The 112,795-nt window shown below is 49.9% G+C and overlaps 35 protein-coding genes across 35 annotated transcripts; 16 read left to right on the top strand and 19 right to left on the bottom strand.

Moving 5' to 3' along the window:
• Positions 1–691: 691 nt before the first annotated feature.
• On the top strand, positions 692–2,387 carry CLUP02_04004 (uncharacterized protein; the record flags this gene model as incomplete). Its single annotated transcript, XM_049283021.1, has 3 exons — positions 692–901; positions 1,019–1,225; positions 1,275–2,387. The coding sequence occupies 3 exons, from the start codon at positions 692–694 to the stop codon at positions 2,385–2,387; spliced, it is 1,530 nt and encodes a 509-aa protein (XP_049140164.1).
• A 3,133-nt stretch (positions 2,388–5,520) lies between these two features.
• On the top strand, positions 5,521–5,853 carry CLUP02_04003 (uncharacterized protein; the record flags this gene model as incomplete). The annotated part of the gene is made up of 1 exon (XM_049283020.1): positions 5,521–5,853. The coding sequence occupies one exon, from the start codon at positions 5,521–5,523 to the stop codon at positions 5,851–5,853; it is 333 nt and encodes a 110-aa protein (XP_049140163.1).
• Positions 5,854–6,423: 570 nt separating this feature from the next.
• On the bottom strand, positions 6,424–8,823 carry CLUP02_04002 (YL1 nuclear protein; the record flags this gene model as incomplete). The annotated part of the gene is made up of 1 exon (XM_049283019.1): positions 6,424–8,823. One exon carries the CDS (start codon positions 8,821–8,823, stop codon positions 6,424–6,426), a length of 2,400 nt encoding a protein of 799 aa, XP_049140162.1.
• Positions 8,824–9,466: 643 nt separating this feature from the next.
• On the bottom strand, positions 9,467–11,338 carry CLUP02_04001 (uncharacterized protein; the record flags this gene model as incomplete). The annotated part of the gene is made up of 1 exon (XM_049283018.1): positions 9,467–11,338. One exon carries the CDS (start codon positions 11,336–11,338, stop codon positions 9,467–9,469), a length of 1,872 nt encoding a protein of 623 aa, XP_049140161.1.
• A 1,367-nt stretch (positions 11,339–12,705) lies between these two features.
• CLUP02_04000 (uncharacterized protein) lies at positions 12,706–15,094 on the top strand (the record flags this gene model as incomplete). The annotated part of the gene is made up of 3 exons (XM_049283017.1): positions 12,706–13,053; positions 13,196–14,857; positions 14,906–15,094. The coding sequence occupies 3 exons, from the start codon at positions 12,706–12,708 to the stop codon at positions 15,092–15,094; spliced, it is 2,199 nt and encodes a 732-aa protein (XP_049140160.1).
• A 1,507-nt stretch (positions 15,095–16,601) lies between these two features.
• CLUP02_03999 (uncharacterized protein) lies at positions 16,602–19,351 on the bottom strand (the record flags this gene model as incomplete). Its single annotated transcript, XM_049283016.1, has 4 exons — positions 16,602–17,484; positions 17,538–18,517; positions 18,591–18,657; positions 18,801–19,351. The coding sequence occupies 4 exons, from the start codon at positions 19,349–19,351 to the stop codon at positions 16,602–16,604; spliced, it is 2,481 nt and encodes an 826-aa protein (XP_049140159.1).
• Positions 19,352–22,099: 2,748 nt separating this feature from the next.
• On the top strand, positions 22,100–24,120 carry CLUP02_03998 (FAD linked oxidase domain-containing protein; the record flags this gene model as incomplete). The annotated part of the gene is made up of 2 exons (XM_049283015.1): positions 22,100–23,731; positions 24,088–24,120. The coding sequence occupies 2 exons, from the start codon at positions 22,100–22,102 to the stop codon at positions 24,118–24,120; spliced, it is 1,665 nt and encodes a 554-aa protein (XP_049140158.1).
• A 799-nt stretch (positions 24,121–24,919) lies between these two features.
• On the bottom strand, positions 24,920–26,964 carry CLUP02_03997 (uncharacterized protein; the record flags this gene model as incomplete). The annotated part of the gene is made up of 10 exons (XM_049283014.1): positions 24,920–24,997; positions 25,032–25,163; positions 25,229–25,381; positions 25,437–25,574; positions 25,676–25,847; positions 25,895–26,070; positions 26,192–26,348; positions 26,410–26,466; positions 26,536–26,711; positions 26,776–26,964. The coding sequence occupies 10 exons, from the start codon at positions 26,962–26,964 to the stop codon at positions 24,920–24,922; spliced, it is 1,428 nt and encodes a 475-aa protein (XP_049140157.1).
• A 49-nt stretch (positions 26,965–27,013) lies between these two features.
• On the top strand, positions 27,014–30,403 carry CLUP02_03996 (uncharacterized protein; the record flags this gene model as incomplete). Its single annotated transcript, XM_049283013.1, has 12 exons — positions 27,014–27,073; positions 27,141–27,635; positions 27,688–27,834; positions 27,891–28,622; positions 28,658–28,739; positions 28,822–28,871; positions 29,007–29,061; positions 29,133–29,387; positions 29,453–29,459; positions 29,519–29,571; positions 29,627–30,014; positions 30,070–30,403. The coding sequence occupies 12 exons, from the start codon at positions 27,014–27,016 to the stop codon at positions 30,401–30,403; spliced, it is 2,658 nt and encodes an 885-aa protein (XP_049140156.1).
• Positions 30,404–30,572: 169 nt separating this feature from the next.
• On the bottom strand, positions 30,573–31,059 carry CLUP02_03995 (CHY zinc finger; the record flags this gene model as incomplete). The annotated part of the gene is made up of 3 exons (XM_049283012.1): positions 30,573–30,892; positions 30,956–30,999; positions 31,055–31,059. The coding sequence occupies 3 exons, from the start codon at positions 31,057–31,059 to the stop codon at positions 30,573–30,575; spliced, it is 369 nt and encodes a 122-aa protein (XP_049140155.1).
• A 474-nt stretch (positions 31,060–31,533) lies between these two features.
• On the top strand, positions 31,534–34,002 carry CLUP02_03994 (DNA repair helicase rad25; the record flags this gene model as incomplete). Its single annotated transcript, XM_049283011.1, has 1 exon — positions 31,534–34,002. The coding sequence occupies one exon, from the start codon at positions 31,534–31,536 to the stop codon at positions 34,000–34,002; it is 2,469 nt and encodes an 822-aa protein (XP_049140154.1).
• Positions 34,003–34,186: 184 nt separating this feature from the next.
• Positions 34,187–34,516, bottom strand: CLUP02_03993 (uncharacterized protein; the record flags this gene model as incomplete). The annotated part of the gene is made up of 2 exons (XM_049283010.1): positions 34,187–34,291; positions 34,361–34,516. The coding sequence occupies 2 exons, from the start codon at positions 34,514–34,516 to the stop codon at positions 34,187–34,189; spliced, it is 261 nt and encodes an 86-aa protein (XP_049140153.1).
• Positions 34,517–35,022: 506 nt separating this feature from the next.
• Positions 35,023–38,048, bottom strand: CLUP02_03992 (uncharacterized protein; the record flags this gene model as incomplete). The annotated part of the gene is made up of 11 exons (XM_049283009.1): positions 35,023–35,163; positions 35,216–35,397; positions 35,455–35,628; positions 35,710–35,770; positions 35,881–35,955; positions 35,997–36,212; positions 36,250–36,443; positions 36,500–36,635; positions 36,666–37,205; positions 37,317–37,551; positions 37,708–38,048. The coding sequence occupies 11 exons, from the start codon at positions 38,046–38,048 to the stop codon at positions 35,023–35,025; spliced, it is 2,295 nt and encodes a 764-aa protein (XP_049140152.1).
• Positions 38,049–38,264: 216 nt separating this feature from the next.
• On the top strand, positions 38,265–41,427 carry CLUP02_03991 (trk family potassium uptake protein; the record flags this gene model as incomplete). The annotated part of the gene is made up of 4 exons (XM_049283008.1): positions 38,265–38,282; positions 38,349–38,649; positions 38,708–40,419; positions 40,474–41,427. 4 exons carry the CDS (start codon positions 38,265–38,267, stop codon positions 41,425–41,427), a joined length of 2,985 nt encoding a protein of 994 aa, XP_049140151.1.
• Positions 41,428–41,707: 280 nt separating this feature from the next.
• On the bottom strand, positions 41,708–42,785 carry CLUP02_03990 (ribosomal protein L19; the record flags this gene model as incomplete). Its single annotated transcript, XM_049283007.1, has 3 exons — positions 41,708–41,781; positions 42,078–42,560; positions 42,623–42,785. The coding sequence occupies 3 exons, from the start codon at positions 42,783–42,785 to the stop codon at positions 41,708–41,710; spliced, it is 720 nt and encodes a 239-aa protein (XP_049140150.1).
• Positions 42,786–43,075: 290 nt separating this feature from the next.
• CLUP02_03989 (uncharacterized protein) lies at positions 43,076–44,334 on the top strand (the record flags this gene model as incomplete). Its single annotated transcript, XM_049283006.1, has 2 exons — positions 43,076–43,196; positions 43,274–44,334. The coding sequence occupies 2 exons, from the start codon at positions 43,076–43,078 to the stop codon at positions 44,332–44,334; spliced, it is 1,182 nt and encodes a 393-aa protein (XP_049140149.1).
• A 250-nt stretch (positions 44,335–44,584) lies between these two features.
• CLUP02_03988 (cysteine synthase) lies at positions 44,585–45,802 on the bottom strand (the record flags this gene model as incomplete). The annotated part of the gene is made up of 2 exons (XM_049283005.1): positions 44,585–45,582; positions 45,685–45,802. The coding sequence occupies 2 exons, from the start codon at positions 45,800–45,802 to the stop codon at positions 44,585–44,587; spliced, it is 1,116 nt and encodes a 371-aa protein (XP_049140148.1).
• Positions 45,803–45,850: 48 nt separating this feature from the next.
• On the bottom strand, positions 45,851–51,835 carry CLUP02_03987 (uncharacterized protein; the record flags this gene model as incomplete). The annotated part of the gene is made up of 11 exons (XM_049283004.1): positions 45,851–45,907; positions 46,019–46,129; positions 46,378–49,146; positions 49,279–49,433; positions 49,845–49,994; positions 50,029–50,063; positions 50,121–50,246; positions 50,285–50,999; positions 51,068–51,232; positions 51,307–51,702; positions 51,739–51,835. The coding sequence occupies 11 exons, from the start codon at positions 51,833–51,835 to the stop codon at positions 45,851–45,853; spliced, it is 4,776 nt and encodes a 1,591-aa protein (XP_049140147.1).
• A 109-nt stretch (positions 51,836–51,944) lies between these two features.
• Positions 51,945–52,654, top strand: CLUP02_03986 (Rer1 family protein; the record flags this gene model as incomplete). The annotated part of the gene is made up of 3 exons (XM_049283003.1): positions 51,945–52,013; positions 52,076–52,493; positions 52,569–52,654. The coding sequence occupies 3 exons, from the start codon at positions 51,945–51,947 to the stop codon at positions 52,652–52,654; spliced, it is 573 nt and encodes a 190-aa protein (XP_049140146.1).
• Positions 52,655–53,407: 753 nt separating this feature from the next.
• CLUP02_03985 (uncharacterized protein) lies at positions 53,408–54,855 on the top strand (the record flags this gene model as incomplete). Its single annotated transcript, XM_049283002.1, has 2 exons — positions 53,408–53,678; positions 53,732–54,855. 2 exons carry the CDS (start codon positions 53,408–53,410, stop codon positions 54,853–54,855), a joined length of 1,395 nt encoding a protein of 464 aa, XP_049140145.1.
• Positions 54,856–55,593: 738 nt separating this feature from the next.
• CLUP02_03984 (uncharacterized protein) lies at positions 55,594–57,504 on the bottom strand (the record flags this gene model as incomplete). Its single annotated transcript, XM_049283001.1, has 2 exons — positions 55,594–55,669; positions 55,724–57,504. The coding sequence occupies 2 exons, from the start codon at positions 57,502–57,504 to the stop codon at positions 55,594–55,596; spliced, it is 1,857 nt and encodes a 618-aa protein (XP_049140144.1).
• A 2,878-nt stretch (positions 57,505–60,382) lies between these two features.
• On the bottom strand, positions 60,383–63,930 carry CLUP02_03983 (uncharacterized protein; the record flags this gene model as incomplete). The annotated part of the gene is made up of 9 exons (XM_049283000.1): positions 60,383–61,256; positions 61,283–62,593; positions 62,639–62,765; positions 62,825–62,875; positions 62,956–63,073; positions 63,165–63,264; positions 63,428–63,649; positions 63,712–63,836; positions 63,892–63,930. The coding sequence occupies 9 exons, from the start codon at positions 63,928–63,930 to the stop codon at positions 60,383–60,385; spliced, it is 2,967 nt and encodes a 988-aa protein (XP_049140143.1).
• A 48-nt stretch (positions 63,931–63,978) lies between these two features.
• CLUP02_03982 (nucleoside transporter) lies at positions 63,979–65,459 on the top strand (the record flags this gene model as incomplete). Its single annotated transcript, XM_049282999.1, has 2 exons — positions 63,979–64,163; positions 64,250–65,459. 2 exons carry the CDS (start codon positions 63,979–63,981, stop codon positions 65,457–65,459), a joined length of 1,395 nt encoding a protein of 464 aa, XP_049140142.1.
• Positions 65,460–65,799: 340 nt separating this feature from the next.
• Positions 65,800–67,392, bottom strand: CLUP02_03981 (inositol-pentakisphosphate 2-kinase; the record flags this gene model as incomplete). The annotated part of the gene is made up of 3 exons (XM_049282998.1): positions 65,800–66,707; positions 66,767–67,263; positions 67,385–67,392. Coding segments are annotated over 3 exons (1,413 nt in total), but the record flags the coding sequence as incomplete, so codon positions are not given.
• Positions 67,393–69,319: 1,927 nt separating this feature from the next.
• Positions 69,320–69,664, bottom strand: CLUP02_03980 (uncharacterized protein; the record flags this gene model as incomplete). Its single annotated transcript, XM_049282997.1, has 1 exon — positions 69,320–69,664. One exon carries the CDS (start codon positions 69,662–69,664, stop codon positions 69,320–69,322), a length of 345 nt encoding a protein of 114 aa, XP_049140140.1.
• Positions 69,665–70,966: 1,302 nt separating this feature from the next.
• Positions 70,967–73,125, top strand: CLUP02_03979 (mitochondrial distribution and morphology protein 34; the record flags this gene model as incomplete). The annotated part of the gene is made up of 2 exons (XM_049282996.1): positions 70,967–71,233; positions 71,749–73,125. 2 exons carry the CDS (start codon positions 70,967–70,969, stop codon positions 73,123–73,125), a joined length of 1,644 nt encoding a protein of 547 aa, XP_049140139.1.
• A 1,036-nt stretch (positions 73,126–74,161) lies between these two features.
• Positions 74,162–74,860, bottom strand: CLUP02_03978 (uncharacterized protein; the record flags this gene model as incomplete). Its single annotated transcript, XM_049282995.1, has 1 exon — positions 74,162–74,860. One exon carries the CDS (start codon positions 74,858–74,860, stop codon positions 74,162–74,164), a length of 699 nt encoding a protein of 232 aa, XP_049140138.1.
• A 117-nt stretch (positions 74,861–74,977) lies between these two features.
• CLUP02_03977 (YEATS family protein) lies at positions 74,978–75,984 on the bottom strand (the record flags this gene model as incomplete). Its single annotated transcript, XM_049282994.1, has 3 exons — positions 74,978–75,093; positions 75,118–75,684; positions 75,744–75,984. The coding sequence occupies 3 exons, from the start codon at positions 75,982–75,984 to the stop codon at positions 74,978–74,980; spliced, it is 924 nt and encodes a 307-aa protein (XP_049140137.1).
• A 1,093-nt stretch (positions 75,985–77,077) lies between these two features.
• On the top strand, positions 77,078–78,043 carry CLUP02_03976 (NAD dependent epimerase/dehydratase; the record flags this gene model as incomplete). Its single annotated transcript, XM_049282993.1, has 2 exons — positions 77,078–77,190; positions 77,260–78,043. The coding sequence occupies 2 exons, from the start codon at positions 77,078–77,080 to the stop codon at positions 78,041–78,043; spliced, it is 897 nt and encodes a 298-aa protein (XP_049140136.1).
• A 566-nt stretch (positions 78,044–78,609) lies between these two features.
• On the bottom strand, positions 78,610–79,542 carry CLUP02_03975 (SYF2 splicing factor; the record flags this gene model as incomplete). Its single annotated transcript, XM_049282992.1, has 1 exon — positions 78,610–79,542. One exon carries the CDS (start codon positions 79,540–79,542, stop codon positions 78,610–78,612), a length of 933 nt encoding a protein of 310 aa, XP_049140135.1.
• Positions 79,543–80,082: 540 nt separating this feature from the next.
• Positions 80,083–85,229, top strand: CLUP02_03974 (cell wall anchored protein; the record flags this gene model as incomplete). Its single annotated transcript, XM_049282991.1, has 7 exons — positions 80,083–81,319; positions 81,621–81,822; positions 82,168–82,259; positions 82,868–83,140; positions 83,227–83,659; positions 83,714–83,974; positions 84,035–85,229. The coding sequence occupies 7 exons, from the start codon at positions 80,083–80,085 to the stop codon at positions 85,227–85,229; spliced, it is 3,693 nt and encodes a 1,230-aa protein (XP_049140134.1).
• A 3,392-nt stretch (positions 85,230–88,621) lies between these two features.
• On the bottom strand, positions 88,622–89,005 carry CLUP02_03973 (uncharacterized protein; the record flags this gene model as incomplete). Its single annotated transcript, XM_049282990.1, has 1 exon — positions 88,622–89,005. A coding segment is annotated over one exon (384 nt), but the record flags the coding sequence as incomplete, so codon positions are not given.
• A 153-nt stretch (positions 89,006–89,158) lies between these two features.
• Positions 89,159–90,182, top strand: CLUP02_03972 (uncharacterized protein; the record flags this gene model as incomplete). The annotated part of the gene is made up of 3 exons (XM_049282989.1): positions 89,159–89,564; positions 89,638–90,007; positions 90,065–90,182. The coding sequence occupies 3 exons, from the start codon at positions 89,159–89,161 to the stop codon at positions 90,180–90,182; spliced, it is 894 nt and encodes a 297-aa protein (XP_049140132.1).
• Positions 90,183–90,348: 166 nt separating this feature from the next.
• Positions 90,349–90,714, top strand: CLUP02_03971 (uncharacterized protein; the record flags this gene model as incomplete). The annotated part of the gene is made up of 2 exons (XM_049282988.1): positions 90,349–90,623; positions 90,666–90,714. The coding sequence occupies 2 exons, from the start codon at positions 90,349–90,351 to the stop codon at positions 90,712–90,714; spliced, it is 324 nt and encodes a 107-aa protein (XP_049140131.1).
• A 113-nt stretch (positions 90,715–90,827) lies between these two features.
• Positions 90,828–92,377, bottom strand: CLUP02_03970 (uncharacterized protein; the record flags this gene model as incomplete). Its single annotated transcript, XM_049282987.1, has 7 exons — positions 90,828–91,016; positions 91,068–91,327; positions 91,470–91,512; positions 91,594–91,754; positions 91,853–92,012; positions 92,041–92,292; positions 92,339–92,377. The coding sequence occupies 7 exons, from the start codon at positions 92,375–92,377 to the stop codon at positions 90,828–90,830; spliced, it is 1,104 nt and encodes a 367-aa protein (XP_049140130.1).
• Positions 92,378–112,795: the final 20,418 nt, after the last annotated feature.

The following is a 112,795-nucleotide window of genomic DNA, read 5'->3' as shown; positions in this document are numbered from 1 at the left end:
CTCTGCGTCTATCCAGACAGAATGGGACTGCTCCTGGCGTTTCATTGATATCGAATTAGACTGTGGTATCCCAACCAACGCCGGCCAAGTCGACTTACACCACGCCGGCCGGGCCAACGTGCAGATCCAAGCCTCCTTCCCCAGCTTTACCCGTACCAACAGACGCGGCACAGCGGGACAAACATTCCATTAATTGAGACTTACACCCCGCGACCCTATTTGATTCAGGCTTCCGCCTCTTTTCTAGCTTCCCATCATGGACCCTACAACGACGCTCTTTACGTTCATGCTGTGAGTCGCTTTTATTTAATTCTTTGCAATCTCGCTTTCGTTTTCTTCTCCCGTTCGCTGGTCGAAACTTTGGCTTCGCTTTCGCTCCAAATCCAACAAGATCGATCGCCCTCTCGTTCGAACTCGCATAATTGTATGTCTGGCCAATAGCCTCGATCCCCTCGTCCCATCACGCCTCCTACATGACTCCTGCACAAATCCCAGTACGGCCGAATGAAGCACAAGGTCTGCGAGAGTTCGCTGCCTCTCCTCATTTAGCATTCACACACATCTCTTCGGTTTCCCCAAAGGGTCGGGCAAAGCATTCGGGGACCGGCGCCGAAGGTTGTTTGCTTCTGCTTAACCGTCTGCTTGGGCTCATGTTTCGAACATTGTCGGATGGAAAAGTTTATATCGGGTTATGCTATGCCCTACCTCCCCGGCCCTGGCCTGCGCCCGTTCCTCCCCTCACACCTTCTCACCTGCCATTACCAGCTTCTCAGCGGCAACCTTCCGAGAACTCCGTCAAACACCTTGCAAAGCCAAAAAAATCGTCGCCGACGGTGATCGGCACCTCGTCCGCTCCTGGGTGGGGGACAGGGGACCAGGTCTGATGCTCGGCGCAAGCCCAGTGGCTGGTGTCTTGGCTTTCGCATCATGCTTCATACCTTCTCACTTGCTCTTCATATATATTACCAGAAGCAACCCCTCTACTTACCTTCGCTGACCATCACGACTATGTAGTCAGACTCATCCGACTGTAAGATCAGTACACTTGGTCGGCTCCTGGGACAACTTCACCAAACCATACACCATGGAACGAGATATTCGACGAGATCGCGGCCAATGGCGCGGATGCCACACTTTCAAGGACATTGTTCTGGACGACGACTTGGGTGCGAGGGATACCAAGCGCAACGGCGGCCTGAAGATGGGAAACACCTACTACTACTATGTAGGTTATCTGGCGAGGCTAGGTTGATCCGCGCACTAACACGTCTTAGTACGAGATTGATGGAACCCAAGAGTCGCACAACCCGGCACTGCCTACCACCACCAACTGCCCTTACCTTCCTGGACAGACTGTCAACACTCTGGATGTCCCTTACGAAGTGGCCGAGAGGAAGAGGAGCGCATCGTTGGGCTCGCTCCGTCCTGGTGAACAGAAGACCATGAACCCTGAAGACAAGCTCATTACGCCCAGGCCGCCACCACCAGTGCCTGGCGGTTCAATTCGAAGACTGGGCTCCGCACCGGCTGCACAATCTGGCAGATCCATTTCCCGTGCCGGCTCTACCTCCCCGCCGCCGTCTTGGCGTCGTATGTTCAATAGGAAGCCGTCCACCAGCCGGCTTGCTGAGCGCGGCCGCCAATCCGAGGATGAGGACCGACCTCTTTCACCGTACTCTGGATCTTGTTCGGATGACAACAGAAGCGGTTCATCTGAGGGAAGCCGAACCCGCGATCTTTCCCCAGAGTCCCTGAGACGGTTCCTCTCCGATGAGAACCCCTTCTCCAGCGCTTCCTCTAGCGCATATGGGCGTCCGCCTGTTGTTATCCCCGACGACATTGCCGAGGAGGGAGACGATGATGAGAACTTTGCCAACTCGGCCTACGAGGTCAACCCCTACACGACCAGCCTGTCACCACCGCCCTTCAAACGCTCTCACTCTGACAGCACCTTGCCGGTAGTGCATGCCCCGCGAGTTCTCACACGCGAGAAGAAGTACTCGCCTCTCCCTCCTCTTCCCGTCAACAAGACGCTGAGAGACCTGGCGACGGCACCATCCGCCTCGCGCTTCTCCTTTTCGTCTGACTCCAGCGTCGCCTCCTCCATCGGCCCCATCTCTCCTGAGGATGATACACCATCCTTCTATGACTCTACCGAAGAGGATCGCTACTCCAACGAGAGCGATGCCAACTTCGTTCAGCCCTTGTCTCTTCCGAGCACCAGGAAGCCGTTTCTGGAGCAGAACTACAGCTTGCCCCGGGCTCCCGGCATCAAGGTTCACCCCGGTGTTCACACCATGGTTGCCGCCCCCGCTGATAACGGCCTTGACGACTTGGTCAATGAGATGGGCTGGATGGTTGATGTCATCCGCGGCAAGGGTATCTAAACAGAAATTTACTACGCAGGTCACACTACACGGTGACTCTGCACTACCGTCGTATATATCGATGGCTAAGCACACAACCAAAGCCACCTAGACGGATTACATATCAGGTTATACAAAAAGGCGGCATCGCATCAGCCTTCCCCATTGGGGCACAGGGCTGACTAGCTCATATTCGCAAAAAGGAATCGGATTTTGGACGGAGTACTGGACGAGATATACCCTTTCCTTGCCCTTCTACAGCTACTACCACTCACGGCTTTCATGCCAACGGCGCTTTATGTGGTGGACATCTTGAGGAACTCTGGGGACAATGGAATGGACATCCCACAAAGGAAAAGATGGACAACGGGCAACGGCGCAAATGTGGTACACATTACCAAGGTGTTTGGAGTATTTGGATCGGATTTGCTGTGGCTGCATTGAGCAAGCTTCATTGATGGGAAACGGTTACTCATTGCAAACTAGCGTTGCCATTTTAGGCGGAACGAAGAGATCGTGATAGATGAACCTGAATGAAACATCTGCAATGACTCAAGAAGCTTGAAACTGTCTCCTCCCCCATATGCCAAGTGACAGAAGCCGTCTGTTAGCTTGCAACGTCCCGGGTTACCGCCGGCTGTTAAATTGCAGCATGGGTCACTGACTGATTTAGCCTCCCGCGAAAAGCAAGCAACCTTGGCTCTTTTCGAGGCTCTGGCTCAATAAGCTTCTTTTTTGCTGCTTACGCGCCTACGAATACCATCTGTGCACTCACGGTTGCGGTTTCAAAGGATTCGGAGTGGTGGGCAGTGGACGATTGGAGAGCTGCCGTGAGGCTCGGCCGAGGGCCTCGTACGAGCTGGAAGGGGCACCACAGCGATTGGTCCAATGGTGAGTATTGTTTGTATGTTTGTGTGTGCCCTGGATGTGAGAATATGGTTGGGTGGGCGGGTGAAGGTTATTGTGTCGGCAAGCTCGAGAGTTGAGCAAGAGTAAGCGAGGGAGAAGAGGATGCTTAGCATGAGCGGTTAAGCCAGCGGGAGAGAAAATCCCAGTTCCTGCTAAGAGCCATCCGAGAGGGGAAATGTGTTCATCAAACCATGAAAGAAGCTTAGCCATGCATGTCATTTGGGTGTTTTGGTCTCCTCTTGGGATAAGGTACGGTATGGGAGGGGAGGGGATGACGACGATGTGTAGGTGTAGTTGGTTGGACCAGATTCTCGACGGGCGTCCCCCCCCCCCCCCCCCCCCCTTTCTCCCTTCATTCTCTTCAAGACCTACATTATCTCCAGTATTGTTCACGATGTTTACTTTGGGACAGAGGCAGTGATTTGGGGCTTGAGATACGAAAGCCTTCTTCATGACTTTTACTGGCTAGTTGAAGGTTGTGAGATAGTATTGGCGGTTGATGTTTCATTCCTGATTGGATCTCACAATTTAAATCATCAGTCTTGGTTTGGAGTTCTTGATGTCTCCCGTTTTCGTCTTGGTTACTTTTTGACTACGGCATGCACTATTCGTGTCCGGCGAGCGTCGCCATGGTCCATCGTCATGGTCATGATCCGTCTTCCCAAGGCAAAGTGATTATCACCATGCCCTACATGCCGTGATTTCCCCGATCACGTTGGGGAAGAATGACGACATGTACTCAGATACGATGATCCGTCCCCTCTCGTGTGTCTCTTGATAATGGTGTCTCAACACGTGTGTGTCCAAGGGGACTCACTCCTCGGAGAAACGGGAGGGGTATGCGAGAAGGGGGTCCGAAGATAAAGGAAGAAGCGGTTGAATTGCGATCCTGTTCAACTTACGAGACCCCCCAGATGGACTCTCTCTGCGGTATAGCGTACTTCTCCCTACACCCGCGAATTCTTCGCCAAGTGATGTCAACGTCGGAACAGAAAAAGAGAGTTGACATGGGAGATTGGGGGAGATGCGAGTATTTCAGCGAGGTATAGTGAGGGTGTTCCTATACTTGCGATCACAACCCTCGTCCAGCCTAGGAAGTATCCGGGTATGCTCCCACGCCAGCCAGGCACCTACCCAGGCACCAGAAACGAGGTAATCAAAATTCTGAACGGTGCATGGAAGGGGTTGTATGGCCCGGTTGCTTATTATTCATACCCAATCGGCACCCAGTGGGATTGTGTAAGAAAGTAGGGGTGGGAGGGAGAGAAAAGGCTCAGAAGAGCGGAGGGTCTTACTGAGACCGCAGCACCTTGAACATGGGACGACGATGTATTAGTGAGCGTAAATGTTGATGGTGTGTGTATACGTACGTACGCCCAAGAGAATTATAGAGAGGGGAGGGGGAGAGAGGTACGTAAGGCCAGGTACGGCTACGAGGAACGAATGAAAGCTTCGGATGGTAAGAAGGGAGAGACGGGAATCCGATATCGAACCCGAAAGGTTGGGAAGGTTGGTTGTGTACGTGGTGGTGTGGTATGGTATGTATGGCAGGCTTATCCAACGTGAAGGTGAAGGGGCCGAATGGTCATGGTCAGGGGAAGAAAGGCGAAGCATGCTCTGGTGAGGCTCAACGTCGGATTTGCGACTCCGTGTCAACAGCCTTACTTCCTGCAATGCTACTACTACTGCTACTCTGCTCGCGCGCGTAAACGGATGTATTGGTGAGGCATGCCTGCGAGTGGGAGTTCCGTAGATGGATTGTATGAGATGGCGCGGTGTACAGAATGCAACCACGTAACCTCGTCCCCTCCATCCACCTATATCCCGCGCATCGTTGATAGTGTTTTCGATCAAAGATTGAATTCCGAGTCTGGCCATGTCCAACGGCGTTACATTCCCTCGAACCTCCACCTTCTACCACTTCCCTACCCTGGACCTGACATCTTCCTCCTGATCATGCGTTCCCACATGTCCGCATCTATCACGACTCATGCCCGGAACAAGAAAGTCGAGACCACACCTCAAATTAAGCTTTTCGCTCACTCAAAGTAGCACCCAGGGCCGTGGGTTGTAAGTGGTCTGTCTACAGTCGTACGTAAACCCGCCCTGGTCTGATCACCAAAAAAAAAAAAACCATCCCAACATTCTTCGGCGCGCGCGCGAGAGAGAGAGAAAGAGATCTGGCACGAGAAAAGTCAACCACTACACCCCCAACGTCCAAACAAATTCTTAAATAGCGTTTTTCATGCCCTCCAGCCCGACCGTACCACCTAGCCAGCCATACCGGCCTCCAGCAGCTCAGTCTGCTTTCGGTCTGCCATCCCCCCCTTTCGTGCTTCATCATCCAGCTTCCGAGGGCCCATTGATACCATTGAATTGTGTCACTACGTACGAGGTGGGAGAAGGGAAATCTCAAAAAGAGACTTTTGACGACACGGGGGGGAAGAAAGGGGGGTTACGTGTGTCTCGTCGGTCTTTTCTCTCCCGGCCGAGAAGAATCACCCGGAATGCTGTGGAGTTCCGGAATTCTATTTCGCTGGACAACTCACGAGATACTGAACTGGACCCTTTGTTCTGATGTAGTGATCACATGTCTCATTGGTAGTACTTATGAACAATACCATACTGTGATGACCAGTGATGCAAAGGAAACGAACAACACACACAAGGACAGAGTGAAGCATTTGTTCAAGTTTCTCAGAGCACTTCCGAGAACGGCAGAGCATATCTTTCCCACCTTTCAACGAGGGGAAACTTGCCCTACGGGTATTATCACAATAGAAATACAGTATCCCCGTCCCATCCCACACCAAAAAGGCCATATATAACGCCGTACCCAATACAGCAAGCGGCCTGATAAACGCCCGTGAACATTGTGGGCCTCGAAAGTCGAGCCCTGGCCCCATGTTTTGACTTTCCTCCTACCCTCCCTCTGAACTCCCCGTGTGTAGGTATGTGTGTATGTTGGTGTGTGCCTTGTTTCGGCCCACTCTCTCCGATCTGATCGGTCGGAGCCTATATTTGTTCAGGGCGCAGGAACAAACCGTCCGATGAAAATCCTCAAATAGCCGTGGCTTTTTCGTTCCCGTAAAGTTTTTTCTGTTCTGCTCAACTACTCAGGCGGGCCTCTCATAGAGTTTGTCCTTACTCAGACAACGGTCGCAACCGAAGCGGCAGCGGGTTGTGTTGCAGACTCGGTGACGGCCAAGTTCACTTCCTTGTCCTGGGTGGGTTGAACTTGGCCTGCTGGTTGCGGCGCTTGCGGCTGGGCTGGCGGCGGCGGCGGCTGCTGGGTCTGCGGCTGCGTCTGTGCCTGCCCCGCCGACGGTAACGGTGAGGGCACCGTCGCGGCATCCGTCTTGGCTGTCGGCTGATCCACCACCCCCTCCTGAGCAGGTAGTGTCGTCTTGGCATCATTGGGTTCCTGCTTCTCGGTGCCTTCCCCGACGGCGCCGTTGCCTTTCTCTGCTTCTGTCTCTGGAACCTTAGCCTCCTCCTTTTCCACCTCCTTCTTCTTTGGCTGTCTTGGCGGACCTCCCTTGAGGAATCGCTCCGGCACCCCGCGAGCGGCATATGTGCAGCTGCCGACCCATGCGCCGAGCAGGCTGCTCCACTTGTACTCGCCGCGGCGGAGTCGTTGAATTTCGCGGTACGCGTAGGCGTTGAAATAAGGTAAACCCGTCTCGGGGTCGCGGTAGCGAGCGGGGTGGGCGGTAATGACACATACTGGCCGGGGCGCTGGCTTTGCAAGGCGGTCCATTCGCCGTCCAAAGAGAATCTGGGTCTGTACAGTCTTGTCACGCACACGCTCTTCGTCAAAGTTGCGAAGAATAAAGGCGTTGCGAGCAACCTCGCTCGGGGGAGGCTCCTCAGGCGCCGGTGCTTCTGCCGGCGCAGGCGTAGTCGCAGGCCGTGCGGGACGAGAGGGATCGACCGTCGGTTGTGATGGAGGCTTCGGCGGAGCGATTGGTTGTGACGGCTGGAGTGGTGCTAGTGAAGGTGGCGGCGGCGGCGGTCTTGCTGATGGTGGAGGGGGAGGAGCCGGCATGGATAGAGGAGACTTGTGCTGGCATACATTCGGAGGCGCCAGAACATTGGACTTTGGCTGCGTCGTGTGTTGAGCAAGGTGGATGCCACCCAAGGGAGGGGCAAGAACAGGCGGCGCGAGCACTGGAGCTGCCAATACCGATGTCTTTGGAGGTGGCGGAATAGGGGGAGGAGCCATGGACATGGAGCCAAAGGTCGGCGGTGGTGGTATTGATGGTGGTGCCATGATCCTGGATTTGTCTTCAGGCTTGGGCATGGCGAGTGACGACGATGGCGGTGGAGGAATGGGTGGGGGAGCCATCACACGGGGGCGCTCTTCCGTCTTCACTATCGGTGCAGGGTCTGTTGGGACGGGCGGAACGGGTGTCGATGGCGACGATGCCTTTGAAGCATCGTTCTGCTGAGGTTGGTCGACATCCATTGACGTCGGGGGAGCTGGCGGAGCGTCAGGCTTTGCGTTCGACTGTGCCTCTGCTGTCGTCTCTGTCGTCGGTGCAGGCAGCGTCGGCTCAGAAGCATTCGACGCTGAGCCCTCCTCCTTGCCATCTTTCTGGTCCTTCTCCTTGCCCTTCGTCTTATCCACCTTTTCCTTCTTCTCCCTCTTCTTCCGAACGGGCTTCTCTTCCTCGGCGACCCTGCCAACGTGCTTCAGATGATGCTCCCACTCACCAATGCCGCTCCAGTACGTCACCACAGGGCCCTTGAGTGTTCGGTTGTTGAGAGCGGCGAGCTTCGCAAGCCGTTCTTCTTCTCGCGCTTTTTCGGCCACCTCCCATCTGTTTAACGACTTTGCGTTGCGCTTCTCCACGAGGGCCGCCTCAGCCAACCGTTCCGCCTGTGTCATGGGCGGTTTCTTGGACGCCTCGAGCTTCTTTGCCTTCTTTTCCATGATGGCCACCTGTTTCAACCGCTTCGCCTCGCGTTCCTTCATCTGTTGGTGCAGCTGCTCCTTGCTGAGCATCGTCGTCTGGCGGAGCGAGGCGCGGATAGGCATGTCAGCCGCCGAGGGCAGCCAGCTCGTCCGTTCCGACTTCTTTTTCGGCCGCGGCGCGGGTGCGGCCGTCTGTTCGATGCGGACCTTTTTTCTGAACTTGGCCGGGATAGCTTCCTGGGCCTTGCGTTTCCGCGACGCTAGCTTCTTCTCCCTGGCCTGCTTCTCGAGCTCCTTTTCGCCCTCAAGGTCGTCTCCCTGCTGCTGGTCATCCTCGTCGTCGGATGACGAGTCCATCTGCACGTCGGAACCAGCATCGTCGACATCGCTGAAGCCTTCGTCGTTGTCGTCTTCGGCAAAAAGCAGTTCGAGGTCTGAATCGGGTTCTTCGTTGGCGAGCATCGACTTCATGCGGTTACCGGCGGTAGACCGCTTTTCTCGACCGGTCGCCAACCATTCTACTGTGGTCGGAGTGTCGACTGTCGGGGTCTCTTTTTCGCTGTCGCTGCCGCTCGAGTCCGAAGACTCATCGCGCGATGAAGGTTTGGTGTCGTTTGCCGTTGTAGCCATCGCGTCGGTCGAATTGAAAGGTGTGGATTTGGGCCCTTAGCCCATGTCTGCCGCGCTGTGAGAGGTGCGGCGTGTACAGCCGGCGGCCTGTTCGAGTGAAATGGGTTGCGTGGGGAGAGTTTTGACGTTGAGGGTGGTAAAGTAGTGTCTGCGTGAGACGCGTCCAGAAGGGTAAAAAAAAAAAAATTGTAGATGTAGCGGACGTCGCGGCACTTGTGACGTCTGACAATTCGACTTTCCTAGAACCACCTTCCGGCAAGGTACCAATTACAAGCGAATCGGGAGTTAGCGGGCAGCGGGCAGCAACCAACGGCCCCAAGTCCCTCAGTGGGGCTTAGGGGGTGTTACCTCCGTGCGCCGTCACCCGATTTCTTGAGGCGACCGGCCACGGCTGCCTAAGGTAAGGTAAACCTGCCAACACCATATATGTCAACTTATCATTGCAGATGAGACCCTGATATGATGTTCTATATTCCAAGCTTGTTTGCATAGTTTCCTATGACGTGTAATTGCTAATCTGTGGCTGGCATTGCCAGCTCCTATGTGTACTCCGTTCCCATGACCAAACGCCGCCTGTTAATTCATGTAATGCTCCCGCATCCCTTTCAACCCAAAAGTACAGGTAAATCCGGACCTATGCAAATCACATCTCCTCACTCCAGCTCTCGCCCGCCTGGGTCCATTCTTTACACCATCCGAACCAGTACCTCTTATTGCAGCAAGGATCTGAAGGGGGTGCTTTGGTGGGCGCTGATGTCGGGGTGGCCGTGGGCGCGGCAGTGATGGTGTGAGACGGGGTTGCGCCGGGGAACAAAGTCGTGCTCGTGGTCGATGTAGTCTTGTCCTTGCAGCCAAACCATCCAGGTGTCTTGCAAGTAGTCGTCGTTGTTGTAGTCGTAGTTGAAGACGAAGTGGTCGTAGTCGTGGTCGTCTCGTCCTTACATCCAAACCAGCCATGGGTCTTACAAGTGGACGTGGTCGACGTGGAAGTAGTAGTGGTAACCGGCGTCGTCGTGGTCTCATCCAAGCAACCCCACCAGCCCGGCGTCTGGCAGGTGGCTGTCCGAGTACGCGTCTTCGATGTTGTCGAGGACTTGGACGTCGTGGTCGATTCGGTCCCGTTGCTCTCATACATTTTCCAGTTGGCACAGTCGCGGCATTCGGGCGTAGCCTTGCACTCTGGGACCGTGTCATACTTCATGATGACATCGTGGATCACAGATCGGATCTTGTGGGTTCCGATGCCGACTCTCCATCCCTTGTCGGCCACAACGTCATAAACGCACTCAAGTCCAGAATGGCAGGCCGATTCCATGGCATACCCAGCAAAGGAGCACGTCGCAGTAGCACCATTACAGGTCCCAATGTAGATGGGGTCTGCCGTATGACCAAAATGGAAGGCGCCGGTATCTGTGCGAGCCTGGTGAAGCATCTGATCGTATCCTGGAGGAACAGGCAGTCCCAGTCTGCTGGCGGCGAGCGCCTCTGGCACGGCCTCAAAGGTCACGACGGGAATACCGTAGGTCAGGCCCAGGAGGGAGCTGACTGCGCCCCCGAGAGAATGGCCCGACAGCCAGATGTTGGAGTCGGGGAACAGCTCGGTAACGTTCGAGTACAGTTCCTTGGCCGCCGTGTAGTATCGGTGCTCGTCTTTGAGCGCTTGCACGACGCAGGTGTTGTTGCATGAGTAGGTGGATGTGGCGCAGTCGCACACTTGATGCCAGGTCCACTGCCCCTGCTGAGCACAACAGCAGCTGAAGAAGAGGTTGTCATTGACCTTGTCGTTGGTGGTGGTTCCCTCTCCGTCAAAGATGGCCGTAGAAGTTCCCTTGAGGCCAATAACAATAGTCGAGTTCGTCTCGTCCGCCCAGATGTGCCCCCGGAGTCCGTCACCCTCCCATCCGAAATCAGCGCTCCTATTGTAGCCGCTGCCGACCTCTTCCCAGTCCGCCTTGCCCTCCTCTTCAATGTAAGCGTTTGCAGCCATGATGGCAAGGCTGATAACCGTGGCCTTGTCCGTGACGTTGGGTCCGGGGACCTCGTCGGTAGTCCAATCGGATGGCGACATGATGTTGACATAGCCGCGCTGACGAGCTTCGGTGACCATGGGATCAACGACAGACGGCCGACGATCAACCATGCGCTCGATCTTGAGAGGCGTGCTCTGGGCCTTCAGAGGCATCACCCTTTCCCTCTTGTATCCGTCCTCCTCCGCCAGCCAGACCTGGTTATCGGCGCCGTCGGAGTGGCGGACATCCTTGCGTCGGTGCAGCTGAGGATGCCGATATGTTCCATGGTGGAAAATGTGTCGTAATGTAAATATGTGTTCGCCCGTGTTGGGTTGTGCGGTGCTGGGTGGAAGTAAAGGTCCTGGTTGAAGGACGGCCTCGTCGTTGTTTGGCACTTCCCCAACGGAAGCTAGAGTCGGCGATACCGCGAGGAACGATAAGAGCAGCTGTGCCGTAACCCTGCCAGCAGAGCTACACTGGCCCCCTCGCCCTAATTTGAGTCTCATGGTTGTCTCAAGACACAAGAAAAAGAAGTCGCATCCAGGAATAATGGTTGACGAAGAGTAGGGAGCGAAAGCAACGAGAGGTTGGGTCTCGCGGAAGGCGACGCGTGGAGGTAGATGAGTACAGGAGGATCAATGATGCCGACGTTGAGATGCGCAGACAACGTGCCCCAAGTTATGACAGCATCAGGTGGACGACGCTGGCGCTGTTTACGTTGCCTCCGACTCGCGGAGAGTGCACAGATCAGGCCCGATAACCCAGTCCCTGCGCCAAAAGGTCTCCGCCTCCGGATCTGCGTTAAGACTTTATGTCGTCAAGACTGCAGCCGGCTTAACAGCTACCCTGGGCGGGTACCTATAGTCTCATGTCCCCCGATAAGGCGCAACCAGGGATACCCGCACCAGCATGTGACCAATGTCCCCTCAGATAGCGCGCATGCCTTCTGTATCCGAAGCTGCCTGGTGCCTGGCATCCACCGTTCCACGCCACTTTGGGGGACCATCGAGGGGCATCTTCAGCGGACCTTCGGCTACTCAACGATCCCGTCGCAACCCGTCCGGGTTGCTGCCATGGATAATACGCCCAACATTGATGACATTCCGAGGCACCATTTATGCTTCGGAACAAGGTACGTTGTGCAAGGTACTAGAATGGGCCCATCACTGATTGGAATCCAGGAATCAAGACCAAGCCCCAAAGTACAGAGTACAGAGCATTCGTACCTACCTACATTAAGGTAGCTACAGTTGCTATCAGGCCCTGAGGCTAAGACATCCGCTGTCAGTCCTCCTCGTGCCCCCCAGCACATGCATGCACTGAAGGTCGGATCCGTCTGCAGATGACACCTGTGGGCTTCCAATAAAACTTGAGCGGGGGCATGGCGGGAGCTACCTTGTCAACTTGTCTTCCTTACCGACCATAGCTGGCATGCTCGGTTGGTTACCTGCGTTACCTTCCTTTCACGGGAACGGCCTATTCTCAAGCTGCTCAAAGACCAACAATCCTCAAAACCTCATTGCTCTCTCGCCCCGTCCTCGCCCTCTTCTTTGCTTTGCGCTGGCACAAGGCACCCCGTGCACCCATCTACGGCACTGACATCATTTTGTTAGAGATGCGAATAGAAACATAGCTGCCATCTTGGGCCATCTTACGAGCCATCATCCCTGTTCTCCTACTCCATTTATGGCATAAATCTGTCCCGCGTGCTACAACCAGGGATCTCTTTCCTCTGATATCGGGTTTCAAGATCGCTTCCACTACTTAATGCCGCCTTGACAACATCAGACCAGGTACGTTTGCTTGTCAGCCCCAAGTCGGCGCCTGAAAATCCCTTCTTTTTCATCTCCACGAAGTCAAACTGACCAAGGAAATGGCTTCCAGCATCGTCGAAACTATGGCGTCAACCGGCCCCTCCAAATCCCCAGCAGCTCGTCCAAATACGATACGGGCGCCTTCCTTCACTCGCCAGAGCGAAGACAGCGATCCTCTCCGAGTCCCGAAACGAGCTCAAACATTCCAGAATGGGACTGCGGCCGACCCGTTGACGACGACGACAACAACGACGACGACGACCGTAGCCAGCAAGGTCCAGCAGAAGCCAGCAGACGAGCCCGAGGGCCCTGATGCTTTCGAGACTGCTGGAAGGCCGTCAACAGATAACGACGATGGGTTCGACGGCAGAGGCTCTGTGGACCTGGGTGAGCTTCCAATTGAACTAGTTAGTCTGACTGACAGGTATGGCGCACCATCCTCTTTCGGCTTCACGTCATTTACTGACCGCGGATAGCTTCGTCGAGACTCTCAGCTCGAAAAGTCATCCCGCGCCTTTGACCATTGACAATGTTTCTGCATTATTCCAGAGTTTCTACGAAACCGCATCCACACACGTCAACACACATATCTCTAGTCTGATCACACGGCATAATCGGGATGCATCGCCTGCGCCGTCCGCGTCATCCAAGGTCTCCACAGCTAGCAGGCTTCGAGCCAAGGCGGCTTCCCTCGGAAGCAAGGATAAACCCAAAAATCTCCCCAAACCAGAGCCGGAGCAGCAGATGATTACTGCCGAAGAACTCGCCAACAAGAAGAAGGCGCGGAAAGCAATCGAAGCCAAGCGTGGCATCATCGAGGAGGCAGTGGAGCGCAGGCTGTGCGAAGGTATCTACGACAAGATCTACCGCCACAAGAGCACCCAGGACGAAGCGCAGGATTCAAAGCTGCGATCAAAGACCGCAGCACTCGCGCTGGTCGGCATTGGACCGGCCGACCTGGGAATCGATCTTGGCGACGATGCATCTCAGACACCCGAAGCCGCTGCGGAAAAGGTTGAAGAGATCAAGAAATCGCTTGAGCAGGCTAGAAGAGACTTGATTCTCATGAATGAGAAGCGATACCCGCTCGGTAAGGTACACCACTTGAAAGCGGCACACAAGGATATTGTCGAGACTCTGGCGCAATTCCACCCGTCTGCATCCGCAGATGAGATTATGCCTATGCTCATCTTCACCCTCATCACGCTTCCTCCTGAACATCTCAACGTTATTAGCGACCTGCACTTTATTCAGCACTTTAGATGGGAGCCGAAATTGACGGGCGAGGCCGCATACTGCTTGACGAATTTAGAAGCAGCCATCAGCTTTTTGGAGACGGTCGATCTGTCTACACTGAGGGCCGATGAGTTGCCCCAAGGTCCTGCCAGAGGTATCAGCCAGCCGGGCACTCCGCGGGCTGAGACATTCCCTCCGGCGTTCCCGCCTGGACTGACGGTAACGGCGGATCCTTCGGTGGAGACCGACTCTGGCAATGCCACGCCAACGAGACCGCCTGCGTCGCCTTCCGCATCGGCCGGGCTGCGTGCTGCGGTTCAAGCTCGGAATAGAAGACTGAGCGAGCTCGTCAACACGCCTGCTCAGGCCATTGGTGCCGCAAGTGACGCCGTGCTCAACACAGCCGATCAGCATATAAAGACGATCTCGACTAGTTTGGGTGATAGCTACAAGTTCTTGGTCGGCAAGTTGCGCGAGACACAGGGCACTCCCACCGAATCAGGCCAGGGGCTCGTCGTGCCCAAGACGCTCGATGATGCTCGAAAGCTGATGAGCACCCCGCCTCCTGAGGAGGAAGGGTCCGTCAGCGGTGCCAGCTCGGTTCATGGCACAGAAGAGGCCGAATCTACTCGCCGGCCCCCGGTCCGCGAGGATAAGGTGCTCAACCTCATCGGTGGACGCAAAGTCAGTCGAGACCATAGCGCAGATAGCTCGCGAAGCGTCAACAGCTCGAGGAAGGTGCTCTTTGCCAAAGAAGGGGAGAAAGATCTGCCGACGCCATCTCCTGGAAACGCAACCAACCCTCTGGACTCAGTGAGGAACTTTGGCAATTCGTTCTCCAGGTTCTCCGGTATGAGCATGATCAGAGGTCTGAGCCGGACCGCATCCACGCCCATTGCGGCGAAGGAAGTACCTAAAGATATGACCAAGGATGGCCCGGCTACCAAGGTAGCTGACGGCGGCGACCTTGCAAGCGTACGTACTTTGATCTCCAACATTAACACCATGTACTGACTTTCGCAGGCTTTCCCTGATATTGCAGCTGCATTGCCGCCCAAGCAGATACCAAAGATCAGCCCGCCGAACAAGCGCTTCATGGAGATGCAGAACCCCGGCGACCTGAAGATTGGCGAGGTTCTCGAATTGCTGCGCGACTACCGACGGCTGGCTACTACACTCAAGGACATGGGGGCCTTTGAGGGGTCCAAGTGACGAAACGAGAGAGGTGGTTAGAAGAAACGTGAAGAGATAAGATACGGCCTAGACAAAGCTTGCTGCACTCATTTGTAGGATTCCTGTGGGATATGGATAAGCATACTGGACAATGGCGTTTTGATTTTTTATATTACTGTCTTCTGCAAACAAAAGTCTGGCAAGCCATGTGAGTACGGTTGTGCCAGAGCTCGACGTCCTATCAAGCAGGGGGAGAGGAGGCAACTGGGACTTGGAGGGTCGTGTTCGAGAGCAGGCCGAATACACGCACAAAGAGGTACAAATATACACACACACTACACAATGGAAAAGAGATATTCCACGTGGGACCGTCTGCGGGAAGTTTCTGCAAGGCACCGGTTATTTTGACTACTAATGCCGTCGGACTAAATTGACTGTGTGTTTCTGCTAGCCACGACTTTTGTGATCCCAACTCAGTCTAGCTGACTCCTTCCTCCGCCGCGATACCAGCGAAATGAGCGATTCATACAGTCGCATTTGACGGTACCCTCTCGAAGTAAACTGGATAGGCATAATTAACCGTTGCGATTGAAGTAGGCTGGAAGTATAAGAGCACTGGCTGGCGCTGGCAGACCGTCGAAACAGCCAGACGACAGAGTGAACATGGACCAGTGCCTCTGTCAAAGTGAAGATGGCGAGAGAATGAGGCGAGCGTATCCCATCACAATGCTAGATTGCGTCAAAAACAACGTGTAACATGCTTTTCTAAGCGGCAGCAACAAACCCACATGTCTATCCGACCTTATTTCTCTCCTATCCGCCCATGAATAGTTTCAAAGTAGAGCGGAAAGGTAAACCGGAATGTCAACTTACGAAGGCATCCAACAAAGTACAACGAAACGCATGGTGCTGCTCGGATCAGAGTCCCGAATCAAGCAACCTGCCCCGCCAAGCGCAACGACGCTTCTCGACCCCGACCCCGCGAAAGGAAATCAAGCGCGAAAGTCACGGCCGGCTCTTGACAAAACGGAGATCGTCGGCGAACACGCGCGATATATACCAAGTCGGCATGCCAAGATGAGATGGACTTCACAGTGGTCGCGGTGTATCACATAATCATACATGGACGGATATGGGACGGAAACGTCCATGATGTATTTTATCGTCTTTGAAGATTTGGTTTTATTTTTCTCTGCTTTGCCTTGCTTTGCCTGCCTGCCTGCCTGCTCGCTTGATGGGGTGCCGTTATAGTTAAAAGTGGAATAAAAGGAAATTTGCCTGGTGTGGGTTGTGTTTTTGCGAGAGAGAGAAGAGAAGAAGCCTGCCCACCCCCGTTCTGCCGTTGAACCCTTCAACCCGTCCCCTATCGAACCCGACCATGGCCTGCGGCTGCGGAGGTGGTTTCTCGTGTGTTGGTGTTGGTTTTTTCATGTTTTACTATTTTGCGTTCCTGCAAAATTTGTCCTTTTCCCACCTTTTTGTTCTTGTTTTTTTAGTTTTATTTGAATTTTACTTCTTTTTCATATGTACTGCCTTCTCGTATCCCTCAATGGTTCCCGTTCATCTTGGACTCCTTGGGCGGCAACATACTAGTACGGTTCGTGCGCTCCTGCAAGACGCCGCTGGGCACGCCCGCCCCGGCGCCCCCCTTCTCGTCGCTGATGAGCTTGTCCATGAACGCAATGTAATCGTACTGCGGCATGCCCCTATCCTCAGAGGTATCGGGCCCGTTGTGCGGCGGGATGATCTCAATGAGCTTGTCAATGACCTCGTCGGGCACGAGGGAGTGGCGGAGGTCCATCTCGGTGACGTAGGGCTTCCCGTCGGCGACCTCGCGGAAGGACTGGAAGACCTGCTCGGCGGTATTCTGGTCCTCGGTGACGTCGACCATGAAGCGGATAAACTGCTCAAACGTGACGTGGTCGCGGCCGTGTGACGTGTCCATGAAGTAGTCGTGCATCTCGTCCTCGGAGAAGACGAGGCCCAAGGAGGCGAGGGCGGCGCTGAACTCGAGCTCCTGGAGCGAGTTGGTGTCGTCGCGGTCAAAGTGGCGGAAGACGGACTCGAACTCCTCGAGCTGGATGGGCGTGAGGTTGGTCATGTTGCGGGCGACCATTTGGTTGTCGAGGAAGGCGAGCTTCTTCTGCACCGACGACTTGACGAGGCTGTGCTCGTAGACGAGCTCGTCGTAGGTGTAGATTGTGAAGTCGTTCTCCTCAATGTTGGCCTCTTGGCACTTGGCGTCCACGGCGGCGATGGTATCGAGGTACTTGTCCAGTGGCGGCAGGTTGTCGCTGAGCTTGCGGACGTGGTGGAGCTGGTCCTCGACGTCGCCGTCCAGGCCTGAGATTGCCAGTTGCATGGTGTTCAACGCCATGGCGAAGTCGTTGGCCTTGTCGGCGAACGACTTGCGTAATGCGTTTTTGATGCTGCCAAAGGGTTAGTACTAGAATACGCAAGATCGCATACAGGGGACACTCACTCTCTGATGGTCTCGTTGATCAACTGCGCCCTCTTCATCTCCGTTTGTGACAAGCCGGCCCAGTCCTTCTCCATCGTCTCGAGGGACAACTCTGGTGGAGGGTCATACGGCCGCAGTCTGTATGTGCCCAGCTTCGTCTTGATGTTGCCTAGCAGAGTGGCAAGCTCGCTCTTTTCAGCAACCCAGTCTCTCTTCTTCCCTCGCTTGTACGCCGCAAACTCGTTCGCCTGGGCCTTTGCGTCGGCGTATGTGCCCTCAAACTTGGCCTGCTGCCACTTTTCAATCTGCTCCTTGATCTGCCTCAGAAGCTCCCTCATCCGCCTTTCGTACGCGCTTTGCATATCCCAGGCGCCGGCCATGTTGTTCACAAACTTTTCTACACGGCGGCCTGCGTTTTCCACCTTTTCCATTTGAGAAAAGGCGTGGAACCAGTAGGCGATGTACGTCATCAGCGACCTCTCATCAGGCTTTGCAACGTCGCACACATCCTCAACATCCAACAACTTGGGAATGCCAATCTCCTTGTGCGCAATGTCGAAGGCCATCTGCATGTTGCCGCGGCGGTCCGACTTGTCTAGCGCGTCGTAGTCGATCAGATCTGGTCTGTGAATATCCAACAGGGCGCAAAAGGCGAGTCCGTCGTTCCAGCTGCCGCTGAAGTCGCGGACGTCCACTTCGTCGTAGCAGGCCGTCTTTCTTTGACACCACAGCAGCAGTCCCTCCTTGGCCGTCATGCCCTCTTCGTTGATGTCGCTAATGGTGAAGCGCAGAATGAGCGTCCATATCAGGCCGAGAATGATCTTTCTGTTTCCGTCGACGACATCCTCGGCACCAATGTTGGTCATTTGGATGCCGCGGCCCTTGATGAAGTCGAGGGCCGTGTTTGCATTTTCGAATCGTTGTACGCGAAGTTTCGGCTTGGACGCATAGCGTCCGAGGGTATCGTTGGATAGACATTCTAGCAAGTGGATGAGGAGGACCTGTTGTTGGGCGAAGAATTCTGTAAGCCAAGCGAACCCCGCAGACCAGTGGAAAAATAGGGGTCCAACTTACACCGTCACTCAAATCAGTCACGAGATCTTTTACTTCGAGCGATCGAGCCTCCAATTTGGTGTTCATCCTAAAGTAAAAAGAAACGCAAAAGTCAGTTCATGATCGTTGTAGCACCCAGCAGATAAACTGCCAGGTTGGGGGTGGGGGAGGGTGAGTGGTTGTCGATGTTCCGCTGTCCCTCCCGCAAAGACTTGATGGGGTCCGTCGTACCATTTTGTAAAGGTCTTTTGCTGGACCGTGATCCATTTCTGCTGTTCCGCAAAAGCCATCCTCGTCAGGCCTTGATCATGCGGCGGCTCGACGGCGGCGAGGGCGGATGCGGGCGAGGAGCCTGTGGCGGAACGGAATCGGTTCTTCTTGGCTACGCTGCTCTTGCGTGCGAGTGCGAGGTTGCTGCTCCCCGATCTCTGGAGGCGGGCGGCCTGTAGCTCGGTCTTGTCTCGTCTGCTTCTCGGGCTGGGGGAGCAATTTGTGTTGGTGCTGGCTCCGCTGTCTGTACGGACGCGTGAGGCGGTAGAGGAGGCGGGGGAGGATGTGTTTTCGGACGTTGTCGAGAAGGCAGACGACAACGGGCGCTCGGCGGTGGTCGGGGTGGTAGGGGTCGTGGATGCGGGTGAAGATGTGGACGCCTGGCTGCCGGCCGAGTGGTGGTCGTGGTGTAAACAAAAGTCGGGGAATTCCTCGTTGCACCCTACGTTGCCGGGCAGATTGGCGCCCGACAGTGGGCGCGCCCCCTGAGGACGGTCGACGGTGGACGTCATTTCGGACAATTCTAGTGGCTCGCTAAGTCGATTGGCAGCGCTCGTCCGCTGCAGGCGCCGGGATTCGATAGCGACTTTGGCTTATCGATAACCACTGAACTGCCGAGAATGGCATTCGAGATCGTCGTTAATTTAAATCGAGTTGCTCTTTTGGGTTTGCGAGTCCAAGTCAGGTACAACAGATCTGGTCATGGACTCATGGACTCATGTAATCGAAGAAACAAAACAACTGACGATGCTTCAAACTGGACAGTTCAAAAAGAGACGGGACAATCAATGCATACCTACTTTGGCCGAATAGGGGGAGCCCTTCGTTGTTTAATACCATCCCGTCCACCCACACACGCGCGCACACACACACATATTATATATATACGCCATCAGACAAAGACCACCTCTTTCTTAACCCTCGCCTCAACTCAAGCAAGGTACCTTGGTTGAACAAAAAAGGGCCCAAGACAAGTACAGACGAAAGACGTCGCGCGGCCACTCACACTCACACACCCCCAGGGCATTCAGGAGAGATGCGAGGTCTCCCCCAGGCGCGCCATCGCCTCTGAAACAAGAGCCTGTCTCCCGCCGTCCCCTCTCCACTTCCCACGATCAGGATCGCTCCCCTTTCGTTGATCCCGCCGCTAAATAAATGAACCCTTCGACGAGTCGCCGGTCGAGTCTCGTCCTGTCCTCCTGGGCTCGCAAGCACCCCAAGCACTACCGTGGGGACCATTTGGCCTCGAAAGTCATCGCCCCCGGCCGCAGAGGGGTCCCCGCACACCCAACCCTCGTCCCACTCACTGTCGAAGCCACTCATGCATGCAATCATGCTTGGAGCTGATCGGCAGGGATCCCCAAGGATGCCATTGTGGCCGTGAATACCCAAATAGGGCATGCGAGCAATGTCCTATTCCCTCCATCGTCGCGGATAAGTCAGTTTGCAAGAGAAAAGGGGAGGCTCTGTGGTCATATCTTATGCTATTCGCCTGGATCCTCAACTAACCATCCCCGAGGCCCCATGGCCCTGTTCTGGTCGTCCGTCTGTCTGCCCTTCTTTGGGTTCTTTGGAACGTTCTTGCCCCTCAGCCACTCCCGAATGGGAGGGACGGAAGACCGTTGCAAACTGAATTCCTCTGACAAGTTTGCCCAACCCCGCCGCGCGTGTCACTCGCTATAGTGTACATCACCCGTCAAACCATACCTACCCCGAGCCAAGGCCGTCACAGGCTCACGGCCGCTCGTGAGTGGATGGGCGTTGAGAGGAGTGCATGAATGAGAGCCCGGTAACTCTTACGAGGATCGCGTCAAGAACATTGGACGGAGATGAGCCAGGACGGTGCAAGCCCAGATCTCTTGAAGTCTCTCAGTTTCACCACCACGCTACCTGGTACCAAAAGGGACTGAATTTCGACTGAAGTTTAGCCGCCCTGCCTGCCTGCCCAATGTCTCGTGGACTTGAGCCCCTCGCAGACCAGATGCAAGACAGGAAGGTTACTAAATGTGATCAAGTGGTCCCTTTTGGCGTGTGTGCGTCCCGGCCATGGCTCATATTGCGACACCTTCCCGGCCCTAGCCGAGACAACAGCTCGAGATGAAGAATGATGAGGCCAGGTTTTGTCCCAAGCTTGGGAGGAATTTGTAAATTGCTGGGAGCTAAGACCAGAGGGCATGTGCCATAGGACATGTAGCGCAAAGCAATTCGTTGCGCGGGTTTCCAAGGAACTACGATGTGTTCTCTGTGATACTTGGCCTTCAGATTGTCTAGTATTCCAGACAAAGGCTGAGGAGAAGAAAGATGGCTTCGCAATACGCCGTCATTCTGTGAGGATGAGACATACAGTCCGTACTCTCGGAACTCGACGTGCAAGAGCAAATGCTGGCGAGCGTCATCTTGCGAGGATTGTCCTTGTTCCTTGGTGCTACTGTGTCTCGACAGTTGCTATGGAGACGTTGCCAGATGGCAGCTCAGTTTCTGTATTGCAACAACACGATCTTGATCAATTGACTAGGTTTTGTGGTATATGAGCAGTAGTGTCGATCAGCCGTCGGAATCAATGTCAATCTGTTTACAGACATCTTCAATGATGTCGGCGTCATGGAGATGACATGGAGTAAGTATCCAAGGAATGGGTCAGTTGCGTTGATGACTAAGCACATGCCGTCAGTGAGATGAGATGAGATAACATTTGATCTTAAAAGTTTGTCGTCAAAAAGGCGTAATTCTCATGCAAATCTTCAGATATATTCAGTTCCTACTCGTCTGGTGCCGACGTTCTCATAAAGAATCGATTGCAGGCAACGTGAGCGAGGAAAACAAGGTAAGCAAGTTGCGAGGATAAAGTGGTGAGCAGCACTCTCGGTCAAACCTGCAAACTTTGCCGACGGTGAAAATTTCAATTTGGCCGAATGACATTATCGGGCCTGCTTCCCCGTAGAGAGACGGGAAGGTGCTGCAGCTACAGGCGGCTCAGCAGCACTTGTCACGCGATTGGGTTGCTAATTCCGCCAAAGCCACTGCCTGGTAGAGGAATTCCACAGGGGTTTAAGTTGATTTTAAAGCCGAAATCGGGGTTTTATCATCCAATTGTCACTGCTCGCATTTTTTCTAACCTGGAAATCATCAGGTCGCCGGAATTTCTGACGAAAAAAAAAGAACAAGAAAGACCAAAAGTCTCACGTCCCATCCCGGCTGGTCTCTTGTCCTCCTCTCCTTTCCTTGCGTCCAAATTTCCCTTCCCCTCACACAGCCACACAATGGCCTCCAGATCAAGAATCCAGCCGCTGCTCCGGACAGCGGCACGGAGGCAATCCCTCCTGCCCGCCGGTGGGCGGCGCGTTTTGCGGCAATCCACGGCTCCGGCCGGCGCCGCCGTCGCCACCACCCGTTGCATCACGACGACGGCCGCGAGACTGGCGGACGGGGGCGGTCTGAAGGAAATCAAGCTCACATCAGCCGCCTACCCGGACATCAAGCGGGACATCCGCTTCGCCGCGGTGACGGACGCCCACGTCGCCTACTTCAAGGACCTCCTCGGCCCCTCTGGCGTCGTCGACGGCGTGTCCACCGAGGCCGCCGACGACCTGGCCGCCTTCAACGAGGACTGGCTGCGCAAGTACCGCGGCGAGTCGCGCCTCGTCGTCAAGCCCGCCTCCACGGAGGAGGTGAGCAAGATCCTGGCCTACTGCAACGAGCAGAAGCTGGCCGTCGTGCCCCAGGGCGGCAACACGGGTCTCGTCGGCGGTTCGGTCCCCGTCTTTGACGAGATCGTCATCAACATGAGCCGCATGAACAAGATCCGCTCCTTTGACGACGTCAGCGGCACCCTCGTCGTCGACGCCGGCGTCATCCTCGAGACCGCGGACAGCTACCTCGCCGACAAGGGCTACATCTTCCCCCTCGACTTGGGAGCCAAGGGCTCCTGCCACGTCGGCGGCAACGTCGCCACCAACGCCGGCGGGCTACGCCTGCTCCGCTACGGCAGCCTGCACGGCAACGTCCTCGGCCTCGAGGCCGTGCTGCCCGACGGCACCGTCGTCGACGACCTGTGCACCCTGCGCAAGAACAACACGGGCTACGACCTCAAGCAGCTCTTCATCGGCGGCGAGGGCACCATCGGCATCATCACCAAGGCCTCCGTCATCTGCCCGCAGCGCTCGAAAGCCGTCAACGTCGCCTTCTTCGGCCTCGAGTCGTACGAAAAGGCCCAGCAGGCCTTCAAGGCCGCAAAGGGACAGCTCGGCGAGATCCTCTCCGCCTTTGAGCTCATGGACGGCCGCAGCCAGGACCTCGTCCATGCCGTGCGCGGGAACAAGCGGCCCCTCGAGGGCGACACCCACCCGTTCTACTGCCTCGTCGAGACGTCCGGCTCCAACGGCGACCACGACTACGAGAAGCTCGAGGGCTTCCTCGAGCACGTGATGTCCAACGACATCGTCTCGGACGGCGTGCTCGCGCAGGACGAGACGCAGCTCAAGGCGCTCTGGGGCTGGCGCGAGGGGATCCCAGAGTGCCTGGGCCACTGGGGCGGCACCTACAAGTACGACGTGTCGATCCCCCTGAAGGACCTCTACCTGCTCGTCGAGGACACAAAGGCCAAGATGGAGGAGGCCGGGCTCGTGGGCGACACGGACGAGTTCCCGGCCATCGGGGTCGTCGGGTACGGCCACATGGGCGACTCGAACCTGCACCTCAACGTCGCCGTGAGGCGGTACGACAAGCGCATCGAAAAGGTCCTCGAGCCGTTCGTGTACGAGTGGATCCAGGCGCGCAACGGCAGCATCAGCGCCGAGCACGGCCTGGGCGTGGCCAAGAAGAACTTCATCGGTTACAGCCGTAACGAGACCATGGTCGGCCTCATGAAGCAGATTAAGAACCTCTATGACCCGGTAAGTTTTTACCTTTGCCTTCTGTCCTGCCTGTCGCCTTACGGCTGCCTTCCTCGTCGTATTCTTCTTCTCTCTCTTCCCCCGCTTGCTTTCCCCTTCCCATCTGGTCATCAAAAATCTCACTCTTACTTCCACCCCTGTCTGGTTTCTCTCTCTCTTCTCACACCGACAACAACGTTGCGTCACGTTTCTCTCTTACGTCCCCCATGCAACCTCCCCCCACCCCACACCGTGACCGGCACCCCGGGGAACGGGTTCCTCCATCACACACTATACACTCAACATAATCCCCCATATCACGGGGTTTCTCCCGTCTGCCTGGCGCCTGGAAGGAATGCTGACGTTGAACCAATTAGAACGGCATCATGAACCCATACAAGTACATCTAAAGGAAGCGCCAAGATTTACGATTCCCCCCCCCATCCACATCCATCTCTGGACGGAGTCATAGGGAAAGAGACAGCGAGGGGGGCAACAGCGGCAGTGAAATCTTGAACATAGCCTAGGATAGCCGGACCTAAGTCCGCCGTTCCCCCGCGTAAGATCGGGTTTGTTGCGTGCGGGTGGGTTGGAAAAGGCACACTTAGGCTATGGTCACCTTTTTTCGGTGTGTGAGAGTGTGTGTGTGACTGACCTAGGCAATCACACTGCCCACATCATCCCACTCATCTACACCCACCACACCTCGTTTTCCCCTCGTCTTTGCTCTTCCACCCTCCGTCTCATCCATACGAGCAACCGAGTTTTTCTTGCTTTGTAATAACGAAAGCAAAAAACTTTTTTCTGTCTTGTCGTAAAAAAAAAAAAAAAAAAGTGACGACAAGTTGTAAAACGCCCCCTAGCCAGATTTCGTTGTGTAGTAGGGAAAGACATGCTTCCTAATCCGGACATATCTTGAGATCTGTCCTGGTATGTCTCACCTGGCGGGCGGTGCGGAGAAGACAAGAGACAGGATCATTCTTTTTAGGGTTGTTCAAACTAGTTAGGATATCATCACATCAATGTACTTCATAATACCAAAAAAAAAAACCGGGAGTTCACACCAACGGTAACCGATGTGAGCCAATGCCAATTCTCTCGGAGAGGGGGAGGAAGGGGTCGGTGTGTACAGTGTCTCGTGGTAGGCCTCCCTCTACTCCGATCCCTCTCAATATCTCGCCAAGAGGATCTAATACCTCACTTCCCATCTCAGATCGGATGTTTTTGAGCGACGAGGAGCCAGCAGCAGCAGCAGGAAGCAGACGTGGTGTAAGGATAGATCAGAACCTGTCAGTTGTAAGAACAGCCCAACCTCACAGACCCTAGGCCTTTCAGCCGCAAGGCCCCCGCCAGCAGTTTTCGTCGCTTTATAGGTTGGGATTCTTGCAGGTTCCGAGCTCCGGTCCGGTTTTTCCAAGTCAGCCCCCGCAGCCTTGGATACCGGTGACTCGATCTCACAGCTCCAAGTCATCCATCATGGGGTGGGTTCCAGGTTCTTAGACTGCTAGACTGCCAGACGTGCAGCGCCCAGTAATAACCATTAGGCTGGGAAAATCCACCAAGAAAAGGTAGAAAAGAAAACGAAACGAATGGGGTGATATGCGGTACCAGGTTCGTGAAATCACCAAGAAAACGAATCGATTGGCTGAGGTACGTCCCAGCCCACCGATCCTGGAGAGGTAGGTGTTGAACTGCAACCCTCCAATGGTATGGCGTCGTCACCGACTCCCGGTCCGGTGGTCGCGGTGGTGATCATCAGAGGGTTCCGTCTCTGGGTCTCTGGGGTCTCTGGGGTCTCTGGGGTCTCTGGGGTCTCTGGGGGTGGTGGTTCGCGTGAGTCCTCAATTGCTTGGTAAACTCCCAACTGTATATCCGTAATGTAATCCGCAGACAGTAGTGTAATATGTACCCCTGTCGACTACCTTTTAACCTGGTGTATGTATGTCTCTCGGCGGCCCCCTGGACCGACCGGGCTTTCCGTGCGCCGTTTGGCTGACGGTGAGTGGTGACAGGTGCTGGCGGCCCCTGGGCACCGACAATCTCACCCCCTACCGAAGGCTGCTGTTCGCTTTGCTGCGCTCTCATTTGCTGCTTTACTTTGACGCGGCACTTGGGGAACGGCCGCACCGACGTCAGCCTCGGTGTCAGCCAATCACACCGTCCAGAGCATCCCGTCCTGCAGACTGCTCCGCCAGCCGAGGGTGGGGCTCTCTTTCGAGCAAGTCGCACCTCCGAGCCGAACCCCTGTCTGTTCGGTCTGCTACGGCATGCAGCCCTACGGGGCCTTGCCTGGAACGTGCACTCATCCGCGCGCGGGGGACAATGTTCTCATCTACCCATAGGTAGGTAGTCTCATCGGACTGGACTGAGACGGAGGGATCAGAGACGGTTGACATCAATCTTGTTTACACTTTTTATTAGCATCGATCGATAGTCTCTCTCTCTCCGTCATTCTGCCTGTCTCTGCGTGTATGTACTTACTTCCCTGCTGCGGGTGGCATTGACAGGGTGCAACGATCCCTTCTGAATGGCCGAGGCATCTCGGAGCATCTCACACATACGAATGCACACAATCGGTGCTAAATCACGCTCACTTTCCTCTTCCAGCCTGTCTCGCCCACTGATTTGCGTTCGTGGCCTTGTCTTCCAAGGTTTGGGTTTTGTAAAAAGGAATGTCCTAGATATCGGTTAGATTCCACTCCTCGTGTAAGGGGAAACGAGCAAAGATGGCCTCATCACCTTTGCTTCCACCCAACCTACTCATTCACCAGATGTTACTGGTATCGCATCTCGGCTGCAACTCACCCGGCGCAATCTACCCGCACCATGCCTGAGACCACGACAAGAACGGACATCGCATTCGTTGATCGTCTCGGGGCCGCCTGACTGCATACCGCAGCCGCAGTCGTCTTATTCGTCCCGGGGCGAACCAGACCATGTGTGATTCCCGCGCCCTTGGTCCCGTCTCATACGTTGTCGCGGTCCACCTTCGGTAGTAAGGCTGCATCACACCATCAACTGGCTCCCGCGAGGGGGGCTTGTTTGAAGCCAAGTGTATGGCCTACCTTGGGTCCCACAGCCTCTCCGGTAATGGCCAACGTAAGAAGCTCACTGATCCGCGCCCTCCTCTCAGTCTTGGGGGCCGTTTGATGCCTGCTTCCCCCTTGCGGCTCCCCATTGTGATATATATCGACCGTCCAGTACGTCTTCTTCCCTGTTCGTCTTGACGAGAGAGTATTATCGGTTATGGTCATTCTGTCTTTGCAACAACCTGTCTCTCACCAAAACGTCCGAGTTGTCAACATGGTTGGAGTCCGCGGCAAGTACAAGGGATGCGAGACATGCAGGGCTCGAAGAGTCAAGGTAAGCACTCTAAAGGCGTTTCGACAGCAAAAAAACGCCCCCCGCGGGCTGACATGTCAACGGTTAGTGCGATAACGAACGGCCACACTGCCGCAAGTGTATCGATAGCGGCCGCGAATGTGCTGGCTACGAACGAGAAATGGTCTTCATCACCGCAACCATAGACGACGCAGGCCGCTGCTCATCACACCCGCCCCGCCAAGTCCAGTCGTCTTCTTCCAGGAGTTCTAGGAGAAGCCAAACCGTGGACGAGGTTCCTCGCTTGGTACCGACAGAACCGTTGATGCCGGCATGGGATGATTTGGTTTCCGTATCCGACAACGGTGTCGTATACTCGATACAGATCGCGGCATTGCACACCAGGTTCCAGAACATCCTGAGGGGACCCGAAGGGCAAAGCCAAGTAAAGTTCCGGATGGCCCTACCGCCATACTCACCAGTTGATATGGAGACATGGGATAACGGCTGCAACATGGACCTAAATGCGCAGAACATGGTCAGTCTGCTGCCATCGGGGAATGACAACGGAGCCCCCGAAGGTCTTTGCGTATTTTTATTCGAGGTGAGATGCCAGTTGGTCGTCGCGGAAGAGCGTGTGCTGACTATCCTTGTAGCAAAATCCATCCTTTTTGGTGACCAACGGCATGACACCCTGGAGTGTCCCCCAAGAGCATATGGACGTCGTCAAGAAGCTTGGACCGGAACAATTTCGTCAATTCCCAGCCCATCACTATTTTGTCAGGGTATATAGGTGTAATGCTGTAAGATACGCGTTGTTGGCCCTGCGGATGAACTAAAAAGCTGACTTGGTGTCAAGATCATACTCGCTCTCTTACACCGAAAGACGACGTTTCTTTCTTCATTCGAATGGTGCACTACACCGTGGGAACAGCACCCCAAGACGTTTCTCGACAGGCTCTTTGACATCATCGCCGGGTTGCCTGGCATCTTCTCTCGCGTCGACCGAACGGTACCCTTTGCTGCAACCTTGCAGCGTCGATTAAAGGCACAGGAACTGTTGGAGAGCTGCTTGGAAATCGAACGGAGGCTGGAGGAGTGGGAGTCGTACGCCCGCGCGCCTACTGCCGAGCACCCGTATGCGTACTGGATAGAAGAGCCGGATGATCCAGATGCGCAGCAGCTACCCTTTGCAGACAACTTTGCCTTCAAGGACGGTGCGTCGTCCGTCATGTTCCTGTACCACTGGATGACACTGCTGCTCCTCCACCGCTGCATCGAGTGCCTGCACCACACCATTTTCCAGCCTATCATCGAGGACTTTCCCAACATGTACCCGGATCTGCCTCCGAATCTGCAGATCAATCTGGGGAGGTACCAACAGAGGCGGGAGTTTGCGTCAAGAATCTGCAGGGCACTCGACTTTGCGCTGTCAACAACAGTTCAGCCGGACATGTTGGTTGCACCACTAGCCGTGGCCATGGAGTTCTATCGCGAGATCAATGCGTCGTCAAGGGACGGCGAGCTCGAGATTATGTGGTGCGAGAGCTTCAGGCTGCGTTTGACCTCCAAAGGTCACGATATTGCCAACGTTCTGCAGAGCAGATCATGGGCCGACATTGCCAGGTTCTGAGCCAGCTGGCTACTCGCTCCGTCTGCCTGACGATTGAAAAGGGGAGTAACGGGTCCGATCAAAACATGGTGGAAGGTATGAATTGGCGCAGGCGCATTGCATTTCTGAGAGTATCAAAATCGAGAGCGCTGGACATTTGACGTTCGACCTGATGTAGAGGATATCGGTGGACTGCCACCCCATATCCTGCCATGTATTGTTAATATTGTGATGGAAAACTAAAAGGTGTGTTGTAGAAGCCGATCTTCAACGAAATCTAGAGATGTCAAAAGAACATTGCAACCCATCTAGTTTGTAGTTCATGAATGAGTAAAATGGTACGCACGGGAACTTGTAATTCAGAAGGTGCTCATTTACACACAACCTGGACGTTGCTGCTTGCCTGAGCTTCTGGCGGGTGTGATACGGATAGGCGCACAGACCTCTAAGCTCGAGTGACCATTACCCGGACTTTCCCCGGCCCTGCAGGAGCTCCTGGAGCTTTTCAGCCTTTCCCACGCCAGCAGGCGCCAAAGCTTCGTCAGACCTGCAGCCTGCCTCTCTTGACCTTACCTTACCTCACTACTCCATCCACCCTCGACCGACCGCACCTCTTCAACCACGGCGATTGTCCCACAACATCCAAGCAAATCGTCAATCCACTTACCACCACACATATCTCCGATAATCCGTCCCTCAATCAGTCAGTCACCATGGCTTCAGGATACGACAGAGCGTTGTCCGGTAAGGGCCCCCTCCTTGTTACCCCCCAGCTCCACTGTACCAAGCTAACATGCACCTGCAAACAGTCTTCAGGTTCGTCACGGTTGCCCCTGCCCCGGAAACAATTCATGATCCCCAACTGACACCGTCAGTCCTGATGGACACGTTTTCCAGGTCGAGTACGCTGGCGAAGCTGTCAAGAGAGGTAATGCCGCTTGCCCGCCGCAATCAAGGGCGGAACCAGCTAATCGTCGGCATAGGAACGTGTGCGGTCGGCGTCAAGGGTACAGATGTCGTCGTCCTCGGATGCGAAAAGCGATCAGCCATGAAGCTGCAAGATACCCGAATTACCCCCTCCAAGATTCAGCTCCTCGACACCCACGTCTGCCTGGCATTCGCCGGATTGAACGCCGATGCTCGTATCCTCGTCGACAAGGCGCGGTTAGAGGCACAGTCCCACAGACTGACCGTTGAAGACCCCGCCTCCATCGAGTACATGACCAAGTACGTTGCTGGTGTCCAGCAACGGTACACACAGAGTGGTGGTGTCCGTCCCTTTGGTATCAGCACCTTGATTGTCGGGTTCGACAGCGGCAGCAAGGTCCCCCGCCTTTACCAGACCGAGCCCTCTGGCATCTTCTCCGCATGGTACGAGCGACTACTTCATACTATGCGATGCGGTGCATCTGCTAACACCTTGCAGGAAAGCCAACGCCATCGGCCGTTCCAGCAAGACCGTTCGCGAGTTCCTCGAGCGCAACTACAAGGAGGATATGGACAGAGAGGCTACCATCCGACTCGCCATCAAGTCTCTTCTCGAGGTTGTCCAGACCGGAGCCAAGAACATTGAAATCGCGTTGATGGCACCGGGCAAGACGATTGAGATGCTGCCCGTGGAGGAGATTGAGAACCACGTCAAGAGCATCGAGCAAGAGAAGCAAGAGGAGGCGGCCAAGAAGAAGACTGGACGCACACCCGGCACCGGAAGCGCGGCGATCCTCACGAGAGGCTCGGGCTCGGGTGACGGTGATGAGTAAGGAAATGACTAGGCGTTGCGGTTCGCGGATAGACGACACTCATGAGGGTATCTGACCAAATACCAATGTATTACCACCTTTAGACCGTGGAAAATCTACAAAAACGGTGTCCATAAAATCGCTTGCTGCCACACTGATGCTCGTAAACCAGCTAAAATCCCCCCACAGTTTAGCCCAGCTTGTCCGCATCGTCTGTTGGGTCGAATATTGAGCGTCCGGCGATTTGGCGGACACGCTCGTCCTTGATCATGCGGCTGTCCTTGCGCGCGTCTTCGCCCTCAACGGAGATGGCTGCCTTGGGTGTCTTTGCCTCAATGACGAAGTGGTTGTCGCAGTGCGGGCAGTATTCGTCGGCATCTTCGAATTCCTGGGCGTCTTTGCGGAAGCACTTTTTGCACTTCTTGCAAGCAAAGACCATTTCAAGGCTCTGGAGCAGGGGGTGCTTTTCCTGCTCATGGTGACACTCGGCGCAGTCGAACCATTTTTTGCCTAGGAAGGCAATCAAATTAGTCGGGTGTAGCTTAAGTTAGGGGCAGAGGGGGTTCGACGCACAGCAGGGTGACCTGATTGCGACTTGCGCGTTGAGAATGTGTTTGCTGTGGTGATATGTTAGCTTGTCGGTCAGGGGTTGTGGGTTCTCGTTTGGCTCACCACATAGCGGGCTGTCTTCGCGGTATAAAGCACTAGATCGCGTTGTGGTTACAGGTGCGTCGCGGTCGACTGGTCAAATCGAATGTGTCGCGGTTATGAGTTGGCAAGTCGAGGCAATGGGGAGAATCTTCTATCAAAGATTTGGCGGTGCTGATAAATTTGGCGGGGTCTGGATTTATCGCCCAAGTCTTCCCTCCCGGCACCTACTTACCTACACCTTGCACCCCGCGAAGTCGCTCTGTAGTGGTCTCCACTTAAGGTGCCGGCCAGTGACAAAGGGTGCCACCCCTGTAGGCCGTACCCTTTGCCTGCGAAACCTTAGGTACCACTTTAACGCCGACGGTTACGGAGTAGAGTTGCTTACCTTTCGCCGATGCGTGCCTGCAGGCTACATCATCCATCCACCCATTTCCTAGGTTTTTTGATTTCACCACCATCCATCTCCTATCTCCCCCCCAACAACCCGCAATCCTGTCACGATGCCACCGAAGAGGAAGGCTCAAGGGGCCGCCACCGGCAGCTTCAAGGCAGGTAAGGGCTCTGTAGCTTCAACACCTGGGGGCGCCACCCCCAGGAGTATCGCCAGCGATAATGAATCGGTAGCGGATCCCGTGAGCGAGTCGGAAGACGAGAATCTCGAGAAGAACGTCGACAAGTTCTCCGTCGAGGCGTACCTGGACAGGCCCAAGACGAACGGCCATGAATCCATGACTGGACTATTCAAGAAGAAGCGCGACTTCTCCTTCCTCCAGCTGAAACCCGATTATCAGAATCGCCCGCTCTGGATCGACCCTGCCAAAGGCCGTATTTTCCTCGAAAGCTTCAACCCGCTGGCCGAGCAAGCACAGGACTTCCTCATCACCATTGCCGAACCAATTTCCCGGCCGTCCTTCGTTCACGAATATGCGCTCACGACACACAGCTTGTACGCTGCGGTCTCTGTGGGCTTGTCACCCCAGGATATCATCAACACTCTCGATCGGTTTCTGAAGATGCCTTTGCCCGACAGCATTCGCAAGTTCATCGAGGGCTGCACGCAAAGTTTCGGCAAAGTCAAGCTGGTGCTTAAAAATACGAAATACTTTGTCGAGAGTACGGATCCGGTCATCCTGCAGAAGCTGCTGAAAGACTCCGTCATCGGACCGCTGCGAGTACACGGTACGGAGGAGATTACCACAATAGCGGCTCCGAAACAGGGCCCTCTGGTCATTCCAGGCACTGCCAATGCTGCTGGTGTGCGACAGGCAGAAGAACAAAAGGCCAAGGGACGCGAGGGTGAGGTGAAGGAGGGCGAGGTCTACGCGGCACTGAACGATGACGACGATGACGATCAGGAGATCACGCATGCCTTTGAGATCGGGGACGAGGCAGTCGAGACCGTTCAGAAGAGGTGTCTTGAACTGGAGTATCCGGTGTTGGAGGAGTACGATTTCCGACGAGATGAGGCCAACCCGAACCTGGAGATCGACTTGCGCCCGGGCACCTTGATTCGACCCTACCAAGAAAAGAGTTTGAGCAAGATGTTTGGTAATGGACGAGCCAAGAGCGGTCTGATCGTCCTTCCTTGCGGTGCTGGAAAAACGCTTGTCGGTATCACCGCGGCTTGCACCGTCAAGAAGGGCGTCATCGTCCTCTGCACCAGTTCCATGTCTGTCGTGCAATGGCGAAACGAATTCCTCAAGTGGTCCAACATTAAGCCAGAGGATATCGAAGCATTCACGTCAGACAACAAGGGCAGAATCTTCCCGGGTAACACCGGTATCATTGTGACCACATACTCCATGGTGACGCAAACCAGGGAGCGTTCTCACGAGGCCAAGAAGATGATGGACTTTTTGCAGACGCGAGAATGGGGTCTGATGCTTCTGGACGAGGTCCACGTTGTCCCCGCCAATATCTTCAGAAAGGTCACCTCGTCCATCAAGACGCATTCGAAGCTTGGCTTGACCGCCACACTGCTTCGTGAAGATGACAAGATCTCAGATCTGAACTTTTTGATTGGCCCCAAGTTATACGAGGCGAACTGGATGGAACTCAGCGAACAAGGCCACATTGCCAAGGTTCAATGCGCTGAGGTCTGGTGCCCCATGACTACGGAATTCTACGATGAGTACTTGAAGGCGTCGGCCAGAAAACGCGCGCTGCTGTACATCATGAACCCGAGAAAGTTCCAAGCCGCTCAGTACCTCATCAACTACCACGAGTCTCGAGGCGACAAGATCATTGTCTTTTCGGACAACGTCTACGCTTTGAAGACTTATGCTGAGAAGCTGGAGAAGGCTTACATTTTCGGCGGCACTGGGCAGGCAGAGCGCATGAACATTCTGCAAAACTTCCAGCATAACCCTCAAGTCAACACATTATTCTTGTCAAAGATTGGTGACACATCCCTCGATCTTCCCGAGGCTACCTGTCTCATTCAGATCTCGTCACATTACGGTTCTCGTCGTCAAGAGGCGCAGCGACTCGGCCGTATCTTGCGAGCCAAGAGGAGAAACGACGAGGGTTTCAATGCCTTCTTCTATTCCCTGGTGTCGAAGGATACCCAGGAGATGTACTACTCCTCCAAGAGACAGGCGTTCCTGGTCGACCAGGGCTACGCCTTCAAGGTCATCACGCAGCTCGCCAACATCGAGAAGACACCTGGCCTAGCCTACGCCGCGGCGAGCGAGAGACGAGAGCTCTTGCAAAAGGTCCTCATCGAGAACGAGGCCGGCGGCGAAGACGAGGTCATTGACGACCTGTTCCACAGCGGCACGATGGGCCGCGCGCCGGCCAGGGGCAGGAAGAAGGCCGCCGCGAGGAGGACGGCTGGTCTGCTGGGCGACCTGTCGGGTGGACAGGACATGGCCTACATGGAGCAAAACAAGAGGGTCAAGCTCAAGAAGGCAAAGGGAGAGAGCAGTGCCTTCTTCAAGAAGATCCAGAGAGAGAAGGCCAAGCGATAGATTGCAATCACGAACGGGTTTACGGCGTCTGTGGGTGGGGAATTTAGGGAAAGGCAAACGGTGAATTTGAAGCCGCTTCACTGTATTATAGATCATACACAAACGCGCCGTGGAGGCGTAAGACTGGGTGCGGTGGGAAAGATCAGATAAATCTGCACATGATACGATATTATTCGATGACAAGTCAAAGGCCCAAGCTGTTGTGCCAAGCCCATGCAAATATGGTCAGTATTATCTCTAGGAATACGCAGACAATATCCAACGAGGGATAATCGTCCATGCCATTAGGCTATAATCTACTTTCAACTCGTCCGGACTCCCCAACAAGAAAGGGATTTTTTTCCCCCGGGGGCTTCACTTCTCCCTTTTCCCCTGTTCCAGTTTCACGAAGGAGTTGATTCTGGCAAAGGCAAACAAGAACCAAGAAGAAGAAAAAGAGAACAAACGCGGCAAAATCGTGGTTGCGGCTGTCGAAAAACGGCTCGTAAAACAAGATTGGATTTTTGGATTCCATGGGTGCATAGCTATTTTTGGTGAGCGTCATTCCCGGGGTATCTTAACGATATCAATCGATCAAAGTCGTATCTAGTTACGGCTGTAATGAGACTTCAAGAAAAGGTCAAAAAGTGAGTACGGGTAGAGCGAATACTCGAGCCGCTAGTATGCCACCCCCTTTCTCCCGTTTGTAGTCGAAGACCGGGGGTAGGACGCGCAACAACATCAACACATCGTTTGGCTTTTCTTCTAGGCCCATCTATGCGGCCGGATAGGATCTTTCGGTCAGAACCTACCAAGCCCTTCACGTGGGCCGCATGGGCGAATGAATCAGAAGCAAATGTGTGTGGTCTTGGCAGACAGCGGGTTAAGTCGGATTGCTGCATTTACCATCATCTTGCGTTGCCTATCTGGCAGATCTGGGCATTGTTCCGCGCGGCTGGGGTATTCGTACTGGAGGCCCGGAGGGATACTTGGCGTCCAGGTTAAGAGATGAGCGTCCCATGTACCCGTACCGTTGCCATCTCATAAATCGCATGCAGGACTCGCTACGCCGGAAGAGGTGTACAGCAGTAATGGCGGCATGGCGGTGAACAAGTAGAGGAAGGCGGTGGTGGAATATGCTGGCAACGACGTCGTGTTGAGGTGGTGAGAGTGAGAGATGACCTGTGTCACGGAGAGTGCTTGGCAAATGGCAGTGGTTATCGGCTCTCTACACGGCGGATGGTGTGCTAGGTCTGGATTGGTCGATGCGACGGACGGAAGAAGCGACCGGCAGTCCGCGGGCTAGGGTTGTGATCGACAGTGAGAATGTCAGAAATGCCGTATTGGAGGCGCATTGCCTTTCCGCGAGTTCCTTATCGGCAAAGGATAAGCCAGTGTGGTTGAGCTGGTGATCAACTGTTCTTCTCAGGCGACTTTGCCTCTACTGTGGTAAAGCCAACAAACGGGACGTACGGGTTCCCCAGACAGGCATCCATAGATCATCGGTTGGGCAGTGCTGACGACTGAAAGGCCCCCGTTGTAAGAGATATGTTGCGCCTAAAAAAGAGTCAATGGGCATCGGGATGAGGGATATGCTCCTGGGGACGCCGACGAGTTTCACAGGCTGCCGTGGCTTGAAAATGGCACCTGCTTAATAACATTACCATAGCCACGGGCAGCGAATGAGTGTCTCTGGTAGCTCTGGTAGGGGATTGGATGTTCCCTGACAGGACAAGGTACCACTAGCCGGGAGCTTGGTCGGACTGATGGTCTTCTCGGCCGGGATGTCCTGTTGGAGGCGAAGTGCCACGCCGTTTCAATGTATAGGGGTAGAGAGGCATTATTCGTCGGTGGTATTGTGACCACGGGAAATTGATGGTGCGCGCGTTAGTTTCCAACCGATTGTGAGGCGGTCGCAAACATGCCAAACGCTTGCTCGTCAGGTACCGGTGGTACAACCCCGGACTCGCGGTGCTAATGGGAGTAACGGACGAATTTGACTTTGGTATACGTACATGTGTAGGTACTCCGTACGCCTGCACCGAGTATTCGTAGACAGACCAGTTGAGGGGCACTAATTGTGTGGGATACCTAGACTGCATCTTAGGTCGATGGTAGTACTGCCATTGCTGTACATATATATCAAACGTAGTGGGATGTCTTGGCTGGCCCATTAGGTAGTGCTGGGTAAGTATGCATGTGTTCACATGCTGGAGTTGCGCTAACTGCAGCTGAGAAGATGGTCACTCAGGAATATCAGGAATGGACAGCGTCGAAGAAGGCCATGAGATGCAGCGAAGGAGGGTAAGAGATGAGATGTGCTGGCACAAAATGACGTACTAGAGCCATGTAGTGTACACCGGAGGCTGGCGTGGGAGGGAGGGTAGGACGTGGTGCCCCTGTCACGATGCAGTTGCTCTTGTTGCTCCTTTGGGCGTGAACAGCACGCTTGCGAGTGTCTGCTTGGACAGACGGGCGACATGTTGCTGACCCACCTAAAATTAAAGTTACTTGGCACTCCTCCGCCAGCTTGGTTGGGGGATTCTAGGGATTTTAGGGGATTTTGTTTCTGGCGTGTCTTGGAATGGTACGCCACGAAACAGATCTCGCGAGTCGCAACCAATCTTACCTTGCGTAACCATTAAAATGGCAGGCTAAGTGTTTGGTGCCACGTTAAGACAGACCGGTGGACGAGATCGGAGCAGACCGAAGCGTGCTGGGGGTGCAGGCGTGTTGCAAGCTGTCCCAACTCCCAAGTAGGTACCTTGTGTAGTAACGCATGGGGGTTTAAAGGACCAAGACTCGAGCGGGCGGACGCCGATGCTGGATGTCGCATAAAGATAGTAGCACATGAATGATGTGCGCATATGATTGGCGATCATTCCGACAAGTTTTCGACATGATGCTGCATCCATCTGCTGTAGCAGGGGATATTTGGTGCGATCAACCATCCAATGGTCTAGAAAAAGGTATGCAAGAGGTAAGGTGGTGCAGGCCAGTGTGAGGTGATCAGCCCTGATATGACTGACGTGAGGTGACTGCAGCCGGATCCGCGGTGCTCCCGAGATGTTCTGATCCTCCGTACACATTCGGTAAGCACGCAAGGTGGTAAGGTGAGGTGCGGTGAGGTGAGGTGCTGCCCGTTGTAATCTCGATTCTCGAGGCTCCCTCCTTCCACGGCCCACTCCATCGTTCTCGTCAGAGGTGCACCGGCGACGAAGTACCTAGGGTACATCAGAGATGTATCTCTTCTGTTCCATCCGCGGTGGAGCCGCAGGTACTTCCCAGTGCCAGGAAAAGCTTAGCTCGGTACGGAGTACCTATCGCCCAGGCACCGCAAGGAAAGGGTCTGCGTCGGTCGAACTCGAAACACTTTTCCACCGAGTTTCCATGCCAGGTTCCAATGGTGCCAGTCCAAAGTCGAAAGTGCTGACGGGACGGTTACCTCTGGCGTCTCCAGTTCCACGGCAAGGATAAGAGTGGACATTGCAGACTGTGGATGCTGCTGGATGCACCGCGGTTGGATGGCTGACCACAAGGACCTCTTTGCGGTCAACTGTCAACTCCACACTTCAGACTCCAGTCTCCAGAGTTCCAGGGCAAGCGTCCAGAGCTTAAGGTACTTACGCCCCCCGACACGCCCGCAAGTCGATTGCTTCCCTCCCTTTCTCTGATTAAGGAAAAATAAAATAAAAATAATAACAGCGAGGGAAAAATTGGATTGACGCCTTCGTTTCGTCTTGGGCCGTGGGGGGTGGGTAGGAGAGCACAAATATCTGCCTACCTGGTACATTAATCCAGTCTGGCACTTCTTTCCCATCTTTCTGCTCTCGTTGACCTTTGTCATTCGAACAGTCGCGCCTGCAGCTCAGGTTGCTTCTTCCTTGTGAAGAGCCAAGTGTTGAGCCACTTCCCACTTCGAGCCGTAGTGGTGCAGCGTGCTTGCTCCCTGGCTCATCTGGCGTCGGCATCTGCAATCCAATCTGCTTGGCTGCACCTGCGACACTTGCAGCACCAAGTTTGATCTTGATCTCATTTCTTTGACCCGTCCGATCAAGGCCATCCATACCTCAGCACGCATTACCACACAATAACCTGTACTCCGTACTGCGTTCAGGATACTTCGACTCTTCTTTCTCCATCCTGTTTTTTCCCTCTTCCATTGCGCCCTCCGACTAAACCTACCTGCCCTGCAACAATAACAGACGATCAAAACTGATGTCACACTTGCTACGACTGGCTACTGCTACCCCATCCACCTTTCGCCATACCAATTGATCGTCATGAATTCCAGCTTAGCCGTCATCCAATCCTCGACCTCTACACCAGGACGGTTAGACTAGAAAGCTTTACAGCCACAGCCACAGTGCCAAGGCCTGGACCATTTCGCCCATTCTCACTGCACCACCTCTCTTATACCTATTCCCCCCGAAGGCCGATGTCTTGTCTGCTCTGGTTCTAAACCGGAGGGGAATTTCCTCCATTACATCAACAACACCAACAAAGCCCATTTTCGCGATCCGAGAGAAATGCTCGAAACCGCGCGCGGCTGGCTGCTCGACCAGCTCCGGGCAGCCAAGCCTTCTTTTATATCCAAGAAGCCTCATTTCAACTTCATATCGGCTCACTGTAAGTTCACCACCATCCCAACTACCATCTATCCCCAGCGTCCACAAGGCCTTGCGCTGCGCACAGCACTAATCTGCGCACCGCGCTCCCCCTTCAGACTTTTGGATTGTCAGTCTCACCATACTGGGCTCCATCCTCATCTTTGCCTCGGCCGGCGGTCAGTTGGCTTACATTGATGCACTCTACTTTGCAAGTGGCGCCAACACCCAAGCCGGTCTCAACACAGTCGACGTCAACCTACTCAACACCTTTCAGCAAGCATGCCTCTACTTCTTTACCATGACCTCGAACCCCATCACCATTCACTCTTCTGTTGTGTTTCTCCGACTGTACTGGTTCGAGAAGCGATTTCAAGGAGTTGTCCGCGAGGCTCGCCAACAACGCAGAAACACCATTTCAAAGTCAAAGTCCCGCGCGAGAGATGATTTGAACCAGGCTGAAAGGGGCCGTCTGAGCGTGCGCAATATTAAGGTTATGCACACCAATGGCCACCGCTCGAGAATGACCAATGATGGAATTCTACTCGATATGAAGGAGGATGAGGATGGCCGCATCTCGCCGGGGAGCAATGGCTTTGTGCCCGTCCCCAACACCCCAGCACATAACTCGGGAGAACACTCGCCCGCCAGAGCACCCGAAACCCAGGAAGAAACCGGCACAGACATCACCCAAGGTCGAATCACGTTTGCCCAGCATGTCTTCCGAAGCGACGGCACGGAACCGGAAGTCAAGCTTCCATCACCGCACTCGCCCGCCCATTTTGCCATTCTTGAGCGCCAACGAGCCGGGCCTGATGAGACCCTGCGAATCCCGAACCCCAGAGACGCAGAGAAGGGCATGAAACCAAAGCGAGTCGAAGACGATGCAGCACCTGAACCCGAAGACGAGAGAGACGGCAGTATTCCGCATATCCACGTTAACGGCGGAGCGAACAACTTGGCGGATGGCATCGGCAACAATGTCCATCGCCCACAGACGATCAAAATCGAGGAGCCTGAGCGACCCAGGGATACCGAGAGGACGGTCAAGAACGAGATCGCGGATGAAGCCGAGGTGATTGGTAGAACAATCTTTCCATTCTCGCTCCGCAAGCCCAAGAAGTTCTTCAAGGGTACCAGCAGTGACAACGGCGAAGGCAGCAGTTCTGACAACCCTCTTGCGAGAGTCAGGAGCAAGACATTCGACACCATCAGGACTGCATTGACCCGCGAAAAGGTCGAGGACATGCCGTATCTGAGTTTCACGCCTACCATGGGACGCAACTCAGCCTTCCCGGGCTTGACCATTGAGCAGCGCGAGGAATTGGGTGGTATCGAATACCGCTCCCTGAGGACACTCGCCGTCATCTTGCTCTGCTACTTCTGGGGTTTCTCGCTCTTCGCCATCACCTGCTTCCTTCCTTGGATCTACACGAGCTCCAATGCCAAGTACGCCGCTATCGTGGAGAACTCGGGTGTTAGCAAGGCGTGGTGGGGTGTTTTCACGGCGAACTCGGCCTTCAATGATTTGGGACTTACACTCACGCCTGACAGCATGAACTCGTTCAACGACGCGTCCTTCATCCTGTTGATCATGTCTTTCCTGATCATCATTGGCAACACCGGCTTCCCCATCATGCTCCGAGTCGTCATTTGGATTCTCTCCAAGATTGTGCCAAAACGCACAGGACTATGGGAGGAACTACGCTTCTTGTTGGACCACCCGCGTCGCTGCTTCACTCTGCTTTTCCCAGCGGGCGCTACCTGGTGGCTGTTCATCATTCTCATCGGCCTCAACGTTCTTGACCTGCTGTTCTTTGTCCTGCTGGATGTAAGTCATTCTCGCTACCCATAACTGAACTACGCTGACTGACACTACTTGTAGCTGAACGATAACGCTGTGAGCCATTTGCCGGTGCACGTTCGCATTGTGGATGGTATCTTCCAGGCTGCGTCGACCAGAACTGCAGGTTTCTCGGTTGTCAACATTTCGCTGTTGCATCCTGCTGTGCAAGTGTCATATATGATTATGATGTACATCTCCGTGTTTCCAATCGCCATCTCCATTCGTCGCACCAATGTGTACGAAGAGAGATCTTTGGGTGTTTACCACAGCCCTGACGAGGATATGGAGGGTACCAACGAGAATAGCGCCTGGTCATACGTCGGTACCCATTTGCGTCGCCAACTTTCTTTCGATTTGTGGTACGTTTTCTTGGGGCTCTTCATTCTGGCCATCACAGAAGGCAAGAGGATTCAAAACAAGGACTTTGACGTCTACTCGGTCTTGTTCGAGATCGTGAGTGCATACGGTACGGTCGGGTTGAGTCTGGGTTATCCCAACGTCAACGCTTCCCTCTGCTCTCAGTTCACCACTGGAGGCAAGCTCATCATGATTGCAATGCAAATCCGTGGTCGCCATCGTGGTCTCCCCTACGGCTTGGATCGCGCTGTTCTTTTACCAAGCGAATCTCGGTTCGAGAAGGAAGCCGCCGAGGCGCAGCCAGTTCTGGTCCGGTCTGCTACTGCCGCATCGACGGGAACTGCACTCAGCGCCACGAGGTCAAACCTGAGGTCCAGAAGAATGAGCACGAACAGGGGTCAAGGCATCTTTACTCAATTCCTTCACCCTGGCCCCGTGATTCCACACGAAGACAGCCTCACCAATCTCTCCAGACGCAGCAGATCATTTGGTGTCGACGAACGGCCGCCGATGGCTGAGGATATGAGGAGACGCAATACGGAGCCCGTCGATGACGAGACTACGGATACCGACAGCGACGTGATCACAGCGCCTCCGCGGAGAGTAGTCACTACACCCGCAAGACCCGCGATTTGACCTGTTTTGTGAATGAAAGGAAAAAGGAGCATACATTGCAAGGAGTTTGTACTATGGAGTAATCAGGGTGGGCACATGTTTTTTTTATTGGCGCGGAATCCAGTCGTTTCTATAAAACCAAGGCGGACTAGATGGCTCAGGCCGCGGACAGACTTTTGATTTTCGCGTTTGTTCTCACTGTACATTCTTAGTATATTGTACACTTATGACGATTGATGAACACCTATGCGCGTTCAATCCTTGGTGTGACTCTGTGATGATGCTGAGTATCTGCTCTAACTCAGGCCTCGACATGACCGACCCAAGAGACATTGTTGTTGAATGTATTTGTCGTCGTGACCTGGTCGTCCGCCCCTTTGTCAGTCACCATGTCACTCGATATCATTCTCTACTAGCCATCACTGCCTCTAGTATTTTATGTGATTTTGCTCATGTACACGACTCTACACAGCCAATGTTGTACAGCTCGCCCGTTTTTTTCCCTAATCGTACATTCCACCAACGTACAAGCCTTACTCCTTCACGCAAACGGGTCCTCTCCAATCGGTATCTCGTCTTCATCTTGTAGACAAAGCCCCTAAGAAGAGATAGACCGTCCCATCCCCGCCTATTTCTTGAATCCTTCCCCAATCTCTTTTAAAACCTCGAACCGGCCCTGCCCTTGCTGCGCGTGCCGTACCTCTCCTTCTTCCAAGCAAAGACGAGGTGATCGACGTTGCCCATGTCGTGCTTGGGCTTGCGCAGGTACGTCAGGCGGGCGCGGCGCGCGCGCTTGGGACGACGCCAGACGATGTCGATGCCGATGACGGTCGGGGAGTAGATTTTGTACCACATCTCGACGCCGACCTTCATGAGCTGGCCGCGGAGGAGGATGCCCGTGTCGACGCCGCGGCGGCGGATGGACATGCATACTCCGGAGAAGGGCTCGCCCGATTTTGTGGTCACCATGAGGACGTCGCCTACTTTTGCGGCGTCGGGGCGGGCTGGGTCGAAGAGGCGGGTGCGGGCGCCGGTCGGGTCGAGGGTTGTGCGTTGGGCGGCGTCGAGGGAGGGGAGAGGGTTCTTGTGGGTTGTTTGGCGGATTGAGGGGAGGGGAGGGTAGACTGCGAAGGTTGGCTTGTTGCGGGGGCCGTCTGTGATGTGGTTTGTTAGCTTGCTCGGGGTTCGTGTGGCAGTTGGGTGATGTTCGCCTTACAGTAGGACGGCTTCACTGAGGGCGTCGCCGGTGAGGGTGTAGATGATGGCGGCTCGGGGGCGGCGGCGGTGGCCATGGACCGGGCGAGGAGTCTCTGGTGCCGCGTCTGGCGGAGGGCCGTCTTCAGGCAGCCCATCGGCCGCAAGAGACTTGTGGCGTTCATTGTGGTGATGGTGTCTTGTCGTGGAACGGGACGAGACGATGCAACTACGTCTGATCGAGCGACGATAGGCAGAGCTTGGTTAAAGGGTTCAAAAAGTTCAAGAGGCTCGAGGTGCGAATTGCGGGCTGTGATTGGCTCGGTGCATCAATGATGCGGAGCCGCCGGGCCGGGAGACTGGTTCGATCCAAAATTTTGGGTGGCTACCCTGCAGGCAATCCGAGTAGCTCCCTTTTCGCCGACGACGGATAGGAAGCCTCTGACGAGCTTATACACAACCCAAATCGCCCATCATGTCGAGGATATTAATGGGAAGGGCCCTTAGGGGCGCAAAGGCGTCGGTGTGGGATCAGCCGGCGTGCATGGCACAGCAGCAGCAGCAGCGGTCCTTTGGTCAGACGCCTGCCCGTCAAAGTACGTCGTCTCGTGATGTATATCTCGCATTGATCCTATGAAGAAAGTCTCGCTGACAGCTTGCCGTTCTTTCGCAGACCCCCAAGTTCTCTTCGACAAGACCACGACGCCCGGCCTCGGCCCGATCCTCGAGGAGATCCAGACGAACATCATCCTCCCCTACCACCTCCCCATCCACCAGCGCAAGCGCGTCTTCTCCGAGAAGCTCAAGCACCGCCTCAAAAATGACCCTGTATACCTCGAGATCGACGGTCTCGAGCACCGCTTCAACCACATCAACGAGGAGGCCCTCCCCCCTTCGCGCGACATCACCTGGAAGGCTCTCCGCGCCATGGAGACCCCGCAGGACTGGAACAACTTTGGCCGCCTGCTCTCGGGCATGCGCACCGCGGGGCGCCACTACAGCCAGACGGATTTTGCCAAGATGATTCGCATCGCCGGCCAGCAGGGCCAGATCTACACCATCATCGAGGCGGCGAGACAGGTCCGCAAGACAGGGATGAAGCTCGACAACTCGGAAAAGGTCAACGAAGTGCTGCATTTCGTGCAGATGCGCGCCGTCGAGAGCGAGTGGGACCAGGAGAAGACGAAGCAGGCACTGCGGTGGGCCGAGATCGTGCTCGAGATGCTCGAGGACAAGGGCCACGCGCCCAACGCCCGCAAGCTCAGAAAGAGGCAGCTCGCTCAAGAGGGCGCCGCGACCCCCGAGCAGGAGCGCTTCGCCCTCTACAACGACCCGCAGATCATCGGCGCCGCGCTGCACCTGTCGGCGGTGCTGGCCGTCAAGCACAACGACAGCAAGGACGTGGACGGCAAGGTCGGCCGCCTGGCCAGGAAGCTCGTCGAGCGGTGGCCCGCCGGCAAGGGCCTGCTGCAGCTCCACCCGGCCGAGGCGTACGCCGACCGCGTCGACGGCGTGGCGTACCTCGTGCACAGCCGGACGCAGTACCTCTCGTACGCGAGCCCGATCCTGCACGGCCTGTTCCTGGCCGCGCGCGTGGTGGAGAAGCCGATCGCGGACCGGCTGAATGCCATTGCGGCGGCGTTGGGGCCCGAGGTGAAGGATGTTGCTGAGAACCAGACGTTCCCTGCCGAGCGTGGGCTCAAGACGTACAATGCGCTCTTTGGATCCGAGTGAGCACATGGTGTGTAGGATGAAGCGATGGCTGGGGAGAGGGCAGGAATGACGTGTGATAATAGCAAGGCATGAGGAATAGGATAGAAAAGGGGGTGACGAAAAGCGAAGAGAGGGGGGAGAGGATCAGAGAGGCTCCAAAAAGGGGCTATGTACAGCTGATATGTAAAATTATCTATGTATACAACACAATACGCACACAACCAATGACCAAAGACAAAGGTCCCTTCTACAACCACGACCAGTAAACTGCTCAAGGCAAAACAATGTACTTTTCCAAATGCTTCGGTATCGCCCCCAAGAGCTTCTTCTCCTCAAGCCACTTGCGCGAGAACAGCCGCTCCGCATACCGATACGCGCCATCGCACAGGATCGTCACAACGGTGTTCCCCTCGCCGAGCTTCTCCGCCACCTCCTTGGCGGCGACGACGTTGAGCGCCGAGCTGGCGCCGAGGTACAGCCCTTCCTCGTCGAGGCAGCGGTACACCATCTCGATGCTCTTCTCGTCGGCGATCGTCAGCGACCCGTCGACGAGGCCAATGTCGGGCTGCAGGTTGTCCGTGATGCGGCCCTGGCCGATGCCCTCGGTGATGCTGGACCCGCTCCGCTCGACGAGCTGCCCCCCCGAGGAGACGTACGAGTGCAGCACGCTGCCGGGGGGGTCGGCGAGGAAGGATTTCACGCGGCCGTCGGAGACGTCTTTGAGGTAGCGCGTCGTGCCGGCCAGGGTCCCGGCGGTGCCCGTCGCGCAGGTGAAGGCGTCGATCTTCCCCCCCGTCTGCTCCCAGATCTCGGGGCCGGTGGTCTCGATGTGCGCGCGGCGGTTGGCCGTGTTGTCGAACTGGTTCGTCCACACGGCGTTGTCGAGCTTCTCGGCGTGGCGGCGCGCCTGGTGGTTGTAGTTGTCCGGGTTCTCGAACGCCACGGCGGGGACGGGGTAGACCTCCGCGCCGAGCAGCCGCAGGAGGTCGATCTTGCCCTGGGACTGGGTGTTTGGCATGTAGATGACGAGCTTGTAGCCGCGGGAGCGGCAGACGTGGGCGAGGCCGATGCCCGTGTTCCCCGCGGTGCCCTCGACGACGGTGCCGCCTGGCTTCAGGAGGCCGCGCTCCTCGGCGTCTTTGACGACGTAGAGGGCGGCGCGGTCCTTGACGGAGCCGCCTGGGTTCATGAATTCCGCTTTGCCGAGGACTTCGCAGCCTGTTTCGGCGGAGAGGCGGTTGAGGCGGATGAGAGGGGTGTTGCCGATTGCTGAGGGCGTGGTTCGGTGTCAGTGGATTTTGCTACAGATGGGGGTTCGATCCATCCCTTTCCCTCGTGCAAGGTCTGAATTGAGTGTGTGGGGGAACATACCGCCGGTGAGGCCCTTGACGACGCCTTGCGCGCGGGAGAGGTTGAGGGAGTAAGCCGTCGGCGGGTCAATGGCGCGGACGGCCGTAGTCGCAAAGCGACGGACGGCGATGCGGCTCATGCTGGGCTTTCTAATCGCGGGAGCTACCTCAAGACAGGGCTCAAGTATTCAACTAAACCAGTTGGCCGTGTTGCGGGTGTGGTGTAGGAAGAGAGCTTGGGGAATCTGAGTCCAAGTGCTGTGGAAACGGGTCTCCGGCATTCGGCTTTCTAAGCTTGCAAGCATGCATCCGTAGTGGGGGGCTTTTCTTCAATTGGGTTCAGCTTTAGAAATCACGTCAGAGCCGCTAGCGGCCGTCAGTGTGGGGCGCGCGGGTGACGGGGCCGGGGGCCGGCAGTCGGTGACTACGACGGCCGAGCCGGATTGACTCAATCTTTCTACTTGTTTCTCAAGATTGTTGATTGTGACTGTGACATCGAGATCCGGTTCGAAAGCATCGTAGTGAAAAGAAGTTTCACGAAGCGATCCTCAATGAACCAAGAATTATCCATTTTGCCTATTAATGGGAGAGTACCCGAGATGGGGATACGAGCTCGCCCAAGTCGCCGATGCATTCATCACGGCCTTTACTATTCAGGCTCCCCCCAATGACCACCAGCCAATTACTATCCTGCATGATCATCAAGCCGCCTTACGTACGGCGATGGGAACAGTCCCTTCGCGCCCATGTACACCCCAAAGAACCAGTCCCCGTTCACGTCCTCAATCTCCCGGATCTCGGCCCCCTTGGGGAACAACAGCTCGTCCTCGGCCTTGGGATACCACGCCCACGTCGCTGTCGCCCTCATCCCGACGCCGCCATCCGCGGGGAACCCCTGCGCGAGACCCTCGCCTGTCGGGGCGTCCGCCGCAACGTCCCTGGTGACGAAGCGCTCTCTCGTCTGCCCGCCCTCGTGCCACCACCACTTCTGCGGGGCCTGGTCGTCGGTGCCATCCGACTGCGTGATGCGGAGATTGCGGCCGCCCACGAGGTCGGAAAGTATGTGCCGCAGCTGCCCGCCCGGCCCGTCGCGGAAGCCGATCACGATCATGCGATGGCCGTTGAGACACCGGCGCCAGCCCGCGTGCCCGTTCTCGGGACTGATTTGATCACGCGCTTCAAGATTGGCGTAACAATTTGTGCATACATCGTAGTCGCCAGGTTGCGTGTCCGGCTCGATTGAGCTGGTACAAGTGAAGCAGTGATATCGGCTGTGGTTGGGAGAGATAGGGTCCTGGCAGACGTCACAGCGCGTCGTAAACGTCAGGGGCTTAAAGGGGCCAATATTGTGAATGTTAGGCCCCGTCAGCACAGCGGCCGCGTGAGGCGGCTGAGGCGACCTGGGACTGGCAGGTGGCGTGTGTGATGGCTGAGGCTGGTACGTCAGAGGCAGAAGCGGATGTGTGCACGATCGTCCCTGGTTCACGCAATTATTGCAAAACCCCCAGTCGCCAAAGTTGCAAAAGTCGCATCGCCAGAAGCACTCGTTCGCCCAGGCCTGGCATCGAGCACAGAAGTTGCCGCTTTCCAACCGCTTCATCGGATCGTCGGTCGTGAGAGTTCGCCTACCTTCCGCTCCACCCGGGATGATCTTTGGCTGGAGGTAACGATTCGCCGTCAGCATGTGAGGTCTGGGTATGTCCTCGTGTGCCGTGTGCCGAGCCTTTTCCCACTTGGCCCACGCTCCGTACCCGAAGCCAAACCAGTGCAAGCAGCCTTTGCCGGACCTGTAGCAGTCGATGCAGATGTTCCAATTTCCGCTGGCGCAGATGCCGCAGTTGTAGTGTAGCTCGTACTCGATATGCTGCTTTGCGCAGCGGGAACACGTAATCGAGGGCTCCGGGTACAGTTGCGAGCGTGTTCGTTGATGACCGGGGTTGGTCGGACTCCCTATCCCCAAACCCAAGCCTAGCCCGACAGGGCCTGAAGTTGCTTGGCTGATGATGGACAAGTCTGCCGGCCGGTTTGGCCGCTGCAGACGAGGCGACAACGGCTCTATGGGCGGAGACGCGGTCAAGTTGGAAGACACCAACGCAGAAGAATTCGTCATGCGGTTGGCAAAGGTCAGCTCGCGCGGTGCTGGCGAAGTGGTAGTCGTCGGCGACTGCGTCGTGGTAGGTACTGATGGCGTGCTCGAGCTTCTCGCCTCGGTGAAGACGGTTCTCGGGGCGACTGCTTCACCAAAATGTGTTCGTGACGACAGATCGGTCTGCGATCGAGTGGCGACGCGGGTCTCGGACTGCGTTGCTGGGAGGGGTGTCGTCGCGCTGCGACCGCCGCTTGAGGTTCGCCTCCGTCGCCGCCTCTCCTCTGGTCGAACTTCAAGATGCAAGGCACTCTGTGAGAGTGGCGGCCGGCTGCGATCGTCCGGAAACCCAGTTGCACTAGTTGACCTTGAGTGCGGCCGTTGCCTGCTACTGGGCCTGCTTGTGTCTGATGCACTTGACCTGATCTCCTGCACACGATCTGGAGAGTGCCTGGACTGGCCACTGGTGTCCCTTCTTCTCGTTCCTTCGGCCCTGGTGCGTTCTCGTTCTCGCTCCCGCTCCCGTTGCCGTCGTCTGTAAGCTTCTGTAATCTTCCGACTCAGCTCATCGTTCCGGCTCAGGTCGATGTTGTCCAGATCGAGCCCATCCAACAAGCCCTCTTCCTGGATTTGTCTAGCAAAATCCTCAATCTCCTTCTGCACGTCGCGCTCGCTCAAATCACTCGAGCTTATGAGTGATCTGAGTGACGACTGGTGCTCGATTTGCCGACGCCTCATGTCGGATGACTCCTGGGCACGCTGTCTCGACTCACTCCTTCGCCGTCTCCTTTGCTCGCCCGACCTCGAATCCGGCTGCAGCTGGTCCCCAGTAGGCCTCCCTTCGTCGTCTCGCGGTCTCCGACTGCCCTCATGTCTGTGGGTGTGGCGGCTGTCCCGACTGTGGTCCCGGCTCCGTCTGGTTCGTCCATCGGCAGAGCTGCTGTCCTCTCTACGCCGTCGATGTCGATGTCCCGAGGAAGAGTCTACTCCGGCGTCTCTGAGGCTCATCTCCCGCACATCTTCCAGTAACCTCCTTTCTTCGTCGTCTGCGCGCCTCTCTTCCGGGGTTCTCTCGGGAATCTTAACTTCTGGCAGCACCTGATCACCTGGCTTGTACTTCTTCACCATTTCCGCCACGTCGGATTCAGATCTCCTCCTGTCCGGGTTCGCAGCCACAAACATATCGAGGAGAGTGGCGACGGTGGCATTGTGCCTCGTATCGCGAACCTGCGCACGACATGACGGGCAGGTGAAGATGTTTGTCCCTGGTGCGGGCGGGGTCGGTGAGTTTTCGGCCTGCTGCGCTTGGAAAGAAAACCAGTCCTTCAAGCAGGCACCGCAATACGTGTGTAGACAATCGAGCAGAGTCAGAGGCTGGTAAAGGAGCTCGGTGCATATCTAGAAGGCAAGAAGAAAAGTCGGTCAGCGCACATATAATCTCTAGAGTCCTACAGAATCCAATGGGGGTTTTGAAAAAAGTGCCCCTCTCCTAGGGCGACGCTACAGAGCATTGGATCAGACGACACTTACAGAGCACGTCAACTCCCTCTCCAGGTCGAGTGCGGGCTTTGAGGAATCCATGCAGGAACTATCGCTCCGCGCGATCCCTGGATTGCCGGACACAAAGACAATGTCATGAGGAGATTTGGCCAGCGGAATCGCGAGGGGAACATGTCGGTTTAAGACTGGCAGTCAGGCGAGCCTTAGGTGAGGTGGGTGGCGGGGCCGAAAGCTGGGCGCGCCGTGGCCGCTGCAGCAGAAGCACCTCACAGGCTCAAAGGCTTACGGGTTCAGGAAGGAAAAAAGGTGTGTAAGGGGTCAGAAATGGTCAGAGACCGCCCTGTGAGGTGACCCCGTCAAATGGATTGGATGCTAAGGGACGGGTCCAGTGGCCTACAGGCTACGGCTGCCCGCTGGCCGCCCCAAGTTGGGTGTCAACCCCACGTTGGTTCCCGCCCGCCGCCGACCCCTACCCCTGCCCTTAGCTTCAAAAAGCATCCCAACTCCCACGCGGAGCCAATAAGCTGAGATCATTGCAACCCCTCCGCTACTTTTTGGGACGGGCTAGCCCCCTGTAGGCTCCAAGTAATACGAACTCAACGCCCACCGACTCTCCGGACTTTTTGAGACTAAAGGTTTAAACTGCGTATTCTCGGCGAGGCATGTGAGCTGGCCGTAAGGGTTGAAGACACTGTGGTTTATGTGGTTTTCTAGGCATTGGCCAAGGCAGGCGAAGAATCTCGGGACTAAAGTCATCATGCATGCAAGCGAGTGCTGTACGAGAGAGAACCCGAAAAGTAACATCATCCTTTTTCCTGCAAAGCAACATGGCCAAGCAAAAAGGTGGTGCTGGGCTGACTGTGTGCTCTTACATGGTCTTATTCATGCCGAGCAATTTGACGGATTTCCCCAAACATACGCACGCGCTCATTTGCCCAAGATCGTGGTTGCACAACATCATGTCTTTGCCAGACTCGGCTATTTCGCATACAACTAGTCTTTTCACAAGCATGAAGCTTTTCAAGAGTGAGTCCACTCTGCCTTCTTCTTCTCTGCGAATGCCTTCATGCCAATCTTTTGGTCGTTGCTGCCGAACAAGCTGTGGAATACTCTCCGCTCGAATTCGACACCATCCCTCAGAGGCAGATCCTGGCTCTTGTTCACAACTTCCTTGCACGCGTTGATGGACACCCTCGAGTAGCCGGCGATGGTCTCTGCCGTTTTCAGCGTCTCCTCCATGAGAACCTCGTACGAAGGGAATGCCTTGGCCGCAAGACCCCACTTCTCGGCATCGGCACCGCTGAAGGACTTGCCCGTCAGGATCAACTCCATGGCCTTGGACTTTCCGATAGCCCGGGTGAGTCTCTGGCTGCCGCCGGCACCCGGGATCGTGCCGAGCTTGATCTCGGGCTGGCCAAAGTTGGCAGTCTCGGTGCAGTAGAGGATGTCGCACATCATGGACAGCTCACAGCCTCCGCCGAGCGCGTGACCGGAAACGGCGGCGATGATGGGCTTCTTGACCTCAGTGGTGAGAAGCGACCACGACTCGATGAAGGACTTGGTGTATGCCTCGGAAAAGGTGAGAGGAGCCATCTCCTTGATGTCGGCACCGGCTGCAAAGGCCTTTTGGGAGCCTGTCAGAACGATGACGGACGTTTCGTCCGACGCGTTGAAAGCCCTTAGCGCATCGTTGAGCTCATGGATGAGGGGAGTGCAGAGAGCGTTCAAGGCCTTGGGGCGGTTCAACGTCACTAAAGTGGATCATGATGAGCGTCGTCGTCGTAGAGTGATGATTGATTACGGCTGGAACAGTATTTACCTTGACCAACACCAGGCTTGGGCTGAGAGACCTGAATGAACTCGTATGTCTTGCTGGCGAATCCGCGTGAGAGTCTGGGCAGCGTCGGCGTCTGCATACGCGAGGCCACCGGCCGGAGGTATCTGAGTGAGTTCATGGTGAAGCAGATGAGAGCTCGGGAAGACGCTCAATGTGAGTGAGATGTTATGTTGTGAGCTATAGTATAACACGAGATGATTTATCTTGGCCTCGATTGATACAAAGATGTCGTCTGAAATAAATGACACGAATTGTTGATGGAGCTGTGATGTAACAGGTAGGTCGAGCTCCATTTGACGTTTGATCCAAGCTCGAGGATAGCTGGAAAGCATCGGCTCTGTAAAGCCGAGGATACAGTCGGGCGAGGCACAGACACTCGCCGCGCACTGCGACAGCTCCCCCCGCGTCACAGGCTCGATCTTCCAACACTGCAATCACCTGTAGCAGCGGGATCCTGGGCAGATACGGATCCTCTGGCTGGTTCCAGGGTGCAGGCTGCGCCACAGGGGCTGGTTCGGGCCATTTCCAGGGGATCCAATCACTGACGGGCGCAATCCAATCACTGCGCCGGATAAGATTCGGGCGAAAAAGCAGGCGCGGTGCAGCGCGCTGCCAATCTCAAAGGGAAGAGACAGTTTTGTTGCAAGCCTTACGTGGCTTGAATCCATCTCCAGAGATCCCGCCAACCCAAAAATTCGTCCTGACAGATCGCGACAGCGCAGCGGCGGCCTCTTCCCACAGCATCGTCATCCCAGACTTGCACCGTCCTTAACGGCTACATATCCACGTCAACCCACGCGAACAAGCTTATTGCACGAGTATCCCACATCAAAGTTCATCCGCGCAAATACCGCCCAAGATGGACTCTGCCGAGCCGGAACAGACTGCCTTCTCGTCAGTCACAGCCCACACCTCGAAGCTGCAAAGAGTACGACGACGATAAATTCCCCCCGGAGTCTGCCAGCGACATCTTGCTAATTCTCATCGCAGCAATACCAGGCGCTTCTCGATCAGTCAACCCCCTTCGTGCTTTACAGATGGATCGCCACGGGCGTCTGCCTCCTGGGCTTCTTCGCTCGCATCTTCGTGGCGCAGGGCTGGTACATTGTCGCCTACGCTCTCGGAATCTACCTGCTCAACTTGTTCCTGGCCTTCTTGCAACCCAAGTTTGACCCCTCCAACGAGGCTATGGACACTGAGATGGAGGACGGTGGTGTCGGCATTCTCCCCACCAAGCAGGACGAGGAGTTCAAGCCCTTCATTCGCCGCCTCCCCGAGTTCAAGTTCTGGTACTGGGCCACCCGTGCCATCGCCATCGCCTTCTTCTGCAGTTGGTGGGAGATCTTCAATGTCCCCGTCTTCTGGCCCGTCCTGGTCATGTACTGGTTCATCCTCTTCTTCCTGACGAGTACGTTTCCTACCCCCACGCCTTGTCTCCCTGGCTTTTTACCCTGGCACACAGCTGACCTTCCCTCCTTTGTAGTGCGCAAGCAGATTCAGCACATGATCAAGTACCGCTACGTTCCCTTCACCTTTGGCAAGAAGAACTACGCCAAGAACAGCTCCTAAAGGGGAGCCACGCAACTTTACGACGCGATGGAATCAGCGGGTTTTTACGAGAGACAAATGTCGTTGTCACGCCCGTCGAGGTGGGACAAGTGTAAGAGTCTAGGCACGTGAAAGGGAAGAAAAATTAGACAGTGCGAGAGGATGAATACACATTTTTGACGAAGTCTGGATGGCGACGATGGGCGAAGGCAAACTGTATGTACCTATAGAAAGGAGGCCACGGGTATGAGTGCATGGATGGTTGCGACGGGCCAACTACACGGGGCGCATCAGAAGGTCCTCCTGCACGGTCGGGAGCCATTGCCCCGTTGATGAGTGACGGTTTTGCTTTAAAATCATTCATCTCATACTACGTATTGTAATAGAGAGGACAAATCTGTCTCTGATTCTTCATCTACGACACTGCGACTTCTCTTTTTTTATGGTGTACGTTAACGTCAAGCTTCCAGGTTGACAGCTTTGGGGGGTTGCTGTGTCTTCGTCTGATAAAGCTGATAAGGCTACAGGTCGAGGTCCGGGCGTTTGGCTGGCGCAACCACAGTGTACAGGTAAGGAAGGTACCCCAAACTCCAGCCTCGTGGAACTTTTCTGGGCCAATTGCACCTTCCTACTCAACGCGACCGCGACGACGACAGCTCCCCGCTGCCAGTACTCGAAGCCATCCTCTCCTCCTCAACAATTCAATTCAACCCTCAATTGCGACTCAGATATCGAAACGATCCCACCAAACACACACGCATTTAAAAGGCCACGATGTCGTCCTCGGCGCCTCGCGGCGGCGAGCGCATGATCCATCAGGACTTCATTGCCAGAATCCGATATTCCAACGCCCTCCCACCGCCCCCTAACCCTCCCAAGCTCCTCGACATCCCAAACACTGGCCTGGCTAGCGGGCAGTATACAACGCCGGGATTTGCATCACGTCTGGCAAGAGAACAGCCTCTCAACATCGAGGTCGATGCGGAGCTCGGCATGCCCTTGGACTTGGTAGGCATGCCGGGTATCTTTGACGGAGACGAGAGCTGTAAGCGCAGCCGCGTTGTACCAAAGGGGAGCTCAGTACTGACATCGATACAGCTATTCAAGCCTCTTCGCATCCGCCTGCCGTTCATCCTCACGATAGAGCCCTCCTGAGACCACTGTCGACCCTTGGCCGAGCTAAGAGCAACGCCGACGCATCAGTCTCCTTCCTGAGAAGAACAGAATACATTTCCTCCGTAGCACCCAGAAAGGCTGGCGTCGCCGCGGGAGCATTCATCAACCCCAAGATCAAGCGCGCAGAGAAGCGTCGCTCCACCGAGCCGGACAAAGACTCACCGGCCGCCATCAGACGCAAGATCCAAAAGAGCTTCGACAGCGCCGAGCGCTTCCTCAGCAACCCGACCCGCCATCGCCACCCGAGCAAACCAAACGTCCATCTCACGCAGTCTCTGCCGCTGCTGCCCGACCACGACGCCTTCCCCGACTCGGGCGCCTACGTCACCGTCAAGCTCCTCACGAACCCCGTGGCCAGCGCCAACAAGTATGACAGCCGCCTGCTCAGCGGTCTGCTCCGCCCGCTGGACAGAAGCCCCGAGGAGAACGAGGCCTTCCAGGCCGCCGTTGAGGCCCACGAGCGCGATCCTGCACGCAACCCCAAGCCCGCCAACCTGATGGACTACAGCTTCTTCCTCCCCAAGACCAAGACGACGGGCGACAACTTCCGGGCCAAGTTCGATCCGGAGAACCCTGACTGCGACGACGAATCGCTTTACACGTACCAGAGCGGCTCCAACTCGTGCTTCCAGTTCTCGCGCCTGCGTGCGTATGAGACGACAAAAGAGATTGAGCTGGACCACAACACAAAGTACAGCGAAGAGGTCATTCTCGCCTTCAACGACGAGCCCTCCGCGGGCGGCAGGCCCAAGGCGGCGTACTATTATCCGGTCATCCAACGCACGACCATCCGTCCCCAGCGCGCCAAGAATATCGCTCGTACCCTTAGTCAGGTGGACGACGAGACGCAGGTTGTCAACGAGGTGGAGATCTCCATTACCGATCCCAAGGGGGCCCCGGCCGAGAACATGAAGCGGTACAAGGAGAAGCCCATTGGCTATGTCGAAGAGGCCGAGCCGGTTGAAGAGACTTCTCGTGCGCCTGGCACTCCCTCGGACCGGGACGCTGATGGCGATGCCGATGCCGATGAGGAAGATGAGGATTGAAGAGGTAGCATGTTAAGTCAGAGGGGAGGCGCGGTGATGTAACATCAGTTCCTTTTTCACAAACCATTCAGGCGTTTGGACGTGGAGAATAAAAAAATAGGGCAGCCGCGATAGTGGCCATTTTAGACTTCATGGATGTCACAATGATGAACTCACTCTCACGCGATTGTTGTATTGTCATGATTGAGTACGTCCAATCGACGCATTGACGGACTTGCCAACCTTCATCAAGAACAAAGCAGAGAGATGGTGTCAAGTAACACGTTGTTGTCGTGACTTTGAATTAAGTATACGTAGCTCTTCTCCTACAGCGGCTCGAGCTCGGCGGGGTTCTTTCCCCCCGACTCGTTCCCATCATGTGTAATTTCTGCCAAAGGTGATCCTCCTGTTAAGCATACTTTGGAGACCGAGCAGAAATGAGTCAGAAAAAGGTACAAAGAAAGCAAAATCTCATGTGGTATAAGGGAACAACAGACAGACCCTCTAAGAACGGGGAAAAAAAAGCAACAACGAAAAACAGACTCTGATATCGTCCCTTCCTCCTCTCCCTCCCGTTTCATAGCGTAAAGATGTTTACCCAGAGAACTCCTTTTTTTCGTGCTTTTTTTCCCATGGGGAAAAAAGGAAATTTTCCCATGGGGAAAAAAGGAAAAAAATTACATAGAAGACGCAAATAACGTGAATCTGGCCAACGGTGATGTGTGGCCACCTGGCAGGCACGAACGCAGCAGCGGGTGTCTACACCGGCGGTTCTGGGATAGTTTCGACAGCGAAGCCGATGTTATCTCTATTGTCGTCAATGACGCGACCGTACCTACGTCGAAATAATTAGCAAACATGGGTGATTTCTTTGGTTGGTAAAACTCACTCTAAGAGGAGGCGGAAGAACCAGACCTCCATATCCTCCTTGCGAAGCACCTTATTCGCCCAGTCGCGACTGCTGAGAGCCATGCGCTCGGCTTCGTTGCGCCCCAGCGCGCCGTCGCCAAAGAAGCGCACGCTCTCGAGCCAGTCGTCGCCCTGCAGACTCATGGGGATGTAGTGCGCCCAGGGCTTAAGCCACTCAAAGTGCCACTCGCGGAAGATGGCGAGCTTGAAGACGAGGGAGCGTGATTGCAGGAAAGCATAGAAGCGTCCGGAAAAGGCGTTGCCGTCCATGTCGAGGAGGTACTTGTACTTCCATGCGTCCTGCTGCTCGGCGTGGCCCTGGATCTTGAAGAACTCCTTTTCGGCGTCGCAGTCGCCCGGGTCGCACTGCCCGACGTGCGAGAAGAAGACGTCGACGATTTCGCGGTAGTCGCCGCGGGGCACCTCCTTCACCTCCCACTTGGGGGTCTGCTCGTCGCCGCGGTTGATGAAGATCTTTGCCTGGTCGGCGGCGTTGAGCTTCTGCACGAGATGCTGACGGTGCTGGCGGCGCCAGCCGCCGTTGCGGGAGAAGCCGCCCGTCGTGGAGCCGCGCCAGTAGAGGCGGTCCTGCTTCTGCTCCCAGAGCATGTCCTTTGACTCGTCGTAGGCGACCTTCTTATACCAGTACCAGGGCGACGGGTAGAGGATATCGTTGTAGGAGGAGATTTTGGACTGGGAGAAGATGGGAAAGAGGTCGTGGACGATGTTGTAGGCGTTGGGGCGATCGAAGAAGCCGTAGGTCGCGCTCAGGGAAGGCGAGAGGCAGATGTCCGACATGGCGGTGACGTTGTAGACGAAGCCGAGCTCGCTGACTCCGTACTTGCTCATGTCGTCGGACAGCTCGTCATCCTCGAGACCGCGCGAGGGGCTGTCGGGTGGGCAGGACATGCGAGAGTGCGTCCAGGTGGGCTGATGGGCGAAGACGTTGAAGCGGGTGCGCTTGTACTCGTCGATGATGTTACCTTCGCTAAGGCCGGCGGCGCGCTTCGTAAAGGCGTTCTCCGGGTTGATGGCAGCGTTCGCCTTGGGCATGTTGACGTCCTTGGCGCGGCTGACGAGGCGTGCGAGGTCCTCGTGAGGGACGACCACGCGCGGCTCGTCGTGGATGTTGAAGGCGATATCCATGCTGGGCAGGTGCTCGATGAACTTCTTCATCATGCCAGAGGTGGCATCGCGCTGCCAGTCTGAGCCGCCCTGAATGTGCTTGATCTTGTGGTCCCGGATCAGGAGGCCGATCAGCTTGTTATCGAAGCCCAGAGCCTCCCGCGCCCGCTCCCGTATCGTCGCCGGCTTCAGACCCCAAAAGGGCGTGAGCATCTCGTGTATCATGTCGAACTCGTCAATGAGCTGTACGCCGCTGGCCTTTGCGAACTCGAACCACTTGTCGAAGTTGGGGGGCGGCGGGATGTTGTAGCGGCGCTTGTACTCCTTGACGGCATCCTCGAGCGTCTTGGACTGGCGCTTCAGCGTATCCTGGAACTCCTTCTCGGCGCTCGTCATGAGGTGCCACATGGGGTGTGACCCGGTGCCGCCAGCGGACTTCGGTCGTCTGTCGGGAGGAGGGGCGGCGGCGGCGGCATCGTCACCGAGTGTCTGTTGATCTTGCGGGGGCGGAGGGGGTTTGTCGGAGCCTGGTATGGGGACTGTCGGTCGTCGATCGGAGGGAAGTGTGAATACTGTGTATGCGCATATCAACAGGAAGACGAGTAGAATGACGACCGTCCATTGACGACGGCGCATGGTTGGTTGCTGGCTGTCAGCCTGCCCCTTTTTGTGGCGGCGAGCTGCGTCGCTTTTGTCTCTCGAGCGTTGGTCGGGTGCTTTCGGGGGATGGGGGAGAGGGCCAGCAGTTTATCGCAGTTCGCCCTATTGCGTATATGAGGATGAAGGAAAGAAAGACGAAATGAGTTCAGGGCCTCATTGCAGGAGTAAGCAGAGATGCCTCACGAAATAGAAGTGGACAGCAGAGCTTCGTAAGGTAGTGAGTGCGTCGTGGATAAAGGAAAAGTATCCTAGTGGTCTGGTTTGGTATCGGTGGTTAGTATGGTGGTAATGGTAATGGTGGTACCTTTCGATGCAAGTGCCAAACTCAGGTTTCCATTGGATCTGGGCCCGGCGGGCACTAATGTCAAGGATGTCTGTGGACTTTCGGGTGGTTGACGTGCCCCTAGGGGAAAAAAAAAGTCGCCTGAAAAAGAATATGGTGCAGCGCGTCCGTGGACCTTTGTTCCTTGAGTAGTGGCGCCGCGCCCGTGGTAGCAGGGGTTGTAATTGGATATGCTTGGAACAGGGGAGGAGCTTAGTCTTGGGGGCACCTCGAGATTCTGGGGGGGGGCCAGGGGGCTAGGCCTCTGAAAGACTCAGAGACTGAGCCTCCTTTGGAAAGCTTGGTGGGAACGACTACTATTTTCATGACGCTTCCATAACGAGAGTATGGCGGACCAGGGGACGCAAGACATCCAGAGCAAAGCAGTGGGTAGACACTCAACCGGTAAGGTAAGGTAGGGAGACATAGAAGTACCGGCGTCGACAGCGACTTTGACAAGTCCCTTGCACCGTACCTGCTCCCCGGAATTCCCCCTGGGAAAGTATAAGATACAAGAACCAGCTTTCCGGAATTTCGCCCGCAACTAGCGCATCTCTTGAGTCGAACTGAGACACGACAACTGGAATGGGGAGACAGAGATCTCTTTGCTCACATTTTCCATTGAAAGAGAGAGAAATACCTAGACAGATCGCCGGGTTGTGGGGGTGCAACTGGGACACCAGGACACTTTTGGGTGAAAAGCCTTTGACCCGCCCGATTCTTCGAGCCATCTTTGTGTGACCGTGTGAATCCGCAGGATTCTTCTTGGCCAAAACATCATTTCATCCAGAAACGTTAGAGGCGTTGAGAGACATATGTCTCTACGCCTACGCCATTTTTCTTGTCTCGAACGGGAGTGGTCCGCTCAGGGGACCACAAGGCTTACCTAAGGTAAGGAATCTTGGACAATTGCCGGTATTACGAGTCCCCGAGATCTGGATTGCTTTGGTCGACGTGCCGCGTTTGTCAAATTGCGATGCATTTCAGACGCCAAGTCTTCCGGTCCTAGACTTGCCTCACTTTCTTTTTTTCCAAATGCATTGCAGAAAGTATGCAGGAATGGCCTACGCATCTGCGGGTGTTGGCGGGAAGGATGCGCAAAAGAAAAAGTTCCTCGGGACTATGCGAGCTGATGCAAGCCAGAGACTCGCCGGCCTCATTTTCGTCCTTGTTGGCATATTTAGATCACCACCAGAAGTTCTATCAAACAAATTTCAAGTTCCCAAAACTCCAAACTCATATAAAGGGAAAGTTCGGTGAGACTGCCATCTACACCGAGACTCTCAAGAAGCAGCTTTCAAAGACAATGCACGACATACCTGCATCGCAGCAACACCCCATCACGTGGAGGGCAAAGAGGCCACAAATGCTACGGCCGAGACCGCAAAAACCGCCAGAAGCGGAGCCAAAATGCCCTCGAGATATCGAAAATATGCACGACATACTTGCATTGCAGCGTCTCGCCATCACGTGTATGTAGGCGCAGAATGGGCCTCGCCTCTGTGCCAATGTATGCCGTTTCGGGTAGTCAAGGTGACGGGGCTGAGACGAATCATTCGTGAGGGACTCACCGAGAGTTGATCTTGCGACCTCGGGGTGTTTTCCCAGGAAGACAGGCACTATTTCTCAAAAGGGAAATAACAACGCTGGACCCCCTCATCTTGGGCGAAGCTTCATGTTCTCTGTATGTCAGTTGCCGAGGTCATGTTTCCGTTGGCCCATGTAGTGATCTCTGCTTCGTTGGCAGCGTAATTTTGGCGCCAAATACGCTGGACGATATGAGTACGATGAATCGAATGTGAGAAAGCGGCTGGAAACTGCCCTTTCTCTCTCCGTATGTCTGTATAAATACGCCGGCCAAAACGGCTGATGAGATAATTCGCCGCTGCTCTGTTCTTCATATCACCACGACTCATATTGCTGGTCTATTAGGCTCCCCAGTAATATTTCATGAAGAACACGAATAGAGGGCTGGAGAAAGAAAGTAAAGAGTAAGATTTCTTGGTGGTGATGGCGGCTTAAACCGGAACTTGTGTTTGAAATGGCAGATCACTAATCTCGAGGCCAATTCCCCCTTGAGAGCCTCAAACGTACCAACCATGACTGAAGCCCGACGATATGATACCATGACGGTAAGTTAATTCAAAAACGGGCTGGCCAATTGAGGATTTTATAGCGCCCAGAGTGCGGACGAACATTTAGAAACCAACGAGTGATCGCAGGATGTGGCGATGACGGGCCAAACTCGAAGATCGATAAATCACCTCTCTGACCATACCGAACAGGACTACCATACAAATCCATAAGTTGACTCGAAAATCTGGCGGTGCTACGTACCATGAGACCATCAGGAGTCAATGGCGCCTTTGACATTGATGGGCTTATATCGTCCGGCCTCCAGGAGATGGAGGAATTATCATAGGCGCAAGAGGTTCACTAGAGTATTAACATATGGCACAACCTTGAACAGCAGGACGTACTGATGAGAGAAGCCTGTATATTTAATGGCAGCCAGCCAAGCATTCCCTCCCATCATCTGTACATTACATTCGGCCTCACCCTCATCTCCTCCGGCACCTCCTCCAGCCCGTCCATCGGCCGAAGCAGCACATCCGACCCGCTCGCAACGATACAATACCTCTCCCGCAGCGCGCTCGTATCCTCCAAGATACTCGACGGCATCTTCTCGTCCCCGGGCGGCGGACTCCGCATCGCCAGCGCCAATAGCTCCGGCGTCGACTCCCAGCTCTTGCTCGTGACGCCCACGACAAGACTCCACGCCATGAACGCCACCGCGACGGCACAGTAAACGAACAAACCCACCATGGAATATCTGACGGTATCGTCCCCGGCAGAGTACGCGAACCCCTTCATCTCGCCCCGGAAATGCAGCCTCTGCGCCGCGGCCCGCACGGCTTCCGGCACATCGAACGCCGTGCCGGACTCGGGGAACCCAAACTGCGTCTTGCGCGGGAAGAAGTTGCGCCACCAGGCGCTGTCGGCGTCTTTTAGAGTGATGATGGGTTTCGCGGCGGGCGCGGTGCGAGACATACCGTTGGCGAGCATGGCGTTGACGAGCGTCTCGACGTGGCCGACGGTCCAAGGCAGGCCTAGCGGAGAGTCGACGAGCCGTGCGGAGGCGGCGAGGCGCTGGAAGACGGTGGTGCCCTCGATGTCGACGGCCGCGTTGGTCAGGTTCGCAAAGGAGGTCTCGATGAGGACTTTGCGGCTGCCGGGTTTCCAGGTCACGGGGAAGGGCCAGCCGTCTGTCCAGACGTGGTTGTCTATGTTGATCCAGGTGTTGGCGCCGATCCATTCTGCGTCTGTGAGGCATCCGTAGACGGCGATTCCTCCTTGGCGTGGGAGGGAGATGATAGCGCCGATGGAGACGTTGGCGGCTAGGTCACTTTGGGATCAATGTCGAAGAAGGACAGCTGGGGGGTCGTTCTGTTGAGGGTTGTCCATAAAGCTTGCGTTGTCGGGTTCTCTAGGGATATGATATCGGTGTTATTGGTGGAAGAGGCCTCGTTCCGAACTTCTGGAAAGTTGACAGGACGACGACGATCACCGGACGTGGTGTTGTTGCCATCGACCATGGTAACGCGACATCGAGTCTCCATGGACGCGAGCTCCTGGAACGTCGAGTACCGATAGTCCGACCCGCGGTAATACTTCTTCTCCTTTTGATCCATCAACGTAAGGGCATCCTGCCAGAGCATCGTAGTCGCTGCCAACGTGGCACCCGTCACACGATGCGGCAGCGTCATGCGAGACTCGGCCCACCCGCGCGGCACACCGGGTTCGCGAACGGACATTGACAACTGCAGAATCGATTCCGGCGTGGCGAGCGGGAAGAGCGCCGGGATGCGGATGTACGACCCCTTTGTGACGTTGAGAATGGCCTGGTACGGGAGGTAACTCACGAGATGCGTCAACGAGTCCCAGCCGGCTGACGGGCAGTCGAGGTTGCCGGCCCTCTCGCACACGTCGCCGGCCACCGTATCCGCCGCCGTCAGCGTCCGGGGAAAGATGTCGGCGCCGGCTTTATCAATGTACACCCACGACCCGCCCATCATCCACCAGTCGTTCAAGGGCGTCAGGACGGTGGCTGTCGCGGGCGCCACGACGACGGCTAGGACGCAGCACATGACGAGGAAGGAGACAAAAAAGACCTTTTTCCAGACGGTCGAGAAGCGCCCCCGCAGCATGGCCGTCATCTCGTCGGACCAGAGGAACTCGGGCGAGCTGAAGCTGTTCCCAGCAAAGAAAGCCGCCAGCGGTGTCCCTTGGCCGAGCGTCACCTCGCGACGGACAAAGGTGAAGATCATGGTGGTGAGGGAGCCGATGATCATGATCTCGAGGAATTTGGCGGCGAATTGGATCAGCAGGTTGGCTGACTTGTCCCACTCGCGGTTCGGCGTGAGGTCCGCGCCGATCCAGTACTCGTGGTAGATGAGGTGGCTCATGATGGCGGTGGCGACCAGGGGCGGGACGTGGACCATGATGGCGAGGAGGGCCATGGGCCGGTTCTTGAAGATGACGACCTTTGTTTGGTTGCGGATCGAGTCGCGGACGTTGTAGAATAGACGATAGAGGGAGTGGAAGCTCCATGCCTTGAGCGTGTTTTGAAGGACAGCTCTGAAGCTGAACTTGCCTTCATACACTTCGTAGGGAGTCGTTTGGTCGTTGAATCTAGCCGACAGGTCAGCACTTACAGCCTGGCTTGTGGTATTTGTGCCCCAGCTTGAGGTCTAGTTCTGTTTCATGGGCAACTGGGATTATAATCACCTTTCTGTATCCTTGAAATCATGAGTGTCATTTTGGTCTAGGAAATTTCCTCGACGTCCTGGCGGGCCGCCATCTTGTGGATGCAGAAGAGGGACGAGAGGCTCTCCCCTTTCACCAGTCAAACGAACTTCAGTCATTGTAAGGTCCTCCCTTTTCGACGGGCATCACTCGACAGTGATATCTCACCCAGGATACATATCGCACCCGGAAACTTGAATACATTTATCAGTTGTTCACCTACACCACAGCATTCTCAGCTCACAACAAAAGGGAACTTTGACTGCGGCCAACAGGGGCATGATGCAACATTAGAGGACAGGGTGCTGGCCAGGCACCAAGATAAAGTCCTCCAAGCCCGGCTCCGGTGAAGCGCTTAAGCCGTGGCATCAACCATCTCATTGGATGTTGAATTCGAGATCCGCTTTCGGGAACGACCTGAAGCTGTCATATTGCGATGCCGCTCATGCGTGTCAGACTGTAGAATCCTTCCGCTGAATACCCAACCTCTTTTACGTCCTTTGGGCACAGGGACGGCAAGGCTGAGGAGCCATATCCCTGTGTGGGTGATTAGTTCGGAGGATGCTGACAGTCCAGGTCCATTGCATACGTGCGTAATTCCGACTTCTCTGAGTTTGTCATTCCGAGAACATCAGGTCATCAGCCAACGTCAGTTCGAACGAAGGTGTGAGCTGGGCTCTCAGCGCCTAAGGGATAAGCTTATTGTACCGCAGGCGCAGGGGCCCGCCTTGGGCCCGGCAGCCCGCAAGATCTCGCTGAGGTAATCAGTACCTATCGAAACCCCCACGTCCTGAGAGGCCCTGCTCGACCAACCCCAGGTGGCCCAGATCTGGAGATGCTCGGCGCGTGGTCATCGACTTCTCCACACCATCTGAGTGGACGACAGCGATCCGGTGAACGCGGCGCATGATTGCTTGTCTCTCTTCTACTCGTTCCCCAACGTCAACAACGTCCCTTTGAGTCGCCCTGTTTACACGTGCGACCTCGTGATACCTCGAACGGTTCAAGAGCCCCAGGGAGCTGTGCGACTCGGTCATTATTCGACTAACCCACACGAGCCGGCGCATTCGGGATTCTGTTCGACCGGGAGGACGGATACCAACGGGAAATCTAAACGACGACCATACACGCCCTTGGCTTCGATCACTCCTTCTACGCGGGCTGTCCTACTGACAACGTACTGCATTCTTCCCATCTGTAATTCAGGCAACGTATCCGTGATCGACTTTCCGGACCTCGACGGAATTGACTCTCGAGCTGAGGCAGATCGCCATCTTTCACCACCAACCTACACCCACCGACGGCGAGACAGATAACACAAGATGGAGCGCATCAGGGAACTACTAGGCAAGCACCACAAGCCGGATCGGCAAGAGTACGAGCCTCTCGCCGAGGAGGGCCGGGAACTCGACGGCTCCACGCTGGAGGAAGACCCGGAGGAGGTGCCGTTCTCGTGGACCGAGTACATCATGTTCGCCTGGTTGGGCATGGCGATGCTATGGGCCTGGTACGTCGACATTCGCTCTCCCATCACCAACACCCTTTTCCCCCAATGGGCAAAAGCAACGATGGCTAACACAACTCTCTATACAGGAACATGTTCCTCGCAGCAGCCCCCTACTTCCAAGTCCGCTTCCAATCCGACGTCTGGATATCCCAAAACTTTCAATCCGCCATCCTCACCGTCTCGACCCTCACGAACCTCACCGCCATGCTCATCCTCACGAACATCCAATACGCCGCCTCCTACCCCTTCCGCATCAACCTCGCCCTCCTCCTCAACTGCATAATCTTCTCCTTCCTCACGGCCTCAACCTCCTTCGCCCTCGACGTCTCACCCGGCGCCTACCTCGCCTTCATTCTCCTCATGGTCGCTTCCAGCTCCTGGGCCACAGGGCTCATCCAAAACGGCGCCTTCGCCTTCGCCGCCTCCTTTGGTCGGCCCGAGTACATGCAGGCCTTGATGGCGGGGCAAGGTGTAGCCGGCGTCCTCCCGCCCATCGCGCAGGTCATCACCGTCCTCGTCGTCCCCGAAAAGGACACCACGAACTCCACCACGACCGCCCAAGACGACATCAAGTCCTCGTCCTCCTCGGCGTTCGTCTACTTCCTCGCCGCCGTCGCCGTCTCCGTTTCCGCCCTGCTGGCTTTTATCCCCCTCGTCCGCCGCCACAACCGCATCATCGAAGCCCGCATGGTCAACACCCTCGCCGAGTCCCTCACCTCGGTCGAAGAAGCCGAGCGCGCCGCCCGCAAGGTCGTCTCCCCGCTCACCTTGCTCCGCAAGCTCCACTGGCTCGCCGGTGCCATCTTCATGTGTTTTTCGGTCGCCATGTTCTTCCCCGTCTTCACGGGCAAGATCCTATCCGTCCGCTACCCAGGCGACGAAAAGTCCCCCGCAGGCATCCTCTTCCGCCCGGCCGCTTTCATTCCTCTTGCCTTCTTCGCCTGGAACCTCGGCGACCTCTCCGGCCGCATGGCCACTATCCTCCCCTTTTCCCTACGCCACCGGCCCGCGGCCCTCTTCGGCGTCAGCCTCGCCCGCATCGGCTTCCTCCCGCTTTACTTACTGTGTAACATCGGCGGCCGCGGCGCCGTCGTCAGCAGCGACTTCTTCTACCTGGTGGTCGTGCAATTGTTCTTCGGGCTGACCAACGGCTGGCTCGGCTCGAGCTGCATGATGGCCGCGGGCGAGTGGGTCGAGGACGGCGAGCGCGAGGCCACGGGCGGGTTCATGGGCTTGTGCCTCGTTGCTGGGTTGACGACGGGTAGTCTTTTGAGCTTTACTGCCGGTGGTATTTGAGTAATGGGTATATTGGTTAATTTGCACGTGTACGGCGTCATGGGAGATGTGCATAATTTCTATCTCAATTTGGCATACTTTTGAATTGGGCTTTGGATGGCGTTTGAGCATACGGGGTAGGAGGACGTGGGTATGATAACTGTCATAAAGACGGTCAATAATAGTTGACCCTAAAGACACGCATTATTCAATCCATTATTGATTCAATCGGAAGACAACGCAATTGAAGACTATATGGATGATTGTCGGACGCGGTGTCGTGGTATTCCAAAAATTACATTACGCTTTGTTTTGCTACAAATACACTACTACTGTACAGCCGCTTTGGCTTCGACGTCCTCTAGGCCTGGAGTGCGCAGTTCACCATCTTTCCGCGCCCGGTGTACCAGCCCTCGTCGATCAACGCGCGCTCTTTCTCCTGCCACTCTTGAAACTTCCAGGACACGTTCTTCTTGTCGAGATCGGCAAGTTTGGCCTCAAACGAGTCCGCAACCACAATCTCCTGTGAGCCCTTCTTCTCGAGGCGGTATCGCATATAGAGGGAGCAGTCTCGCAACGTCATGGCGATACTAAACTCCTCGTCGTTTTTGTTCGCGTTCAGGGGCCCGCGGGGATCCTTTTGGGTCTGGTGCCTTTTCAATAAGGTGAGGATGGGCGTCTTCTTCAGCAGTTCGTACAGGATAGAGGCGTGCTTGTTGTCTCCGGCGCTGCTGTACTGAAACAAGCTGGAGATAACCTTTTGACGCACATCCTCCCTGCCCTTCGGTGTCTCTCTCTCGGGGTCCAACCAGAGGGGACACGGGTAGTACCGCGGGTTGCTACCGGCGTCCTTGCTGTCTTTGAACTTCTTGGCGGCGAGTGCGCAGCAGCGACAAGTGTTGGCGTCTCTCGGCGCGGATGGCGACTGGGCGAGCCATTTTGGCTTAAATTCGACTACGCGCTCGTCGGCGCTCCGCGCGCGCATGCTCTCGATCAGGCAGGCCCTATCTGTTTCCATGATCTTGGTGTTTTCGAACTTGGCGGGTCGCTTTTTGGCTCCCGCCGGAGCTTTGTTCAGCGCATCCAGGACGTTCTGCATGTGCTTCATGGCGTCTTTTGGGAGAAATGCATATTTCATGTCGGTTAGTATATCCGCGCGGTAGGTGAAGAGAGGAGCAATGGTGTCCCAGAAATAAGACCACTGCTCTTCTGGCGGATAGAATGGTTTGTCGCCACCTTTGGGTTGCTTTGGTACTCTCAAGAGGTATTCTAAAAGCAGCATTAGTAGTAGTTCAGGATGGGGCATGTAAGAGATATGTGAAACCCACTTGTTAATAAGTCGTCCTCGGTCCTGTCTTTGTCATCCTGCCGCGCAAACTTGGTATATAGAAACGGGATGAATAGAACGTTGGCAGCACCTTCACCGACATAAATGGCGTGTGTCCAGGGGCTAACATGAACATTTTCGTCCGATACTAGCACTCCCATATTGAAGACCTTGCCCGATGCTGGGCTATGCTCCCTGGGGACATCTTTGGACGATATCTCTGCAACCGCCTTCACACTGAGCTTGGTATTGATCGATGTGGGAGGGATCAATAGTTTGGCCATGACGAGGAAAGCGGAATGAAGCGAGACTTGTGTGTTGGAGATTGGGGGCCTAGTGTTGGCAACGAGTGTAGACTCTTTGATACGGACGAGGGGCTGAAGATTGGCGAGCTGCGAGAGCCTGCTATTGAGGTAGCGAGTGGCTGGATCGAGGCGAATAGTAGGTAGGTAAGGCGTCCAGATGGCTTCACAAGGCGACCGTATTAAGCGATGATGTCTGTGTGAAAAGAGAAGAGACTCTCATGGCGAGTTGCAAAGAGGTAAGGAAGGCGGTACGGTAGTCTGGAAGGAATGTGTCTTTTTTCCCAGCTGAACTAAGGTAAGATCCAATGGCTTACCTGCCGCAACTGGTGGCAGCAGCAAGTGGTCTAGCAAAGCGCAGTTTTCCAAGGTTGGCGGTGGTGACTTGGAGGTGTCTCACGCCAACAACCCTCCCGTCTCTCTCTCTGTCTCTCGCTCCCGCCTCTCCGCTCTTGCCTGATCTGGCTCGGTGCCTTTGCAGGAACAATTCACCTCACGGGTGAGTAAACGCTTGAAAGCACGTGAGACTGGTCGGAAGGTAGTTTCCAAAGAGAGGACGGAACCGGAGCGCTGCGAGTAAGGTAAGGTAGGTAGTCTACGTCGTCAGCCGACTCGTGGTTGTCTGATCCAAGGTAGCGTTGCCAGAGTCGAGTATCGAATGAGCGCGCAACCGTTGCCTGCCCACGTTCCTATGGTTCCCCTTGGTTAGAAGATGGATTTCCGATGAGGGAGCGATTGCGACGAGGCTCCATTTGGTTGCTTGTGCTCTGTGCTACAACGGCCCTCCCTTTTGTGTGATTTTTTGCACCTTTGTTGTGTCCTCTGGAAGCCAGCGGTATCCCGGGATGACGACAGACTTTCCGCTTCGGGTGTGGAGCAGAAAAGTTGGCTGATTTGGCGCTGGCTGCTGGGTAAGCTTGTGAGTTCCTACTTTTCGTTGACACTATTGGCAACAACGTAACGGTAGCAGACGGACACGACAGGCAACTTCCCTGGGGCGGGAGAGGCTGACGGGGTGGCCAATATGACTCCTCCCACAAGTTACAGCAAGTCGCGGCTCATCTGTCATATCTGATTCTGGTCCTTTTGGCGAGAGCGTTGGACAGGAAGCTACCACAGGCACCGCAGGGCATGTACTGTGTTACATAAGTTTTTACCCCGGAATCTTGTGAGAGGTTGATTCTCTTCTCCAATGTGCGGTTGCAGAGATGGAACCCAGGATTCCAGAGGACCCAGATGTCTTAGCAGGAACTCCTCATCCAATGCTTGCGATGACTGGCACGGCGCGCGCGTCAAACCCACATGCTTGACGTGAGTGCGGCTATCGAGCTAAAGCCCCCCCCATGCTGATCCAATGCAGCCAGAGGGGAAAAAGAAAGAGGGCACGATTGGGTGCAGCATTGGCGACGCGCGATTCTTCGGCCGGACTGAGCCGGAGCACGACCGAAGATTGGCCTATACAGCGCGTGAATGGACGGGCAGGTTCGCGGCTTGCCCGCTTCATGTCAGCGCCTACCCCGCCCGGCGGGACATCTTTGGATACCTTGCACGTGCTTACCTAAGGCACTCCCTAGAGCAGCACGAAGTAGGTAGGCACGTAGTAGGCTGGACTTCGGAGGCTCAGAAAGCCTAGGGCGCATTGCGTCGTTTTCTTCCTTGCTGGCGTCGCCCGTTGGCTCCTTTCCCCCGAAGAGCGGGGCATTGCGGAGAAGCGTTCAATGACCTGGGACTGAAGGAATGATGGGTCCAAGGTCCGCGGAGAGAAGGAGGGGAAAGTTCAAGGAGAACGAGACATTGGACGGGAGACAAGCGATGGCAGACTCCAGAGTCCAGAGAATGGAAGTAAACCTGATAATTAGAAGCAGTCAAGAAAGAATAAGGTCAGATCAGTCATGGCAGGGATGGGGGCACTGACCGGCAAATCGGACAGGATGTTGGACCCGAGAGCGATTCGAGCGCCGCGATGATATGATCTTCTGCCCAGTCAACCCTGCTCAGCGCGGCCCGGCGACAAGACTTTGTATCCGGGTTGTTCGTGTCTCTCTGCAAACCGAGGGGCATCACTGTGGATGCTGATATGACGGATTCCCTTGTCGCATGGCTCCAGATGGATTGAATAAGACCATGTCATCTTGTTTGCCAAATCCAGCCTTCAGGCATGGGCAAGCTCCCAAAGGGGACAGGCAGAAGAAGCAGGCCCTGCATTTCTGGCAATTATCAGAATACCTGGCTGTCAGGTTATGCTTTTCGCATTAGAGTATCCTGATGTCGGACCACATCCAGCACATGTCTTTCGATATCGTCCCATGTTTGCTGACAAGCCAGCTCGTGATCGGCCCCCGGGCAGCAACGGACCAACAGCCAGAGAGCAAAAAGACGCAATGGCACCTTGGAAGCGGGCTTTCCACCCCGACTAGGGCGGGATCCAAAGGGCTGAAGTGTCGACCAGCCCAGATCTTGCTGAAGAGTTCTTTGGGACACTCGATTGGATTCGATTCCCCAGATGGTTCGCCGCGCTTGTGGAAACGAGGGTACAACTCTAAATCGTCCACCGTCTTTTGGTTCCGGTGCCTTGGTGCAGGCTTCGTCTGGCGCATCTCTTGATGTTCAAGGTGGTCATTCGTGTCACCGGTACCGTACCTCGGGACTTTCGATAGCATTCGGTATCCGTAAGCTAGGTACCTTGCGCGGCCGATGGAATTGGAGGTCTTCGAGTGACTCGCATATCCGCTAATCTGCGAACCTCCGGCTCTGTTGCAACTTCACAGGCAAATATGCAAATGAACCAACCAGGCCAGCGGCACTAGGTACATCCGGCGCATAGCATATCATTAGCCGTTGATGGTGCCCAGCGTGGCAGTGAATGTGAATCTCCAGTGTGTCCACGCAGAAGCAGGGTGAGGTTGCAGCGAACTCTGGAGTCTTGACTCTTGGGTCCTGCACTGAGAGGGTGGACCCACCGTTTCCCTTCCCACTCCAGGTCCTGGGTTCTGAGTCCTTCCTCCTTTTTCAACGGGAGCCGGCCGTGGCTTGGGGGCGCCCGTCACGCTGCAGGCCGTTGCAGTGGAAAACCGGAGTCCTCTCGGTGGGAGGAACGGGAGGTAAGGTAGGTACCTCCTGGACGGAATACTTCGAGGTAGAGGGTAGGTACCAAAGGTAATGCCCACCCGACCCTTCCAAAGCTGGGACGCGCTCAAGTGGACGCTCACACGCTCCTGCCTCTTGGTGGCCCCGCCCAGTGACCCTTTCCCGCACCACACGCGACACTCGCAGGAGCCAGCCCCAGCAAAGGGGAGTCGCATCTGTCACAGCACCTGGTCATCCACCCAGTCAGAACACAGCCAAAGCAAAACAGCAGAAAAAAAAAAAACAGCCGGCACAATTTTTTGCAAAAATTCGCGCTAATGCTGCATCGGCACCGCACGCACCACTTAGCTCCGAGTATTCCCTCTGCTTCCCGAACAGCGAAAGAAGGAGAAGGAGATAGGCACCTTGCCTAGGCACTCCGTACATACAACCAGCGTCATTCGCCGGAAAACGCACGCCTCCCGCGCACCGCACTCTACCTACCTCCATTTCCTCTCTACCACACAAACAAGCACCACAAGCTTGACCTTCATCCCGACACCTCCCACCCTCATTATCCCTCCGCCTTCTCCCCAGACCATCCAACTCTCTCTTCCCCGGACTATATCATCTAATTGCACCTGCTCCTCAACGAGTCCGTTCTACTATTTGTACTGCCTTCGAACCCGATATCGACGCAAACCTTTCGTCATTGATCCCGAAGCACCGTACCTGACATCACCAACTCATCCGTCTCTCCCTATCGACCCTCGGCCGACCGGCCTGCATCACCTTGCTCTTCGATGGTTGGCCGCAGCTAAAGCCATTTCAACATGGCCTTCAACTTCAACTGGTCGCCTCTCACGGCCGACGCAGAGTTCTACCAGCGCGCACGAGAGCTGCTCACGACCGCTCTGAACAAGAACCCGAAGCCTCCGATTATCGTCGATGACATCCTCGTTACCGAGTTCAACTTGGGCTCCGTGCCCCCGGAATTGGAAATATTAGAGATTGGCGACATTGCCGAGGACCGATTTCGCGGTATATTCAAAATGTGCTATTCGGGCGACGCCTTCTTGACCTTGAAAACGAGGGTTCAGGTATGCTGCTTTTTTTTTTTCGTTCCCTCTATTCCGCAGGTACCTCCCTGCACGCAAACTCCAGAGGCGAAGCTCGGGTTCGCAGCCGCCGCCGCAACGAGCTCGCCAATGCCTGCACCACGACATCACATTCACGAGTTCGGAATAATTCCCGTTCCAGTCGTTATCGCAGTGCGCCAGATCAATTCTGCGTCGCGAACATGACTCCCATACCAGCGTCTGGAATGCCCTGGGGGCCCCCATCGGAAAGCCGAGACAGCACCCAGTGATGCTTTCCCCCCGAAAACATCATCATTTCACCAACCACAATCATTTCTAGTTTTTCAGATGCTTCCCGCTATCGTTACCCCATTCACCCTGGCGTTTGTTTTTCCCTCACCAAACATTTCTTCCCTACCCGTGTGCTCGCATTGAGGTCGAAATTACCTGGCCGGGATCCGCGTCCCATGTTACTACCTTCGGCTGCCCCCCAAAATGCACGTGCGTCATAGCAATGCTAATATATCAACAAATAGGCAAATCCAATGAATACCTACCTGTCGTCCAAGCCGGGGTTCACATCGCCGCAGCCACTGGCCGCCGCATCGGGTCTTACAATTCCGCTGTCAATAACGCTCTCTGAGATCAAGCTTTCAGCCTTCATTATCCTAGTCTTCTCACGGCAAAAGGGGTTGACCCTGGTCTTCCGCAATGACCCGCTCGAGTCGCTCAAGGTCTCCTCGACCTTTGACTCGATCCCATTCGTGCGCGATTATCTACAGCGCACTATCGAGTCCCAATTAAGAAATTTGATGATGGACGAGCTCCCCGCCATTATCCACCGGCTTTCTTTGCGCTTGTGGTGTCCCGATGCTCTGCCAAAGGAGGAAGAGGCACCCAAGGAGGATGAGGAAGAAGCTGAAGTTGATCCCTTGGCGAGCCCTCCTCTGGATCCCGTTGATGCGAATGGAAATCTTCTCGACGCCAATGAGGTTTCCTCATTATCTCTCGAAGGCGGCCCGGAAGTCCAGTCGCTCTTCTCCCAGAAGAACCTCTTGAGACTAGCTGCGCTGAACGACTCCCACCGCACATTCTCTCTGTTCACCCCGGGCATTCGTGATGTCGTGTTCCGTGCCTGGACAGGACCTGCGGTGTCCGAGCCGACTAGCACCCCACCGACAGCAACGCCTAGCTTGTCCAAGACCAACTCCTTCCATGGAACGTCTACCACGTACACTTTCTCCGATACTGGCAGCGCCGCTCATGGCCACCTTCCGTCAAGACCGTCAATGGTGAGCCTCAGCTCGGCCACTACTGGTCTGTCCTTAGGTGCCGGTATCCGGTCAAAGTCGTACGCTGGTCGCAAGAAGAAGACAAGAGTGGTCAACCTCCGACGCTCAAAGAGTCAAGTTGGCGAGACTCCCGAGGGCAGCGAGACTTATTTAGAAATGGCATCCGACTCTGCGTCTGTCGCCGGTCCCTCAACTGAGCCTCTCATGACCAGTTCCATCGCTGAAGACATCGAGGAGGAGGAAGCATTGGCGAATCTGGCCGAATCGACCCCCAGCAAGGTTCGCTTCGGCCCTCTGGAGAGAACGCGGCTGCCCTCTCGACCTCCTTTGCAGCCGGAGTTTTACACGGCGCCCCAGGATGGTGCTAGTGTGCCTATCAAATTGGACACCGCGTGCGAGTCCGAACCCGCCGTTACGCCCCGAGCCCAAAACGAGAAGGCCGCCGCGGAGAAGCCGCGCCAGGGCGTGCCATCCGAGCCGTCATCTGTATATGAGCAGGCTTGGATCATGAAGATGGCTGGCGAAATCGCTCGTCGCGTTTACGATGAGAAGAGCCGCCACCCCAACCTCTGGGACGAGCGGGAAGACGTCCCGCCCCCGGCCTACGAAGCATCAACTTAAATCACCTGTTTACCACAGGTGATTGTACAAATTGTGCAAAACTCACCATACATCCACTTTGCTGGACTGCATCTCCTTTCCATCTGTTCCATCACTTCCTCCTCGCATGGCGTTAGGGGAAACTCCTCAACTTTTTGGTTTTGTTTTTTTAACCATGGACGACAATGGTACATCCATTTGTCCATTTTGCTATTAGTGTTAATGTGTACATATCACATGGCGTTTGAAGGGGAAACAAGGGGGGATACCGGGTATCATACAAAAAAGAATGGGATTGGATCAGAGAGAAACGGCCTCACTCTGATTACATATTTGGATTCTCGGGTTGGGATGAAGACAGAGGCCAACCAACCACGCTAGTTTACACGATGACGCCACGACCAAACAGTTGATTTTCCCTTTTTTACGAGAAAAAAAGGGCGGCTGTTTTACCTCGGAGTCATAAAAGTCATCGGTATACTACACCACCCCAAATAGCTCGCCAACGAGGCGGGCTGATTTATACAGAACACATCACAACCACTACAACTTTTTTTTTTCCTTTGTCATTTCAGAAATATCGTATCGCGAATCATCCCCACCGAACACCTCGATGGATCGGATGGGTAGAGCTGGTGTGTACAACAACACATGGGAAAGAAGGGAATTGGGCTTGCTTGGAAATCACCCATCACAGATTTTGATTGATTGAAAGAGGAGGAACGCCGTTGATGGAAGACGGAAATATCGTGGATATCCATTTTTTGTGTCACTTGCGATCAAAATTACTATTTCAGGCCCTGGCTCACAAGACGAGTTTCACGGCGCTTAGACGCATGTCAAGTTTAGGCATGTCTGAAGAAATCAAAAAACTCCCATCTTCTATGCATTTCGTTGTTCACACCGCTTGAACTTGCATGTGAGGTATAACTTTTTGTTCACCGCCGGACCGTGCTTTTATCGCTCGTTTTGTAACTCCACAGTCGAAGCAAGGCTCCCTGCCATCTGCGCTGTCATGAAAATATGTATGTATGAATGCCTGGTGCTAGCCTTGCTGTCAGAGATAGCCCTGTCCACCGTCCGGCCCACCAGTCGGACCCTCGTCCTTTGGCCTCTTCTTCTCGGGCAGTTCTGCTTCCGGTGATGCTTTCCGCTTTCTCACCTGTACGCCGGGCGGCGCCGGAGGAGGACTCAGTATCGTAGACTGACTCGAAGTATCGTCCGACATCTGTACATCTGGCTCGTCCCTGCTCGTCTGAGAATGCATCGACATCGTGTCTGCGATTGCGTCGACCCCTGTCGGTGGGGCAGGCTCTTGAACTTGGCTACCGCAGTTGTACATCTCTTCGAGGCTACTGTTCGGTACCAGTCGACACTGGGAGCGCGCCGACGCGGAATAGTTTGAGTGGAAGAGACAATATGTTTGTCCTAGTCCGGTGTCTGACGTGCCAATCCCGGGACCATGGTTGACCTCCACATGAGGGTTTGTCGAGCCCGCGACGCCAGCCGCTAACGCCTGCGTTGGCCTATTCCGATAATCATTCTCATCTCGATGCCATCTCGAGGCTCCAGGAGGCTCTGCTGGCCACTGCTGTTCGCCATCGGTCATGGCGGTATCCATGTTGTTGTTACGCCTGGGGCTTGGTGTTCCAAAGCGTGGTTCCTGTTGATGGCGGATGGGCGAGCTGCCACAGTCCATCTCATCGTCTTCCGTATCATCGCCGCCGCCTCGCAGCCTGGGTTGATCTCTATACATTGCGCAAAAGTAATCCTGCTTGGACCGAGTTCGCAAGAGTAATGCAACCGATATCAATAAGAATGCCAGACGCAGAGTCAGCACCGTGTCGTTAGACGGTTGGTAGGCTCTGTGCTCCTAGACACGCTGGCTAATGAGCTCCAACTCTGCCTTGACGCGTTTGAGCCTCTCCTCGTCCTTGGACAAGGCAAGTAGATGGGACGCGACAGCCACCTTACGAGCAGGCCTTCTAGCTGCTACACTGGGCGGTTCCTAACCGGCCGTAGCAGCAGCAGCGTTCTCTGCTTTTAGCGCAGCCAGCTGGGCCTCCTTCTCCTTGAGAATCTCCAGCTGCTGCTTGGCCATTCCCTTGGCCGTGGTCTCGGCCTCCTTGAGCTTCTTGACCTCGATCTGCTCGGTCTCGAGACTGAACGGCTGACCAGGCTTGTTGACGGCGGGCAGCAGTGCGCTGCGCTCCCACGCCACCTGGACGTTTGATGTCTTCTCTGGCAAGGCCGGGATCGGTTTGTTCTTGCCTTTGCCTCCTTTGCCAACTGGGTGGCCCTTGGGATGAGCACCGGAGGTGAGCACTTCGTAAAAGGCTTCGTACGGCTCGTTGAAAAGCTGTTCGTCGTAGGCCCAAGCGCGGATCTCGCCGTCGTTCTGTCGCAGCATCTGCTCCTTCTCGGCGTCGGTCCGTCCGTATGGGTGAAGACGCAGGTTGTGGTACAGCGTCTGAGGTTTCTCTCCCGACTCGGTCGCGTAGTAGATCTTGATGGTGATTTCAAACTCTCCCCATCCGGTTTCTTGGATAAGGAACGGTTTGCCCGGTTCGCCGTCGATCACTGAGTGGTGGTTTAGCAAGCGCATGATTGCGCCAGGACTCGGTGCAAGGGCAACTTACTGCGAACGTGGTCAGGAATGGACTCGTGTAGCTTGAACTGCACTCTCCGAATCCAGTACGTGATGTCGATATCGTCGATGGCCTTGACAAAGACCTCCCATGAATGGGTGTGATCTGCCGGTACGCCTTCCGGCTTGGGGTTGGATTCGGGGTCGAAGGGTCGGGCGGTCGTGCCGTAAATGAAGGGTCGTTTAATCTGTGTACCCTTTACGCGTTTGCCGAGGCTGCTGGGCGGCGCCATATTGATGGGTAAGATAAGTGTTGCTCGGGTGATGCGATGCGTTCTGGTCAATGCCCAATGAGAGTGCCTGAGTAAGTTTGTGAGGATGTAGTGGGGAGATTTGGGTGTTGTCGAAAATGGACCGCAAGCTAAGACGGCAAGAAAATGGTAAGAAAATGGTTCCTGGCGTAGACAGCCTTACGCCAAAGTTTGAAGTGGGGCATCCAGTAAACCAGCCAACAATGACCGTCTCTCTCGGGTCAGCCCCTGCCGAAGAGACCCTTTGCGCCGTGCCTACTCCGTACGTTGCCTTCAAGGACTTAATGTTCCTTGCACTGCGTGATTGCCCGCAAAGTTCCCAGGTGTTCTTACCTCGATCACCTCAGTGTTGAATCCAGGAAGCAGCGGTCTATAAGTCTTTAAACATTGCTATCGAGGGTCGATCTCCCTGTGTGAAGGGTAACGAAGCGAGCACCACTCAATGGTGACAGGAATACAGAATGATTCGACCTTTATAATCTTGTAGTACTTTGAATTTTCTGTGATTTATTTCGACTACTTCTTGGATTACGAAGCCATCTCCGATCTCTGGAGCCTCTTCTAGTTTGGGCAGTATCAAGGTAGGTAAGATAAGGTAAGCTGGAAACAGTGGAAGGTGCAGCCACCATCGCGCACATCGAATCTCGAGCCAATGGGGAGCTTGGGGGAAGAACTGCCACTCCAACCCCTGTAGCTAGCTGCAACTCTTTAGTTGGTGCAGCACCTGCAGCACCTCAGCCTGCATCATAGGGAAGGACCCCTGACAGGTTTTAACTGGGGAGCTGGGTAGCTGGGGCAGCTTCCGGACGGGTGATGATTTCATGACTTTTTTGAGCTTTCCATCCGCGTCCGGAACGGCATCGAACCACCTTCGGAAGAAATCTGGCAATCACCTAGCGCCGAACCCGGTCGGCATTTCAATTTGACTCCATCACCGTCGATCCGGCTCACTCTCTCCTTTCGTCTCACTGCACTTTGTCACCTCCAATTAGTGCTGGTTCTCATCCAATTGGTTGCCTGGGTCACTCTCATCTCATACATCGTCCCGTTCATTTCATTCAGTCACACTCTCATCATGTCAACCTCAGCCGTAGCGAAGAAGCTCGTAGTGTGCGGCGGCAACGGCTTCCTCGGGTCAAGAATCTGCAAGTATGCCGTCGCCAGGGGCTGGGACGTCACATCCATCAGGTACTCATCCTCCTCGTGAACCAATCTCATGTTTCTCCCTTCATCCCCGCTAACACGTCCTCTCCACAGCCGCTCAGGCGAGCCCAAATGGTCCGCCGTAACCTCATCACCATCCCCTCCCCAATGGTCACACAAAGTCTCCTGGGAGCGCGCCGACATGCTCAGCCCAGTAACCTACGCGCCCCTCCTCAAGGGCGCCGACTTCGTCGTCCACAGCATGGGCATCCTCCTCGAAGCAGACTACAAGGGCGTCGTCTCGGGCCAGGAGTCCCCCGTCTCGGGCCTGCAAAAGGCCTTCGCCCCCGTCAAAGACCGCGGCGTCGACCCCCTAAAGACCTCCGCCGAGCCGGGCGGCGGCCCCGGGGCGGACCTCAAGCCGCCCAACCCGAAGGACCAGTTCTCCTACGAGGTCATGAACCGCGATAGCGCCATCGCCCTGGCCAAGCAGGCCAACGCTGAGGATGCAAAGGCCTTTGTCTACGTCTCTGCCGCTGGCGGGGCGCCCGTCCTCCCCGCGCGGTACATCACCACCAAGCGCGAGGCCGAGAGCACCATCGCCAGCGAGTTCCCGCGGATGAGGGGCATCTTCCCGAGGCCGCCCTTCATGTACGACAGTTCGAGGAAGTTCACGCTGCCCCTGGCCGCCATGACGGGCGCCGGTGCCCTGTTCAACAGACTGACCGGTGGCGTATTGAGCGGACTCATGGGCGCGAGCGGCGTGAAGCCTCTGCCGGTCGAGACCGTTGCGGAAGCAGTGGTGGAAGCACTCGATGACATTAAGGTTCAGGGCCCGATTGAGGTTCCCGAGCTTGAGGAGTTGGCAACCAAGGGCTGGAGGAAAACGATGCTCTGATGTATTGAGAAGATTGTATTTGTAATATGCCATAGACTGTACCATCCTCCAATGCGAGGCCTTGAAATGGATTGAAAAGCCATCCTCCAGCCTTGATCTCTAGAGCAGATCAAGTAGACTTTACCTCTGTCCTCGTAAGCCAAACCCAAGGTATCAATTAACCCGCAAGACGAAAAAAAAGAGTTCACCACCGGTGTGGCTACATCTCTTGGTGCTCATGCTGGGATTCGAACTCGGGTACTCGCTAAGCCTGTCGTCGAGTAGGCTGGTTGGCGTATAGATTGTTGACCATTAACCACTCCCCCACCCAGCCAGTTTGACCTGGCCCGTCGACCTAGACGGGTGCCTGCTGGCTGGTGACGGGAATGGATTTGAGGGGGGGTATAAGGGCTTCCCTCTGTGTTATTCGGGTGTATATTCTGGCAACGGGGAAAGGCGATCGGATGAAAGTTGGAAGGAACGTACGGTTAGCACCGTTACTCTTTAGATTCCTAGCCGGACTATGCAGGTACATTAAACAGGTCTCTGAACACAAGAGCATCCCAATTTATCCCAAACGCCAGCGCTTAAATCATGGTTCCTCGCTCAAAGCTGTCCCTAATCTCCGCAGTATACTTGTTGTAGAAGCGCGCCAGCTTCTGGTTGAATTGCTTGTTCTTCTCGTTGATGTACGTCACGTCACCGTCGTCGCCGTTCTGTGCCATGCGGTCCTTTCTCTTCTTGAGTCTGTTCGCCTCCGCCCTCCTAAGGTCTTCCACCAGCCGATCCACTGCCGCCTTGTCCGGCTTATTCTGTGCGAACGTGGTTGAGTCGGCTGTCGAGTAGAAAGACCCGTCCTTATCCACCGCGATGAGCTCTCCGTCCTCGGTCTCAACAATATCGAGGCCGCCCGAAGCAGCGGCGCGCTCGATAGCCGCCATCTTGTCCTTTTCGTACTTTTCCATGTCGGGGGCAATATTCCTCAGCTGGCGCTTGTACACCTTGTTGCTTTCGGCAGTGTAATCTTGGAATGCGTTGTTGTCGCGGTGCGCCTCCTTCTTCTTCACATGTTTATCCCACTTCTCGCTCTCGTCAATCGTCCAGTCCCAGGCGCGCTTCCGCTCAAAGTCGCCACCAGCGTCCTCAATGTCGGCCTTGAGCAGCTTTTGCGAAGCGACGGCCTGCTTGCGGTGGATCGCCGTCAGCTGGCTGGGGTCTGATGCGAGACGTTGTGATTCGAGCGTCGCCTCTTTCAAATTCTGGTCGGACGAGTTCTTAGCGCGGGCTTTGAGGGCCTTGAATCGCGCCAAGCGGTCCTGTGATTTTGCCGCGGCAGTTTCCGCTGTGGGCTGTAGTGGTGCTGCTGCGGTTTCTGCTGTCGCGGGTGCGGTTTCCGTGATCGTGCTAGGTTCCGTTGCTTCGGTCTCTTCAGGCGCGACACATTTTGCTGGCGCTGCAGTATTGGCTTCCTCCTTGGCGGCGGTACCCATATTCGTCTTTCTCTTCTTGGAAGGAGGCATTCTGGATGTGTTGCGAATCGTCTGAGGTGTTGCCGGTCGCAAGATGTGTAGATGTGGGTTGTTCAGGAATCGCGATGTATGATTTTGGTGGTTGTATGGTGATGTGAAGTAAAGTGACGAAGAAGTGGGATCTCATTGGGGGACCATAATGGATGTTCAAGTGCGACTCGACCGACGTTTCTCCGATAGGTACCGCCACCACAGTCTAGGTGCCTTATCGACCCATGTGGCTGATGGGTATGGCATATGTGGCTGAAGGTCGGAAGAATAGATCGGCCCACCACCGTTCCCCCGCAGGATCCATACGGGTAACGGACTCCTGCAAGAAACACCCGTGGCTGTGCGGCCGGGTCATCCCTGTCGTTGCCCCAACACCCCTGCGCCGAGAGTGCCCTTGCATCTCGTTACCTCGACGCGCCCCCTCTCAGTATGCGGCTCCCCAGGATCAGACGACTTTTCTGAGCAACGCTCGCGTGTCCGTGAATAGCCTCTGAAGGTGACCGAAGCTTATCGGAGAGTAATTCACCGTACACCTCAGCCATGCGGCCACTGAGAGCCGCAGGCGTCTCTCGCAGAAGTGCAACTGCCTGCTTGCACACTACGGCGCCATCGCTGGTTCGGCTACAACGGCCGCGTGTTCACGAAAAGAAGAGGCCGGCAGAACCGCTAGTCCCATACTCATGGCGGCCCTTCGAGGTGCCAGAGGTGGTTCTCGACCTGGACAGCTGGGACAACCCAATCGCACGGCCGTACGATAAAGATGAGATGCAGACTCAGAGGAAGAAATGGGAGCAGAACTCCATTGTCGACGCCACGTGGCAACGGATCAAGCACTTTGAGTATGAACGCCAGCGTGACAGCGAAAAGTTTGCCAAGGTCAGCGTCAGCCATCCTTGGTATCAGCACTGGCAGGTCACAGATCTCGACATTATGACGGCCGCTCTGAAAGGCGACTCGCGAGTCGGTCCGCAAACCCAGAATCGCCTAACGGAGGAAAAACCACATCAGAATGATGCTTGGTGTGATCTGAAGTCGGTTGCTTCGAAGAACGCAATTCCATTGACCTCGCTTCGAGACGATAAGAACTTCTTGAGCTGGTTGCTCCAACGAAGGCCCACCACGGCTTCTTTACCACTAAAGCGCCAACGGGAAACTCGAGCATTTATTCGACGACTGGAAGATCTCCAGAGCCTTCAGCGCTACCTGCAGTTTCTACTTCAGCATGGGGAGAAGGGGTTTCAGCTCATTCACAACGCGGATCGGGATATTGCTTTTGTGTTATCTCGGCTCCTCACCAAGCCACCCAGGTTACGGCCCTTCGTCGACCTCCTTCCCTTTATCAACAGCATCTTTGCTCTCCAGAGACAGCATGGTCTACCTATTAGTCCTGGTCTCTGTGGTATCTGCCTGATCATCTCGGCCAAGGCGTTTCAGCTGCCGGCAGTATCGAGATATCTCAAGCTTGGGCTGAAAGAGGGTCACTGGGTTGGTGAGGGCTCATCTGCTTCTGATGTCAAGACTGCGGTCAAGGCGCTTATTCGATGTTGGGACAACAAGAGGCGCTTCCCAGATGTGGACCGTTCTGGAGACATAGTTCGCCGTCTACTCGGAGAGGGTTTGGGGGAGGACAGCGCTGCTTCCTTCAAGGTCGTTGCGCATCACCATCCGGAGGACGAAGGGTTGAAGGAACAGTTGGCGGTGTTGTTACATCGCGTTGCTTCCGCCCCAAAATACCCTCCGTCTATGCATAGGACACCTCATGTCTTGGCGGAACAAAGTTAGGGCTACCTGAAATAAGCAGGTCCCTAAGTCATGGATGTATACTGTACAAACATTGAGTGGGCTGAGAGAAGTCAGACCAACATCGAGGTTGGGAAGCGGTGGAGATATATATCAATCCCCGCAAATTTCAACTTCAATTACTCAACTTCAATTACTCAACTTCATTGCTGTGCTGCATAACACCCCACGTGGGCCAAGACGCGTACCCTTTACGTCTGCTTTGCACGATGACTTGCTTATTGTATGCCAGCACCTCTACTCTCACATGATGCCTAGCTAACATACGAATCCGCAAGCCTCCTTTGACAGCGCCTCTCCCCATTCAGCCCTGTCATGCCTGCATGCGAACGCGGACTCAAATGCCATGTGGCTTGCTGAAGTTTCCAGCCCAGAGGAGACTAGTCTCGAGCAAGCTGAACCAAGTCCCGCTAATCCTGCCAGCCCATTGGGTCTACAGTCCAAGTCAGGACAAGCCAAGCTCAAGCGCTTCCCTATTCCGTCTAACTGCACATAACATCCTCCGCCGTGTTCGTGTCAAGCTGGTGCTGCCACTCTCCATTGTCTCCGATACGCTACATTTCGCCATGCTTCTGCATCAGTTTTCTAGCAGATGATGGATCAGTGCTGTATGTCAGCAGGAGCCATGGAGTTCTTCTGTAAATCCGGCGTGCCCGGCATCCACTGGCTCACCATAGTTGATACCTGTAAGCTGTCTCCGTCTCGCCAAGGGTAAAGGTTGCGAATAATTTCAACACAGAATAGCACGCTCTAAGTGGTATTTCCAACTTTGGTATTTTATACACCATGAAAATGCAACCAAAACAAGAGGCGAGCCCACCAAAGGAACCGCCCTGGGGTTACCGCAAAGCCTCGTAAGCTCAGGCATGATCTGCTCTACCTCTGGATTGAACTTCAGCAGGAGACCAGAGCAACAGGTACGTGGCAAAGCGAACCATCTCGATGCGTGGCGCTTCAGACCTCGGACTAGGAGTCCAGCTCCCTCACCCGTCCGCCTCTGGTCTGGAACGGAGCCCCCGCCAGCTCGTCTGGATCCGGCCTGGTCCGGACGCTGCAGATCAGAAATGTCTCTGACGCTGCCGCTGGTGCTTGTCAACAAGCCCGATATGTTGACAAGCCCAAACTCTGTTTTCTCTATCTTTCCCATTCTTCGAGAGGCCCCTCCCCCGTTCTTGTCTTTGTTTGAACTTTCCTTTTCCCTTCGTCCTTCGTCCTCGAATGAAGTGATAGTCAATGTCCTGTCAAGACTGATCTACCATCGTTACGTTACCTTCTTTCCATTTTCTTCATCTCAACTTTTTAGAAATTCCGTAATTTTATCACATTCCACTGTTTAGACCAAGGTATCAAACCAGACGATCATTGCCTTGCAGTCGTCAAGTAGTTCACTTCCACCTTCCGAGACATACATCAAAGTGGGAGATCTCGATCAATCAACTCTCAATTAGCCGACTGTCCACTCCCTTTGCTCATCTTCACACGTTATGCGCATGACCCTTTCCGACTGAGGGTCGAGTATCACCAGGAACCTGGTCCGCGGATAGATCAGGATCGACATACCGCTGGCGGGAAGATAACACGGATCGCGGATCACCGCACAGAATGGCATTCTCTAGCCCCTTGTTGACGGTTTTGGCCCTGGCCTTGCTCCCGGCATCAACTTTGGCGCAGAATGATCCGGTCAACGACTTTTGCCGTCGCTTTGGGCACCAGACCGCTGTCGTCGATAACAAGCTCTTTATCGATGGCGGCCTTGTGAATTGGAATCCACTTTCATCTTTTCCAGCCAACTACTCAAGTATATCACCTCAAAAATCACACCTGCAGTCCCGTCTCCTTTTTCATCCAATGGCAACATTCAGTTCCCACTAACACCCTGTTCAGATACATGGCTTCTATACCAAGATCTGTCTTCATCTACGGCTTCGGGGATGCCCCCCCTTTACGCCAATCTCTCCAAGAATGGATCAATTCCTAACGTCGCCGGCGGTGCCCTTTGGTCTGACAATGTCAACAAGCGACTCTATCTGTTTGGCGGGGAACGCAATGCAGGGGAATCGCCCATGCCCTTCAACCTATACGGCTATGATATCCTGAATAATCAATGGGATTCTTTCGGCCCATCTCGTACGGGGGCTTCGATATCAAAGGTTAGCTACGGCGCGGGAGTCTCGGTCGATACGCGCGGCGAAGCATATTACTATGGTGGATGGTTGAGCAACGCCTCCGTTCCTGGATGGGGCACTGGTCCGCCAGTCGCAACGACCGGCTTGGTGAGATACACCATGGATACCAATAGCTTTGCCAACAACACTGGGTAAGGAGAGAAACCTTGGTCAAGCGAATGCACATGATACTGACACCTACAAAGTCCTGACAATGTACGACGCGCCGAGGGCAGCCTGCATTACATCCCCGCGGGAGACGGCGGAATGCTCATCTACTTTGGGGGCATACAGGATCTGGCTGGCAATGGAAGTTCTACCATTGGCCAGCCCATGGACCAGATATTCATATACGACGTGCTCAGCAGCAAGTGGTACACGCAGAAAGCCTCAGGTGATGTTCCTGGAATGCGACGACGATTCTGCGCGGGCGTAACTTGGGCAGGAGACCAGTCGTCCTACAATATGTGAGTACATTGCTTCATGTCCATACTCACTATTTGCAACCCATCTCACACATATTCCAGCTATATGTACGGCGGCGCCAATGTTCCAGGCGTGCTGGGCGCGGGATTCGACGATCTCTACATCCTCTCGATCCCAACCTTTACCTGGATCAAGATGTACCCCATCGGCCGCAACGGGACAGGAGACTACCCTCACCATTCAATGTCCTGCAACATCGTACCTGGCCGTGCGCAAATGATCATCTCGGGTGGCACGTTTCCGCTCTCCCAAGACTGCGATTCACCCGGGCAGTGGGGAACCCACAACGCGGACCTCGGGAAACAGAATGCCGGCAAGGTTGTCTGGGAGTTATACAAGCCCAACAAGACAACATACGCCGTACCGGACGAAGTCATTGCCGTAGTAGGAGGCAACGGCAACGGCGGCGCTACAAAAACTGCACCGGCGGCTGGTTTCGACTACACCGACGTCAGCCTCCTCATCACGCTCACGGCCAGTATTCCGAGCCGTACGCCGACGAGAGATGTCGGCAGTACCGGTACTCCTGCTCCCACAGGAGGCCTATCTACAGGTGCCATCATTGGCATCGCGATAGGAGCTGCAGTTCTAGTTGGCGCCATCGCCTTGGGATGCTTCTTCCTGGTCCGTAAGCGTCGGTCAGACCGATTCCACACCGGAGCATCGCCGCCAGGACCAAGCCACGTATATCACGCCCAGAGCATGTCAGAAGCGTGGTCACCACCCGCGGCATCGCCTTACTCACCACCATACGGACCTTCTCCATTCACGCCTCCTCCCCTGTCCGCACATCCGCAATCACCGCACCCAATGTCCGCGCACACGGTGCCGCCGCACATGGGCCCGCCGATAGAGCTGCCTTCCGAGCCGTCATACACGACTACACCAGCGGCTCTCGCGGGCACGACGACGCTCACAAACATATCGTCCACGGCGTCGTACCCGCCGCAGCAGGCGTACTTCCCTGAGACGACGACGCTGCTAAATCGGCCGCAGTACGACGCCCACGGCAACATGTGGATGCCGCAGGTGAGCATGGTGCAGGTCGCCACCGGGGTGAGCCCGCCGTTGCCCGAGTACACGCCGGCGAGGGGCGACCAGAAGACACCGCAGCCGACGGCGGCCGAGGTACGGCACGAGCCGCCGCCGCAGGAGCCGCAGGAGCTCAGTGCGGACCCGGATGATCGTGCGGAGATGAGTACGAGGCAGGAACATCAGACGTACTATAACAGATGAGTTTGGTTTTTGCAGGCGCGTGGGTTATTCTGTTTCTTTGTAGTTAGCCTGAAGCCTGGTCTGTCAGCGATGATACCGAGCCAGAGATGGAGGCGAATGGGATAGTGGTACTGTCGAAGGAGTCTAGCGTTTGCCTCTTTGGTTTGTTCATTCTTGTTACTGGCACTATTCCCACTTGGAGTTGATGGTATGGAATTATGATCACGCGAATTTCAGTAATTTCTCAAGGTACCTAGCAGACACCTTAACCATCAGGGTTCGGAGCCATCAAGGTTCAGAATGTGATAAGGATTCCGCGAAATTTCGATCGTTGTCAGTCCGCTGATCCGGTTCGTGTAACTCCATGACATCCATGCCCAAGAGAGATAGTTACACCGCATTACAACAGCAGCGCCCGCAACGTTCGACGCGTTGTGGCCTCTAGGCTCTAGCCCGTGAATGAATTTTGCCAAGATCACATCAATATGAGTCAAGGTCGCGTGACTTGTCCGCATGCGGAACTCCTCTGGACCCTGAGAGACCACCAACCCATGCAATGCCGGCAGGCGGAGGGGGGCGCCGAGCAATGACTATCCTCTACCAAGCAGACTCTAGGATCTTGCCCCCGATCCTAAGAAGGGTCCGGGTGATGTGATGAGTCCATGTCATGATCGGCTCATCAGCCGCAGCGCACCGTTGTCCGCCCATTGCTGTCTCTTCACGAGTCCATATTCCTCTCTATCACTGTGGCTCTGTGTATATACACGTGCACGAAGCGTACACTCATCAAGGTCGTCAGGGATTCCTTCGTTGCGCTGCGCATATGCCGTGAAAGTTTAATACATCAAAAAACCCGATGGCCCCCAAGGCCCCCATGAGTTCCATCACCGCAGGCAGGCATCGAGTGTACATGTAGCATAGCGCAGAAGTCAAAACTCCTCAGCAACGAACCATGACCGTGGCTTCCAGGAGCTTGTATTTAGGTCCTCTTGGCGCGCGTGGATAGAGACAGGTGTGAGAGGGTCCCCACGATGCTGTGTAACCATCGGGGAGGAGAGGGTGGGAGGGCGGCCATGTGCACCTCGGTGCCGAAAAAACGATTTCCGTTGTCACCAGTCTTTGCTGCTTCCTGTATCCATACAGATATACTTTTACCTCACAGTTACACAACGGTTTCTGAACCCTCCTCTATCCGACTCGTGACTCTGCAGACTCTAGACGTTGGAGAAGAGGCATCCCGATATCGCACTCGTGATCTGCAGGTGACCAGCGCAGCGATGCTTCAATAAACGAGAGCGATATCGGACAGCTCGCTGTGCCTGTGACTCAATCGTCTTGCCCGGGAGGGGCTGAGATCTTTGATCCACCGAGCTCGGTGAAGTCTGTGCTCTTAAGTCTGGGTAGTTGTTGGTTCGCAAAGGTTTTGTTGGAGCTCTAATGGAAGGGAGCTGTTCAACATGGGTGAGTGGACGGGGGATGGACAAGTTGAACGCTGATCCTGGAACCCTCCCCCCCCCCCTTCCCGGGGCCGGCCGGAAGGGCGGGGCCAAGTCACGGAGCTACTTTGCTGCTTTGGACGGACGGAACACTACTTTACTTTGGTGACTAACTTCGACCTGGATCTACCGACCAACTGCCGCATCCACTTGTTCACGTTGTTTTGAATTATCGATATGGACGATCCTAAAGAGAAGATCTGTGATAGTGACGGGTTGTGCAGTAAACTTCGGACTGGCTAACGTTAGGAATAGAGCCGTCCCATGTAGCCAAGAGATGTAGTGCCGTCAGCCCAGCACGTCCATTTACCATTCGGCCGGGAACAGGATGAAATCTCTTCCTTAGTATGCGCTCTACTCTAAGCGACGGGCGACGACTGCAAGTTAAGCCGATCACCACGTTAAGTCAGTTGAGAAAGCATTTCGTCATAACGTTCCGATGGGGCGTTCGCTTTGCAGAGTCGACTAGCGTAGATCGGAGAGAATAGCACAACGAGTAAACGGCATATTCCATGATGGGTAAAAACCAGTGCAAAATACATCTTTCCCACTACCCTATCCCACTGCCTGAGTCTGGATCTTTCCTCCTAGCCCCTCCATCGGCAGATCTCCCTCCTCCCACATGGACAAAAAATTTCCATTGGCAGATCCGGAAGGGAAAGAAAATGGGTTGACAGTCCCGCGAGCTAATACGGAATACCTCTAGTCGAAAAGCCTCCTTGCGCCTATGTATGATGTAATACCGAAGGAGGGAGGGGGACCTGGGCTCAAGCCGCACCGGCGAGAGCGGGAGGAGAAGACCCCCAATGTGTCTCAGTGGGAAGGACAATCAATTTCTGCAGGGTCCAGAGTGCCCAGAGGCGCTCGACGTCGGGATGTGCGTTGACTGACGGTGTGGCCCAGAGTCTTCCATTGTCAAGCCAGGAACACTGCCCGCACTCTTTTGTGCCAATGTCTCAACGACCACGGTGGTATCTCTCCGAGGGGGCGGTGGGCATGGGGACAGGGAAGAGATCAAAGTGAGAATGTCTCAACGGCATGTGGGCAGAGACATCTCCCGTTTGTTCCTCGTCAAGACTCCTCCCCTCTCAACCGCCATAGTCGTTCTCTTTGAACCCCTCACGATGCTGACGAGGTTCGCAAAACCGCATTCGGTAGCAAAAGGTACCGGATTCAGAAAAGGTCGCTCGAGCAGCTCACCAACAGCCAAGACACCATACTATGCCTATACAGATCCCGGCCGAAGACAGAAAAAACGGGGTACGAACGACTTTAATCCCCCTTGGGTTCTTTAGCTCTTGAGCTCTTTAAGCTCTTTAGCTCAACATAACCTACATGTCATGGACTTGACCTCTAGGTGGCCTTGGCTTCTTGTCGACTCCGAAGCTGGCTGTGTTTTTTGGTCGCCACCAAAACCAACAACACCACCCAAGGAAAACCAGAACGCCCAACACAGGACCCGATCCCGCCGTCGTTCCCTGTAGACTGTAGTGGTTCAATATCGAAGTCCCGTCCCAAAGCTCAGGTCGCACCCGCATCGACCGCGGCCGCCTAGAGCAGAGGCACGGATCTCAATTGCCGTGAGCCGCATGCGAAAGACACGCGACGCCACGTCCCGCTTAGCCCAGAGGCCTGGACAACCTTGACCCATAACCTTACCAAGCGCTTGGAAAATACTGCAGAGAGGCTCAATGATACTGTGGTAGGCATTTGAAGTTGCTAGTATGGTCATGGTCATTTTGGTCACAAAGCTCAACGAAGCCGTTGCACCTTTATGAAGGATGTTTCTAATTTCTCTGATTGTCTGTCACGCTCCTCATAATTCTATCATTGCTCTATGAACCTCACGCTCAAGCGAACAGAAACTCATAACCAGGAGCATTTCGTCCTCATTATTATGCCTCTAGCTATCGAGTATCATGGCGCGGTAAAGAGAGCGAGTGAAGAGAAAATCCTGTTAGTCCCTCCGCCCATCACATCTATACCAGCCCTATTCCGGCGAACCGGGAAACAACCCATCCAAAGAGCCCCATCAAGCCACCGAAAGCCACTGCCGCGAGACGCTTGTGAGAATCTGGCCCCTACGGCCGTCGCGGCGTAGACCGGCGGCTTTGACAAGCGTCGAGCGTGGCTTTCTCGGTAGGTCCTCCACGCGGGGTGCATGCCGTTCTGCGTGTAGAACGGCAGTGCATATGGGCAAAACAACGGGATACAGAGCAAGATTATGTTCTCGCAAGGGAAGGAAGACAGACAAACATTAAACTCCAGAATGGTATAAGTAAACGTCTCGTCCCGGATGCCATGGTGAAGGTTTTGGCTAGACCAGACAGCCTCAACTCTCTCACACAACAAACATCCTCCTCATCAACAAGACCAACAAGACCTTTTCACTAAGGTTTACCATCCTATCCTCACAACCGGTCTCTAATATCTAATCGACATCAACAAACTAAAATGGCTCGCCGCGCTTCCCTCATCGTGACAGCCCTCCTGGCCGTCTGCGCCTCCGCGGCTCCCGCCCCGGTGCCTCAGCGCTCGTCAAAGATCACGGCCGTCAAGAACATCTTCACCGTCGGCAGCGTCTCCTTCGCCAACAGGCTCTACTGGGACTTTAGCAAGCTCGCCAACGGCGCCAAGGTGCCCGACGGCCTGCGCGTGAGCGGCTACCCCGTCAGCGACACGCACGTCTTCGTCACGCAGAACGCCTACATTAACGGCGGCTACCTCAACCTCAAGGTCGACGGCGGCCAAAAGTCCAAGCCCTACAAGTCTGGCGAGGTCGTCACCGTGGCCCAGAACATCAAGTACGCCTCTGTCCGGACCGTCGCCGTCTTCTCCGAGCCCGCTGGTGTCTGCAATGGTAAGCCTGCCCCCTTCAACAGATCTTGCCATCATCATCAAACACTCTTTCGAGACTAACACAGCATCAACAGGTATCTTCTTCTACAAGAACGACAACCAAGAGACCGACATTGAGTGGGTCTCCGACGCAAATTCCCAGAGCAACGCCGGCAAGCGCCAGGTCTGGTTCGCGAACCAGGCCACGAGCAAGTCCTCCCCCAAGTCCTGGCTCTCCGTCCTGCCCCCCACGAACCCGACCGCCACGGAGCACGAGTACCGCATCGACTGGATGCCCGGCGTCGTCCGCTTCTTCGTCGACGGCATCCAGACCTGGCAGACCACCCAGAGCGTGCCCACGCAGGCCGGCCCCTGGGTCTTCAACAACTGGGCCAACGGCGACAAGGGCTGGAGCGCCGGTCCCCCCGCCGCCGATGCCATCTTCAAGATCAAGGAGATTGACATGTACTACAACACCGCATGAGAAGCCTACCTACTCGGCCACAACACATCATTGGGCAGGCTTCTGCTTCACAGCTCAAATTTTCAACTTCATCGTACATACTTTTGGATAACGACAAGGCAACCGATTCATGAGGAGGAAAACGGTCTTGGAACAAAGGGAACTAATTGGACATAATGAGGAAGGAAAACGAACAATACCTTCATGAACAAAATGGAACCAGCTACTAAGGAGGAGGACATAATAACGAGGAGGGCTTACTTCATGACCATAATGCAATAGTAATGGACATAATAATACAGAAAATCAGAAAACCCCCAAAATCGAGTCATTATCAAGTGCCATGCAGCATCCGACGCGCACCATTGTGAGAAGAAATGGGAATGACCCTAGGCCGCGGATTAAACAGCTCATCGGGACGAATGCATCGTCACCGACCCTCAAGCATTTGCCGTATCCGAGTCAAAAAGCACCCGGCGGATGGGGCAAGATATCCGTCCGATGCGTGGAAACGTGGAGGCGGGCGGGCGGCCGCAGGCCCTGCTGCTGCCGCAGCAGCAAGGGCAAGGCCATGCAGGTAGGAGAGAAAGAAGACAGAGGTCTCTTCTCACCCTCGATGTCCGCGGGTAAAAAGCTACTGTCAAAGCTATGAACAATCAGGGTCCCCACGATCTTCTCTCCCACGATATGGATGGACCCCAGAAAGTGATAAAAAAGGGTTAGCGGGTTGGAAGATCATCCCATGCGAGGAACAAGGGGGGAGGGGGGGCATTTTCGACTTTTGGATGCGACGAGCTTCTTGCGGTTGGGTTCGTCCGCACACTATCCTCCGCAAGCCTCCGCTTCCCGCCCGCCCGCATGGAATGATGCTCCATAGATAAGACTCATCGGGAGCCGTTCGTTTGGTGTGCAGTCAATTTTTTCCCTTCCCCATTGTGCGAACCAGAGATCGTCTTTCGCGCCCACCCGTGTGCCCAGTGTGGCTGGCCCACGATGCCCGTCCATTGTCGTCTGTTTTTACGTTGGCCCGAAGACAGTCCGAGGCCGGTTCGGCCCCAGTACCCGCAGACGGGATAGCTCTAGCCTCTTGAGCCTCATGTGGAAAAGCTTCGGGCGTGGGAAAAAGGGGGGACAAAGTGCGAAGAGGCTAATGAGAGCGTTTCCCGTGGGCCAGGTTGAGGATGTCCGATAATCGGAAAGCATGGTTCTTTCGTCTCTCGTTGGTTTGCTGCGACTTTTCGACTTTTGCGTACAGTACGGCCGCGCGCGCGCCCCTCCAACTCCTCTCAGGTCCTCGTTTACGCGATGTTCTGGACTTTGGGCTAAAAAGGACTTGAACCGGGGGAAGGGGGGGGGGGGGGGTGGTTTCTCCTTGAGACGAGACAGGCAGACGCGAGTGCGGTTCGCGAACCTCTCAGAGGCTCAAATGGCGTTATCTTGCATGATAGCTTCCTTTCCACCCACCCCTGTCTCTCGTGGTGCTCGTCGGGACGGCGTCCAAAGGGTTCTGGGTTCCTGTCAAGGAGGGTCGACAAACCCCACCAGCCCGTGGGGTATTACTCTTTCAACAATCCCGAAAGTATCCGACCCTGCCCGGTGTGGCCTGGGCAGTCACGGTGTGTTCAATGGATGCGTGGGATGGGATGTGGAAGCGATTGGTGTGTATCTGGCCGAGAGAGGCAAAAGAGCTTTCGCCGGTTGTTCGTACGGGGGGACGAGGGCTGAAGCAGAAATTTTCGTCGATTTTGGCTTTAGCTTCAGCTTCAGCCCTTTTCAACGGCGGCCCCTTTCAGCTTGTAAGCGAGGACCCCGAACTAAGGTAGGCAAACACCGTCAGCAACGCGTACGACAACCAATGACAATCTCCAAACGCAAGAGAAGGGTTGGATTTTTCTTGTAGCTTTGAAATTCCAAGCTATCGGGAACCGATTTTCCACTTTGGCTCGGTGATTTAGACCACCGAGGATCACACCCATCAAGGTGAGTGACGAGGGGGCCCGAGGGGTTCTCATGAGCGCGCGGCTGCTCGGCTCACCTTGATGGGCGGGCGCTTTGCAGATAGCAGGATAGCGGCAGATGACCCAGAAAGTTGAAGAAAAGAACCAGAGAAACAGTTCAAGATAGTCTTGGATGCCCCATGGTTACGCCATGCCGTCTTCTGCCGCCTGCCGTCAGTGACGAAGCTCAAAGAAGAGGAGGGGTCGCGAGCGTGGGGTTGAAACTCGCGAGCTTGATGGCGTGCATATCGAGAGACTGAATGCCGCCCGTATCCGTGGGAGTTCAGGGTCTAGACACAAAAGAGGCATGCCGAACGGGACGGAATCGACACGCACGTCGTTGAGATGAAAAGTGACGTTTTCTTGCCTGCTCATACGCAATAAGCAGAATATCCGTAACTCCTCGGTCCAGGATTGTATCTCTCCGTATCGCCGTAAATCTCGGGAGTTGCGTCAAAAGTAACCCCGCCGATGCCAAGCTGGTGGAATATAGAACAATCTAATCAATCATCTATCAATCTATCCATCAATCAGTAGCAAAACTCTAGTCGGACTTCGGATGCTATGGCAAAAGGAGAAAAAAAGGGCGATAATATTCTACCACCAGCTGCCGCTATTCTACCACTAAGTATAGCTACGGCTGCTATATAACCGCCGGTCTCGGGTATATGCGTAAACTAGGCTTTACGTAGTTAGTATTTAAATAGGTTAGGCTAATTAGAGGCCGTTAATTAACTTATAGTTAATTAAATTATTTTAGTAAAAAGTACGGTAATTAATAAATTAGCCTAATTAACTACCTAATTAACTATTAATTACTTTATATAGCCTATAGCTCGTAATTTAGTAACTTCTTCTACTTTAGCCTCGTCCTCTACTTTAGCCTCATACTTATTAATAAGTCTATTTATCTTACTTTTTATTATAAGATTAATATTATAAGTATAATTCTCGTTGACTAGATCTTATAATACGTCTAATTACGTAAGATTATTAATTAATTAAAATCGTAATTTTATAAGCGTTAGTAGCCGAGGAGCCCCTATAAGATTAATTATATTATTATTAATTACGTTAATTACTTTATTAGTAATAGCTTATTAATACCCCCGCTATATCTTTATATTAAGCTTATATATATTAAAATTATATATAATCTTAAGGCCTCGTTAAGTAGAAGTAGCCTTACTTAGTACTAGAGGTATTATTAATAATAATAATATTAATATAAGTACTACTTTTATATTTGTTTTTTTATTCTGCCTTTACTAGTTACTCGGGCGGTTCTTAATATCGATTATATAGTATTAATACATAGTATTAATAGATACTCCTACTATCTTAATAGACTAATTTTTTTAAATTTTCTAACTTTTTAACTTTCCCTCTTATAAAGTTTATAACTACGGATTATTAACGGCAATATTAAGTACTTAACGCTACTACTTTATAAGCCGCTTACTTAGCTAAGTTTATTACCCTCTAGGTAATAATAACTTATAATAGTATAATATCGGAAATACCCTTATTACTATCGTTAAGAATAATACTAACTTTCTTACTATTAATATTTATATACTTTTAACTTTGACTCGTATATATATATACATATTCGTTACTTCGTTTCTTTTATTAAAATCGAAAAACGCTATTTCCCTTATTATTTATTACTATTACCCTATTACTATTACCCTATTATTATTACCCTATTACTATTGCCCTATTACTATCGCTATTACTATCGCTATTAAATTATCTACTTTAAATATGTATTATTAAAATACCGAGATACGTAGTTATTATTAACCCCTAGGGCTTCCTTAATAACTAAAAGTTCGATTTTATAAGTATTATACTAAAGGACCCCGAACTATAATACGGCCGTCTTAAGGAATACGGATTAGATATTATTAACTTAAAGATTAGAAAGATATATATTAATATAGCTATTACCTTAATAAGCGCCTAGCTTATATAATATAATAGCTTTAAAATATCTAACTAACTTTAGAGTATTATTAATACTTTAAAAACGTAGTATAAGAGTAGGTTAAGAAAGACTAAAAGGGATATTCTAGAGTTATTAAATAAGGTAAAAAGTAGGGGGTAGTTTTTAGTTATTCGGAGGGCGATTAATATATTATAGCGGGATTATTAGTATTTAGTAATAGCTACGGCCGGCTATTATTAGTTATAAAATTTATTACGTAATAAAGACACTCGATATTAACTCTAATAAACTAGCTTACTTATAAAGGCGAAGATAGCCCCAATAAGGCGGACCGGACCCTAAAGGGGTACTACTTTTATATATTTAGTAACTTCCTCGTATTTAAACGCAAAGGGCTCTTATTTAAAAGAGGTACTTAAATTAACCGCTAGTTTTTTTAACTTAAGCGCCCTAGTACTCGCTATAACTATTATAAAAGGGATTTTAAGGTAAGTTAGAACGCTACTATATTAACCTAATTAATTAAAAACTTAATATAAAAAAAGAAAAAACAGAATAGTAAGTAAAAACTAATAAGCTAGCCCTTTAGGCTTAGCGGTTTAGCTCGTTATATAATTATTAAGAGCTTAGTTTTATAGCTTAAGGCTAAGCTATAGGGCCTATAGGGCCCTAGTATTACGACTTAATATACATAACTAAGACCAGGGCCTACCCCGTAGGCTTATAGCGGCTATAATATATTATATATATAGGAGTATAAGAATATAAAGTAACTCCTACGGAATAGAAAGATTATAAAATAAGTTACGTAATAATAAAAAATAAAAAGGTCCGTATACTAAGGATACGGACCCCGTCTTTTTAAAATACGGAGCCCGTATATTTAAAATATAGGGCCCGTTAAGTAAATATATAAATAAAGGATATATTTAGGAATAAGACTTATATATAGTATAAACTTAAGCTAGGCTTAAAAATAGACTTTTTATAGCTTTTTTAATAATTAACTTAATATTAAATCTTACGATCGCTTTTAGCTATTTTTATTAAGAACCCTTTTTAATAAAACTACAATTAATTACTAAAGCCTTACTTATTTTATAACTTATAAACATAGCTTTAGGGAAGCTATTTATAATTATAATACTATTTACTTAGTACTCGTAGCCTTAATTTCTATTAATATACTTATTACGACTAATTAGCTATAACATTTTAATTACTTCTATTTAATAAGTTTACTTTTTAAAAAACTAACTAAATAGTACGAATATATTAACTATTAATAATCATAGTACGGCGTAGCTTACTAAAGTAGCCGTACTTACTATTTAGTAACTATATAATATAATACTTAAACTTAAAAATAAAAATAAGTAATTTTATACTTAGTTTATAATACCCCGACCTCTTTTAGTACTTAGAACTAAGTACTCTAAACTAGAACTTTATAACGGGTCCCCGGATACTTTTTAAAAATTCTTTACTTAAACTAGGGCCTATTTATACTATTATAAGACCTTTTTTATTATTAAAGCTAATAAGGTTTATTATATAGCTTTATTTTTTAAAAAAGATACCCTTACTTAGTTCGAACCCTTTATAAAAGACTACTTTAAGAACGAACGTAATATTTAGAACAAAGATATTAGAAAAATCTTTAATAACTATAATAAGTTCGAAAAAAGACTTAAGGAAACCTTTAGTAACCCTAATAAAAAACGAATTACTAAATAAAGGCTTATAACCCTTATATAAAAAGGATTAGTTAGTAAGTATACGTTTAAATTTAGATAAATTACCTCTAAGCTTAATTAGGGTAATAAAGTACTTATAATAGCCTTTTATTATAGCTTAAAAAAAGAAGTTAAAAACGACCTTTTTTAATAAGACTAGCTTAATAAACTCTATAATTATATCGATATAACTATTAAAATTAATAATCGATTTTATGAACGACGCTTTAAATAAAAAGAGTAAAACGCTTAAAATAACTAATCTAAGCTTAATAATAAACGTAAGTATAAATTAACGACTATTATAACTAGGTATTATAGTAAACTAATAGACCTTAGCGTTATTAAAAAAGAATAACTTTAATAAAAAAAGGACCTTAAATACTATAACTATAATAAGCTAGGATATATAGCTAGAGACTATTAATAACCTAAGCATATTTAATACTAACTTATTTTAAAAAAGCGAGTTAATATTATAAATAAGGAGGTTCTTTATAAATAACTTTTATAAATAGCTTATTATAATAACGGCTATTTTACTTACTAAAATAGTAAAAAATAAATAAGATAGTATTCTAAATAACCTAAAAGTAATAAACAATCTACCTTACTATTTATTAAAACTCTAGCGGTAGTAATAAAGAAAAAAAGGATACTCGCCTATTGACCCTATATTCTTAAAGAGAATAATATCGAATGCCTTATTATACTTTTTTAAATTTATAAAAATATAAAAGAGAAGGGTAAAACGGACCTTATTACGAAAAATATGCTTAACCTCTTTAAAGAACGAATTAAATAAAAACTCCTAGCTAATATAAAAGAGTAGCTCTTTAAGCTTAAAAAAAGAGGACCTAATATAAAAGGAATTATAAATAGCTTTATATATATAATATAACGAGATAATATAAATTAAAAATAACTTATTAAGTTCTAAAGAGAACTCGATTTAAATAAAATATTAACTAAGTCTATTTATATAATACGACGAGTAAACGTTAATAAGAAATTTATTTATAAAGTTAAAGAATAGCTTAAAAACTTTGTATATAAAAATAAAATTAAAGTACTTAAGAAACCGACTCTTAACTTCGGAATTACTAATAAAAAAAGAATTAATTTTAAAATTAAAAAAGAAAATATTAAAATAAGAACTAGTTCTTTTTATTTTAATAAAATAGAATTATTTTATAATTCGGACGAACCTCGTAATATTACTTAATAACGTACTTAAATAAAAATCGATTATAAAGTACTACTTAATATTAACGATACTAGCTTTAAAGAGGACGACGATAAATTATAGTATAAATATATTTATTTATTTAAACATAACTAAGTTATTTAGTTCTATAGAACTAGAGAACGTAAAAAGGTTATAATAACCCCCTATATAAATAAAAACTACTTTTTACTTAACCCCGAAGACCCCTTTTATAAGGAATTATTTTAAGTAGAATGCCTAAATAATAAATACTTTTAGTACCTTATATATAAATAAAATAGTCGCTTTTATTTACGAAGACGTAATAATAAGCTTATTAAAGATTGTTACGAAGGTAACTTTGTTTACCTTATTATTCGCCTTATTATCAATATTACGTAAGAAAACTATATACCATATTAATCTACGATTTCTGTAGATTATTATAGGTATTGATTATGTAAGCAATACTGCTTATATAAGCTTACGTGAGCAATGGAAAGTACTGGAAAGTAACTGAATAATTTGGAATTTACTCGAGGCGGAATTACGTACTACGATTACGCATTCACTTACGTATACGCTTATTAATTATATCATAATTAATAAGCAATGGAATATTCTAGTAGGAGGTTTTTATGCCTATATATAGGCGTGTATTTACCTACCTAGACCTTTCGTTAAGCAAGCAACTTCTCATATAGTAATTCAACTATATTACTCTCTTTACTACAAAAACCTCTTTTATATACGCTTATATCCCCTATATTTATATATTCTTGCTTCTATATGAATATTCACTTTTCATATTCTGTATAAGAATATCCCGCATTACCTCGTTAAAGCTATACGTGCTAGAAAGATATCTATATAAAAAATTAATTACTTAGCTAGACGTTACTAAGCTTTAACAATAGTAATAGAGCTATATTTAGACTAAACCCTAACTTTTTTATAAAGTACTTTAATAGCGAATATATAAAATAAAAAGACTATAAATACGATTAATATTAGATTTACTATATTAAAAAAGCTAAGGCCTAGAGAGAGTATTAAAAGAAATATAAATAAAAAACCCGTTTAAAAAAATAAATAATAAAAAACTAAAAAAGCTAATTATAAAAGAACGACGAGAGGCGAAAATAAAAAAAAAGTTTTTATATATAATTATATAACGTAACGACGCATACTTACGAGTTAATTTTAATATTTATAAATAAAAATTAGACGTTATTATTAATAATAGCGTATATAAAACCTATATTTTATTAAGAATAATAAATAAACTTAACTTATTATAAGTATATAAGAATAAATTATACTAATTATAAACGGTAAAAGGAGAATAAGTTAATTATAATTATAAATATATTAATTAAGAGACTATATACTTCTTAATATATATTAATAATTAATAAAAATAATTATAATACGATATTATAAAGATCGGAAATATTAACGTTATTTTAAAAATCTCGTAGTTATAAAAGTATAACTTATAGATAAATTAGATTACTAACTAGGTCCTCTAAGAAAATCTAGTTACTAAACGACTTAAAAAAAAAAAGGGTTTAAACGGATTTTTAAAAACTCCTAAAAAACGAGAATAAATATAATATATAGTTTTTATTAAAATAGTAAAAAGCTCTAAGAAGTTTATAACTAATATTAACGATTAAGGATCGTAATAATTCTAAACTATACTCAAGGAGTACTAAATATATATAAAACTATTTATAAAACTTAAAGAAATAGAATTATTAAAATATAATAGTTAGGATATAGAAATTAAATTTAAAAAAAGAATGTAACTTAGGTTCTTTTTAATATATTTAATAAATTAAGAAGAATAGGAATATCTTAATAAATAAATTAATAAGAAACTTAAAAAAGGACTTATTTAACTATTAAATTCTCTTATAAAATTACCCTTATTCTTCGTATTAAAAAAAGGAGTAAAGAAACGAAAACTAGTTATTAACTATAAAAAACTTAATAAAATTATAAAAAAGAATTACTACCCTTTATTATTTATTACTAAGCTTAGAGATTTATTTTACGGAGCTAATTAGTTTATTATTATAGATCTTAAAGAAGTATTTAATTAGATTTGGATTAAAAAAGGAAATAAATAGAAAATAGTATTCTGAATTCGTAAAGGACTCTTTAAGTACTTTATTATACCCTTTAGACTTACTAACGCTCTAGTAACTTTTTAAATAATAATTAACTACGTACTCCGGGAATACGTTAATATCTTTATTATTATTTATATTAATAATATTCTTATCTTCTCTTCTAATTTTAAAATATATAAAAAGTATATTTATATAGTATTTTAAAAGTTCTAAGATATTAAGCTATATACTAAACCCTTTAAATATAAGTTCTATATATAAAAAGTAGACTTTTTTAAATATATTATTATATTAAGATAAATCTATATATAAGTATTAAAAATAAAAGTAGTTAGGGACTAGCTTATATTATAAAATATTAAAGACGTATAAGGATTTTTAAAATTCGTTAATTTTTATTAATAATTCTTTAAAAACTATATTAATATAATTAGACCTCTTAATAACTTAATATAAAAGGATACCCCCTTTATTTAGGATCCTAAGTATAAAAAAGTATTTATTAAAATTAAGAATATAGTCGTTTCTAAACTAGTTATTATAATCCTAGACCCTTAAAAACCTTTTAAAATTAAAACTAACGCCTTAGATTTTACTATAAGAGCGGTCTTAGGATAACGAGATAAGTAAAAAAAGCTTTATTTATATTACTTTTATTTTAAGGTATTTTATAAAATAGAATTAAATTAGTAAATTTATAATAAGGAACTAATAGTTATTATCGAAGTATTTTAAAAATAAAGGTTATAGTTATTTAGAACTAAGTACGAAGTTATAATTTATATAGACTATAAGAACCTTATAAACTTTATAACAAATAAGAACCTAAATAAACAATGAGTTAAATAGAGCGAATTCCTATTTAAATTTAATTTCTAAATTATTTATTAAAAGGGTTTAGAAAATAGTAGGGTAAATGCTCTTAATAAAAGACCTAATTACGAAGTCGTAGTCCTTAAAAAAATATAAGTTATTTTTAAATAGGAAAAAGATAGTAGCTTTATACTAATTACAAAGCTCTTTATAATAGCTAAAAGGATTAATACTAGCTTAATTAGAAAAATAACCCCTAAGCTTATTATAAAAATTTATAATATACCGGTATATAGTTATTAAGGAATTACTAAAACGTAAAAACGGATTCGCTAGTATTATAATAAATTTATTATACGTACTAAAATTATAAAAATAATTAAGGACTATGCGACCTATAAGAAAAGTAAGAATAGCTTATATAAACTTTATAGCGAACTATAACTATTATAATTACTAACGGAAGTATATTAATTAATTATATAAGACTTTATTATTAAACTACTAAAGTCTAAAGAACTATTTACTAAAGTATAATATAATAGTATTTTAGTTATAGTCGATTAACTTACTAAGTTCGTATATTTTATTCCCTATAAAGAATTAAATACTATAAAAGACTTAGTATATGTATTTATTAAGGTTATATTTTCGAACTATAGTTTACTAAAAGAAATTATCTTTAATAAAAATAAGCTATTTATTTTAAAGTTTTAGAAATTTCTAATTTCGTAACTTAGTATAAACTATAAACTATCGATATTATTTTATTTATAAACCGATAGATAAATAAAAAGGATTAATTAGATCCTTAAGATATACTTTTATTATTATATAAACTATAACTAGGATAATTAAGTAGTATTTTTATTAATAACTTAGTTTATATATAATAATATAGTTAGCGAAAGTATAAAAAAATCTCTATTTTATTTTAATTACGGATTTTAGTTAATAGTATATAGAGAAGTACGATAAGGACTATAAGCTATAAAAGCTATAATAAACGTAAGTAAACTTAAAAAGATTTATAAATAAGCTTTATTAAACCTCGAGTTTATACGATAATGTATAAAAAAGAACGCGGATAAATTAAGGATTAGAGGACTATTTTTAAAAGAGGGGGATAGTACTTATTTCTTTTATTATAATATTAAAACGAAATGACTAAGTAATAAATTAGATTATAAAAAACTTAGACCTTTTAAAATTATTAAAAAAGTCTTATTAATTAATTACGAGCTAAGATTACTAAATACGATACGATACTATCCCGTTTTTTATATTTTATTACTCGAGCTTATATTAAAAAGTTTATATATAGAAGATTATATTATTATTAAACTAAACTAATTAGAATACGAAGTTAAAAGAATTATTAACTATAAAATAAAAAATAATAAAAAAGAATACTTTATTAAATAAAAGGGCTATAGATATAAAGAAAATATATAAGAACCTATTACGAACCTCTAATATTTTTAAAAACTCTTATAAGATTATTATAATACTTAAGAACGTCGGCGTTTAATACTAACGGCCTTAGGGAAGCGAACTTATTATTAATCCTAAAAAAAGTCTAATTAATATTATTAGAAATACTTACTACTTAAAAATTGCTTATTATTTACTATTTATAAGTATTTAATATAAGAAGAACGCGATTTTTTTTTTAATTTTTATATACTTTAAATAAAGGTCTTAATATATTACTCCTTTATTTATTTTTAAATAGTCTAAATACGAGCTAAACGGCTAGCTACTTTTATAATCTCGGACTAAATCTAAGCAAGCTCTATATAGAGATTAAGTAAGGTATTACTAACCTCCTCCTCTTTTTATTTTAGATCTTAATACTAGTTACTTAGCTTTTTTATTACGAAAATATTAATAACTACGAATAATAAGGCTATAATAATACTTACGACTTAATATAATAATAAGACTATTATAAAGACGCTTTAGATTTTTATAATTTTAGTAAGTCTTCGACCCCTTAATTATATAACATGCGCATTTTGCGCGGAAATATCGAGTATAAAGTATTATGTCGTTAGAATTAAAACGATTAAATACGTCGTTATAAGCTAAATAAAGCTTAGAAATAGAGTTATTCGATAAACGTTTTTTAATATAACTTAATATCGTATTAGTATATTTTAAAAAAAATATACTTAACGAATCCCTAACTTAGGAATAAATAACCTATTTATAGGTTTATAGAACTAGACCTTTAAAAAAGAGACCTAATATTATAACTTAATATATATAACTAAAACTAGGGCCTGCCCCGTAGGCTTATAGCGGTTATAATATATTATATATATAGGAATATAAGAATATAAAGTAACGTTTATAAAATAAAAGAACTATAAGATAAGTTACGTAATAATAAGAAATAAAAAGGTCTATATACTAAGAATACGGACCCCGTCCTTTTAAAATACGGAGCCCGTTAAGTAAATATATAAATAAAAAATATATTTAAAAATAAAACTTATATATAGTATAGACTTAAGCTAGGCTTAAGAATAGACTTTTTATAGCTTTTTTAATAATTAACTTAATATTAAATCTTACGATCGCTTTTAGTTATTTTTATTAAGAACCCCTTTTAATAAGACTACGATTAATTACTAAAGCCTTACTTACTTTACGACTTATAAATATAGCTTTAGGGAAGCTATTTATAATTATAATACTATTTACTTAGTACTCGTAGCCTTAACTTCTGCTAATATACTTATTACGACTAGCTAGCCGTAATACTTAGTACTTATTATTATAATATTACCCCCCCCTCTATACTAGAGGGCGCTATTCGTAGTACTAAAAAATAAACTTCTAAATTACCTCTTATTTTAGTAAATTTATAGTTATAATTATTATTATTATATTATCGTCGTCCTTCGGTAGTAATAAATTACTAGTTACGGTAGCTTTTATTTATATATTTAAGTTCTATAGCGGGCCCTTAGTAATTAAGTATTAGTAATAGAACGCTTAGAGCGCTATTAATATATACTTAAAGCTCTTTACGTTATATTAAGTTAGATCCATATCGTACTTTTTTCAATTTACTTAATACTATAGTTTTCTTTTATATAAATATAATTTAACGATTTCTAAAACCTCGTACTCCGGTTCGCTATTATTATTAATAATTAATAATAATAAGTCTTAGTTTTACTTAGGTAATAGGTTATTAGCGGCCTTTTTTAGTTTATTTAAATAAAAAACTAGGTATATTTAGTTATTTATTAGTAGTTTTATAATTTATATACCTCCCTATTTAGCACTAACGATAGGCTATAGCCCGGCTTATAACTACTATAGTTTATTTATATTAGCGGATTTTTAATACGAAGTATTAATAAAGACCTAGTTTTTTAGTTTTAAATCGTCCGGGTACTAGTAGTAGTTAATATACTTTTTATATTATACCTAAGCGACTTTTATATTACCCCTAGCGGTCTCTTAGGCCTTATATATCCCCTAGGCTATATACTATATGTTAGTACGGTTTAGCTTTTCTTTTATAAAGCCGAATTAGTAAGTTCGTTTAGATTAGTTAAAAAAGAGCCGTAGTTAATAACCGAATTTTATTTTATATAATAATAGCCTTATAGTCTTGCTAAGCTAGGTAGTATAAATAAAATTAATTATAAGTAGTATATTACTCTAGTTATCTTAGTATTAGTTAATTAGTAATCTTAATTATTATAAGATATACTAATTTAATACTTCTATTTAGCTATTTATTTAGGGGTAGTTAGCTATTAATAGCTATAGCTTAACTCTATAGATTTTATAGAGCTCCCCTTAGAAATTAAAAATAAATTAGGGGCCTCGGTCTAATATAATAGTTTTTAATAGGCCGAAAATAGGTAGTACCTATTCGTAAAATATTTAGTTTATATTTTTTATTATAATAGTTTTATAATAAGGAATAAATATTACCCTTTTATTTAAGTAGTTTATTATTACTTAAATATTATTAAATCCTTTTTAATTAGTAAGGATAGTTATAAAGTTAGTAGAAATATGTTATTATAGGTAGTTAGGTATTAAAAGTAGCCTTAGCTCCCTTAGGGGCTTATTACGTAGCTTTTATAATTATTAGTAAGTATAATAGTTCTATATATATTAATAAATATTTACTATTAAGCTCGGCTAATAGTATTATTATTTAATTATTTTTATAACTTTATTATACCCTAAGTAGGCGAGGAGCTTTTACTTATAAACTTTGCGGATAATTATAATATAAAGGTTCTCTTCTTTAGGTATTACGAGCTTTTCGTTTATTATTAATAATCCGTTATTTTAAATATATTAGCGCTTATACCCTTTAGCTACTAGCGCTTATATTAGTACGAGGGACGCTATAATAAGGTCTTTATTAAGTTTTAAAATCTTTTTTATTAATAAGTACTCTTAGAGCTTATTTTTTAATAAGAACAAGTTAATTATAAGCTATAATTAACTAATTACGGTACTTAATAACGCCCGTAGCTTTATTATAATATCAAGGGATAGTAGTCTTAGTAATAAGAGGACTTAGGTCCTATTAGCCTCTTTTAGTACTTATTAAGTATAAATATCCTCTATTTTTCGTAATAAGGCGTTAATTAGTACGTTTTTTTTTTAAGTAGTAATAAATTTAAAAATTAAAGTCCGTTAGCGTACTAGCTTAGTAGGCTTATTATAAGTTAAGTAAGTACTTAGTTATAAAGAATAGTAGTAGCTAATAATTTATAATAATATTAAACTTATACTCGTAACTTATAAACTTTACGTACTATTCCTCTAAGTATAGTACTATTATTAGTATTTTTTTATTATAAATAGTATAGTTAAGCTTTATACTACTTATCGTTTTTAAGTAAAAGGCTATTAAGTATTATAACTTATTATTTTATTATTATTATAGTAGCGCTCTAGTATATATTAAGTTAGAGGCGTCGGTTTTTAGCTACGTTAGTAATTTTAACTTAAAATAATAAAGGATTAGTATTAACGTTAGTACTAGTTTTATAGTTTTAAAAGCCGTCTCGTAGTTAGTACTAAAATTAAAAAAAACTCCTTTACCTATTAGTTTTATAAAGGGCCTAGCTAGGTAGCCGTAATTCTTTATAAATCTCTTATAAAAGTTATAAAACTTAAAAAAAGATTAAATACCCTTAAGTGATATAAATAGCTTCTAATCTCTAATTATAAAGACTTTTTCCTTATTAAGCTATATACTTTTTATAAAAACTACGAAGCCTAAGTATTTTATAAAAATAACGCTAAATTTATACTTTTTAATATTCGCTTATAAGCCTACTTTTTATAAATAATTTAGTATTTAATAACGTACTCTTAGTACTAGAGGGGGTTATTTAAGAAGATTAGGATATTATTTATATATATTATATAAAAGTCGTCTAGGTACTTTATTAATATTTTGTTTATATATTATTAATACGTAGTGGGCCCGTTATAAAGCCCGAAGGGTACTACTTTATATTTATATACCCCGTAATAAGTTCTAAATATTATTAAGTCCTTAGAAACTAAGTCGAAGCGAATATAATAAAAAGCCTACTTAATATTTAGTTTAATAAATACTTTTACTTTACTTAGCCGCGCGAGGGTCTTATTAATAAGTAATAATAAGTAGCGGTCTTTTTTTATAACTTTATTTAGTTTATAAAAGTTAATATAAAAACGTAAACTATTATTACACTTTTTTATAAATAATATTAGTAATATAAAAGGAGTATTACTTAGTTTAATAAATCCCTTTTATAAGTATTTTAATAAATAAGCTCTTATAACCTCTAGCTCCGGTACTAATTATTTATATAGAGGGTAATAAGTTAGCTTCTCTTTATTACTATTTAGGAGCTCGATTTTATAATTATATAGTTTATAAAGCGTAAATATATCGCTAGCTATTTTACTAAAGACGTTAGTTTAGGGCCGTAAGTACTTTAGTAAGTTAGTTATTATAAGGTTATAAGTAACTTAGTTATTATTATATAAGGGGTCTATCTCTTCTTTTTTATCCTCTATAATACGGTCTAGCTTATAGAGTAATATAGAGCCTATTTTAACGTCGTTCTATTTTAAGTTCTTTTTAAATACGGGAGTATTAATAAAAATAATATCTATTTATAACGCTACTAAGTATAGTTTCCGCTATTTAACCCTCTTTATAAAAGTAATAATAATATTATTAAGGGCGCGTTCTATTTTCTTTATATCCTTAACCTTATTTAATTATTATATTTAATAAGTTATCGTTTTTAGTGGGCGTAATAATATCCTAATTAGTATGCCCTTTTCCCGCTATTATTAAAACTTTTAATTATAATAGGTTATATCTATTTTAAATAGGTCTTATTAGTAATTAGTATTAATTTAGTATTATATATCGATAACTTTTAGAGTATATAGGTCCTTAATATCTTTAATAATAATAAAGAGCATTTTTTATAATAATAGGTCCTTAGGCTATATTAGCCGTTAATAATAAATATTAAGGTTTACCCCGTAGTATTCGAACTACTTCTATTTTAAAATTAAGTCATAGCGGCCCGTATTAAGTTAAAAAAGGGGTACTTTTAAAAAGACCCGTTAATTAATATATAAGTTAGCAGTTTATATTATATTAATATTATTTAATCGCTTTTTATTAAACTTAATAATAGGAATTAGGTATAATAATTTATAAAATAGGGCCGCGTAAAACTATTATAATAAAGGGGTTATATAGTTATTTATAAATCCGTATTTATTAGCTCTTATATTAAATAAGGCTCTTAAGTAAATTTTATATTTATTAAATATTAATATAAGCTCTATTTTAAAGAGCTAACCCCCTATAAAATCTTATAAGTTTACTAAATTAATTACTAATCTTCTATCCTTTTTATACGTATTCCCTAGCTAAGAGTTTACTTTTACTAGGGGGTTTAGTTTTTTAAACCTAATTCTATTTTAATAAGGCCCGTAGTAGCGTTAATAACGGCTATAATAGTCTTCGGCTTCTTAGGGTAGTCCTTAAAAATATATTTAATATTATTATAAATAAAATAAGCGCTACTATCCTTAAGTTTTTAATATAAGGCTTTAAGGATTATTTTATAAATAAAGGTACGACCTCGGTTCTATTTAGTACTTTTGGTATTTTTATTATTTCCGCTATTTTTATTATTTTTATTATTTTTATTTAAGGTTTAGCGAGTCTAACTAAAGGCTTTAACCGCACGGTCCTTTATAAAAAGGGGCTATATTACGTTAGCTAGCTAGGTAACGTACTTAGTATATTTTTAAAAAGTAGCTATATTATTTAAGTACTTTAATATAGCCTAGTTACGAAAATATATAAGTAGCTTATTATAAAAACGGCGCTTTTATTAAGATTTTAAAAACTTATTAATATACGCGAGCTTAGTAAATATAGAGCGCTTTTAATAAACGTTTTTAAGTATAATTATAAATATATCTAGTTTATAGCTAGCGTCGTTTATAATAATCGGGCTAATATAAGCCGACTTAAGCTTATAAAGTAGTTACTTAGTTATAATAATCTCGTTTAAAGTTAGTAATAAGTATATAAACTCCGTAATACTATTTCTAATTTTATTAATAATATATTCTAAATAGTACTTATTTATATTATAATCAGCGTTCTTTAAGTATTTTATAATACGCTAGAGTTAGTAATTAAACTTAAAACTAGTATTATTATTTATAAAAATAGGTACGTTAGGTATTTTCTAAAAACTATAAGTAATAGGATAGGACGAGGCTAGAGTAGTTTCGTAATTACTTTATATTTCTAAATATATTAATTACTACTTTAATATACTAAGGGTAGTAGTATCCTAAATAAAGCTAGCCTAGGAGCCGTTCTCTAATTACTCTAGCCTTTTAGCTATAGCTATATTATTAATATAAGCTTAGGTAAGGGCTTTCTTTATAATACGGAGCTTTATAATAATAATATATATAAAGTCGAGGTTCTTATAGGTTATTATATATAAGTACTTAGTATTATTATTTAGCTAGCTAATAATAAACGCTAGGACCTACTCTAATTAGTACTAAGTAATACGTATTTTTAACTACTATTTAATTTACTTAAATAAGGTCTTTTTATCGTTTTTAAAATATAGCTCTTAAATAAAATCGAGGTCGATATATTACTTAGTATTCTTTTTAAAAAGGATATTATTATAAATATAAATAAGTAAAATAAACTAATTAGTTATATTATTAAAGTATATTAAGCGATCGGCCTAAGTAATAGAGAGTAAGAAGCGCTTTATTAGCTAGTTAAATAATACGACTTCTAGGTTAATAACCGGGAGCTTAGTACTTTTATTAAGGCTTATAACGCTTTATTAGAACTTATAAAAATAATAACTTTATTAAAAACTCTAGCACGTATAGCTTTAACGAGGTAATGCGGGATATTCTTATAAAGAATATAAAGAGTGAATATTCATATAGAAGCAAGAATATATGAATATAGGGGATATAAGCGTATATAAAAGAGGTTTTTGTAGTAAAGAGAGTAATATAGTTGAATTACTATATGAGAAGTTGCTTGCTTAACGAAAGGTCTAGGTAGGCAAATACACGCCTATATAGGCATAAAAACCTCCTACTAGAATATTCCATTGCTTATTAATTATGATATAATTAATAAGCGTATACGTAAGTGAATGCGTAATCGTAGTACGTAATTCCGCCTCGAGTAAATTCCAGATTATTCAGTTACCTTCCAGTACTTTCCATTGCTCACGTAAGCTTATATAAGCAGTATTGCTTACATAATCAATACCTATAATAATCTACAGAAATATAGATTAATATGGTATATAGTTTCTTACGTAATATTGATAATAAGGCGAATAATAAGGTAAACAAAGTTACCTTCGTAACACTCCCTCTTTTGCCTTATTAGCTATGTTGAAATAGCTAACCAAGTACCCTAGAGTAGATTTCTAGTACCCTAGAATAGTTTTTTGGTACCCTAGAACAATTTTTGGTACCCTAGAGTATTTTCCTTAAATATTCATAAAAATATAAGGAAAATAAATACCTATATTAGGGGTATAATATAGGTTAAATAGGGTTATTAGGATCGTTTAAGCCTATTAGCTTAACGAATTCCTTATGTTTAACCCGAGGTAAGGGTTTTGTTAACCCATCGGCAGGCATTATAGTAGAAGGGAGATATTCTACTTTAATATTCCCTTTTTCTACTTCCTGTCGAGTATAATAATAATATAGGGCAGTATGCTTAGTCCTTTGGTGATATTCAGGATTATAAGCAAGAGATAATGCCCCATTATTATCGGTTTTAATAGTAATAGGTTTAATTTGATAACCTATTTCCGATAATAAATTCTGAAGCCAAATAGCTTCCCGAATAGCTTCCTGAAGTCCATTAAATTCAGCCTCTGTAGTAGAAAGTGCTATAGTAGACTGTTTTTTAGACTTCCAGCTAATCGGACCTCCATTTAGTGTAAATAAGTACCCAGAAGTTGATTTTCTAGTACTTTTACACCCGGCCCAGTTAGAATCAGTATAGCCTACTAATTCTACAGGCCCAATATTACATTATAGGTAATATTATAGTGAATAGTGCCACTAAGGTATCTATAAATACCTTTTACTACCTTAAGTAGGTAAATAGTGGGCTTATGGAGGTATTGGGAGACGAAAGAGACTGAAAAAGCTAAATCAGCCCTAGTTACAACCATAGCGTACATTAAAGATCCTACTAGGTGCTGGTAGGTCTTTAATAGCTCTTTTGAGGTAAATAGTCGTCTTTTTCGTTCCCTAAATCACTATTTAATATACCCGGATTTATAGGTATATTAGTGATTTTAGCTTCGGAAAAATCATTATTATTAAGAATTTCCTTAATATAATGACTTTGAGAGAGAGAAATAGTCTTATTAGACCGATTTTAGTAATTTTGACGCCTAGGAAATTCGAGGCTTCGCCTAGGTCTTTAATATCGATATATTTCGATATTTTACCCTTAATTTCCTCTATATATTTAATATTTTTATTAAATATAAGGAAATCATCGACGTGGGTAACAATAAAAGCAGGATTTTGAAATCCTGGTTGAAATAGGTAGCCTCATCGGATTTTAAGGTAAAAAGCCTATTTTATTAAAAATAGACTTCAGCTTTAGTTGCCATTGTCTAGGGCTTTGTTTGAGCCCATATAAGGCTTTTAAAAGCTGTAATAACTGATTTTTTGATTTATCCCAATTTATGTATTTAAATTAGGGTATTTTTCAAAAATTCAGTTAAAGGTATATTAGAAGGGTCTATATATACCTCTTCTAATAAATCCCCATTTAAAAAGGCACCAATAACGTCAATTTGGTATATATGCCAGTTTAAAGGGGCAGATAGGGCTATAAGTACCCTATAGGTAGTAGGATTACTTCCAGAAGCAAAAGTTTGGAAATAATCGACTCCATACTGTTGTTCGAAGCCTCTAACTACTAATCGGGCCTTATATTTATCAATATTACCAGTATTAATATTGATTTTTCGTTTAAAGACCCATCTAGTAGATAGTGGATTTTTATTAGCTTTATAGACCTTATTTGGGTCTATAGCTAATAAAGTACCCTTTTTAATAATAACCTCTAGCTCAGAATATATAGCTTTTAACCATTCTGATTTTTCTGAGCTATTTAGAGCCTGTTTTAGTGTATTAGGCTCTGGAGGTAGGGTAATACTCTGAGTAAAATCTTTATATTTAGATTTTTCTTCCTCAGATAATTTGGGAATTAATACCTCTATTTTAGAAGGTATTTCCTGAATATCTTCGATTTTATCAAAATTTTTAGAATATAAAGGAGGATTTACGCTTTCTACCCCCTCTATTCTATTATTTTGAATAAATCGAATATGCGAAGTCCGTAATAATCGAGATCGAAAAGGATTAGAAGGGCAATATATAATATATATATTATTACCTTCTTTTCCTAAATATATACCATTTTGAGTATAGGTATACATTTTATTCGAAGTGACTCGCTTTTGAGTAGGGTAATAAATAAGTACCCTAGAGCCGATTTTTCTTAGATTAGATAAATCCGGCTTATTATTTCTTTTTGGGAAGAAATAATCGAGAAAAGCCTCTATAGGGGTCTTTTCAAGGCGTATATTAGCGGTAAAATTAACTAATTTAGTTAATTCTTTCAAAATTACGTCCCATAAATATAGGGGTAATTTCTCCGCTAATAAAATAGTTCTAGCCTTTTCGATAAGGGCCCTATTAGTCCTTTCGGCTATACCATTTTGCTCGGGCGTATAGGGCGTCGAAGGCTCTAAAATAATGCCTTTTTCGTTAATATAGGGTAATAATTCCCCTATATTAAATTCCGTACCATTATCTAAGCGTATATACTTAGGGTAGGAATTAAACTGGTTAAAATAAAATTCCAGTTTGTTTTTGAGAATATTAATTATATTCTCTTTGGTTTTTGAGAATTCAACATCTCGAAAACCAGTAAAATCATCCGTAAACGGAATAGCGTAATTATTTCCACTAATAGTAGTAGGGGTAATTTTAACTGTATCAATACAGACCCTTTCTAATGGAAATAATGCCCGATTATAGTTAATTTTAGGCTGTTGCCTAGTTAACTTAGCTGTAGTACAGCTCGGGCAATTTAGGTCTTTTTCCTTTAATTTGTGTAAAGGAATTCCCTTAGTTATTTTTGCAGTTTTTAATAAATAAGGGTAAGAAGGATGACCTAATTTTTCGTGCCATTCCTGGGTGATTGAATAGGCCTGATTATCTGAATTTTCAGATAAATAATCAGTATTTTTCTCTATATTACTATTATTAATAGTAATATTATGAAGAGAATTTTGAATGGATTCTAAAATATTTTTTAGATCCAAATACTGATTTTTAGGGTCCAAATCGTTTTGTTGGTACCCTGTAGTAGGCCTTTGATTTTTCCAAGCAATATTAAGGAAAAATCCATGCCTTTTGAAATCCAAATAAGCAAATACATTGCCCTCAGAATCCACTAAATAATTCTTTTCAATATATCCACCATTTTTGTAGTGTAATATACCTGAAAAGATATTAAGTGGGAATTCTGGAATATATAAGGTATTTTTTAACCTTATAGGTATAATTTTACCCCGTAAATAGATAGGTAAAATTAAGTCCCCAATACCCTGTGGGTAACTGGGCCAGCTCCGGTTCGAATAGGGGGTAAATTGTCCCTATTATCGAAATTTTCGAATAAATCCATACTATTAGCAATATGGACTGTTGAACCCGTATCATACAACCACCTTTCAGTTGTATTTGTGCCCATATTAGCCGAATTATTGGTATTTTCTCCCGAAAGGCCCAAATTATCATTTGGAGTCGAGTTGGGTAATATATGAGGGAGAAAAGGTTGATAATTTTCATCAAGTGGGTCTATAGTATAGTGGTCGGAACCACTAACCATATAATTCCTTGATTGTAAGGGCTGAGGGTTCAAATCTCCATGTGGGCGTGGTTTTTCGTAAAAAAGTTGGGCTGGTTTAGTTGGTTTCGGGGCTGGTTTCGGGGTTGGTTTGGTTTGGGTTGATATAAGGGCTTGTTTGAGGGCTTATTTGGGTAATTTGAGGGCTTATTTGGGTTGGTATTTGGGTTGGTATTTTGCTTATAATAAGTCTTAGACTTATTATACTTATTTCGAGAGTATTTATTACTCTTAATAGTATTATTAGACATAGGAGTATCGATTTCTCTCCTATTTTCGTCTAATATATCCGTAATAAGAGCCTCTAAAGTAGGGGGCTCTTTAAGTCTTAAATTAGACCTTTGACGATCAGCCCAAATCGGAAAGATATTGGTTAGTGCTGATATAAAGACCGTTTTTGGTCTATATCCTCAATAATAGCTCCT

The sequence above is a fragment of the Colletotrichum lupini genome, chromosome 2 (assembly GCF_023278565.1).
Source record: "Colletotrichum lupini chromosome 2, complete sequence".
NCBI classification, from domain to species: Eukaryota; Fungi; Ascomycota; class Sordariomycetes; order Glomerellales; family Glomerellaceae; genus Colletotrichum; species Colletotrichum lupini.
The sequence above is the reverse complement of the archived record's forward strand: the minus strand, read 5'-3'. Positions and strand labels throughout refer to the sequence as shown.